We start from the raw sequence: 125,896 nt of genomic DNA on the forward strand, positions 1-125,896 counted from the left end.
ATGAGAAATCGAGTAAATATAAAATGTTCTAAAAACATAAATTTCAGACGCTCATAAAAATTTAATTTAAGTTTCTTCTAGACATTTTTTTTTTGATAAAGGTAGACAAACTTATGAGTAATTTTATATTACATTTTCAAATCTTAGATTTAAAAAGAAAAATTTTTATGAATTTTCAACTCAAAATAATTTGCTATTTTTCGTGATTTTTCCGTATTTTGTCAAAATTTGAACTTTAAATGTTTATAAATAAAAACTGTGACTAAGGATTTTTAATTTTTTTCATCTGCCTTTGAAACAATAACCTAGGCGCCTTCTATTAAATTTTCAAGCTTTTTTACTCAACAGATAAAATTTTATTGATATTTATAGAAAAAAAAACTAAAAAAATTAAAAACTGACAATGGCCGTAAACAGCTCAAAAAGAGTCGAAATATTTTGTAAATTTTATGGTGTATAAAAAATGCTAATATAAACATTCAGTCAAAATTTCATGTCCTTACGGTCATTTGTTTTAGAGTTACACCAAAAACCAAAATCGATTTTCTCGAAAACAGATTTTGCGTACAAATTCCCGTTTTTCCTTAATTTTTCTTTTGTTTTTCACGTCGCTTGTGAAAACTACTGGGAAATTTTTACTTTTGACCCCCCAAAGTACCAACTAGATTCACTTTCCTATCAGAACAGTTACTATTAAAGAAAATCCAAGCACTTTTACTGTCCTAAAAGGTGATGACAGACACAAAAATAAAAAAAAAAATAAAAAAATGAAAAAAATGAAAAAAAAAATAAAAAAAAAACACACATCATTGTAAAATCAATACATTCATCGGTTCGCTCAGAATCTAAAAATATATTAATACAATTATAGATGCATAAATTTAAAAAATAAAAATATGTAGGTAAATTGATATATAATATAATATCATGTGAATCTATTATCTATGTATACCTAGCTGTGTTATAGATATATAACTACGGGGCACACATTTTAATAATAAAAATTATTATATAGGGTGATTTTTTAAGCATGCTCACCCCCATTTTTTCTTTAATAAAACATAATATTTACCCAAATTCTGGTTTTTAGAATGGCCAAAAGACCATATTTTAAATTCCTGATATTTTTTGTACTACTGAAGGAGTAGGCGAGTGTCCAAATGCAATACAAACTTCTATTTTTCAAATGATAACCACAGATATATTACTTTATGTCTTTATCTACCATCTACGTATATCTACACAATTAATGTTCTGATGGATAATATGCATGAGATATAATATGCTATAATTGCTAACGATATTATTATTTAGATTTAAATTAATACGATAACGGCAGTGCTATCTACTGCCGACAAATCATTTTTAACTCTAATGCGTGCGTGAAGAACTGGTCCTCACAGTTGCTCAATTTCCTAGTTAGATAGCGCTGTCATATACGATTTACAATCATAAATGGGATGTGGACAAACCTCCATCGGATTACTTTGTAGGACAATTTATTGAGAAGCTTCAGGGCTCAGGTCTGGGGTGGCTGGGGACAAAATATGACATCGGCCCACTGTGAAATTACTGAAATTGCACATTAGCACAATGGCCAAGTCCGCCCCTGCCTAAAGGCCAAAGTTTGAAACTATTTATGGTCCAGGAGCCACTGATGCATCAAACCATGGTTTGACCGTACGCTTTTTTTATAATATATGGAATTGAGCCACCTGAATACAATAAAAAAATCGACAGAAGTGTTGACTGGCTCGGGAGGGACTAAAAAAAATCAACCAATTTTAGCGCGTTTGCCAAAAACACCAAAATGATTCTAGATTATTTAAAGATGGTATAGAAAAAATCGGCAGACAAAAATTTCGGACTTCAACATATAAAAAATGTGTTATTAAGTTTATAGAAAAATGATATTGCTATATATTGTAAGCTTAATTGTACGCACACTGTATTCTTACTTTCTTATAGTTATATCTAATTCTGTATCCATCATTACCCTTCGAGGGTGTAACTTTTTAATAATAATAATATTTATATTGTTATTATTAAATTAAATAAATAAATAAATTTAAACTTTTTTATGTTTGAGTCAGAATTTTCGTCTACCGATTTTATATTCCAAAAAAAAAATTTGGTTGTACATATATATGTATTGAAAAAAAAATATGGGGCCTCATGATTTTGGTTTGCAAACAGGCCTTAAGTACCTAGTCTAGTTATGGCACTAGTCTCAGTCGAAAACAGTGATGGGGCTTTAATGTTTTTTGCTTATTCAATATTATTATAACAGTGATTCAGCCCCCTCCCCCCAAATTACAAATGCCATTTGCACCTATGTGTAGAGAATGTACATCGCGGTTATGGTATCATAATATTGTGCCTACCTATGATCTACCAATAACAATAGTATATAATACACTGCAATGACCACTGCAATAACCTAACCAAATATATTATATTTGGTTATATTTCATTTAAGTATTATTGTTTTATCTAATTTAATAATTCTAAATGTACCTATATACTATAGACTATAGTTGATCATTACAGTAGACTCTTTACAAAACGAGCCCATTAAGGATATACAATATACATAGCCGCATAGGCCGTGACGGGAAGCTAGCACCTAAACTATTTTCATGTTTGACAAGTATTATTATATATTTTTTATAGCTTGTAACATTGGAACAATTTATTAATATATTTTTATTATTTATAAATAGGATTCTATTTTGGTATAAATGTGGAGTCAAATAGTCAATATTTTTTATCTATTGCACGATAATAAGTAAGTTTACCAAAAAAAAGGTAAAACATTTACTATATGTAGCATTTGTACAATAAGCAAATATAATATAAGGAGAATAATTATTTACACGAGAACATAGTATGAGGATAGAAGCTGTCCAGTGACAAAACCCTCAATTTTAATGTTAAAAGGTGGACAAGTGTGTATCGATCTGCTGTACAGTAGTTGTCGAGTATAACTCTGTAATTTTGGATGTGTTATATTTTAATTCAATGATACATCATTGGATACGAAAAACGATTCCGAGCGGAGACGTTGCGTGATCCTAGGCCTAGCTCAGTGGCGCCGAACACATATGGGCATATGGCTACTGTAGTAAATACCCCAGACTGCTCAGTGCCTGACATATTATAGGTATTATATAATATAGTGTAAAGAGCAAAATAGTATACATGAAGTCGGACAACATGTAGACATACAATCTGACACCTAGAAAAATAATTTATCTAAGTGATTTAAAAAAGGTTTGGGGCCACTGGCCTAGCTTACTTATAACGATAATGCTGTAGTAATACTATATGGCCGGAAGACATCTTCAAATAGATTTCACCAGATTACAACTGTAATAATAAAGAAAATCATTTAAGGTCTCGTTGAATTCAATAAATTACTACAAAAATATACAATGTTGTAAAAATCATATATTCAAACGCTCATAAAAAAATATTCTTCCTTAACGCTAAACTTAATTGTATTGTTATGAGTAGACAATTTTGTTGGGAACCTTTTATTAACATTTCTTATCTTAGCTATGGAAAAAAAACTTTTATGAATTTCTAACTGAAAAATAGTTTACACAATTTGGAAAAATTATCATGGCTTTAAATAGCTCAAAATGCGTCTAAATAGTTTGAACATTTTACCATTAATGGAAAATACTGATATAAACATTTAGTGAACATTTCGTGAGGCTACGGTTTTATTCGTTTTAGAAATACTACAAAGTATCAAAAATCGATCAATAATTTACCGCTGAATATCAAATATTGAAAAAATTATAAGTTCAAAAGCTCATAAAAAGTAATGCCCCGTTTAAGTACACTTTTTTTATTTGTTATAGGAAAGAAAACTTATGCAAAATCTTCTATTAACATTTTTAGTCTTAGATATGAAAAGAAAAACTTTTATGAATTTCTAACTAAATAATAAATTACAACATTTAAAAAATTTCTCATTGCTAATAATAGCTGAAAAGATTCAAAATTGTTTGAAAATATTACCATGAATGGATAATGGTCGTTTTAACATTTGGTAAAAATTTCAATTATCTAGGTTCATTCGTTTTTAAGTTACAACAAAATATCAAAAATTGATTGATGAAAATTCTTTGATTTACCTATGAAAATCCAATATCGTAAAAATTTATATTCAAACCTCATAATAAATTGTTGTTGTTTTTCGGTAAACTTTTTTTTTGTGATTAAGGTAGGTAAATTTGGGAGGAGTCTTCTTTCAACATCTATAATGTTAGCATTGAAAAGTATAAACCATTTATGAACTTCTAACTGAAAAATTTTCGTTTTTTTGTTGAATTTTGTCAACATTTTAACTTCATTGCATATTATAAAAAAAAATCGTGCCTGTGTATTTCTGATTTTTTTAACTCACATTTAGGAACCTTGTATTAAATTTTCAAGCTTTTTTACTAAGTGAAAAAGTTTTTTCGAAATGAGTTTAAAAAAAAATTACAAATTTCTAATCATTTCTCAAGGCTATAACTATCCCGAAAAGAGTCAAAATATTATGAAAATTTTACATTTATGTGAAATGCTAATATAAATATTTAGTGAAAATTTCAATGGTCTACGGTTATTAATTTTTGAGTTACGCCAAATAAATAAAATCAATTTCCTCAAAAATCGGTTTTTCATAAAAATTATCACTTTTCTTCTGCAGTTTTTCTCAACTTTTTCTAAAATTACTTGGAATTTTCAATTTTGACCTCCCAAAGTACCAACTAGGTTAACTTTTCTATCAGAAAAGATGTTGATTTCAAAAATCGAAGCATAGAAAAACAAACATCATTGTAAAACCAATACATTATTTCGCTCCTTTCAGAATCTTAAAAATGTTATAGATGATATTTATTTTGTGATAAATAACACATGATTTTTAATGGAGTTTTTTTTAACCCTGTAAGGCACTAAATGTCCTAGATCTCCGGCTCTGGTTACAGAGCGACGATGGGAATTAAAAAAAAATTATATGCATACAATTGCATAATATACAACCGCTGCAGACTTGCAGGTTCTTATTAATGTAGTATCAAAGTTACCAAAACGCGAATGAAGGTCGAACGTCGGAACGTGTGATAAAAAAAACTGTCTAGTATGGGATCGCCGCCGTCTCTCTCAAACCCGGCAGCATGCGTTATTGTGTCGAAACACTCGAAATCAAATAGGTAGGTATAAACAGAATATAAGGTACCTATTCGTATATTACATTTTTACTACTTTAAACCGATGAGTAACCATAAACGGTTCAAACCTAGTCACCGCAGTAAATCGCCTACGATGCGTGGACATGTGTGATATTTTTTGACTTCTCGTGTGTTTTTAACAATAACAATTTGGATTTGGCTATGGTTGAAATATTTGTACATAATTTTGCTTAAACATTTTCCGCTTATTACATTTCATGCATATCCACGCAATAGTTTAAAACATATTAAACAATTGTTTAGGGGAATATAGCTGCAGCTGTTAACAGAAAAAAAATTTCCGCAAAAGAAATGCGTTCGTACGATTATTGGTATGTAATCGCGTTAGAGAATGTAGATACGATTTGTTAGATATTAAAACTTATATTATAAGTATAGCTGTATAGGTTATTAATTATTATAATATATATTCATATGCACACAACAGTTATTGAATATTATATACAAGCGTGAAGCGGGGTATGTACCATATGAAATATGAATTATTGACAGTTTTAAAGTCACGTTTAATGAAATTAATAATTCATACGGCATGTCTAGCTATTGTACGATTTACAACGATTTCCGATAATTTTTACTTTACATAATATTTTAACTGTTTAACAAAATAACAATGACTAGATATAACTTATTAAAAAAAGCCTACCTACGAATTTTAATTTAATTTAAACGTTTTGGTTATTCACATGACAGTTATTTGAGTAAAACTTCGATTAAAATGTAGTATGAGAAATTAATGAGATTTGTTTCAAATTATTCTCACAATTGATAAGTCAATTATTATTAATGTATCTACGTATAGTTTTTATACAATTTAAAAAAAATGATTCAGCAACTTTATCCGAAGGATAATTATTTTAATTTAGGCATTCGCAATTTGTTTGTCACTATTATACACCAGGGTAGACCAGTCCACCAGAGTGGTCCAACCTTTATTACCGACTGCCGCCGTCTCCCACCGCCTTATTGTTGATTTTTTAATATGTTTACTACATATTATTATGTCTTCTAGGGGTGGGGGGGGGGCAAAATAACTTTAAGGGACGTGGATTGTACCCCTCTACTATGTACACTATTAAGCGTCAGTGTTTATTTTTAAAGATCTATCGTGTGTAACTAACCAAACAGGAAGGATTTGGATTAAAAGTAGTTTTGAATTCACGTTTACCTAATATATTTAATAATTCGCACTGCAGTCCATTGGACGATTTACAATTTCCGATATGTTTTACTTTACATAGTATTTGAAGTGTTTAAGAATATAACAATCACTATACACGCTATAACTTATTAAAAAAAGCTTACAAATTGTAATTTAATTTAAATGTTATGGTTGTTCAAAAATCAAAAGGCAGTAATTCCAGTAAAACTTGTGTCTACCGTATAGAGTATATATCAAAATACAATATATCGGTAGATAAAAATGTATTAGGGAAAACGAATGAGATTTATTCCAAATTATTCTCAAATTAATCTATGGTCAATTATCAAGCTATATCTTCATATAGTTTTTACACAATTTTTCTACGATAAAATTTAAAAAAAATATTTAGAAACTTCGACGGATAATTATTAGTGTAATGTAGGCGTTTTGTTCGTCACTATACACTATTAGGCGTCAGTTGTTCTTTTAAAGATTACTCATGTGTAACTACCCAAGCAGGAAACGGGAACCTTCGACGTGAATACATATTAATTCCTAACCTCCCACTCATTCTGATGCGAAAGGGCAGAGCAATAACATTGGCATGATGACATCGTATAATGCTACACACTCGCAAATACTATATAAGTGAAAGCATTCACTGTTCAAAATTGGTTTTCATGCATATTTGAGTTCAAATATAATGAATGTTTTTGTGATATTTCTCTAAAAATATCAAATAGGTAAATTGGAAAGTTTGTCTTTACTGTCATACACATAGGTACCTGGTACATATACATAAATGCTAATAAAATTATCATTATTATTGTCTGTACCCGCCATGTAGGTATTATTATGTACATAGACCTATATATAGGTATATTACTGGTACTTATTTTGACGAGTTGCGAGTCCATCACAATATAGTCTTAATAAAGACGTGTTGCAGTGTTCGTCCACAAAAACATTTAAAATTGTCTCATTTGTAATTTTGTAAATGTCATTCTACTAAATTCAAATAAGCTTCTATTCGCGTTCTAACCGAATTTATCTGCGCACTGTTGTAGTCCGTCGTATTTACATAATACAACAAATTGCCTGAAAGGTCAAAATAAATGTGTAGGTACTTATATGTGAACGAAAACCTACAGGTACATACTTTCATATAATATACGTACCTAGATACCAATCATAACGTCATAATACATTTTATATTTTACATACACAGTGCGCAATAATAATATCAATAATATAAAATACGCATCTACACATATTACACAGTAGTTTATTAAAAAAAAAACACAAACATACATTATACACTTATTTTAAATCAAAACTAAAGATAGGTAACTAATTAATATCTACAGTCACTATAGTTTTGTTGGTAACATTAATTTTCTCACACAAAAAACTTATCTAAGAACTAACACAAATACACGATATGGAAACTTAATTATATGTTGATATTTTTAAGAATAATCTTTCGATTACCTTTTTATGTTTGTTTTTATTATTATAATTGGGCCACATTTATAAATTATAATTACACTTTTATAATTTATATAATATCTAGGTATATGAAATATGGTAAAAACTAATTTAATTATTGCTGCACCGTGCGTTATGGTGACTCTGAGTATATAGGTAGGTACCTAATTAAATTATTATAATTAATATTAATAATATTATAGGAAGAAAATGTATTATGAGTTAATACGCCATTATACAAAGTTCATGTCTATATATTTTAAGGAAAAAGTTAAATTATGATTTTGGAATTTGTGACTCCTGTTTATACTAATGGCTTTTCATTACATTAATTTATTGTATGCAATAATACAAATTTACTTGGTGTTCAGTTAATATAATAATATACAATGTTAAAATTAACCATAACCTATTTAAATAAGCAAGCACACTGTCGCAAATCACAGTGATTGACTACCCAAATAAAAACTAGGTATAAAGAATATTTAAGAGGATTCGTCCTGGTAAGATAAAAATACTATTATTATATTTAAATTTTAAGGCGAGCTCTAAAGGAAAAAAATAAAACGTTCTTATATATTCACCGACGGTCATAATTCAAAACAAATAAACGTATAGCTGTATAGGGAGTATGAATATTGAATTCGGTTACAATTTTAAAATATATAAAATGTTAAAATGTATATTGTCATTAAAAATGTAAAAATTAAAAATGATAACGATAAAAAAAATGTAAAATGTATTTTTTTTTTTAAATGTTGTTTTTTAACGAATTCAAATTATGTATAAGAAAAATATTTCCTAAACCGTTAAAAAATCACTATAGGTTTGTATGCGTGGCTAGGTATGATATGAAGGTCAATGTATAGCAGATTATTTTAATTTTCAAATTAAAAAAAAAATTAAAATACCTAATATAATAATAATAATAATAATAACGGACTAAGACCACAAACGGCCGACACACGTACGTACTAGTACGTATAATTAGTCAAAACTAAAAAGTGGTTAACAATTTTTCAAAAATCCGGCTTAAAAAAGTTATCGGCCCTCCGATTTAACGCCAAACCACATTCATCATAATATTTATGTTTTATTATTATAAATATATTATATATAGGACAATATATATTATAATATACTTTGCAGTCTTGACATAATATAATATTAAATTTAGTTCACACCTCGTTCCAGAGCGCAAAATATAATATTATAATTTAAAATGCGTCGTGTTGAACATTATAATATATATAATATTTATAATATTACATGATCATCGTGTCCGGACTCCGTTGTTGTTACCGTTGTTATCGTCGCCGTCGCCGCGTTCGTCGGCCGTGGCGCTGTTGTTGTGATTGTGGTTGAACTCTTCGCTCATGTTTAGGAACTTGGCCAGCGTGACCGTCGGCGGCTGGCACGCCGTGGCGTTGTTGGCGTCGCCCGGCACCGCCACGGCCGTGAACCCGGGCCGGCACTCGCACTTGCCCATCTTCCAGCCCCGACCCTTCCGTGTGCCCTTGCCCCTGTCCGGCACCACCCACTCACCGGGCTCGCACGGCCCCTGCAGGTACAGTTGCTTGCATGACAGATCGGTCCAGGCGACGGTGCCGCGCCGGTGGCCACACGGGTCCTGCGGCTGCAGCAGCGCGTCCGTCCGTCGTGGGCTTGCGCCGGCACCGCGGACGTCCTGCTGCTGCAGTTTCCTGGCCGCGGCCGGCGGCTTGCACGTGACCGCCTGCGACGACGAGTAAAACGTGCCGGCGGCCGCGTCCGCGTTGGCACAGCCACACATGCCCAGGTAAGACACGCCCTCGATGGACGTCTTGACGGTGTCCTGGAACAGGACGATCTGGCCGGCCGGGCACGGGCCCTGCGTGCCCACCCGGTGACAGCCCTTGCCGCCCGGGAAGTACAGCTTGCCCGCGGTGCACGGCACGTCCACGCACCCGACCGCCATGCCGGTGGTCGTCGTGTTCACGCTATACATGTTACCGGCGGCGCACGGCCCGCGCGTGTAAGGCCTGTAGCACGCGCCGTCCCCGAACCACTTGATGTGGCCCTCCTTGCATGTGCACTCGGCCTTGGAACCGCCGGCTGGAACTAGAAACTGGTGTCCCGGGGAACAGGGCCCGATGCCACCCAGTTGGTAGCACTTACCCGTGCCGTTGTGGAAGTGCGGCAGCGACGGGTCACATCCGCACTGGCCTCCGGGCAGGAATATTCCCCCGCGTTCCTGACAAGGTCCCATCGTGTAGTGTTCGTGACACGTGCCTATAGAAACGCCAATGTAATATTATGATTTACGATATGGGTCGTGTGAAATTAAATATTATTTAATATTAAGACTGCGGTGGAGCAGAACATTTGGAATATTAACAATTTATTATACATGGAATGTCTATAATATTATGTGTATGTTCGTGTGAGAGAGATAATAATCTCTTAAAATTCTATATAATATTTAAATGCTCTTTAAAACTGCCTCGTAAACCTACTATAGTTTACTAGTGGAAACTGCTAAAAGTGGAAGATTTTTTTCAAGTACTAGTATAGTGGTCCGATTTAAAATTTGTTTATAAGATTTGTATTCATTAATTATTTTTTTGGTTATAATCAAAAAATAATTTTCCCCCATACCCTTGAAAAGAAGCTAACAATTCATACATACATTGAAAACAGTAATCGGACATCGTGCAATTATAATTTATATAATAATACGATATTGAAACGTAGATATATATTAGGTAGTTTTAATTGTATAAGAAAAACTCATAAAACTGCCTACTGCAGATATATTTTATATTGTATATGACGTATATTATAATATAATACAGCTTTCTTTGATGCCTTTCCTGTTCTCTCCATGGGTTTTGATTTTTAAAACATTTTAATACTCTGCAGAGAACTTTTATTATGCATATGAATGCATATGAATATGGCCATATTATACTACAAACTTTAATTTTTAAACCCGTTTCAGTTTTTGTCTTGTAGGTGTTCAGATTTAAAGTATTAATTGATAGAAAACAAAAATGTTTGACTGCTGAATTGGTTAGGGCTAATTTTAATGATACATTAAACAAACTTATTCTCCTGAAGTTCGCCTACCTATATGGTTTCGATTTAAAATCTATTTTTATTGTAATTATATATATTATATTATACAGCTGCACTATTATCTCTAACCTGCGGGTGCCCAAAAGTAAGTCACAAGCTCTGGAACGTTTTCACATCTACAGTCGCCGATTAAATCGTTCATGGTGCTAGGCACCAATAGCTGTCCTTCGGTGCATGGTCCCCTAGCGTGCTTGCGGTAGCAGCGCTTGTCTTTGGGCCAAAACAGTTCGTCTTTTTCCGCGCACGGTGACGGATCCTCACATGTTCCCCACCTCTCCCGGTCATCCCTGTTGAACACACACAATACAAATTTAATATAAAATGTATAACATCATTTTTTAGCGGAGTGAGTTAAGAGATGGGTATACTATATAATATAATATTATATACTGTTTTACATCATATAACCAGACAACCAACTACGAACAATATATATTATAAGTATATTATTATGAATTGTATAATTAAGAATATTATAAATATTATACTATCATTAAACCTCGCTAGCATTAATCTAAAAACTAGATGTATATAGATTGAATTATAGGTTGATTTACTTTGCAAACCAGGTTGAAGCTATGACAAAGTTTGTTTATTTTAAAGATTTTAATTAAGGGGACGTTACAGTGACATTTGTTATCTCCGTCTTACAAGTAAGTAACATAGCAACTTTTACGCTCAGCAGAACACATTTATCTCCGTTAGCTTAAAAATTAGAGCGAATTGACCACTTAGAAAATTTAAAGGTAAGATATCTAGATAATGACATAGGTTTTTTATTATATTTTAATTTTAAAGCGAGTTATGAGTATTTTAAGATATACAAACAGTTCACAATTATAAAATACACATAACTCGCTTTAAAATTAAAATATAATAAAAAGCCTATGTCATTGTCTAGATAATAATCTTATTAATTTCGCATTAGGTACATTCTTCAATTAGTAAATTAACTATAGTAATAATTAATAACTAGCTTTGTATATTATACTATATACTTTTTATAAAGTCATCGGGATTAGAAAGGTAACTGAGTAACAAGGGTAACAAAGGGTCTTATTTGACTAGCCACAGTTGTCTTGTTATTTTTATCAAAATAAAATAATATTTTAGTTAACCATTTAGTACTTATATACCAGTTGGCAATTTTTTTGTATTGAGAAGCTGAATAATTTTCTAGAAACGACAAAGTATTAATAACGAATACTAATGTTTGAATTGTTTTTTGAAAAAGTTTGTCTATTGACTTTAAGAGTGTATAAATATTGGCCTTTGGTAGTGAAATGTCAAGAGGTAGGTACCTAGCAGTCTTGTTAAGAATTGGAGTAAAAGTATTCAAATACTTTTTAAGTACCTACTCAAATACGTATTCTAAATAAATCTAAAAAAGTACTTGGGCACAGTATTTGAATACTTTTTTAAGAGTATCTGTATTTAAAATCAACTATTATTTTTAAACACTTTTATTTTCGTCTTACTTTATTTACAGGGACGCCAAATTTAAATAAACTAATACAAATTTGAAATTGTACAACATTTTTATTTAGATCGTTCGTCGTTGTATTTTGGTATATTGTAATATTTTTAGTGGTCTATTATAATACTAGGTATCCGTTTAGTTGAATATATACAGTCCGTCGATTTCCTAATAACATTGGAAATACTTTTACTCGAATAAGTCGATTTATGTATATATATACAATATACATATAACATAATGATAGTCGATAATTAATATATTATTATATCATTTATACACGCAACCAGCATTTGTTTATTCCTGGTAATCCGTCCTTGCATTATTGCAGAATATGATCGAATAACAATTTAAGGTAAAATAGAAAAACACATTAAAAAAAAAGTATTTGAATGTATCTGTAAATACTTAAAAAAATTATTTGTATTTGTACTTAAATACTTTTTTTTCAAGTATTCAGATACGTATTTTAAATACTTTTGAAAATAAGTATCTGTATCTGCACTTGACTACTTTTTAAAAGTATCTTTTACAAGACTGGTACCTAGGCCGCAAAAGTTAAAGTTTCACTGCTCATCTCGCGCGACACGCTCGTTCATAAAAAAAAAAATGAACTGTTCAATATATTTGGCAATTGTTCATAGTTTTAGAAATGTATTCTGTTGCGAAATAGAAAATGTATTAGTTGTCTAAAGGTTATCGGACTTATATATTAATATATTATAGTATTGAACGGTTGCCATTTAAAAAATCGATTCGATCGACTATCGATGATGATCACCTGTCCAGGTCGGGGGCGAAGTATTGGCCGTCGTCGCAGGGACCGCCGAGCCGGAACAGCTGATGGCAACGGGAGTCGCGAGCGCTACGGACGCTGCCGGGCGGACAAGCGCACTCCGCGGAACCCTTGCGGTCCGGTCGCGGCACCAATTCCATCGTCTCCGGGCACGGGTACCCGCGTTGGAATATCCGGTAGCACTTCTTGTCGTCCGGCCAGTATAGCAGCTGCCATCCACCCGATGGTTCTGCGGCGCACGGATTCTGAGACGGGTCCGCCCAGGGTGGCGGCAGAACCGCGCCTGTAGTGACGGCGGCTAAGCATGCCAAGCAGTGTAGTAATAGCATCACCTATGAATTATGTTAAAAGTTGTATAGTTTATAATAATATGTCACGCGTGTATATGGGTAAGTAATGGTTATCATACGGCAATGTCTAAAAATTAGGGTGTGTCGAACCAATATTAATCCCCCTATAAATGTAACCACAGTGCTTGAATCGAGTGAGGACGCGGAGAACGATAGAGAACGGAGTCCCTCTTGTTTTTTAAAAAATATTAATCAGTACCTACCCTTTCTAATTACATCTTAATCCATAAGGCATTTAAATATTCAGGTAAGTAAGCACATTTTGTTTACACATTTGCACCCACGCCCTTACTTATTGTTTTCTAATTTAAACAATTCAAGAGTAAACCTTTACTCTCGAATTTCTGTTGTGTTGTATAAAATGTATAACGTATTCACTATTCATGTTCTATGTAATACTGCAACTGCACGAGTTGTAACAAAAAACCAAATGTAACTTTATAATTGTATACAAATAATATAATATAATATGATACACAAATATAACTTTATAATTATATATATGTATATAATATATTAATATCTCATCAGATCAATTAATATCTTAATGGCTAAACGACTTATACTTCCTCATCAAGTCCAAAACGCAATAACCGCCTACATATTTTGTTCCACCTTATGATTAGATCTTAACTATGTATCGATTCACACAAAATCCACGTACTATACAAATCTCTACTGAGCCCCATTTGGGTTTAAGGTGTGCACATCTGGGGATGCGCTAAATCATCTCAAACCCAAAATATTCAAGCCATCCAATGCATCACACTTCGTCTTATAGTCTCGCCCCCTTGCAGATATGTAATTATGTAATAAATGAATCTTTACATATAAGGGCTTAAATTTATACTGTTGAGCGTTGAACAACTAGCCAAAATCTACTATAATAGGTTTCACTCAAGACTATAACACCATCCAAAACGGAAAAACCGTCTAACTTTCGTTTGTCATCACCCATTCTTTCTGATAACCCTTCATGTTGCTTCAAAGGTGCTAGTGTCGATACCGTATGATATTAAATTTAAAAACGCTGTCCTGAAGGGTTCTATAAATGGATGGATTCTCTCTTCATGTGTTTTATTTTATCTAAGTTTTTGTTATTTTTATGAACACTGTCCAATTTACTCATTGTGTTGAAAGAAATATTGGAAGTTTTTCCAATAATAATAAAAGCAACTTTATATTCATTCATAACTATTGTATTGTATTCAATAGACTTGCTCACTACATTTTAAGGTGTTGTATCACGCGAGATAGCCACCACTGTTGGTAATCAAACGATATTTAATAGTGAAATGATTAAATGGGGTGGATAATAGGTACACGAATTGTTTCCAGGTCCACAGTATAGAATATATTAAGAGGACGTTATACCCGCAAGTGTTGTCTCCGTCATACAAGTGCGTAACATAACAAATTTTACGCTCAGCAGAATACGTGTAGCTCCGTTAGTATAAAAATTAAAGCGAATTGACCTCTTATAAAATCTAAAGGTAAGATTATTATCTAGGCAACCTCATAAGCTTTTTATTATATTTTAATTTTAACGCGAGTTATGAGTATTTTAAAATTGTAATTTTTTATACATCTTAAAATACTCATAACTCGCTTTAAAATTAAAATATACTAAAAATCCCACGAGGTTGCCTAGATAATAATCTTATCTTTATATTTTATAAGAGGTAAATTCACTCTAATTTTTAAACTAACGGAACTACACGTGTTTTGCTGAGCGTAAAATTTGCTATGTTACACACTTGTAAGACGGAGACAACACATGCGGGTATAACGTCCTCTTAATATAATATACACCACAAGAGCGATACTCCCGGTATTTGAAACCACGATTCTAATCTTTGAATAGAGATTGTATATTTTACTTCGAGATTAGATTTATTTTAAAATGAATTCAAGGGACAATATACAGTCCTTGAAATTTTAGCCTCAAGATAAATAATATATTGTTCATATAAAAAAAAGCACTTTGGCGTAAATAATAAATATAATGCGTACATAATATACAGAATCATCCAAATGTTTCGTTGCAAGATTGACGAGAATTACATTAAAATCATATGCGATCTCCACCGATTTTGTAACGCATAATTTGGTTAACCCTGTATACAATTATTGATGTAACTGCAACAAAATATTATTTATCTATTTTTGTATAGTGGGAACACATCTGAGTATGTAGCTATATAATATTATAGTGTATGATCACTATGATCCACCATTAGCAGCCCCTCAGGGAACGGAATTAAACAGAAAATAATTTTTAAATTAGGTACCTTATTATACTAATAAAAAATATAAATATCTAATTATAGTAATTATACATATTTTGTTTTCTCAGCCAACACATTACTATACACCGCATAAATTATTATTGTTTTATGTTTGTCTCATATTATGACTGCAAGCGCACAGCATATTTTCAAACTAATTTATCGCAAAAATCGGTTTATTGCCAACTCCGTGGTTTAGTGTACAAAAAAACGCATTTTTCGATAACTAACAATATTTAAATAATAATACAAACAATAGCTAATAATAGTATCTAACAATTATTTCAGCAAAAGTTCGGCTAGGTAGTAAAATATTCTATAGTTGTGTTTCATGGTCACGTGGTACTCGCTATATAGTATATATGTATAATATTATATACGTATTATAAATGACCCTGAGAAATCTATCGGAGGCTCCGATTCAGAGCCTCAAAATAATTAGTACAAAATTAAAACTCTTAAATATTTGTAGGTATAATATTATGTCGGCAATACTATATAACATTAATATACACAAGGGTAATACACGCATCAACAGAAATATTAAATTATTTTCATACCTGTAGCAGTATACGGTTTAACGTATAATATGCTTAAAATTACTTATAGCTAAATTTAAAAAAAAAATAGTAATAAAATTGGTATGTTATTATTTTACAACACGTTAATACTTAAATATTTTGAAACACTCGCGTAAAAAAGTTAAATACATATAATATATATTACATATAAATATATTGAAATGGAAACTAGGTTTTCACTTTCGTTCCGTTCGATAGGCAATGACAACGATGACTGTTATGGTTTGTCTGTCAATTCTGTATCGGGTTATATTTCCCTCCCGCATTTCACGTATATAATATATATGTGAACCACCAGGCCACACTCTTATTCCGTTCATGATGTCGACATTGTATTATAATTTTTTATCCATTTTCTCTAGTTTAGACGGTTAGACCACAGCACTATATATAAACGATATGGTCATTTTTCTTCGCCGACACGCAAGAACAGTTGTTTTGAATACAATTTTAATTACCGATATAGCTGCAGGTATGCACAAGAGGTGCGCGTGTACCTACGTATATAATAATATTATATTATGCTCGTCTTGTTTGAAGTATAAACACAATGAGAAAGACAGAATAATATCGTAAGTCATAACCTTGTTTCATCTAAATTTTATAAATTATAATAATGATAGGATACATCCAAATATAGTGGACATAAAGACAAAAGACATTGAGCATAGTAATAACTAATAAGTATTATTCAGGTGTCAGCATTTAAACAATAGAAAATAAAATGAAAAGTAACTTTATTTTAATTTCTCCCACGCACGTCGTGAAAACTTAAAAGGAATCTAAACCACTACATGGTGTATATAAACTAGGTAATAAATTATTACATAAACTTTATACACATCACAACTATAGGTACACTTCAATGTTTTTCTATAATAATATGTACCTACCGAATATTTTGGTATACAATGACACGATATTATATATTTTGGTTTTATAATACGTTTATTTCATCATAAGTTATTAGTATTAGTATATGTGCGTCGTAATACAATGTATACCTTCAACATGCACACCTACACGTCGAAACAAATTAAATACTTTCACGTTCGGATTAATATGTATGTCTCATCAAGTCAAATTGCGTTTTAAGTACCTTCGATAATAAAATAATATACCAATATAGCACATCCACAAAAATATCCACTTATAGAATATTAGAATAACATTCCTCTAAGGCAGTAAGGCGTCGACGGGCCTCGTTTGATAAACGCCACCTTACACATGAGCTAACTCTGGAAGTACGTGGTTACATGTTATTTACTTAGGATTTATACATATAAGCATGCCAGCACGTCAAACCAATGTATAAACAACGGACAGATAATATGTGTACATTATTTATTTTAATATATGCTCATAATATATTATACAATTTTGTTGTTGTAATAACTAATAAGTCGTTAAAAATGCTAAACTATAAAAAATACTGTGGTTGATATAGCTAGGTATTATAGTTATAACTAGGTACCCATATACGTGGTACGTCCATGATACCTATCATAACACTAAAATATTCCATATAAGGACCAAAGCCGTTCATTTTTACGTCATGTCAATTGGCTTACAGAATGATGCGTACATGTTTCGGTGTCTTAAATTGATATCCCAGACGAATTTTTACTGTTAAGTGGTTAGTGTTGACGATCAAACAATACGAATTACTATTGTACCTATATATAGTATACAACATATACATAGTAGGCGTTCATACCAATACGGCAATACGCTATTACGGTGTATTGGTAGGGAGTAATATATATATAGTACCAAAATAACTATGTATATATTTAATATTATACTATATTATATTCTGGCATTGAATTTCAACTCATCGCGGCATTTCATGAGCCGTTTGAACTCGCAGTGTATTGTGAATCTGATATTATTACTAAAATAATTATATGATATAACTAGTATAGATTCATTTTCAATTAAGTTACTGTCCGTGCTTTCTTTTCCTACAACTATTCCCAGACCAAAATGTATTTACGTAAAACACATTTCGTTGTAATTCTAATTCACATAACATTATTAAAACGAGAATTCGTACTCATTTTTTATCGTCCAGATTATTGGAAATGTTCAGTAGTATAATATGTACACGAAATGTATAGTATGGGTAATGTTGTTACTATTATAATATATAATTCATTGTTATATAATTTAGAACAGCACCTTAGCGATTTATTATAATTTTTAAATAAAGTCGTTATTCAAATACAATCATTAGGTACGCAAAAAAATTTTATTAAACACACTACAGTTTTGATTTGTTTTGTTTTGTTGACTGTTTTACCGTAACAGGTGCGATGTGCGCAATATTATATACATGTACAATGATTCGCATGAGGACAAATAATCAGGTTTTACTTTCGAAAACACACAAACCAGTTGACTTTTTTTTAAAAGAACACCCGTAATTCGTAAATATAATTAGTAAGATCACGGCGAAAAAAATACGAGTGTTACAATACTAAAAATATTTAAGAGCAATAAATACCTCAAACAAAATCCACATCAACAATATGCGTGATTAAAAAAGTTAAATAATGTTTATAGCTATATAGTCCAAAAATTCTTTACCTATTATTTATTTCTTCACAATATTTAACATTATTTTAAGAAATTTAATAGGCGCTGTTTTAAGATCTTAATTTTTCAACCATGGTTTATATTTACAATGGTATTTTTTTATACATATAATGGGAGATTATAAAAAGGGCAATTGTAAACGTGGCCATGATATTTTAGGCAGTAAAATAAGATGTCGAAACTGGATCCCAATTTTAGATTCTGAGCGAAGTGAGGAATGGACGATCAACATAATATATTCATCTTCGAGAATGGTTTATGCATTGATTAAATATACTTAAGTATATGAAATTATAACATGTGATTAAATTTAACCAATTGTTTATGGTAGTAAAATTGATCAATAATTGGGGGGGGGGGGGGCAAAACTGTAAAAGTAGGGGAAATTCCCGGTACTTTATTTAAGAATTGGGAAAAACTAGCTGGAAAACTGGAAAATGTATTAAAAGTATAATAAGTAAGTGTAATAAGTGATAACTAGGAGGTAACAATTGACTTGAACGGGAACGCATCAGCACTGCCACCCAACTAGGGTTTTTTATTTAATGTTATCGCTTAGTTAGTCCATTGTCTTTTGAGACTTCTGGGATATTTTCAAGGAAAGATGTGAAGGATAATACTGTTTAATTAAAGGATTGGTGTGGATGTGGATTTCGAATGGCATTTGATATAGGTAGTGTGATTTGAACAGTTCATTTAGTTCTTGGTGATGGTTTTTATTTGTTACATATCATTATATCAAGGGGCAGAGGATATTTGACGAAGACAAATACATATACATTGGGATTGGAACTTGGTAGACTTGCAAGGTTCGGCAAAGACCCAAAGGTGTATTGTATAATATTATCTGGTTGAACGGATTATTGATTGGTATAATATTATGTATGTTAAGTTATTGTTAGTTAGGACAGTTTAAATCTTCAGAAGATGAAGTTTTGTATTGAACTGATTGCTCCATGTTAGTCACTTGTCAAAAGTGAATCTCAAATATTTGACTGGATTGGCTCATAGTAGGACTGAGTTGTTAAACGATACTGTTGATTATTCCCAATTTCGGAACGTGAAGGTAACGCATATTGACTTTTATTCATTAACTTCAGTTTTCCGACGGTTGGCCCATAAACTAATCGTGTATAAATTATTTTGAATCATTAATCTAGCAGTTACAGGGCTACGATTTTGACGCCACTATTAGTGTGTCGTTAGAAAATGTGTCTAGGAATGTGAAGGATGTCTAGGATGTGGGTAAATCCGGAGTACAAAAAAAGTTAGGTCACCAGCTTTAATTGATTAGTTGGTACTAGGTATATTGAATGTGTGTTATATTTAGAGTTGTACATTTTATGCAATATTTTTAGTAAATGTGAGTTCAATCGATAACACTAATAACAGTACCAACCTATAAAATATACATTATCTACACTTAGAAATAAATACTGATTCATCAGTTTCTTTCATTTAGAATCATTTTTTGCGGTATACAACTATATGTCTAGATGTTATCATTGGTGTAAAATGTGGCACATCCATTACACCACAGATATAGATAATAAACTAGATTCTAACTACTATACACTCGTTTTCAACATATAGGTTGTGGGCTATGGTATTTTATCAATTTTGATCGTGATAATAATACACAGACATAGATATAATACAATTATAAATTTGGTTTATCAGGTGATAACACTATACATAGCCCTCAACCAACATGGCGCTTTTTTGGCGACGGCTGATATCATTAGTTAGCACTGTATAGTTTATTATCTATATCTGTGTATTACACTGACATACCACGTACGTAATTTACGAGGTAGACTCAAAACCTTCTAGGTGTACATCAGAGCAAGTTTTTTTTTAAATTTTCAGGTTAACATTTTTCCTATATTATAATATGTACAATTTGTTTTTTTTTTATCTAAATATAATAATAATTTATTTTTAAATAGTATAACTTCACAGGGCATAGTTATTTTAAGTAGGTTATTCACTATTTATTAATTTACACATCACTATATTGAATTTTTTGCCACCACTGTTGGCATGTGGAACACTGCGCATTTCTTTCCCTATACAATATTTAGCAACTTTCCACTATGTATAGTTTATAGTTAGAACAAGATAATGATAAATTATTTTTTATCATATTTAATCGGGTCCTTACAATACGTAATTTTATCGGCTAAAATTATTATCTGGGCCAAATTTACATATGCCTACGAATTCTGTCCGGAGTTAAGATAAAATATGCATTTTTGTCAATGTTTTAAATTTGTAATAACTTTTATACTGTAATTAATTGCATGAAAATAAAACATAATCGCTATAACATTTTAGTTAGGAATTTCTTAATATGGGTTTTTTGTTTTATATAATTTTGAGATGTCAATAATAATAATATATATTATATAATAAATAATAATAATATATTATGATTTTGTATACTTTTGCATCTAATATTTCTTGTAGGTACATTATTTACATTATTTACAATATACAAAAGCATATCAACTCGAATCGATTTAAAACAAATGTAATATTTATACTGCGTCGTTATACAGCAACCTTGGATTTACAATTGAGAATCAATTGTATAATTAAAATAAGTACAAATTTAACAGTTTGCGTAAACTGGCAATTTTATTTAAATGTTTAAAATCACCCGTATTTCTAGTATAGTATTATACAATACACATTGCCACCATAAAATATATTATAAATTAAAATATTACGAAACCGTATACAAGAATAATATAATTAACCTGCACAAAATGAAATTTAAATATAAATGTGTTTTATTCAAAATGTGACAACAAAGCTAACAAGTACGTACAACTTTGTGAATTTGCAATAACACGAGCCTATAGAAAAAAAACAATAATAAAAATCTATTAGAATGTATCATTATTATTATTATTTTAAGAGTTATATATTTTAAAGTAATGTCTGTTGAACATAATATCTATTTTTTCAAGAACAACAAACCCGCCGTTTTCTTTTGAAAAAGATTGCACAATAATTACAAATTGGCTCATTGTCTAAATAGAATATAATATACCTACAGTGTTATCGATTTAATCGTTTCAATTTATACTCGTTTTTTTAATTTCAATACCTATTATCGAAAACGCAACGTATAATATAGTAGGTAGATACACATGATATAATATAATATGTTTTGTATATGTGTGTTTTTTTTTTAAATTACTCGTGCAAATATTGCGAAAAATGCATATTATATATTATAATATAATATGTACCAGGTATACGCTCTATACATTCGTCTCGATTTAAACAATCGTTCTCTAATAAGACTATTTTTTTTGTTTTGCGCAATATTTATCATGTAAATACAATAAACACCATGTGCATTATACATATACACCTTCCCCTTAGTCGCACAGTTATTATACCTATATATATTATATCGGTAACGTTGGCGGCGTTGGCGGGTGCGAGGCACGCGAATTAGATTTGTTACAATTATATAATAAGAATCTAAATGTATACAATATAATATACTCACACCAATTGGCACGCGTCCTTGCAGTGACGAAAACGACACTGTGACTTATATAAATAATAATGAAAACGTTTATGAAAAATCAAGATTTTATTATGTAGATTGTAGGTATAATAGCGGTATAATACAAATATCAGGCTCAGTACCTATTTTACATACATATATATAAGTGACCAGTCTCCGGTCTCCACGCACCAATACAGTTTACGTATATTATGTGTTGTGAATAATATTGTGATACACGAACGCGATATTATTATAATTTATAATAACGCCATTCATGTTATCGAACAATTATAATTACTATAATAATATATTATATGGAATCTACACAACGAAATGCGTAAAATAATATTTGGTAGAAATTAAAATTAGTACTTATTTAGAATAATGTATTTATCATACGGTAAGAAAATAAGTATACATAAATAAATACGCAATGCACATGTATAATACTAACGGACAGTTTGAAATGGCGTCTCTAGATTACACGTAGAGGATTTAACTGTAAAAATTCTATAATTTTTGATTATGTATCATCACGCATTAAAGCGTTTTTGTTCAATGAGTATATCCTTAAGAATAGCTGCAGGTGATTTTTACAATGTCGCGATTTATAGATACAAGTATGAAGTAAACAATAACAGTTGCATAAATACGTGTTCGCGAAATAATTGGACTTTGGAGGACAAGGTTGAAACGTGTCAAAATGTATAGCCGTGTAGCAGGTAATACATATTATTTCCAGTGAGAAATTTTTTTTATAGGTGGATGTATAATAAATATTAACAAATAATAATATATAAATGTTTATAGTTTATACAAACAATGTATACTAGACAGAAAAATACATTTGAGTCACATCGATTTATGACTTGGGTATGCATTATTGCGTTTGGTCGTTTTAATTAGATTACAAAATGTATATTAACTATTAGGTGTATTTATGTGTTACTCACACGTGGACACACATACCGACATACCTACAATTAATATCACATTACGTAGAATAGAATATAGTTACACCATATACTAAAAAAAAAGGACCTATCATCTATGTAGGTATATATTCGAGAGAATTTGGAAAAAAATTTAATTTGTGTGACTTTTTAAAATATGTCCAGTGCCTAAACGTATAGGTATACACTAACTCAAACACCTATTACCGCTAAACAGGGTGATTCTCACCCCAATTTTATCCATTGATTGTAAATTATTTTCAGTCACAATTTTTAGAATTTTAAAAGTTTATCTATAATTTCAAATACTTGAGGTTTTTTTTATTAAGAGGAGGTCTGTAGTAATACAAACTTTTTTTTTCAAATAAGAACCTTCCCCGTTTTATTGTTAAATGTTACTCAGATGATTTTTTTTTTTAATGTCAATTTAAACTCTAAATTGAAATCCAAACAAGAATTTTCCTAATTATTAAACTTTTAACTTTCTGAATTAAGTATAACATAGTCCATGTTAATTTTGATTCGAAAGGAATAGTTGTTTGAATGGAAAAAAAATTGATCTTATAAAATATGTTTTATCTACCTAAAGCTTTTATTACGCAGATGTAAAGAAAATTATTATAAATTAATAAATTACAAAAGCTAATAGATTAATATTGATTACCTAGGTACTGCAATTTTGAAATCATATTGTAGCTCCCAATCTATATTATCTAATGTGTTAACTTTGAACTTGTTTTAGATTGAACTATTAATACATATTATAGACTATAGTATATAGTAAATGGGTATGTAAATAATCATATATAATATATATTTTAAATTATAATTATACGTTATATAAAAGCGTGCGATACTAGGTGGGTGGTGTATCTATATACGTGTTTATATCATGTATCGGGTATATAATAATAATAATAATAATATATAGGTACTCACGCGTATAGTCGTCGTGTATAACGTCGTCGTGCAGTATTAAAAGTTATCCACATACGGTGTGCCGAACGCGGGCCATGAATAAAGCACAGCTGCTGCTGCGGACGAAAACAAAAATAATAACAATAAAGATAATGCGCGAGAGTTTGTCGCCGGCAGAACAGCAGCTACAGGTGGTACGCAGAGCGTCGTCGTCCGCGCAGTCGTTTCACAGTATTATGTCAAACGCGCTGTTGCGTCCCGAGTTATGTATGAGCGCCGCCGCGCGTCGATACCGTCATAATGTGCCGACCAAGATCCGGTTACGCAATGGTCAAGGCTTTGGGGGTTCCCCTCGGCGCGGCGGCTGTAATACGCTGCAGTCGTGTATGTTATATATATATTATATGTGCGTTTGTAATATGTAATTCCCGCGAGCTCGTGATCTTGACCCGAAAAATCAAAAGCTCTTTTACAACGATATTATACGTATAATATCAATTATGTATATATTATATTATATATATAAATATGGTACATTATATTTGTATATACGCGCACGCCATCACGTCACTGAGCACGAGGTACCCTTAGTATACATTGGTATATACTGTTGTAACTCGTAGGTATATAATATTATTATACCTTGCGCCGCCAATGTCGCGATTTTTTTATTCTTAATAAGAACTGCCGCCTATAAAGCTGTACCTACATAACATAATTCTTTATCGTGCCGTGTCGACATGATATATTATACATTATACACACCGTGTTATTATTGACGAATTATATGAGTTTCTGGTTTTTCCTACTTCCTATTCAAATTTCAAACACTGGTATAGTAGGGCAAGGCGCACGCACAGTCGAATATTATATATTAGGTCCTATATATACGTAAGCGCAGCGGTGGTTCACGGCCGGTAGTCCACAATATAATATAATAGAAATTATAATATAGGTACCTATGTGCCTTATATGTATGGTATAATGGTATCGCGTATTGTGTTTACAATACACATAATATTATATTATGTACAATAGGTGTATCAGGAAGATCTGACAATTTATTACATTCATTGAATGTGTCAAATCATCGTAATCCGTTGACCGTTCTATATACATAATATGTTATATATATTATGTATACAGGATGCATTTTAAAGCACACCCATCCCATTTTAAAGTAATACCATATCCATATGTATGATTGTATTCAAATTCTAATTTTTGGAATATTTAGCTATAACTTATAAGTCTATGCGCTATAGCAGGGCAGCCGCATGTGGCCCGTGGACTATCATTATCTTGCCCGCAGACAAGAAATTTATTTTTAAAATTTTTTTCTTGATAGTGAATTAAAAGATATTTTCATTAAATTTTATTTTATTTTTTGATTTTGACTTTACTTTCTTTGGATAAACATGTAGGTACCCTATGATGGGCCCTGGAAACTTCCTAAATTCCTAAAGTGGCCCTCCGAAAATATTAATTGGTGATTCCTACCCAATAGGTACTTAAGACCATATTATTATTTTCAAATACTAAGATTTTTTATAGCATTGACGAAAGCTATATCCTTCAGCGCAAATGAGAACCTACTTTTTCTTCTACTAATTGTTAAGGAAATCCGATAAAATATTAATCAATAACCAGTAATATGTGTAAATTTATAGTAATGTAATGAACGTATTTTTTTTTATATCTATAAAATATTAGTTTAAATTTAGTTCGGAAGTTCTTAAACCTGTATACCTACTGTAAGGCCTATAATAATATAATTAATGATATATTACAATATCGTCAATAGTGAATACCTATCGAATATGTTTCGTATAGACATTTAGAGATTTGAACATACGGAATTGTCTTTATAGCAGGTATATAAAGTAGGAAAACTCAGAAGCTACTCGTTCGAATTAAATTCGTATATACATCAAAATATTCAAAAAATGATCTGCTTGACAGTTAGAACTTCAGAAAAAAGTTATTTATTCATAAGTAGAAAAAGTTTGTATCGTTTTTGGAAATTTCTACTTGTTTAAAATATGTAAACTGAATAATAATAAAAATAAATTAAACCCCTTAAAATTCGACTGGATCTCCAAATCTCCAACTATATGACGTACTTGCTGCCTACTGGCTACCTACTTTATACACGTGTTATTTTTACGCGGGGAAAGTGTTTGAACTCTGCTGTACAACTGCAGTGAGTATATTATGTATATATGTACCTATATATTATAATATTATATAGTATTATTATTATTTATTATGTATACATACGCGGCTATATTGTCATTATTATACACACACACAGACACACAGACACACAGACACACACACACACACACACACACACACACGACACACACATATATAATATATACAATATACATGTATGATTTATACATTACGCATGTACGATCGCTCGCCCATAACGTATATTATATACATCACCACGAACGCGTTTGACGACGACGTACTTAAGCGACGCCCCGAGGGTTAACGTCCCGACACGATATTATAGACACACATATATGCACGCGGGAGGCGTAAACACACCACGACGTCCAGTCGTGACGTATAATAAGTTTGTGCATAATATCGTGTAGGTAGGCAGTGTATACATTGTTACGTATATTACGCGATCGCATAATAATATTATTGTCGTCGGTGTGTGCACATATAGATATTTTGTGCAGGTGCGCAAAACACTAAATAATAATAATAATTATAAGAAAATTGTTGATAATATTGATGACCGACTGGCGAGCAAAAATTCAAAGTCACACGTCTCGACGGCAATTAATATGTAATAATAACAATCCCGACGGTGATAGGACGGTTCCGGAATCGTTATATGCGGCGTGCCACCAAAACAATTATAGCTTAAAAGCAATGGTTAAAGTGGGGGAGGGGCGGAGGGAGACGGAGTCCCCCTTCTTATTTATGGTAAGATTATGCGTCCCCTTTAATTTAAGTCTCCAAAGTCCGGGGGGACGCTACTACATATTTAGTAATTTACTAATAAAGGTAAAAGGTTACCTATACCTATGTGATATAATATTTATTATAATAAATTTAAATACATTATTAAACTGAAAGAATATGAATAGTTATATTTTTTATTTGTTTTTTTAATGAAATGTTTAAAATAAAAATGTAAACACATATTATTTTTACACATTTTAGGCAATGAATTGCAATTTATTTTTTACTTAGCAGGCATTATATGTTTTAAATCATTTTCCTTAGGAGAAAATTTGATTTTGCATACTAATAACATAAACTTTATATGAACAAATTATTACAAAGGTGTGTGAAAGAAACAAATTATACCTAGTTGGTAGTGGGTTTCTTTAAAAAGTTTGGTTAGGTATAGACTTTGAAAGAACTCGGGAACGCTCCTCAATTTTTAGTAGGTTAGTCCCCCCTCAACATTTTTCCCACTTTAACCACTACTTTAAAGTGCATATGGCATAAGGATATAATATCAATATTACTACGGGATATGTTTTGATATAATCATATAAAATATACAGGCACAACTTTTAAGTTAAGAGTGGCGCCTTAAGACATAGGTTAAGATATAGACGCTGTAAGACAATTTTCCTCTAAAAAAAAATGCAGTAAGTACCTACTAATAGAAAAATCATTACCTATTATTTGACTTGTATTGACTATATCCAATGTTTTACCAGCATGAAGGTTTTTTATCTCCACTAAAGAGGATATTTTCGGGGCTATTTTTCGAAAACAAAATTTTGATTTTATACATCGTTATGAAATGTATAACTTCGGAAATTAGTAATTATATGTTGTGCTCCAGCCTAATTTATATTCTTATCAGTTCGCAGGTATTTACATTAAACACTTAAGAAGTATAATGTGTCTAGTATTTATTGTAGGCTGATTTAAGTATCTATGTAAAAAATAAAGCTATTTAAATTTTAATATTTTACATTACCTAGCTATATCTACATGCTCAGTATATAACCAACAAAATTAAGGGTTCAAAATCAGTTATTTCAAAAATTGATTGGGGGTGGTGATGAGATTATTGAAAATCTTAAAGTTAAGTAAAAAGTAAAAAATTTGGGAAACACTGAGCTATACCGTCGTAGTTGTAGAAATGCATGTAACGATAACTGTATCTGTATATTAGATTTAATTAGGTAAGTACGCCCATTTGAATACGGTTCATACCACGGTGATGGCAGTGGCATTTATATATTATAATCATAAGTCATTACACATTTACACGTTAGGTACACGTGGGCGTTGCAACGATTTTCGTGGGTGCTAACTAGTAAGTACTAGTAATAGTACCTATTTTCTATATATATATTAAACTATAATATATTAACACACACACACACACACACACACACACACACACACACACAGCATCCGATCAAACGCCGGTCTGGCGGTTAAATATGTTTTGCTAAATTATCTAATACCTATATTACCCTTGAGTATAAATATATTTAGTATTTTAGTAAGTATAATAGTATATAGGTTCAAGTGGTTCAACTTATACTCAATGCTATATGCCTTTATAGTTTATACATGTAGTGGCATTTAAACATTGTAAGTTATTACTTTATATTATTTAATATTTATACCTACGTAGTCATAGTCATCAATATCTATAACACAAAATCTAACTTTCTATTTTTTATACTTAATTTATCAATGACTTCATCTATAGCATGAATGATTTTGATATTCCAGTGTGGCATATGCCTGCAATAAGGCCAGATTAGATTTAGTGTTGGCATATTAACTTAATCTATTCTTATATCCGATCGCGATCGTTCGGTTAGTTAGGCAATAGCGATCATAATTATTATGATACCAAAAATAATTGTACATAATATTCTATACGTATAGTAGGATGATTCACCAAGTATACTCAACTCCATTTTATTATAATATTATATATATAATAATGGATTCATAGAAATTCTGATTTTTGGAATTTTTAAATATATTTACAGACCTTATTTTCAAATTCTTGATTTTTTCATATTACTTAAAGAGTTCCCTGTGGTAATACAAACTATAACCCTCTTTTTTACTGTAAATTGTTAACCAGATAAATTATTTTTTAAACATTGATGTATTTAATTCAAAATTCTAACTAGTAATTTTTCAGTTATTAAAATGTTTATACAATGAAATCGAAATATTTGGATAATAATTTACAAAAATATAAAATACATAAATGGAATATCAGATCTAGTACCTATTTATTATACACGGACCATTTTCATAATACCAAATTATAAATATTGATACATTATTATAAGTTCTTAAAATTTCAAATCACGATCGCCCTCCACGATATGTTCCAAAACCTGCAATACCATATTATACCTATTAGTAATAGTTACTATTAAGACTATTTGATTTATTTACCCTTAGTTTACAAAAACTACTCGTTCAAATTTTGATTTTGATACGTCAAAGTTTTCGGAAAAAAATATCCACTAAATAATTTATTGTATATGAGGGAGGAGGGGAGGTTTTCATTTGAAAAAAACATAAGTTTGTATCTCCACAGAACCCTCCTTAAGTAGGTATAGTAAAATTAATCTCAAGAATTTGAAAATATGGTCTTTAAGTAGGTATATTTAGGTAACTGCATCATTGAAGAACTAAGAAAAAAATATTTATTTCCTCAGAATCCACATTTGGCATTAATTATTAATTATTATTGTTAAATCTTATTCGATAATTTTGCATTCGTCGTAACCCATCATATTTTGAACGCCAATGACGTTAAAAATGTAAATTTTCTGCATTATAAATACAATATCCATCTTTGAACAAATATTTTTTTTAAATGCCAAAAATTATTTATAACAAAAATATGAAAGGGAATCCTCCTCTCACAGTAACCCCCAAGCCCCCCCCCCCCCAGATGATTATATTTATAACCAGTAGGTACCTATAGCAATAATTATAGTATCTATATAGTTGTCTACTTGTCTCTTTAGTTATATAATTTAAACAAATGTTCAACTGTTTCAATGCGTAAGTTATTAATTATTATGAAAAGTGTGATTGGAAACCGAGTACGGGCCAAGGCACGGACGTGAATAGACGTATTGGGAAATAATTGCTTGGAAATTCGTTGATTTTTTTATGATGGAGTTGGTTTGGAACAGCTGCCTCTCAATTGAGCCCCATATGCCCAATTGCCCAAATTGGTCTTAGCAATGATTTGTAAATAAGAAGTTTATTATTTTGGAGTAAGAATTTGGATTTTGGGTAGGTACATCCTAAAAATTGTAATAAATACATTTAGGCATATAAAACTCAATGTATTAACTGAGCGTCCGGCTAGTATATTGAATAGCTTATAATTCGGGCCACACATACAAACTATCGAAAAAAAACAATTTATACAAATTTTTAATTGTATTCATTACTTACAATATTATACAATACGTATTCAATTACAGATTATCAGAAGATAAGACAGCAAAGTAACATAATGTATTCCTCTCGGCTCTCACTAGTCTCACTAACATAGTTGTGACGCGAAAGGAAAATTATATAATTTTTTTTTTCAATTAATTGTCCATTAATACTGCAATCTACAGGCCATCAAAAAACGAGCCGAGGGCCACGTGTTTGACATGCCTAATTTTAATGCCCTTCTTTTTGATTTTAACTAGAGACCGACCCTATATGGTTAGCCTTTTATCTAAAGTAATGCCAAGATATTTAACTTGATTTAAAAAGGGAGTAGGAATTCCTTGGAAGCTGCGAACGATCGATGTAATGTTTTTGTTGAGAGTAAAAGGAATATATTGTATAGGTTAGGTACGTATATTGTTTTTGATTTTCCGGTTTGAAGAAAACTTAAAAACTTTTAAAATTATAACGTAAAAAGTAAAAAAGTAAAAATCAAAATTAAACTATTTTCAAACATTTTTTTTTTTTTTTGATAAACTCAAATTATGAAATATTTTCAAAAACATTAATAGTTTTTAAGAAAATGAGTGTTCACTAATAAAATAATCACTCTGTATAGTAGATAACTGTTTTTTACCTTGATAACTTTGATAACTTGATCGTGATTTATGACATACTGTAATATAACTAGTATAGTTAATTTAAGGTCATCTCATCATTTCACTTCCTTAGATCCTTAACCGAATGAAATAGCATAGGTATAAAAAGTGATAGAAATTAAGAAATATTGGCATAAGTCGCCTAGTTTATAGTTAACCAATATTGTATAGTTAAAATAATTACCTACATTTATTTTTGATTTAAAGTAAGTACATTTTACGTACCAACGTACATTGAGAAAAAACACAATTCTTAAAAAAACAGTCGGTCTATCAATATATATCATAATATTATTATTATGTTCATAAAAAAATATTTATAATATAAATATTTCTTAAACACATTTCATTTTTTTTAAATAATATTTTGTTTCAGGATCTATGATCATTTCAATTGACTGATTGTTTGCAATATCTGTAACCTTGTGAACAATACTAAAAACGTTAATTCTCCCGCTATATGAACACAATTTAGGTTATCTGAAGACTGAAATTGTGAGACATTTACGTATTCCGTAAGTACCTACAGAAATGTTTTAAAAAACAATTACCAATGATCAGTTAATTTATAGTTAACAAAACTTTACTATTCAATTCAAATACAGTGGTCTACTCAACTCGTATATTCGTATAACGTCACTATAATTTATTTGTTCACATTAATAGTATACAAATCACGACATTGGACATATAAAATATGTACCTATAATACGACAAGAGGTACGTTATAGTGTTACAACTTATAAGTTATAAGTTTAGTGTGACGGTAACCTAAATATATGTTAAACGTATTGTACGGGTTGCAGTTTGTACATAGGTACCTATTATTTACTTAGGTAGTTAGGTCTTAGGTACAACAAATAGTTATGAATTATAATAATATTCAAGTCCTAGGTCTACCGAATAAATATCACTTTTACGATTCATTTAACACTATTTTAGCCTAGAAAAACCCGCGTGTGTCACCGTGTCATGGTAAATATAGTAAATACTAAAGTATAGTAATAATATCTATAAAAGTATTGAGTATTGTTATAAATATAGGTAGTCAGGTAGATACTTTCGTGGTTGACAGAATTTGTATTTCAATTATTTACTAGCAATAAACGATTGATAGGATAACTATTAAAATTTTAATTTTCGTCCGAATCCGGTTTAAATCTATATAAACCGTGCACAATAATAATGATGCGTATGAATCAAAATTTAGGTAATCTCAAGTCTCAATATAAAATACTAAATTTGTATAGTGTTCGAAATATTACTTATGCCTACAGCTTATTAGCAGGTATAACATTTTTATATAGGTAGGTAGGTAGGTACTCTCATAATCAATAATAAAATAACTATCATAACGACATAATTATTATATTTGACTAAATTTAAAAACAAAAATTGCGATCGACCGCTCGTCTCTAATATTATAATAAGGCAATAAGCATGTGATTATTATAGGTAGGCACTTACACGTATATTATTATCAAAATGTATAATAGTCGGTTTATAGTTACCTGCGTGGCTGCGTGTGTTTCGTGTATTAAAACGGTTATAGGTAGGTAGTTATAGCAGGTTAGTGGTACCTACTACTCGCGTATAATATTGACTGTAGACTCGTCACGGCGTATTCAGTCACTGCGCGTACCTACGTTGATTTCACTTTCTAATGGTCGTGATCCTCTTCCTATGATGTAACTAACGCGGTCCGTGCAGCAGGAGGAGTCTGCATACGATGTTTGATTATCGTCGAAATGCATAATAATATTGTAACATTATAAGTATAAGCACGCGACATCGTATATTTTCATATTCAGCGCCGCGTTATTATTACCTATATATATTATAAATTATGATATTGGGTAGGTATATCGTTATAAACGCATACGAAAATAAATGCACCCGTCGATATTATTAGGCACGCTATATTCTGTATGGAAGATGATTCATTTAACGTAAGACACTATTTATTTCGGAAAACGATAGTTTTGGAAAATATTTCTTTTGAATAATTTTAGGTCGTATATTTTTTACTCTTTTTTTATCTTTATCAATTTTTAAGTTTTTACTCTTTTGAATGACAACGAACATTTTTAATTTCACATTTCGAAGCAAACATATTATTCAGAGTATTTCGATTTATAACAATCAAATTTTGGACAGGTAGTTTATTATAGTACCTATAATAAGTATTTAAAGCTTAAACTAGCGGAATATACCACTCCACTTGCTCATCCAAAAATTGATTTTTATAAGCCTTGAAGTACTCTAAAAACTATTCTACTTTAAGATAAGAATTGAAAATGCATGTTATCATTAAAAATTGTATAAACATGAAAGAACGATAACGATAAAAATAGCAGAACATTTTTTTTTAGTAAAACGTTTTTAACCACTTAAAATCATGTAAATAAAATATTTTCAAAAAAATTAATATTTTTTGAAATAATTAGTGTCTTGCGTTAAATGGATCGACCAGTACATGTAATTTGTATGATTTATGGTCTACACAACGTGATCCATTCACAAAATTATAATAAAATCTATACTACCTATCGACACAACGGTTGGCTTAACTTCAAATGAAAAATGCTTACGCCGTGTGGATTTTTGAACGTACTGCAAACGATACATTATAGAGGCATAATTTATTAGACGCTATACTAATAGATGTTTCGGGGAGCAGTAAAATGTTGGAGGATTAAAGCATTTTAAGCAACTAATTTTCGAGTTTATAATACTCGTATTTAATAAAAAATTATGAGTGTCCAGCATCTTAACCCCTTCGGCCCCTCCCCCGAAATTTGTTTTAAATTACAACCTTGAGTGTACCTACGTTTGTTAATAATTTAGATAGTACAAGCTGAACATTTTTGCAGGTGAAGACAAGAAAATTCAGTTGCAATTACCCACATATTTTATTCACTCAGTACCTATTATATAGAATTAAAATAAAAAGTTGAGTGTAAATCAGCTTATACAGTTTTACTAAAACAAAATTTTATATTTAAATGCATGATTAACCTTTTAAAAATGCATTTACCCGAGGTTGTCCCTGGATTTTTTTCCATTTTAACATAAATATGTTTTTTTGCTAGGTACAGATATTTTTATTTTCTAACTGATTTTCCTTAAAGCTTTATTTATCACCATAGAAAATAATAAAATTTAAAAGTTACCTGATTCCCACTAGGGATATATACAATTAATGGTATTAATTCATATTTATGATTTATAAATTTTCTTCGAAATGGAAAATAAAGAGTATCGAGCTACGTATGCCAATACATTTTTGGGACTTTGTGAATAATAGTTTAGATAGTTTTTGTTTTTTGTTTTTTAAAATGCATTTATATAGGTCTCCCAGGCCCCTCAGTATTTTTTTGTATGTATTTATACTTAGTCAGTGAGCACTAAATGACCAGTGCCGCAACAATAGGGTAAGCAAGGTATGCATTGCATTCCCTGGCCAGATTTTATGTTTAAATGGGGGGCCCATTAACAAAAGAAAAAATAAAATAAGTTATTATTCGAAAAAAAAATTGAAAATATACCTTTATATTTTGTTGTTTAAATTTTAATGTAATTTATTGTGTTAAAATCGAGTGAAATTAACATACATATTACATTTTGTTTATAAATTAATTGATTTTTAATTAACTTGACTACTGATAACTGATATTGTATTGTTGGAGATGTGTTTAGAAATATGATGAACTGAAGGCTGATAACCGCATGTGTTGTCTCCATCTTACAAGTGGGTAACATGGCAAATTTTTCGCTCAGCATGTAGCTTCGTTAGTTTATAAATTAGAGCAAATTGACTTCTTATAACATCTAAAGGTAAGATTATCGTAAGTTATGAGTATTTTAAAATTGTAAATTGTTTGTAGATCTTAAAATACTCATAACTCACTTTAAAATTAAAATATATGAAAATGCCCATGAGGTTGCCTAGATAATAATCTTACCTTTAGATTTTATAAGAGGTCAATTCGCTCTAACTTTTAAATTAACAGAGCTACACGTGTTTTTCTGAGCGTATGACGGAGACAACACATGCGGGTATCACGTCTTATTAATAAAACCAACATTACTACTATACTGCTTGAAAAAATTTTAAAATTTGGGGGCCATAAATATTGTCTTGCATTAGAGGTCTAATAAAGGTTAGTGCCGCAAACTAACTTTTTTTCATTATATTGGAGTACAAGTATAGACTATAGGGGCGAGGGGTTCCATAAAATGTTTCGCATCTGGGCCCCACAAAACCTAGTTGTGACACTGTAAGTGACATCTAAAATAATAGTTTTTAACTAAGTTGGTTTAAATATCAAAACAGATTACAATCTCTAGCTTCCATTACATTACATTTTTACTTTACTTTATAAGTGTATTTGCTTGCAGGCGCTTCTTCCTTTCACCATTATTCATTTTTATTGTATTACTTATATACTCAAGTTAATTAATTTTTTTATACTAATTCCAGTATTTGCATTCATTTTTTACTTATTTGTGGTTACTTTGTTAATATTTAGGGATTAAAAATTTTCATAGATTGCAATCTCCGATTTCATTCAATAATACTTAAATACCTTATATTTTTTTAGTACCTAGTAGGTTTGACAGTGGCGTATCTAGGATTATGGAAGGGAAGGCGGTTTTTACAGTTTTCAAATATAAATAATACATTTATTAGTGGAAAAAAAGCGATAGGGGGAGGGTTAAACACCCAAAACCCCCTATGGCTACGCCACTACTAATCTAAGGAACAGATTTTTTTTTTTATATTGTACCTATACAAAATGAGCTTTTTCCATTAATTTGTTTTAGATAAAAGCAACCCAAAGAAAAACTAGAATATAATAATATAATATGTATGAGGAAAAAAAACACATTTAGGTTTTTATTAATTATAATTTATTATAAATTACTATAATGCTAACACAGTTTCAAGATGTTACAAATATTATTGAAACTTTTATACACAGTCAATTTACAACTTAGTTGAATACAATTATTTAAAAATGAGTAGAACAAAGGTTTTTAACATTGAATCAATCAAAGGTTAAAAACATATGGCATAGCATATTATATTTGCTTTGTTGTTTTATCAACAATAAATATAATTTTAAAATAATAAAGTTTGGTTTGATTATTATCAAAATAATTTCTGTCAGATCATACAATAAAAATGTCATAAACAAATAAAATAATTGTACCAGTTTCAAAAATGTTTACACAAATATTTAAATATTTTGTTCACGCATTAAAATTCAGTAGACTAAATTAATTATCTTAGCTAACACTAGTTTACATTGAAAAATGTACATACATTTTTAAGATTTTAGATAAAAAAAAAAGAAGAAGAATGTGGTCGTATACCATGTGTTAAAATTATTTCAGTTCAACAGTTGATTTTGGGTTACTTTAAATAATATTGTTATTAAAAATAACTATTTAATTTGTAGTTAGATTAAACTGTTATCAAACTATAATTTGGTTTAAAAATAAAGAATTCAAATAAATTAAAACATTAGGTATTTATTAAGTTAATAATATATATTATTATTTAATAGTTGTTATTTAGTATAATTACAAACACCACAGAATTTTCTTAAGCAAAATTAAAAAAAATCTTAAATTTTATAGGTAACTAAATAAAATTATACAACTGAATTGGCAAGAAAATAAAAATAAAATTAAAATAAAAAAATAAGAACATGCAAAAACATAAAATTAAAATTTGGCGTAGTTGTTTAATTGTGTAATATAATATTATATAATATTATAATATATTATTATAAATATATATATATGTAACACATATTCAATAAAATTAATGACTGTTTATTTTTAAATATAAATACTGAGGAAATACTAAATAGTTAACTTTAAAAAACTTTATTTAAAAAAATATTTTTAATTTGAGTATTAATTATTAAGTAAATTGAAATACTATAAAAAGTAAAAAAAAATGGTATAATTGTATTTAAATAGAAATTTATTAAATTTAAATAACTTTTATATGATTGTATGACAGTGTAAATTATAAATTACTATGCATGTATAACTTATTTTTTTGCTTAAATAAATTGTTTTTATTTTATAACATATAATCAATATTGCACATTTAATGGCAATATTCAGAAATATATTTGAGATTCAGCATTATGACTTAAGTTATAAATTTCAAGAAACATTATACATAATAAATAAGATATTATATAAAAAGTATAGATACAGTAATACCAAATACACATCTTAGGTAAATTTAATTATTTTATAATTGATTCATTTGGGCCAAGTTACCTGTTTTACTTCTTATACAAAATAAGATGCCAATTGGGCCATTTTGTCTTTAGGTGGTTTTGGTTTACCTTTACCCTTGTGTTTAGCTTTCCCTCGACCCTGGCGACTATTGAACACTGGCTTAGATGCTTGAGCTCTAAATTTCTCAACTAAATATCCAAACTCTTCACAGCAGAATAAGCAACCAGTCATCTCAATAAGATCACGAGGCAGTCGAGTGCGTTCCTAAAATGTTGATTTAATATTTAAATGGGATTTTACTAAAATATATTATAAGTTATAAATTATAACACATCAAAATAATAATAATAAAAAGAAAATTTATAAAGATTTTAAATACCTCTTTATACTCAATTTTTAAAAGCTGAGCTCCACAATCGCATTCCTTACTCTCTTCTACAGTTATTTTGTGTGCATCCTCAAACAAGTGGAATATAACATCACACTTGTTACAGCCAACTTTCCATTTAGGTCCAGACGATGGGTCTAATACTAACACTCCGTTATCGCATTGCAAACAACTAGCGATACCATTAACATAAAATCCTTGTGGACAAGTTGGATGAAGACACAGATTACAACCGCTATGCTTTTTCATATCCCTGAATGCTGGCTGGTTATAACAATATGGACATAATGGGTAACTGCGACCTTTATTTCCAGTAGACCAAGTTACCAACTCAAAGTCATCTAATGGACATTTCAGTTCCTAGAAATAATACATTTTATTATTACTATTTCTTATTCTAAAAAAAACTTTATTATACAACAAATTTACTTTATAAATTCTTATATTTCCATTTTGGGGCAAATTATAGGTTTCATCACAATGTGAACAATGCAGTCGGGATGGTTTAGCAATGATAAGTTTCATGTAACGTCGACATTTTCCACATCTATAAAAATAAAGTATAGGTTAGTTATTATGATTATTAAATTCTATTTCAATTATAATGTATTGCAAAAGTAAAAAGGTTTACCTAGAAAGTGCTTTTCCGCTAGCAGCTAAAGTAGTGAATGAAACTTCAAACAGAGAATCCATAGCTTCAATAGATTTCACAAAGTATAAATACTTTTGTCGAAAAGCCTCAATAGTCTGTCTGAGAACACGATCATAATTTGCTTCACCTTTGGCTATAAGATTCAATTGGTCTTCAATAGTAGAACGCATGGTTGGTTCTACCAATTGTTTATCAATCTTCAAAAATAATACAACAAATATAAATATTAAAAAGAAATGAAAATATAAATATTACTGACAATGTATACAAATTAAATTAAAAATTAATTATAGATGATTTTTTTTTCAGATTTATACTTTAAATATTATTATATTTATATTATAAAATACTTAAACAATTACAAAAAATAAACATGTTTAAACAAAACATTAATACGTTTATAATTTTAATGCAAACCTTTTGATATCCATGCACTAAAACTATACCCAGATTGGTAGGTACAAGTCTTCGCCCAGTAGCAACAGTTACATAATTACGCTGTGATATATTGTTAATATGAACAGGAATCGATGCATCGGTTCCAATCCCATGTTTTTCCATCATTGATATTAATTCAGACTCTGTAAGATAACCTGGAGGACTTGTCATGTGATCTGTAAGCCTAGCCTAATATAGAAATAATATAATATTAAATAGTTTTTTTTTTTTAAATTATAATCTTTAAATAATTTATATATCAATAATAATCATTTTACATCTTTAATATTAAGTTTTTCATCACGTTCAAAATTAACTGCCAATTCATTTTTAGGTAATGCTTTCCATGGTGTTATGGCAGTAAATCCAGCATCAATTAAGGTACGCCAGTTATATGTGAACATTTCTGATCCAATTTTAAAAGTGACTGTTTTAGAGTAATATCTACAATCTTTTGATATTGTAGCAATAAAATGTCGAACAATGAAATCATAAAGTTTCCAGGAGTCTCCATCTAAATCATTACGAGATGCTAACATAGTAGGTGTAATAGGAGGATGATCACCACAGTCTTTGCCATTTCTAGGCCTGGTTAACCCATTATTAAGTACTTGACGTATTTCTTGACCCCATTCATTGCTTTTTTGGAGAGTTCTCATAGCAGGTCTAAAATAAGTAACATCGAATAATATAAAGTTTAAATAGTATTTAAAAATTGTATATGAAAGTTTATTAATATAGTATAATTCTTACAGCAATTCAAAATTATCTGAATAATGAGAGGTTTCTGTTCTGGGATAGCTAATGTAACCTTGGGTATAAAGGCGCTCAGCTAATTGCATTGCATGATGGGGACCCATTCCCAGTCCAGTACTTGCGGCTCGCATAAGCTCCACTGAATTCAAAGCTAAAGGACGTTGTTTTGATTTTTCTTGTTGAGTTATAGAGACAACACTGAAAAATAATTGGATTTAATATATAACTATTATGAAGAACAATTAATTTGTGCATACGTTGCTATCTGTTGTTTTTTCAATGCTTGAAGCAAGCTGTTTGAAGCATCACGTTCAAAACATCGACCCTTTTCCCAATTAAGAACTACATCTTGCCCGTCCTTTGATTGAATTGTAACCTAAATATAAGGATTTACATGTATAACTGTATTATGATACTAAATTTTTGTATTTTCTTACTTGTATGACCCAATAAGGTTCAGGTTTGAATCTTCGAATTTCATCATGTCGTTGAACACAAAAGCCTAATGTTGGTGTTTGACATGGACCATAAGATATTAATGAAGAATCCAAATCACCATATTTTCCCTAAATTTAATAATGAAAAAATATATAAAATGAAAAAAAAAAATAAAGAATGCATTTGAAAATACTTGAAAATATTTAGTTTGAAAACGAGTGAATGAACAGCCAATACGAAGATCAAGTTCTTGTCTGGCATCAACACTCATAGCCTCATTACGATTTGGAAAATCTAATCTTTCCATAGCTCCTTTAATATCTTTTGCCGTAATTGCTGAAAATTTTGCCCTCCAAATCCTCTGCAAATAATTGAATGTTATATAAACATAATTTGTTAAGATACATACAATGTAGGCCAGTTTTTTTTTTATTCATAATGCTAACATAAGAAAACAAGAAAACAACGGATACACTCTACACTCACCGAATAATTTTTGTTTTAATAATTAAATTAAATAAATTAACTAAAATTTTACTTACATTCACTTCACCAGAACGTTTCATAGAACTTTTAACAGCATCAATAACTTCAAAGCAAATATTTTCACCTTCTTTATCACAATCCAGCCACAATATTAAAAAGTCTACACCACGTGCTTCGGATGCTAACATAGCTGGAATACGCAACTTAGGAGATGCTTCTTTCTTTTCAGTTGGGCAAGAGAAAAGCTCCTCCTATTTGAAAATTGAACAATATTATATTATACTCTTATAATGATAATATATAATCTAATTTCTTATTACTGGATCAACTTTATCCCAATTGTTGAATTTACTATTGAAGTCTAAAGTCATAACATGTCCACAGACGGAAGTCATTTTAAAGATCACTGGTTCCCCAAAAAGTGTTCCAGACCATTCATGTACAGGACATGCAGAGTTCATACCTATTATGGATATAACATTTTATAAATTAAAAAAAAATTAAATTAAGAAATTCTACATTTTAAAAAGTTAAAAATTATTTTAAAAAATATACAATCTAGATTCAATCTATACTATAGACAGATAAACATAATATATTTTATATAGAATTATAGGTATCAATTTGGAACATAATTTTAATGAAATAAAATGTAAGTACAATGCAATGAAAAGTATTTGTTAAATAATAATATTACCTAATTACCTATTTTAATTGTTATTATTAGGTATGTTCATAAATGTTTCAGTAAGAATGAATATATACAAATATACAATGTTAACCCATCACAATCAAGATTGATACATTTTATTGTATATGAACAAATTACAATACAACACTAGGTACCTATATAATTACAATAAGCAAATTTTGCCTAGAAAATTTTTTTTTCGAGAATAAACTCCAAATGTTTTTGATTGACATACTGTAATATATTTACTTTTATCTGACTATAGTCAATCTTCCAAATGTTAAAGCATACCTAATATGTATTGCAAATTTATGTTTGAATCGAATCAAATAAAAAATGTATTAAAACAAATTATTTGGTACATTTAAAAAATTACAAGGTACCTGTACAAATTTTTTTTACAAATTAGAAAATTACGCAACACATTAAGTAAATATTTCAAAACAAAAACATGAATATAAATGTTTTAAATTATTCCACGAATAATTAGATACTACGTAATTATATAGACACAACTGCAAAATATCGTCTGTCAACTCGATTCTATGAATATTTAATTTGTAATAATCAAGTTACTTTTTCTCGAATTACTGCGTCCATTGCTCAGTATGTTGGCGAGTGAAGAAGCCAGGGAAGGTTTTTCCGCCACCATCAGAGCGGTCTTCATAATTACGAATTATTCGAAGCGTAGTAGATGAACTTATATTGCAATATCACCGACAATTATTGGATAGATCCTTCATCCATCTGCTAGGTTAACGTCAAATATGCCGCAAACAGTAGCATTGGACACAGTCAAGTATTGGGATGACCGGCATTTACCGTGTTGCACGCGAGTCAACTTCACGGCAACTTTTTACTAAAACATCAAATAGGCCGAAAGGGTTTCACATCGACACTAATGTCACAGATTTAAAGTGTAAAACATTTTTTTTATTTTGAATTCTACAATTATTATTGTTTAACACCAAAACAACCAAACCAAACAAATTGATAAAAAAAAAATGTAATCAATGCACATGTTTGACGCACCACAGTCTGGCCAACAGTCGCGGATTGTGATGAGACTTCTTTTGCGATTCCCTTGTTTTACGGAGATAACTGATAAACGCAATTATAATATTATGTTCTGTGATATGATAAAGAATAATACAATCTCAACAACCGCCGTGAAGTTGGCCCTTACACTTTTTCAAAAAAAGTTTTGCACAGTGCCAATATTTTGCAAGTAATTAGCAAGAATTTGCAAGTCCAATCCCAGAATTTGAAAGTCAAAAATAAAGGAGTTATAAGCGGTGGAACCGAGGAAGGGCTAACTTCACGCAGCCCTGACTTGTTGTCAGAAACTTTCAAAACTGCAGGTGTCAAAACACTCGTTATAATTAGCAAGAATTTGCAAGTCCACTCCCGAAATTTGCAATTCAATATACCCACCCCTACGATTTTTCAAAGTTTTCCACCCCAGCCCTGACTTGTTGTCAGAAACTTTCAAAACTGATGTCAAAACACTCGTTATAATTAGCAAAAATTTGCAAGTCAAAAATCATATATTTTTTTTAGTATTATCATTCTCTTATTTTAGAAGTTTTAGTGTGGGGGGGGGGGGACACAAATTTTACGACTTTGGAAGTGACTCTCGCGCAAACTATTCAGTTTAAAAAAAATGATATAATAAACCTCAATATCATTTTTTAAGACCTATCCATAGATACCCCCACGTATGGGTTGGATGAAAAAAAATTGTTGAGTTTCAGTATGGGCAACCCCTAAAATGTATTTTTTTTCTTTTTTTGTGTGAAAATCTTAATGCGGTTCATAGAATACATCTACTTACCAAGTTTTAACTTTTAACAGTATAGCTCTGATAGTTTCGAAGAAAAGTGGCAGTGACACCATGACGGACAGACAGACAGGCATGACGAATCTATAAAAGTTCATTTTTTGCTACGGAACCCTAAAAAAACAGAATTTTAAACTTAATAATAAGATTTTGAAGATTTTTTAACCATAACTTCCAAAGAAAATTTAACCGACTTTTTTTAAAAGTGCCAATATTATGCTTATAAAAACACACATTTTAAAAAACAAAATTCACAAAAATCACTTTGGAGCTAAACAAACTGGTATGGTTTCAATAATTCATATTTTCATGTATTACTTATCTCTTAAATCTCTAGAAAAACAAGTGTTAAATAAACATTATAATTTATAATATTACATTTGACATATTAAAAATGAATAGGTACATTGATATCTTTAGAAGCATTTAATTTTTTTTTCTTATTATCAAAATAAATTACTGTACATATTAATTAAATAGCTATCAAACTGAAACTCATAACTATGTTAATACCAATGTTAATTTGTTACAAACCTAATGATTCTAAGTAATTATTTGTGGTGGACTAGTTTTGAAAGTGTCTGACAACAAGTCAGGGCTGGGGTGGAAAACTTTAAAAAATCGTAGTGGTCGGAATTTTGACTTGCAAATTTCGGGAGTGGACTTGCAAATTCTTGCTAATTATAGCAAATGTTTTGACACCAGTTTTGAATGTTTCTGACAACAAGTCAGGGCTGGGGTGGAAATCTTTGAAAAATAGTAGGGGTCAGATTTTTGACTTGCAAATTTCGGGAGTGGACTTGCAAATTCTTGCTAATTATAACGAGTGTTTTGACACCAGTTTTGAAAGTTTCTGACATCAAGTCAGGGCTGGGGTGGAAAACTTTGAAAAATCGTAGGGGTGGGTATATTGAATTGCAAATTTCGGATGTGGACTTGCAAATTCTTGCTAATTATAACGAGTGTTTTGAAACTAGTTTCATAAGTTTTGGAGAACATGTAAGGGCTGGGAAAAATTCTTTGAAAAATCGTAGGGGTGAGATTTTTGACTTGCAAATTCTGGGAGTGTACTTGCAAATTCTTGCTAATTATAGCAAATGTTTTGACACTAGTTTCATAAGTTTTGGAGAACAAGTAAGGGCTACGTGAAGTTAGCCCTTCCTCGGTTCCACCCCTTATAATTCCTTTATTTTTGACTTGCAAATTCTGGGATTGAACTTGCAAATTCTTGCTAATTACTTGAAAAATATTGGCACTGTGCAAAACTTTTTTTGAAAAAGTGTAAGGGCCAACTTCACGGACGTATCTCAACAGCCGGAAATCGATTTTCATATCCAATATCGATACGCAATACAATAATTATTTAACACTGAACTTAAAATATTTAATTTAATTTTGTATTAATAAATATGTACTTAGTTCAGTGATTATTACAAAGAAGCTGCTATTGAATAGAAGTTTATCAATTATTATAATATTGCCACTTATTAAAATTAAATGTGGATATCTAAGATTTTGGTGAAATTGTATTAACTTCGTATTAAAATATCCAGGATTAATATTCAGAATTACATCATCTCTTAGCCCCCCTTCGATTTCTACGTACAGTCCATATTTAAGTATTCAATATAATATATATTATATATATGATAATATAATATAATAAAAACAATTAAAACAATCTTTATTGAATATAACAACCAAGAATAAAAATAAAGTGGGTAAGTGGATATCGTACTACTGTACAGTAGGTTACAAGTGGGTCACTGTAATGGATGGTGTTAAATTTGAATTCAATGATATAATACCATTGTATAAGAAAAATAATTCTGAGCGAAAACGGTCAGTCAGTCAGCCTATGATATTATAGTCATATTACTAAGTATATTTGATAATATTATTGTGTATTAAGTAATTTATATTTACGACCTATTTACGTGGAACCTTGTTTTAAATTTTCAATCTTTAGGTATAAAAATTGAACATTTGATAATTTTTTAACTACAAAATAATTATTAAATTTTGTCAAATATTTGAACTTTAAATGCTTATAAAAAAAATTGCGCCTATGTATTTTTAATATTTTTCAACTGCTATTGTAACATTATATCAGGAGCCTTGCATTAAATTGTCACGCTTTTTAACTCAACAAATAAAATTGTATTGATATTTATAGAAAAAAAAAAACTCGAAAAGAGTCAAAATATTTTCAACATTTTATGGTGTATAGAAAATGAAAATATAAACATTCCGTAAAATTTGCATGTATCTACAGTTCTTCATTTTTTAATAACAATAAAATAACAAAACCGCTACATGAAAACTCGAGTAAATATCCAATATTGTAAAAATATAAATTTCAAACGATCATAAAAATGTAATTTGATTTGCTTGTAGACATTTTTTTTTTTGATAAAGGTAGACAAACTTATGAAGAATCTTGCATTACATTTTCAAATCTTAGATCTAAAAAGAACTTTTATGAATTCTCAACTCAAAATAATATGCTAATTTTCGTGATTTTTCCGTATTTTGTCAAGATTTGAACTTTAATAATGCTTATAAATAAAAACTGTTACTAAGGATTTTTAATATTTTTCAAATGTCATTGTAACAATATAGTGCACCAACTTGATTCACTTTCCCATCGAACAAGATACTGTTAAAGAAAATCGAAGCAGTTTTACTGCCCCAAACCGTGATGACAGACACAAAAATAAAAAAATAAAAACACACATCTTTGTAAAATCAATATATAGTCATCGCTCCGCTCAGAATCTAAAATTCAAAGTATAAACTGAGGGAAATGCTCTTACTATGGAGATTACTGGCATTTTATATTCGTTTTAATATATAAAAATTGTTTAGTTTGTTACATTCTTGGGATATGTAGGATACGATATGTACGATGTATGGGATTTATATTATATTGTTCAATTCTATGAAACCATTCGCAAATATATCTTATATTGAATCTATCGAGAGTGCAGTTCAAAGACGATTTATACGCTATATTAGATATAAAGTATAAGCTTATAAAAGACAGCAAAACCTGCAGGCGATGAGGGCTATTGGTAAATATCGTGGCTATATGCAAAATGTTTTTATTATTTAGTGGTTCTTACTTCTTAGGGTAGGTAAGTACCATATAATACTTAAGTGTAAAGTGTGTATAAAACATTAAAACTCAAGTGATCTTATAAGAGAGCCAAAATTATGTTTTAAGATAACGTTTATCTTTGAACTTGTTTGTGACGTTTCAAAATTTCAATTTATATACATATAACCCAAAATGAGACAAAATATTTTGATATTATATATTATAAAATAATATCGTATTTAGCACATCATGATAAATACCTATATTTGCAGGTGAATATTTCAAGTGTCTTCCGTTATTCCGTTTTTAATAACATCTCCAAACAAAACAAAGTTGAATTTAACTCCACACCCCCTCTCATCACTTAAGTACCAAATAAATCCAATTTTCTACCTAAAGTCAAAAACCACCCATCAACGTTAAAGGTTTAAGCATTTTTTCTGCTCCAAAACGTAATGATAGGCACACACTCAACAAAATACCATCGTATAATAGTGCTAACTCACTCACTCACTCAGCCGTGCTAAGCGAAAAAGCAGTATCTCCAATTTTAGTCGAAATTGAGATATTGCTACATGGGGGTTAACAATGTGGTTTTGTACCATTTTTCGCAGTGAAAAAGCAGTATATCCAATATTTAACATTGAAAATGAGCATTTGAAATTAAGAAAATAAACAGTAAGTCCATAATTTTTGTGAAACTAGTAGCAAAAATACAGTAGATCCCAATAAGTAGCAAATAAGCAGTAAGTGACGTGGAGTTACTGTTATTTCGCTTATTTTCAAAACATTTTAAACAGTAACTAAAAACACAGTATCTCCGTATAGTATATTTGATAATATTGGTGTATAAATTATATTCTGTAGTCACAACCACGGTTTCAGATTTATATTAAAGGTATATCAATCATGGTCACACAGCTAATAATATGTTCATTATCAATTTGATGGAATACTGAATTATTAACAAATGTTCTATTTTTAGGCTATGTTATCACAGATAAGTAAATTGTTGTTGTTGTTACAAAATTCAAATGCATCACTGAATCATTATAATTTTGTTACTGTAATATCGTTGACTCTTTGTAGATTTTTGAATTTAGTAAAAGTATAAATATAAAATATAAGACCAATGCTTAGTGACATTGTTCATATAAAGGCAGAAAGAGGGTTGAATTATTTACTTTACAAAACCGACTACAGTAAATATTATCCATTTGGAAAACTTGATTTTTTAAAAAACAACATCATTAAAAATGGAATTTCAAAACCAGACCAAAAAACTAAAGTTCTTGGTATTCATCCAAGCAAAAAGGAAAGTATCATAAAAACATTAGTTCCTTTAATGCCAGAAACAAGGAAACAATTCTGGCTAGATTTTCCATGTGGTATGGAAGCACCAGATTTATACAGTGACAACGAAAATTAAAAATATTAATATAATGATAGTTATTATTATAAAAATGTCAGTCTGATTAAATTATTTTTAATTATTTTAAAAATTATTTTATAAATTGTTAATTTAAAGTAAAAAGTACTTACTTGCTCAAAAGTGTTTGCAACTTATTTATTTGTATAAATATGTTATTAGTTATTACTATTTACTACTAAGTTAGTAATTACTTTATAGATTTTTCTATTAATTTTCCTTATAATATTACATAGTTTAAAAAAAAAACAGTATCTCCCTATTATAATAAATTTTGTTAGAATAAAATATACAGTATCCTCATAGAAATGGATATACTGTAAATTTGCTTCTGATAGTGCTTATCAAATAAGCAGTAAGTCCATTTTAATGGTCAAGGAATTAACGAAAATATTTAAAATCTCATAAAATCAATTCTATGATATAAAATTAGTATATACACGTTTATTTTAGGATTGTATGTTAATTATACTTGGTGCACGGATCAGTAATGAGTCTAAACCTGTTTAGTCGATTTCCCAACATTTTGCTTAGATGGAGATATTGCTTTTTCGCTAAGCACGGCAAATTCTATAATAGAACCTGCAATATTCATATATCGCTTCATTCAAAATCTAAAAATGAATGTTAATTTTCTTAGACAAATAAACCAATCTATATTTTATGAACTTTGACCAATTACCTAAACGGCTAAACGTAATTATCGTTCTTTACATTAAATAAAAAATTATATATAGGTAGGTATAGGAACCTCGTACCTATACCAGGAAGAAACAAAGTCTATACATTTGTCTTTTGAACATAATATTATCAAATAAACTATATTAATTAGTCTGTATGTAATTAAAGTTGTTTTTACCAAGTTAGAATAACAACAACTTAATTTAAAACCTAGATTAGGTCTTATGGATACGGGACAGTATATGCATAATAATATTATGTCTACATAACTATATAAGCGAATATTGTTTATTTATTAAATTACTACGGATTGTGTCCGTACAATTTGTACAATAATAAAACAAATTATAAAATTAAAGTTAACATACGAAAAACGATTCTGAGCGAAGACCAGAAGTCAGCCTATGATATTACTAAGTTATACATATTTGATGATATAATTGTGAATAAAGAAATTTGGTTACCAATTTAAGTGGATTCTTGTTTTAAATTTTTAATCCTTAGCTAAAAAAGTTGAACATTTTAAAAATTTTTAACTACAAAATAATTTTTAAATTTTGACAAAATTCAAACTTTAAATGCTTATAAAAAAAAATTGTGCTTATGTATTTTTAATATTTTTCAACTGCTATAGTAACAATATATCAGGAGCTTTGTATTAAAATTTCATGTTTTTTGACCCAAAATATAAAATGTTATTAACATTTAAAGAAAAAAAATTGAAAATGTAAACAGCTCAAAATGTGTCAAAATATTTTATATAGTATATGAATTGTTAAAATAATTATATGGTGTAAATTTCAAGTATTTCAAGTTATTTGTTTTAGAATTACAGCAAAATAAAAAAATCGCTGCATGAGAAATCGAGTGAATATCCAATGTTGTAAAAATTTGAAACGCACATAAAATGTAATTTGACTTTCCGGTACAATTTTTTTTGTTGATAAATATAGACAAACTTATGAGGAATCTTGTAAAATGTTTTTAAATCTTAGATTTAAAAAGAAAAAATTTTATGAATTTCTAAATAATTTGCACATTTTTGTGATTTTTACTTATTTGGTAAAATATTTTGAAAATTTTGTGGTGTAAGTAAAATGCTAATATAAACATTCAGTGAAAATGTCATGTATCTACGATCATTTGTTTAAAATTACACCAAAAATCAAAATCGATGTTGTCAAAAACCATTTCCATTTTCATTTCCATTTTTCCTTAATTTTTTTTTGTTTTTCTCGGTGGTTTTGGAAACTAGGTACTGGGAATTTTTTACTTTTGAGTTTTGGACCCCTAAAGTACCAACTAGATTCACTTTCCTATCAGAAAAGATGCTGTTGAAGAAAATCTTGAACGAAATCAACATTTTACTAAAAGGCGATGACAGACAAAAATAAAACGTCATTGTAAAACTAATACATTCATCGCTCCGCTCAGAACCTAAAATCATAAATCATTTTAAAACCAATAGGTATAAATTCAACGTTCTACTTAAAATTTTTAAATATTTTTGAATTCATCGATTGATCAATAATCAATATAACATACTCTAGTTCACGGAAAAATAATCAACAAAACTTTTTTTACAAATGTAATATCATATAATTATTTAAATTTTTCATTCGTATGTTAAAATTATTCAAACAATATGGTCAATATGGTACTATATTATAGCTTCGGCAGTACATATACTATACAAATAATAAATAATATCCTGCTCTGTGGACTGTGACTATTGTAAATAATTATGCCTATTAATTATTATAATTTTTATTATTGTTATTATTATTATTCGACACTCACATAATATGTTGTCTCCCCTCTCCGCGCGTTTTACAAACACACATGCATATTATTACATAATATACCAAATTTGTGTTCAGGCGTTCAGCAGTTTCTATTTTGTGTTTTACTGTTTTTAGTTAAAAGTTATAACTTATAATTTATTGAAGCTTTTACTATTCTGCGACTCTTTACTTGCTATTCCAGAATAATCAGTGGTACGCTAATACGCTATCTATACTGTTTACTGTCAATGTACAGACCAAAATGGTTAGCTAACTTTTTGCACTAGCTGGACACATTTGCAAATTTAAGACTTACAACCGGACAATAATAAATATTTTCAACACATAGTTTATTTGTTATAAATTTATGATAAAGTGGGATAGATAGTAAGTTAACTTTAATCTCCATATTATAGAGCATTCATTTTAATCATTTAAATGAGACGTTTGAAATAAATACTAGATTGTTAAGCTGATGGTATACTAATATACTATAATATACTCTTTAATGGTCAAATAATTATCTAAAATTGAAAAAAATAAATGTCCTGAAAATCGCTATGAGACCAGGGTCTCATAGAACTCTTGTAACGCCGCCACTGTGTAGACCTAACAAATGAAATAACTTTTTTCCTAATGAATATTAAATTTTTTTTATATAGTTTATAGACGCTTGTGCTTGTAGTACAGAATATATTTTTTTATTAAATTTATTTTTGAAAAATTCAAAATAACCCATTTGAATCTTAATAACTTTTTCGGAACGATCCTGGTTTAGCAACCTATCGATTTTTCAAATTTTTTTTTCCAAAATGTGTATATACACAACTAAAATATTTTATAGAATGTAAAAAAAAGCCCGGACAAACTTCGTTTTGAAGTTATTGATGAAAAACTTCAAATACTACATTTTTTCGTAACGTGCATTTTCAAAAAAAAATACTTAGAATTGAATATTGCTCGGACAAAAAAAATTGAAAAACACCAAACAAAGTTCCTTCGCGCAGCATTAAATTAGTGTTGCGCACATGCGTATAAACGTAAAATTGCAAACATTGGATGGCTATAACTTCCAAAATAATAGTTTCCGCAAAAAAATGTAGTTTTTGAAGTTTTTCATCAATAACTTCAAATCGAAGTTTGTCCGGGGTTTTTTTTTTTACATTCTTATAAAGCACCCTAAAAAATAGTAAAATACACATTTTGGAAAAAAATAAATTTGAAAAATCGATAGGTTGCTAAACCAGAATTATGCTCTTTTTTCAAAATGTTGACGGGTAAATTAAGTAAATCTTATATAATTTATTATTCATATAATTTTCATAATTTTTTCTTACATTTAACTTGTCCCAATTTTTACATTTTTCATTTTTAAGAAGCTGTTACACCTTACATTCTTTATATATTATACCTATGGTATTATCACATAATAGACATAATATAATAATGTAGGCCGTAGGTATCTAAATATATATATTTTGGTACTTATTTCAACTTTTTAATATTTGATTCAAACGACTAGGTACAATAATTTATTTAATCCTTATCGTCATTTGAAAAAATTTCGATTAACACCGGGTTTTAATGTATTTTATTAAACTATACACAAGTACTTAGTAGTTAGAAATTCGCTAAACTAGACCGGTTTAAAATTATCCCACATTATCCCGCACCGGTTTAGTCTATCAAATTTCTAGCTATAATTCCTGAGATTTATTTTGTTCAAACACATTAAAAAAAAAGTCTCAATATTACAGACAATATTATTGTTCATTTATTTTTTTGTTATTAGGTAAGGTCACACTGTGCACGCAACGTCCTTGCCGTGACCTACACCCAAACTCCTTAATATCATTGATTTTCCCCATACGTCGTAGCTACCCAGACCCAACCCACAATATTTACAATCCATTTCATTTTCACTCTTCAGTTTTCATAAAAGCTGGGCGGACGCAAAATCTCTCATTTTATCTTCTGCAGCTGTATCGCTCAAAAGTTTTTATTTCTACGACGGTGATTAAAACAAGTAAGTGTCTTCTGGTTACTGAACAATAAGTGTTTTCACTTTAATTTATCATAATTTCAATTATATTCCATTGATTTCCCATAATACGCTCATTATGGTGTAACGTATTATGCTTATTTGACTTTTCTGTTGAAAATTCGGTATATTCCATGAATGTCAAAAATGAGAAACGATCTGTGGATTAAGGTTTGCTCGTTGTTTTAAATTGATATTAGATTTTGAGTCAGAATGTCATCCGTATTACATTTAGGTACATCATAATACATGCACTCGATCAATGTACTTACTATACCTATGAGTGTTAGTGACCTTTGAATTTTGATTTGTCTATATGACTATATCTAATACTGTTTCTCTATTTGAGTCAATGTCACTGTTGTCGCTTGGCCTTTTTTCAAGTTCAAATACCTGACTACTTGTAGGTCACAGGTATTTCCTGGCGTCTATTCAATATTAAGTGTATCACTGTCAGAATAAAAATAAAATAAAATAATACGTACCTATTGTATAATAAATAATATTTATTTACCTATGTAAATAGAATGACATACATTTTTGGAATTTTAATATATATAATATTAAAAAGTATATAAATATAAAATTTCATTTTTTTTGTGGTATCTATAATTAAAATAAAACTTAGGTAATAGTTGTACACTTATACTGGAAAATACTAAATTAAAAATCAAATTAATTTTTTTATGTTTTTTTCTATTTGTACCTATTTTGTTTAATTCACTTGGCATTATAAACTATTTAGACAATAATATAGACCATGTGTCCATGTGTATTTGTTTTATACATTTTTTTATTTACATATTAAGTACAATAAAACCTCAGATTAGATTAGATATATTCTGTGATACCCTTGAGTAACTACCAACCTAGTTAATTTCTAAATGAAAATGTATTTTAAAGGTTTTATTATAAAAATAGGCAATATTTTATTGAGTTACAAAATAGATAATGTTTCTTATGAAGATATTATTTATTTTTTATTGTGATTACTTATTATTAATACAATTTAAATATAAATAATAATTTGTGTAATGTCCATAATCTTATCTGTTTAAATTTACATTATGACCTTTTATTAAAGACATTTATTAAATACAAAATAAAACTTGATTGATGTATAAGCCATAATAATATTTTAACATTATTTAATGAGAGTTGCTTTGAGATCACCAAAATAAGTCCAACAATATAGCTAAAGGTCACCTTGTTGATAACCAATAGTTGTTTGAAATGTGTCAGTAACTCAGAACTCTAGCAATAGCAAGTGTGTACTTAAAAATATTGTGACTTAGCTTAACTGGTTTATATTTTTCTTAAACTATTATAGTTACCTATTATAGATATAGTTTTTACTTATTTTATTATCGAGTTTATTATTAATAATTCAAAGTAAGTCGATAAAAGGTTATATTTCTGTTTTTTGGTTTTCAGTTTTAGATGTTAATTGTGTATTATTCATTATTTAATTTATATTTTATATTATATATTTAATTTATTGTGTATTTATGATGAAGTTGTTGACTTAATTTTATCATTGAATTATTTAAATACCTATACATTTTAGAATTAATAATTATTTATTTCTGACAATGTTATCTGGATTTTGTTGTTTGGTATATTTTATTCATATAATTATCTTATGAAAATTAATCTTCTTTCTCTTAACAGTACCTACCATCATTTTAACTCTTTTAAAATATTTTAATAATTCTATTATAAAATAAAATCAACAATGTCATTAAAAACACACATATTATAATATAATAATATCTAGTTATATTTATGAATTCTATTTTAATAAAATTGACTACATCATTTATTTCCTTTAACATGCCACTTTTATTATGTAAATACCATTTATATCCCATTATTACATTTTTTCAACCATTAATTACCTAATATAATTTTAAATTTTAAATACCCATAAACATTTTAAAAAAGTTTGTTTTTGTTTTAACATATTAGGTCTCATTATATTAAATAATTTTTACATATTATATTTAACTATAAATTGTTTTTTTCATATTATCACAAAGTTACTGCAAATTCTAAATTAAAAAAAAAATATATTCAATAATATACACTCAAAGTATAAAATAAATTATCTAATTTAAAAAAAAAATTTAGGTTTTTATTTAATAAATATGATTTATGTAAGTATATGTATGTTACAATAACATTTCATTGATATTATACATAATTAAAAAATAACAAACAAAATGTCATTGAAAAATCAGGTTTTGATGTATAAACTGAAATATTGAGTATGAATACCAAATTGCATAATTAGGTGTGCTCATATACTTAATATGGTTTTACCATATTTAAAAACTTAACTATTATATGTTAATTTTATATTTTTAACAAGTTGTCTTAAACTCAAATAGTAGTTAATAGATATAATATTTATTTTCAGAATATTATCAAAATGACAACCTACTTTGAGTACCCATCTGTAGAACTCCAGAATGAACTTAGCAAGATTGCCAATGCCATGGTGGCTGACGGTAAAGGTTTGTTGGCCGCTGATGAGTCTGTGTCAACCATGGGCAAACGTCTTCAAGATATTGGAGTTGAAAATACTGAAGATAACCGCCGTGCCTACAGACAATTGTTATTTACTGCCGATGAGCCTTTAAATGATCGTATTTCTGGTGTCATTTTATTCCACGAGACTCTTTACCAAAAAACCGACGATGGTGTACCATTTGTTGAAATTCTCAAAAACCGTTGCATTATCCCTGGAATTAAAGTTGATATGGGTGTTGTGAACTTATTTGGTTCTGAAGGAGAAACTACCACTCAAGGTAAGTTTTAAAAGTAAATAATAATGAAAATATTTTACACTTATTTAAACTTATTTCAATACAGGATTGGATGATTTGGCTCAACGTTGTGCTCAGTACAAAAAAGACGGATGTCATTTTGCTAAGTGGCGTTCAGTATTAAAGATTGGTAAGAATATTCCTTCATACCAAGCTATTTTGGAAAATGCTAACGTGTTGGCTAGATACGCTTCCATCTGCCAAGCCAACCGTATTGTTCCAATTGTAGAACCTGAGGTATGCACTAACCTCAAACTATATTTTGTTGAAAATAATGTATTATTGTATGTTTTATATTTAATTTTTATAGGTATTGTGTGATGGAGAACACGATTTGGACCGTTGCCAAAAAGTCACTGAAACTGTACTGGCTGCAGTATACAAAGCTCTGAATGATCACCATGTGTACCTTGAAGGTACTATTTTGAAGCCTAACATGGTTACTCCTGGCCAATCTGCCTGTAAGAAGGCTACAGCTGACGAAATCGCTAAAGCCACAGTGACCGCTCTTCAGCGCACTGTCCCTCCAGCAGTTCCTGGTAATTATTTTTTTTAAAATCATTTCTAGTTTTATTTCATGCTTAATAATCATATAATTTTTTAGGAATTATGTTTTTGTCTGGTGGTCAAACTGAGGAAGAAGCATCCGTGAATTTGAATGCAATTAACAAGTACAATGCAAAGAAACCATGGGCATTGAGCTTCAGTTATGGACGCGCTCTGCAAGCTTCAGTTTTGAAAGCGTGGCAAGGAAAGAAAGAAAATATTAAAACTGCTCAAGATGAACTTCTTAAGAGAGCATTGGTTAGTACAATTATTATAATGTTATATTAATTTAATGTGTTTAGATTAAATACTTATATTTGTTGAATTTTTGTTTAGGCAAACAAACTATCAGCTCTTGGCAAATACGAAGCTGGTTCTGTACAAACAGCTGCTGGTTCTCAGGGACTATTTGTTAAAGATCATGCCTATTAAGCAACAAACTACATTTTCATAAATACTATAAAATTTATACATTTTTAAGTCAGTTACCAAATTATGAACACTTATTATAGTAACAGCTTTTCTTCATGTTTTTATTTCACTGTTAGAATGTGTCAATATTTAAAATATATATTATAATATAAAAAATACTATTATTTTATTTTGATTTGAATTTTTAGTATACAATATACTGTTAATAACTATTAATTATTAATTTAGAAGAATATAAGAAAGTTTTTGGTAATTGTGCTATTGAAGTATATAAACTTAGCAAGTGCATTCAGATTTTATATTAGAAGTTGAATCTAAATAATTGCACAGTAGAAAATAAAATCTTAGGTCTTGTCGAATAATTCACATATTATAAACAAATTAACTATTTATAAAGTATTAATTGTGTAATTAAGGTAGCTTAAATTTATATTCTGGAATAACCTTCAAAACAATGGTATTTAAACAAATTGTGTTATGAGATACAAAAAGAAAAATATTGTAGATGTTAATCATGTAGTTTTTTTTATAATCTATATTATATATAATTATATAATATAATATATATTATATTAAATTGTTACTCTTATCAACTATATAGGCAACAATCTTAGCACTTGTTATTGTAAAAACACTGAAATAATGTTATAGAATATTAATAAATAGAATAACATTTTATTCATATTTATCTAAACATTTTTACAATCCACTACCCACTAATGGTATTATATATTAAAAACATACTGCAGGGTGATACTTTTATCAAATAATACTCATTATTTTGAAAAGTATCCACGTTTTTGAAAATGTTAATACATAATTTTTTATTTTTTCACCCATCTCTAAAATATTCTCATATTTATATATCACCTCAAAAAATTGTATAGATACCTATAATGGTTTTTATATTAATACTTGGGAGAAAACGGTTGTCTGTTTCATGTTTAATATTATAATTTGTCTGCTTTTAACATATTAGTTATAACAAATTTAGGTTGGTAACATAATAATTTAAATGCATCATTACATTTTTAAGTTAAAATTACTAAGTATTAAATATATAACAATATGTATAGGGGTACATGTTTGAATATTTCCACTTACATGTGGTGGCATATTTAGCATTCTCTTTAGGGGGTGTGTGATAAGAATAATTTTAGCTTACAGTCGTAGGGCCTACAATAATTATATAATTATACATGTATTTATACTCCCCTGCTTAGAGTGAATGTAAACTAATCCAAACTAATTTAAATTACTTATGCATAGGAATTTAAATATAGTGGGTACAGCCGACTGCCGAGCGGTAACTTACTTTCACTGATTTTATAATATCGTTCCTATGTGGCTATAGTCTGTAAATATTTTATTTCTAGGCCAATACCATGTAATACCTATAGGAAGGCTATAAATAAAAGAGTTCATCATAAATAAGTATTCAATAGGGTAAAATAATCTCACTTTTTATACCTGTTAGGCAAATATATATTACAATTATATAAATATTATACAATTTACAAATATTCTGATCCATTTAACGCAAGACACTCATTAGTGATCATACCAAAAACTGTGTTAACATTTTTTATATAATTTTAAAATAACATTTTTCTTAAACAAATATATTTTTACAATTTTATATGTACCTATATATTTTGAAAGACAGCATATTGATTTTACAATGATTTTGTTTTTTTGTATGTATACATAAATATAATATACGATAAGTAGTCGAAATAATGCTTTAATTTTCAACTCTAAGGGTGGTTTCTGATTGTAAATTGGATCTATAGTTGCCAGTTGGTACTTTTATAACAAATACACCATTAATCCGAAATTTGATTTTTACAAATCGAAATATTCCAAATAATAATATTCTGCTTCAGGCCTTCAGAGTATAAAATTAAAAATGTATGTTATCATTCCAAAAAGTATTAAAAAACTAGAAAAATAATAAAAAATATTGTTTTGTATCAACTTAAAATTATCTATACCTGCCTATGCGAAAGAAATATTTTCATAAACGTTAGGATTTTCTGAAATAATGAGTGTCTTGCATTAAATGAATCACTCCGTAAATGTAAAATACTAAAATGTCCTTACTATACTGTTATAGTTTGTATACTGTTATTTATAATTTACAGTGCCGACTGTCTGACATTGAGCTTGCGTTGGAAAAACTTTTACAATATTTATTGTTAATAATACAATAAGCAAATTATTTCACTTGAAAATACAAACATAAGATGGGTTTGTTGGAGAGGGAAAGGCAACACCCCTTAAACAGTTAAAAGAGTAATTGACAACGATGAACATAAAAAATGATTTGAGGTTTTGAATATTGGTAGGCAGGTTTTTACCAACACTTATCAGCTATCGTAAAAAATGTAGTCTATATTGTCTATTGTCCATACTCTGTATAGTGCCCAGTGCTTGGAAAGTTCCTTTAAAAAAGGTATTAGTTCCCGTTCACATTGTTTTTTGTTAAAAAGGAACTAAATTATTTCTCGTCGTTCCTAGCTTAAATAAAGGAACTAGTTTACTAGTTCATTCCTCGTTCATAATTAAAGAACATTTTTTGTTCATCAATAATTTTGAAATTGTTTAAATATAATTTATAAGTAGATAGGTATAGTGATATATTGTTTAATTTTGTAGTTATTTTCTTTTTAAAATGTTTAATTTGTTTATTTTATACAAGTTAAGAGTTAAGACCGATAAGATCACCGTGATTGACTTGACATTCTGTAAAGTGTAAACAATAAACATAAACATTGTCAATATTATCGTACATTGTCGTATATAGGTTTAATGAATCCAGAAAAAAAGTCCGGTTATACAATTTACAGAAATAGAAGGTAAGGTAGATAGAAAAATCATGTGCATTAGAATAGGTATACGGTAGTAAAGATAGTACAATAATTACTCTGTATTATAAGGCAGATAATAATAAAATAAAATATTTAACTAAAGTTTTTGTAGTACAGTTGCAAATTAATTTACTTAATTTCTCAAAATGAACTTGTACTTTAAAGGTTCAACAAGTTAAAAAAATTAAAATTTTTTTCCTACAAAACATAGAAAAGAAGTTATTGAATTAAAATTAGTTTTCAAAATTGAAATCGGACTTCTATAAGTATGTTAATTTTCTTTCGCATATTGGTCTAAATGCACGCATTTGCCCTGACGCGAGTTTAACATTTTTTACCCATCACAAAAAAAGTGCACGCCGTTAAAGAAGTTTTCACTTCAAAAATTATATAAACTTTTTCTCTAAAACTATTTAAATTCTCTATATACTTAAAAATAAATTAACGAAAAAAAGAACAGTTAATAAAATCGTTCATGTTCCTCTAAAAAATGAATGAAATTCCAATATTTCTTCCACATGAAAAAAGAACTGCGTTTCCGTTGAGCATAGGCGCAATTTGGGGGGGGAGGCTTAGTTTTTTTTAAGCCCGCCTAAGTTTTTAAATATATTCATTTTTAAATCCACCTATTAAAAAAATATGCGGGTCTGTATTGATTTTATAAATTTAGCCCCCCCCCCAAATCAGTTGTTCAAATTGCGCCTATGCCGTTAAGGCGTTAAGTTACCGAAAATCGAACGAAATCACTGGAACTAGTTCCTCCTTATTCCAAGCACTGATAATGCCTTCATTTCAAATGTATTAATAATAGGTACCTATAATGTTATTATTAGATTACTGGCCAAATTATTATGCCATACCTATTTCGTCGTTACTTAAGTGATGAATAACTTCATTGAATTTTCGCGCAATGAGATAATATATTTATTACTATCAATTTTTATTTTGTTGTATAATTTTTTGATTAAAATTAATATAATTATTTACTAGCTTATAATTTATACAACATGATAGTAGGTGCTTAATATTGAAAATCAAATCAATCAACAACATGTCATTGACGGATATTTCTTTGAACACACCAGATTTAAATCGTTTGTATCCTATAATTATATTCACAAGACCTATTCAAGACGGAGTGTTAAACCGTAGTACATTGATCAAAGGACTGAATAACATGATAAGACACAAGGAGATTGAGAATTATTTCTGTTTTACTGAACTCGCTTTAAATAATTTGGTAAAATAAATATTTAATTTCAACATAATATTACGGCGCATTATTGGTAATAGTTTCTTTACTGACGCAATCAGAATTTATGCATCGAATTTTTCTGAGCACTGGTGGGTCCGCATTATGAACCGTCCATACTTCGTTAATTGTGTCGACCAATTACGAAACTTTTTTCAAAGTTGTGTTATTATAATTTATGAGAATTCACAAAGCGAAACTATAACAAAATTGTTATATATCGATAATTTTTCAATATTATATTCTAGATTAGATAAATATACTTATAATACCTACATTATTAATTGTACAGTCAAATGGGGGGGGGGGGGGGGGTCTATAAACCCACTTGTTTTTTTGCCACTGTTTACTTACAGTTACATGAATTTTTTTAGGATTTAGAAAACATCGACATCATCGGTGATTATATATCTTTAAAAAAGTTGGAGATACATCATAATGTCATACAAGATTTGAGTGCTTTAAATAGTCTAAACGAGTTAGAGTACTTAGACGTGTCCCACAATTGTTTGAAACAAATATTAAACTTCAGACCACCGACGATGTTATACCATGTCGATTACTCGTACAACAATATCGAACATATGGACGATTTGTCTAATTTTTGGAGTATAGCATACTTAGATCTATCTTACAATTCCATCAAACACGTAAACGGGCTATCGGAATTAAAGTGAGAAACGCTTATTATATGTGCGATGTATATAAAAATCAATACCTAGGTACCATCAAACTGGTAAACTTGGAGCTTAATAAAAACTAAATTGTGTTAAATAATAATACATATAGGAATTAATATCAAAGTTTGGGAAAAACAGGTTTTAAATATAGTGCATTAACTGCATGTTATTAATTAATAATTATTATCATCTATGATATTATTAAATAATCTCCCCCAAAATAAAATTGCTTTTGAGATTATTCGTCTCAAGTATGAAATAATAGTAGGTAGGTATATTTGTATTCCAGTTCGTCATGCAATCACCTACTATAATTACATTAAAACTTAATTGTTTTAATTTTGTCACGTTGTAATTAGGTATTTATTATATTTAATTGTTATATATTATTCTTAAAGACGTAGCTAGGTAATTAATATTTAATATCTATTATCTAGGTTTTTGTTACCTACCTACTTGGTAAAATAATCTAAATATAATATATATAATATATTAATTGGTATTCCTTGATTTCTAATTAGATTTTAGAACTTCTCTAAGTAACCTCGTTTGGTGGTATTTCACTATTTCAGTATTGTGTTCTGTATATTATGCGTACCTACTACCTACTAATAATTTTACTAACTGAGAGTGTACCTTTACCAATTTATTCATGTAGTCATTTGACATTTCTAAATTTGTCTCACAACGGTATAAAATATATACATTATTCACTACCATGTTCCTTGATGGAAATAAACTTATCTTACAACGATTTAGAATCTATACAATTGGACATGTCCTCAAGTATGTGTGAAATACTCGACTTGTCGCATAACAAACTAAAATTGCTTGATTTTCTAAAAGTAAGTAATTAACTAGTTTTTAGATCTTAGTACATACTACATAATATATACCTACCTATATATTAAATTGGCTAATAAGTAATATATACCTATATTACTAAGTACTTACACGGTACACTTACCACCTACTTATCTAGATTAATTATATAGGTGACAATAGGATTAACACGTTTTGTTTGTAACTTTCCTACCACTACTATAATATAAAATGAAAATCCATCGAGGCTATTTCAAATATCTATTTTTTCAGCTGTGATATTCATATATTCATAGGAATAAAAATATGATATTTTGTATTTATATTAACGCATTAATACGCATTATGACACTAACAATAATTGGAATATTAAAACTTGCCTCGATGGAACCCTAGAAAAATTTTTAATCAATCATAATCCGCTTTAAAATTAAATTCCGTCAAACTAAATTTCTCCAATTTTTTCTGGCTTTTTGGTCTAAGTACTAAATAGAAGCGGTTTAGAGTTAAAATCCTGCACTAAAATTTTATTGAAGTGACGAAGAGTATTATAATTTATAATACAATTATTTTATATACATACATGAAATTGCTAAGTATTTAATATAATATATAATATATGTACAAACAAATTTTAATTATGTGCCCAATACCCACCTACTTCAAAGTAGATAGGTATAAATATATTTTAAAATAGCGGGTAAATGGATGTCGCTCTGCTTTACAGTAGGTTACAAGTGGGACAATGTATAATGGATTGTATTAAACTTGAATTCTGCAATGATATAATATCATTGTATAAGAAAAACGATTCTGAGCGGAGACTGTTTATCAGTCTGGATTTTTTAAATTTTTATTATTTATTATATAGCATTTAAGTAGAATTAATATTTAATATTATATTTTTTTATTTGTTGCTACGGTGATAAACAAATCGTTAAAATTTAAAGCGGTTTTTTGTAATTTGTCAGTAGTTATTCCCGTGGCATTAAATAACTATTAAAAAAATCGAAAAATAACCTCTTTAAAGTACCATCTTAATCCAATTTGCTAAAAGATAAGGTACTATATGTAGAAATCGAAGCACTTCTTCTGGTAGAAATTTTGTATACGGGATATAAAAAAAAAATATAAAATAAACACCATTGTAAAACCACTATAATCTCCGCTCAGAATCTAAAATATAACTTATTTTTTTATGAATCCCTGTAACGAAATATTTTTTTATTTAAATGCCAGTGCTGAGTGCAGGCTGGTATTTCCAATCGTTCAAAATTATTTGTAACATTCAATATTATATAGGCACTGATCTATAAATCTAGACATAATAATATTACCTACTTATGTTTTTAAAAATAAATTATAGAACGCCAAACAGTTGTCCACATTGAATATACAAGCTAATAAGATCGATGATGTACTGCAAATAGAATACATAAAGACGCTTAAAAATCTTCGCCTTTTAAATGTCGAAAACAACGATTTTCTCAAATTAAATATTCACAAACAATTGATATTTTCAAACAATTTGCCTTTAAAAGCAACCATTGATCAAACATTTATAAAAATTGATGACCTACAGGTAAACAGAGTACCTACTACCTACCTATATTGCGGCTATATTATACTTTAATGGTTACACTTTCCTTTTTATTTTGATACGTGTTTGCAAACGGCTGTAGTCACTAGTCTGTAATGATAAATTCACGAGCAGATCTATATTGAGCATATCTTAATAAATAATATGCTTTAGGTTACAGCATTTTTTATTTGTTATGTATATTAAAATAAAATAATTTCAATACAATTAGAATAATATTATGCTTTTTTTTGATATTAGTCGTTTTAGATTGTGATTAGGTACTAATTATTACTAATTAGGTATATATATTTATTTTTTATTTGAAAGAAAATTTGGCTTCAATAACGAAGGTTATTAGCCTGATATTAAATTGTACATGGTGTTTTGTTTCTTAAGATTAGGTGTAACATTATATAATATTTTATACAAGTTATGAAGGTTACATTTTTTTAATTATGTTTCAATGTTTGTGATGGTGCTTAAAAATGCTATGATTTTCGTGGTTTGGCTTTCGTCGAGCGCTTTTGTTATGTTGGGTGTTTGATGGTTAATGGTATATTATATTGTTTAATTATACAGAATCACTTTCTCATCGAACAACAACTATCATAACAATAGGTACCTACATCAGTTATTGTTTACATCTATACTTAATTTTTCTAAAATTTTTGTTAGAAAATCCTTAAATTTTATTAATTTCTTTCATCTAAACTTTTTTTAAATGGTAAATACATTCCCTTAGGTACCCCTAATAATTTTCTTGCTTCGCATACTAATAATTCAGTATCAATAGTAAATAATTTAATCAATGAAACAGAGAATGCAGACAAGTGGCTGTCAGTTTAGTTTACCTAATATAGTTAAACTCATTGCCCATTAACTATTGGTTAATAACTTATCTACTAACCATGTAACAGTCACAGTAAAGGATATAAACCAAAATCATTAAATAAAGTATTATTCACTGGAATGATAAAAAAAACTATCATTATTTATTGATCTATTTGTAATAATTGTTAGATTATTGTCATATTGGACTAGGTATTGGAACATTGTGAAATATATAAATTTAAATCAATATAGGTACCTATATTTTATCAGACAAAATTCTAATTTAAATTCCACCAATTTATTATACAATAAACTTATTTTTACAGTCATTTTTTTTTTTATTAATTTTTATGCACTGATTAGGTATTTAGGTACTTATAATTTACTAATAATATGTAATTTATTTAATACGTTCAAATAGGAGTTAAATGAAATGGAAATTCATTCATTGCTTATGGCAGAAAAGAATGTATTAAAATCTACTGTTTTAGAACATTTATCTGCAGGAAGATCGTCTATAGATGCAGTAAATTACTGTGGATACAATTACCGATTACTTCCGATGGTAATTTTGGTCGGTCCGCCAAAAACTTACAAGAAAGAACTTTTGAATACGATATTTAGGAAACACGCTGATAAATTTTATCCAGCAATTATTTATACAACGAACGACATATGTAAAAATAGAACATTAAAAACAATTTCAGTTGCAGAGTTCAATAAAATGAATTCTACCGGACAATTGGTGTTTAGCTACCGATTTTTAGGACATTCTTATGGTTTAAGTTAGTAATTACGTGATAGTAGTACAGATATACTACTGCACCTACCTACTTACTAATTTAATAAATAATAATTCATGTATAATATTATAATTTATAACTATAATTGCATAAATATTGTAGACAAAGATCAATTATCCAAATGTACTGATGAAAATAAGGTATTAATCACGTTCACAAATTTAGAAGGGGCGTTAATTTTAAAAAATAAAGGCTACAATCCAACATTCGTGTTGGTATTACCAGAAGACAAGTTATCATACAAAATGCATATATACGAGAGTATACAAAAATATTATGTGAATCAAAACCGTTCAAAAAGTGAAAATGTAAAATAAAAACTTTTACTTAGATAGGTAAATTATATTATAATTGTGGCTTTGATTTGTATGTATAACAGAAGTCAGCATTAAATAAAGGAACAGATGGACAATATTTTAATGAAACGGATAATAACAGTAGTAGTAGGTACGACCAGCACAGTTTCCGATGACTTATTAGTAGTACCTACCTACTAGCTAAAATATAATTACTAAATTACTTATGTATTTTAAATATAATTAAAGCTCCAAATTATGACTTATAACTCCATTTCAGCCTAAACCCGGATGGTTTCTCGATACAATCAAATACTGCTGCTGCGGTTTGTTCGTTGGCAACTAACACGAATGCTGCTGAAGAAAGTGAAACAATTACATACAGAAATAATGATATTAAAGACGATTTCAACGATCCGGTTTTGAATGATCCTTGTACAATATTTACTAATGAATGTATGAACAGTCTTAATATATATCACAACCTATATGAAAAAAGCTTGGACGTATTTCATTCTTTGGTAAATTTACATATAAACTTTTTACATTATTTTAAGAAGGTAGTAAAAAATCACATTTTTGAAAAAAAAATGTATTTACTACCTATTTTCTTGATTATAACTAGTGTTTGATAGTATAACGACTTACATTTTTTAATTTTATATTCCAATATAAGATATTTTATAGGCACCTATCAAAATACTCCGAATAATATTTTCAGAATATGTGTAAAATGTGTGATGTTCCTTTACACCCAACAGAAAAAACATAGCAAATTTGAAAAATATTTATTTTTTCAAACTTAAAATAATGTATAAGAAATGTTTTTAAAATTTTAATACATTTTGAAATAATAATCCAGCAATAAATGAATCACCCAGTATATATTTAAGAACCTCTTTGATTTATAAGACAAAACCTCGTTTTTAGGTTTACATTGATAACTTTCAAAATGCGACAAGAGAAGTAATGACAATTATGATTGACGTTTATAAAAAATTCCAAACTAATCAAAAGACTAAAATCCAAAAACAACCAAATAAACATACGCGGGAGCACTTACAAGTTCGTCAAAAACTGTTATGTAATGAACTTAACCAATGAAAATATTACCATAATTGTTGTACTGTTGAACATATAAAAATCGTATACATTTGTTTAACGACATAATATTATACCATATTATGTTTAAACTAAAAATATATTTATATACCTACCTATAAATCTATAACGGGTACTTCGTGCCTTCATGAATCATTTTATACATCAAATATATTTTAGGAATGCCTATATTGTACTAGAATAATAATATTAGGGTACAATTTTGTTTTAATTCGTATCGTATTTTTGGCATGAATAAAAAATACATCAACAATTATCTGCTGCAGACATCGGATGTCATTTTTTTTTACGTCTTTAAAATACTTTTGCCTACGGAATCCATAATATAATTTAATTAAGTTTTATTTTCTGGTAGTATTGTATTAGTGTGTTATAAATAAGAAAAATGGCCATATTATTATTATAGTTGAGCCACAAGCGTGAGATGGCACGCTCACTGCATACCGGCGTCCGGAATAAGAACGCGTAGGGTTTTGGTATTACGTCTTATCCTTTATTTATCGTAATATATATTTATTATACAAAATAGAGGTAGCGAGGTTCACGAGTGCGACGACCGGCCTGAATAGACGGACCGTCGCGGTGACCGTTTTCGCTCAGAATTGTTTTTCATTGATAGTGGTGGAGGTGGAGTGTAATATCATGTAGACATAATTTTGGGAGGGGAGGGAGGTTAACGGAATTTTGACAAAAATTCGATTGAACCGAAAAAAGAACTACAAAAAAATTATTTTTTACGAAATATTTTTGTTTATCGACGCTCTACCCCTACCAGAGGGTGTGGTGGGTAAGATGCATGGTCAAAGGCTCTGATATATCTTAGGGAAAGCTATTTAGCCATAATCGAAGCATTGATATGACGAAAACAACGGAGTATTGGTTCGCAAGAGTTCGAAAATGCACAAACACTCCTCTCCCATCCCGCCTTTAAAACGTTTTTGCCGATCCTTGACCTTAAGTTATTGACCGATTTCAATTTTTTAAAAAGTTTTCTGTACAGCAGCTCATTGAACATCTTTTCAGCACTAGGGATCATCGAATTTCTCAAAAAAAAAAAAAATCACTATCTCCTAAATTGGGGGCCAAAGTATAAAAAGTACAAAAATTGGCTTCAAAATTGGCTAAACACAGTGTAAAATACAGTGAAACTACGGCGATTGGGGGTGGGAGGGGGGAAATGCCCGCTTTCCCCCCTGGATCCGCCACTGGTTTTGAAATTAAAATTTAGATCAAAATCATGTACCTGTTTATAAATTATAATTTTTCATTTTAAAATGAATAAATGATTTTATTAACTTTAATAGTTTCATAAGCGTTGTAAGTAATAAGTCATTAACATAATACCATTAATTATACATAGTATAATTTATTATAGACTATAGTACAATATTATAATCAATGATAATACAAATTGTTAGGGCAATTTTTGCGTTTTTTGTCACTTGTGGTTCTGTAGTGTCTGTGTTACATACAACTATACTGCAGATATAAATAATATAAAATAACACTACACGATCTTCTCTAGTTCTCTAGATCCGTAGAAGTTAGAACAATACATCGTGAATAGGTGAATATCATGACAAATTGTGTCATGGTGAATATAGAAATCCTGTGTTATAGACTTATATCGTGATATTATCACTAATTGTGAGTTGTGATATCAATATGCGGGAACCACGATTTAAGTAATACTCTATGGTACGAACACACAGACATCTATATAGTACATAGTATATAGATATATTCTGCGGCATGAACTAGTATCTTAGTTTATCTTGGTTAATCACAGATATATCTGTATCTGTGATCCACGATTTGAGATATACCTTATACCATCTTTTACCTAAGAGCTAACCGTAAATCTTAAATCGTGCTGTGAACTTACTTAGTTCATGGATTTAAGATAGTAAAATGAGATAAGATACAAAAATGAACCGGTAAGCGGTTGGCGGCACTGTCAATGTTTGTTTACAAAATACGAAGACACATTATCCATAACAGCAATACACTATAATAGTAATAGTATACAGCATGCTAAAATTTACTGAAATATACTAAATATTAAATAGTAAATACTAAATAGTAAATACATCGACACTTTGGAGAGCGTACATTGAAGACTACATTTCGGTGTTGTAGCTGAAATCCGAAATGTGAATTTTAAAGTATAACACTAGCTATACAACATCTCACTGGAGTATCTATTTCATGATCCTATTTAATTATAAAATCATTCAAGAAAATTCATAACATTTAAATTTATTGATCACTCGTACCTATCGGCTATTATAGTGTTCTCCTAGTGTTAAATAAGCGTATTTCGTTTTAATTTTGTAGTCTGAATAAACATATTACTATCTACATCTACATTGAATAGTGAATACCAAATTTAATTTGCAGTTAACAGTTATTACGATTAATCAACAACCAAGAGAGCTCAAACATGGGTGTTCCTGCATTTTTTAGATGGTTGACTAGAAAATATCCATCAGTCATTGTCAATTGTATTGAGCAAAAAGTATGATTTTTTTTATTGTTGGTGTGCTGGCCATATATTTTTTTGTAATTTGTTTCGTTTTAGTCGACAGATGTAAACGGAGAACAAATTCCAATAGATTCAACCTCGCCAAATCCAAATGGTATTGAATTTGACAATTTATATTTGGACATGAATGGGATCATACATCCTTGTACACATCCAGAAAACAAGTAAACATTTAACAATGTGATCCAAATTAATAAATCAGTAACACTATATTATTTAATGTTTAAAGACCTGCTCCAAAAGACGAAGATGAAATGATGGTAGCAATATTTGAATGTATTGATCGTCTATTTAGAATTGTGAGGCCTCGTAAAGTTTTGTATATGGCTATTGATGGTGTGGTAAGTTATTTTATATTTATTATTAATAATCTATACCAGATACAACAAGTAATATTAAATATATATGCATTATTATCTTTTAGGCTCCTAGAGCTAAAATGAACCAACAGAGATCAAGACGTTTTAGGGCATCTAAAGAGACAACAGAAAAAACTGAAGAATTGGCACGTGTGAGAAAGAATCTAATTGAAGCTGGTGCCATATTACCACCAGAAAAGCAGAAAGGAGAGCATTTTGATAGCAACTGCATTACACCTGTTAGTTAAATAATTAATTTAAATACTAAATTGAATAAATACGTACTAATACATTTTAAGAAAAGTGGAATCTAAGATTCTTAATTAAACTGGATTTGCCAAACTATTTAAAACTGACATTGACTAGATCCTGACCTACTTATTTTAAATTTCACCATTAGTTAAATCTTATTAATTAACATATTTTTTGTTTAAAAAGTTTTATAAATACAGAGTGATTTATTATTCTTCAGTAAGATCTAACTTGCTCTATTTTAATATTTATTAATATAATATTCGTTTTGCTAAACTAGCTATAATAATAAAAATCTATAACACAATAATTAAACTAAAAAACATATAAACTTTTTTTTACATTTTTAAAATTGATTAAATTACATACTTTATTTATATAATAGCAACATGAGGTAAACATCCACTTACCCGCTTTTTTAATTGTTTGTTGTCTTTTATTGATATAGTTTTACAATATTAGTGCTTTAAAAATGTATAAAATAAACCATTAACTAAATTAAAATGGTATTATAGGGAACACCATTTATGGATAAATTATCTGCTTGTTTGCATTATTATGTTCATGATCGATTAAATAATGACCCTGGATGGAAAGGTATCAAAGTTATATTGTCTGATGCTAATGTACCAGGAGAAGGTGAACATAAAATTATGGATTTTGTAAGAAAACAAAGAGGTACTAATAAAATTGTTATTTTTAATATCATACATTTAGGTTTAACTTGTTTTACTTATATTCTTTAATTTTCAGCACAACCTAATCATGATCCAAATACACAACATGTTCTTTGTGGAGCTGATGCTGATCTTATTATGTTAGGGCTTGCAACCCATGAGCCGAATTTTACTATAATTAGAGAAGAATTTAAACCCAATCAACCCAAGCCTTGTGATATGTGTGGTCAAATGGGTAATAATTTTAACACATTATATTATCAGTAATGTTAATTCTCTGTTGTCTCTGTCTACTTTATTGATTGTAATTACATGGCTGAAACCAAAGTATCATAATTGTCTATACTCAATAACAATTACTAAAAATATGTAATATTAGTCACAAGCTGTGAGGTATGGTGATACATTTTTTTCTGTACTTCACTCCTTGTGAGTATGACAAAGGACCGACATATAAAAAATTTAGTATTTTAGTAGTTTTTAATAATATTGTAGGGTATTATAATTTTATTTATGTTTTTTATATTTTTAGGACATGAAATTAAGGACTGTCAAGGTTTAGAAAGGGAAGCATTCAATGATGGTTCAACTATTGAATTTTCAGCTGATGTTCAGTTCATATTTGTACGCTTAAATGTGTTACGTGAATATTTAGAACGAGAATTGGAAATGCCCAACTTACCATTTAAATATGAATTTGAGCGAGCTCTGGATGATTGGGTGTTTATGTGTTTTTTTGTTGGTAATGACTTCTTGCCTCACTTGCCATCATTAGAAATAAGAGAAAATGCAATTGATCGTCTTGTATCTTTATATAAAAAAACTGTGTACAAAACTGGGGTAATTGTTTTATAATTAAATTTAGTATTTATTCTTATGTGATTAATAATTAAATGCATACATTTTTTTTTTTTTTAGGGATTTTTGACTGCGAACGGTGATGTAAATTTGGATAGAGTACAATTAATAATGTCTGATTTGGGTATGGCTGAAGATGAAATATTTAAAAAAAGGCAACAGACAGAAAAAATGTTTGCTGATAGAAATAAATTGAAAAAACGACGCGAAAAACGAGATAAATTAATGCGTTCAAAAAGTGCTCCCAATTTTGTGCTGGGTGGTCAATATGCACCATCAGTAATTATTACATTTTATTAATAAGTTAACCTAGTTATTTTGATTAATAAATTAACTTAATATGAAAATGTGTTTTATTATAGGCACCAAATACAGCATTTTCAATATCTAATCCAAGACAAACTGTTGATGAAATGAGGAGACAGAGTGTAGTTAGTCTTCATAGTCGATTGATCGTAAAATATTTTAACATGTTTGTAAATTTAATTATTTTTTATTAATAGGGTAATGAAAATAATCAAGGAGTGAAACGTAAAAGAGATGATAATGAATCATCGGACGAAGAAAAAGAAACACCTGATGAAGTTCGTTTGTGGGAAGATGGTTTTAAGGAACGTTACTATGAATCTAAATTTGATGTGGACAGGACAAACAGTGGTTTCCGACATCAAGTGGCTTTAGAGTATGTGCGTGGTCTTTGTTGGGTTCTTCAGTATTATTATCAAGGTTGTCCTTCTTGGAAATGGTATTTCCCTTATCATTATGCACCATTTGCATCTGACTTTCTTAATATATCTGCAGTATCAACCAAATTTGAAAAAGGAACCGTACCAGTACGTTTTTTATAATTATTTTAACATTTCATTAATTAATGACTAATATTTTCAATTTTGTTTACAGTTTCGTCCATTAGAACAACTCATGAGTGTTTTCCCTGCAGCTAGTAGCAATCATGTACCTCAACCTTGGGCTATTTTGATGAGTGATCCAGTAAATTATTTTTATAACAATTCTGGGTGTTAATATAAATATACATTTTTATACTAGAATTATTTAATTCATAGGAATCAACAATAATTGATTTTTATCCAGTTGACTTCAAAATTGATTTAAATGGCAAAAAGTTTGCTTGGCAAGGTGTGGCACTATTGCCATTTGTTGAGGAAGCAAGACTACATAAAGCTTTGGAACCATACTATGATCTTTTGACTTCTGAAGAAAGTATGTACACACAGCAATGTTTAAGCTTATAATATAAATACGTGTAATAAGTTTGGCGCTGTTTTAAGTATTATGCTTAATTTGTAAAGTGTAAATATACAGCTCATGGTTATCAGAAGTCCCAGTGGCTATATAATTGCCCTTACGCCCAATTCATCTAAAAAAACAAGATTCACAAAATTAATAAAAAAAAATATTAAAAATTTAACTATGAGTTTAATGACTTTGAATGGATGGGCTTTATGTGACTTAAGTGTTTTGAAAGTATAATTTTGGGAAATTCAAAACAAGCTGCCAAAAATACACTTTTTCCTAGTCTACATAAATTTTTGCTGTGGTTGTATTTTTAATTTAAAAGCTGTAACTTTGTGTGGTATTTTATATTTTCATATCTAATTTAAAATATTAACAAATAGGACGACGAAATGTGAAAGGCATGGATCGTTTGTATATTCAACAAGATAATTCCAAGTACGAATTGCTTAAAGAGTTATACCTTGACAAAGATAACTATGAAAACTTAACATCTGTACTTATTGATGGTATGGAAGGGAAAATTATGTTGGCTGATGACTGTGTTAAAATTGGAGGGTAATAAAAAATCTTAGTTATTTATTTACTGTTGTTGAAAATATTTAATACGGATTATGAATATTTTTAGATCACTTCCATCTCCAGTTATGGGATTAAATGTTGTGAGATCAAATCAAGTTATATGGTATGTTTCAAATGTTATTTTCCTGAGGGATATAAAATATTTTCTTATAAAACTTTTTTTAGTGTGAAATTTGAAGATCCTAGCTATGGAGATAATTATATATTTGAAGCTATTCGTCTTCAAGGTGTTATGTAAGTATAATTTTCCTTTACTAGAAATAAAGTTTATTTTTTACATAAAAATACTTTTTATGTGTAGAGAACCTCCCAGAGTGTTGAAACCAAAGCATTTGTCTGATGAACAATCCCGATCTTGGAGGCCTATGACTGGTATGACCCATTCAAATCAACGTGTAAGGCTTGCAACTTCAGGTCATAGAACACTATCGTATGTATGGATTTTAATAATTTTTCTTGTAAATATTAAGAATATTTTTATTTTTAGGCATTATTCACCCAGAAATGCAAGTAGCGCACCTAGAAATTCAAGTAATTATGGTTCTGTTCCTCCACCGCAAAGTAATTACTACTGTTTATTATTCAATTTGATTATTATACTATGTTAAACGTGTGGATCTTGTTATTACTGTTTTTTTAAGGTTATAGAAACAATGCCCGGCAAAATGACTACCCAAATTCTAGGCGTCCGAGTGGTAATTGGCATGCAAATCAAAACCAGTTTCCACAAAATGATCAAAACCGAGGAAATTATGGTCGTCAACAAAATAACTCTTATAGATCAGACAACAATGCATACCCAAATTATGGAACTCAACATACATCTGATCAACAATCTATGCGCAGAAATGATAGACCAGGATATTATTCGGCTGGCTATCAAGCCAATAATTCTCAGTAAGTTGATAATTTCTTTTTATTGTCACCATCAATTTAATAAAATCATAATTTAGGCCTAGACAATCTTTTAATGGAAATGTGGGTCCAATTAGAGGGTCACAAAATAGTCGCTATCAACCGTATAACCATACTACCCAGAGAGTAAGTGTTTTGAAATAAGTTTTATACATTTATAAATTGATAATTAATCTTACTTTTGCATTTGACAGGGTGGTCCAAGGCCTCATGGTTACAATCAATATGGAAATTATTGACAACACAGTTGAGCTATCAGATTTTATTAATACTGTACACTTAAATTGTGTAGAACATGCTAAGAATGGAGAACCTACATTATTAAAATTCAAATTTTATAATAAACATACATACCTAGATTAATTATTGATTTAAAAATGTAGTGATAATGTAAAATTTTATATTTTACAATTTCTTTATAATTGACTTAATTTTATTCTTTTTAAAGTACCACTATTATTGGTAATTTTATTATTGAAAATGATTGTTTACTATAAAATACATATTTTAATGTAATTTAAATTTAAATAAACTGATTCAAAAGACAATTTGTGATTACATTTAGCAATGTCTAACTTTTAAGTATTATATAGATAATAAAATATACTTGTTTATTATCAGTTGTCACTCTACCAATGTGTCATACTGTCATATACAATGTATAGCTCTACCACCAAGATATGTTTTATATACCGCAACAAAACTAAAATAATAATAATAATATATTATTTATAATTAATTGTAACTTAGTTAACAATTAATATTTCCTAATTAACATGCGAACAATCAAAAAAAAAAATATAAATATGAATATATCCTAAACTATAAAGATTCTCTAATTTTCAATTCTTGATGACCATTGTCACACATTTCAAATTGTTTTTATGATATATTTTTGTTGTAAAAATGAATAACTTATTTTATTTTAAATTTATTTTAATGTTAATTTATTGACACATACAATAACGATAAGCCAACAGTATACTAACATGATAAAATAATAAAATACAATTCAACACTTTAACTGAGAAGTATTTTTTTAAGTATGTATTTTCTTTGTATATTTAAATTATTAGATTTGTACCTAGATGCAAGATATTGAGAAAAATATAGATGGTACATTTTGAGTTTCTAGATTTATGAGGACCATAGGCGCAATTTCAACTTTTGACTTGGGGGGGGGGGCTAAATATATTAAAGGGAAGCAGACCATTGCAATATAGCATTTTAAAATGTCCTAGGATTTGGGGGGCTACGGCTAAGCCCCCCTCCCAATTTGCGCCTATGAAGAGAACGCTACCCATGCATTTGTTGTCTCCGTCTCACACACACACAACATAGCAAATTTCCGTTCACTAGTTTCAATAGTGTGTTATTAGTTTTAATATTAAAGTGAATTGACCTATTATACTTTTTGGTAAGAATATTATCTGTGCCAAAGCATTGACGATTTTTCAATATTTTCATTTTCAAGTAAGATGTGTATATGAAATATAAAAATTAAAAATGCTCATTACTTGCTTAAAAATTAAAATATTGAATAAAAGCAAAAGCACTTATAATGTTATTATCTAAAAATGTTATAACAGACCAATTCACTCTAATATCAAAAATAACAGCATACTATTGAAACTAGTGAACGAAAATTTGCTGTCGTAAGTGTGTAAGACGGAGGTAACAGATGCATGGGTAGTGTCTTCTTAAGACTGCTGACTGATGGTTATCTTTTTATGAGGTGGTAAAAAAACTATCATCAATACATAACTATAACCTACGTAAAAATATATTAAAAAAAAAAATTTTGAAAATTCTAAATATTATTTATTTAAAATATTGAGAAAACATTTTTATAAGACATTTTTATTTAAAGCCCCTGCAAACCTTCTTATTAATTTTTCATCAAAACGACCTTAGCGACTGACAAAAATTAAAGTACTTCTAGTGGTTTGATTTAAAAAATGTAAAGATGTTTCAATTGGTCAACAAGTCTACTTTGCATCGGTCGGAGCATATTTTTTATATAATATTTTTTAATGTATTCAATATGAAAAATTTATAAAATATAAAATATTTATTCTCGTCAAGAATTTACTAAAGTTGAAAAAGTGCTCCGACCGATGCAAAGTAAACTTGTTTACCAACATAAACGTCTTTACATTTTTTAAATCAAACCACTAGAAGTACCTTAATTTTTGTCAGTGTGACGGCTATTTCACGTCCATAAATTGGTTTTCTAATAACTTTAAGTGACTTGTGCATGTGCGTGCGTGCGACCATAAACCAGATAAGGAATAACAATTAAGTGTAAATTGGAACCCTGCTGCTTTCTGCTACCTGGTTTTTAAACTTGTAGATAAATTATCTGAGGCATATGATTTTTAAATTTTTAAGTCAATAAGGATTAAGTATAATGTACATCTAAAGATAATAAAAAAACAACTATTATTTGATTTTATTAGACACATAATTTAATTTAAAATGTATATTTACAACTAATTTTTATTACCTATTTAACAATTTATAAATCTGTCCACCACCCAATTACTCCTAAACCAGGTTCTCTTACTGTGCCAACAATTGAATATGGCGATTTTGACTTTGATGTTGCTATCTCACCGGTGTCTAAAAGCCCGCTGTCCACTCCTGGATGCGTATCGACAAACTGTTCTGAAACGACACGAAACCTAACTGTCTCACCAATGTCCATGTGCAACTCAACGGTATCGCCACAGTTGTCGTATTCCCACACCCACACTTTGTCTTTGGCGTCAAAACGACTGGGATTTTGCATGTTTGCTGCAGGCACAAATATGTCTTCAAAGAAACCGGTCGTCAGTACAGCTCCTTCCGAACTGGAGCTTTTTACTTTGCCGATGAGTATTTCTTCTACAAATGGTCTGCAACATGAGAAATTTGTTGCATAAAATTTAATCGTCGCTGCAACCTCCAAGGGGTACAATTTGGAGAGGACATTGGGTGTCTAATGTCCGTATGCATAGTCAATTTGGGTGTTACATTATTTGACTATGCATACAGACATTAGACACCCAATGTCCAATGTCCAATGTTTTAATTATCATCCATATAATTTATGCCTTTGTTCTATAATCAACCAGATAATAACTAATTGTTCTTATTTTATATTAATAAATTAATAGGTATGGTGCAGTCATTTTAAAATATGTGATTATTTAATGTAGGGTTGTGAGGATGGGCAAAGCTGTTCATCCCTAGTTTTTTCATTGGAATTTCGCCAGTGCAAGCCATTCGGCCATTACATTGTTGGTACACACCTGAAGACGATGAATCTAAATCGCACTTTTGAAAAATACGCTCCCTCGCTCGGGTATATTATCGAATCACCGATTTCCAAAATATCGAATAAAGACAGACACAAGCCGACGTCCATTACCACTTTGTTGGCGAGCATCGAATTGAGGTGTATGATGATCCGGGACATTTGATCATCTTCTAAATGAGTCGGCTGCACCTTCACGACCTCTTCGAATTCGCTGACGATAAACATCTCAATATTTCATACCTTAGATCATAATTCACAATTGTATGATATGATATAATATTATTGCGATTTACGTCTCATACTGACGATTGTCGTAGTGTCGTGCAATGGTAACTCTTGGTCAAGTAATTAGTTACTTACTTTATCATGCAATAAGTAATAAACACAAATGCACGATCATTATCCTTATTCCTTAAATACCCTTATGCTAATATCACAGAATAGATTATTACAGAAAACGCAAGATTATAAAGAAGTATTATTTATAATCGTGAGAACTGAGAAAACGTAATCAAATCTAACTATGATATTCCGAAATTCCGTATTTAAACATGATACACGAACGATGAACAATTATTATCATGGACATAACCTAACGGCAAACCGCAAACACGACCTCTATTATCACAGAACAACGCTATTATCATAATAATATTATTGTTCTGTGTATTTATCATATTCTGTTGATGTTATAACTTATAATCAGTATTTTATTATTGTTCGACTACCAATCACGATTTCCGTATACCACGTGAGTACCGGATTACGCATTACGCCACTACACATTAAAACATCATCTATAGTCTATACGGTCGACATCTCAGTATCTCGCACAGTCACACGTTTTATAATTTTACATAGTTTACTTACAACTGAATAAAAATGCCTATGAACTATAATAAAAAAAAGTTGGGTAAGAAGATGAAGAAGACGCCCAACGTTACGTGGTAAGTTTTGCATAAAAAACTGTCTTCAACATAAATAATATTTTAGTATTACTATTTATTAGGTACATGTATTTACTATTTATTTTCAAATATATGTGAATTTCGCTGTACGTCTTATTAAAAATAATTACCATTTACCGTTGGGCATTGTATCGTCAAAACATATTAGGAACGATGAATGATAACTAGAGAAAGATCTACTCTATGCGATAAATAAAATTACTGTACGGCGATAAAACTATAAACAATTAGTTGTTAGGTTTAGAATATTATAAATTATTTTATGGTTTTAACATAGTTGTTTTGAAGAAAGATGCTGGCAAACGTTGTAACTGTCAATAATTACACATACGATTATACGAAGACTCATAGCAATGTTTTATTGTGTCATCAGTAGGGTTTAGATTTGAATACAATATAATCAATAAAAAAAAGCAATTACAAAATTTACTAAAAAGTTAAATAGATTTCAGTTGGTTCAACTAGTTTATATTAAAAAAAATTAACAACCGTGTATTAAAACAATAAATTAACTTTCGTCAATAATAAATCCCGTTATAACTATTTTTAAACATAAAATTGACAATGATTTGTCTTCACAAGCTCTTATCGATTTATTCCATTGATAGTATAGAAAACTATCAGGTCAATTGATATTTAAACACATACAAATTTAAAATAGAAAATAAAAAGGTTCATCCATTATCTTAGAAATTATTGAAATAAATTTTCAATTTAAAAATTATTTTTCTATTTTTATCAAAAAAAAAAGGTATTTACCTTCAAATCCAAACCCTAGTCATCAGTTTCATATCATAGTATGAATATAATAGGTAGTGCTCTATATGTATGCCCAGCCTTTGAAGTTTTGTTTTAAAATCAATTATAATAATTTTCTTTGATTTCACAATCTGTTTAGGTACCTACCCTAATTATTATTTAAATGTTGAGATTTTTGTGGTTATTTTTAAATTGATTATATAGTTAATATTGAGGTTAATATGAATTTTTTTTAATTTAGTCCACTTATAAAAGATCATTGGAATGACAAAGTATCAGTTGCTAAGAATTTAAGTAACTTTGGACTAACGAATAATCCCAGCAAATCCATTTTAACTGGTTTTACCAATACTCAACCACAAGTACAAGGCGAAGAAATTAAAGAACAAAATAAAAAGGTCAGTGAAACAATTATGGTAATAATAAAACAAAATGATTAATAAAAATAAGCTAGTGTCAGTGAATCTTATAGAATATAATATGAGATATTTTTTTTTTAGCGTAAAAGAGAGCCAAAGCAACCACAAGTTGTCAAAATGTTGGAAGAGCAGGCAAATAAACCCACAGGAATCAAGCAGATAACATTACCTCCTGGCACGATAAAGTTTATCACTGGTCTTATGGAGAAATATGGAGACAATTATAAGGTTAACTTATTACTAAAATTGTTTAATTATTGTTGGTTTATTAGCTTATCAATACAATTCAATATTGATATAAAAAAATGAACTTTCAGACTTTTATTTGTTTGTTATTTTATAATATGATTATTATTATCAAATATTAATAATGTATTGAAAATATTATATTATTCTTATTCTAACTCATAACATCGAAAACACTTTAAACATAGTAATCATCTCTATGAAATTATACCAAAATTAATTATTTCAAATTATGCAAACAAAACACATTCTTTATCATAGCATCTATATAAATATGATAATACTATGATAAAAGCTAAACATAGGCTTTGCATTAAATAATAAAAATTAGAATTTTAATTTTAAATCCTGCTTCTATTAAGTTGCTTTTATAATTGTTGAATATTATATATTACAGGAGATGACAAAGGATCCGAAAAATGTTTACCAAATGACATGGAAACAAATACGTGCAAAAATTTTAACATTCAAAAGCATAAAGGCTTACGAGCATTTAATGCCACAGCCAATAGCTGATTTATAATTTAATCTTTAGTTATTTATAATCTTAATAAAAAAAAAAAACAAAACAAGTCATTTGGAATCTTTAAAATTATTTGTTAAAAAAAAGTATACACAAGTTGATTTTTAACATGACACCAATTATTTCAGTAAATAAAAATTGTTTTTATATATATTATTTTTAAATGCTTTAAGTTCTATATTTTTCCTATTTCAAAATTAAACTTTCTAATTGACATTAATTAAATTACGAGATACATTTAAGTTACAGATTTAATCCCCAGATCTAATGAACAGCTATTATGTTTAACCATAAAGAAAATCATTGTATTCTCCTTGATATTATTTAAAGCTTTGTTTATAATTACTGCAAATTTCTGTCTAATAATATTAGATATTGATTTCATAATCACAAATATTTTTTTGAAAATAATCCTATATTTAAGTTTTAAAACAAAAAATATAATCCTCATTTGCGATTAAATAATCCGGTTATCCAATAAATGTAATAATAATTTTAAAAATAAATATAGAACTTTAAGTATTTAAATATGAAAATACTATAAAATAATAGATTTAAATTGAGATATTGAGTTATCTTAAATAATATTAGTTTGTATGTCTGTATATAATATAATATATATATATGCATACAACTGTTTTAATTGAACCAAAAAAATACTTTCATGTTACATATGGGAACTTAATTTTAAGAGCACTTTCCGGACTTCTAATACTGTTTGATGAATTTCATTTGTTTCTGGTCTTGTTTGTGTTTCTAACACTTTTACTTGATGTGATCTAGATGGAATGCTTTTCAAATCAAGGACATTTGAGATCTGTTCTGCGTTAAGTGCACCAACCATATCCTAAAAATACAGATACAGGTATATTATATATTCAACATTGCAATCAAAAGGTTAATAAACAGATATCATAATAATACAATTTAAATCAATAAGAAGAACATAATATTGCATTTAGCTTCGATTTCTAATCAAGATATGATTAAATTGGAAATGTATGTTTTGTAAATGAATAGCCTTATTTATTAAGATTTATAGATTTCACACACTTTTGGATGATTATTATTTTTTAGTATTTTCCAAACAATATTGTAAGAATTCATAAATTTAGTTGGTATTTGAAATATGGCAATTTATCATTACTAACAACATTTTTAAATATCAATATTAACATTACTTGTTTATTGGCGAGGACTAAAATGGGAACAGAAGCCAAACGGGCATCGCCAAGTAATGATTTGATCTCGCTCACAACAACTGATTGATTTGAATTATTGCTGGCATCAACAACAAACACTAAGATATCTGTATCCTGGAAAAACTTTGGCCAATATCTTCGTACACTTTCTTTGCCACCAACTTGAAAAAAAAAATAACAATTTTAAGTGTAATAAATAAATTATAACAGAACTAAAAATGTTTGTATATCAATACACAAAGTATAATATACACACTGCACCCTATAATTTTTCAATTTTAAATTGAGCTATAGGTACATATTTAGATTTGGTTGATTAGATAAACATCTAACAAATTGATATAATTTAATTTTTGTGGTTATCAATGGAAATACTGTATTTGTCTAAGAATTAATAACAACTAAATTCCATTTTTGAAACTAAAGAAATAATTGTATTGTAGAGAGTGGAGACATTTTCTTATGAATTGCATTCAACTGATTACCAGATAAACTATAATACAATTTTTAAAGGTATTGACTGTTTTTAAATAATATTCATTTTTACAATATACGCATATTAATTATATAAAATAACTAAAAACATTATGTAATTTAATTACTACAATTTTTAAATCACTAGTTATTTGTTATCACACTTTAATATTAATCTTTAATTAGGTAGGTATGTAGGTAATAATAAATAAAACATTACTTACTTTCCCATATATTAACTGTAGGAGAACCTCCATCGGATAAAGACGTAACATTAAATCCTTCGGTTGGTTTGTACAAAGTATTTGATGCGATACTTTTTTGTCCGACTTCCTTAACAATTTGTGAGACTAATGTTGACTTACCAGATCCTTCCAAACCCAATACCAATACTTTCTTTTCCAACGATTCTTCTAACTAAACAGACACGATAAACCGGTTCAATGTAAAGCCAACATCTAGCGTCGGTCTTATTGTAACGACTGATGTTTATATTTAAGTAAGTACTTGCCTTCGAAACGTCTTCAAAACCTTCGTCATCGGCACTGTTCTGTCGCTTCTTCCAAGTTCGGTATGCAGCATACGTACACACACCCAAAACGAGTCCCGATGAGACTACAACTAGAGCTTTCAATTTGAAGCCCATCGTACACTTTGAAACTCACTAGCTAACGATTATTGCAGATTTAGAACAAAACGTCATTGCTCTGACACAACATATTATAAATTTACACATATTTTGTTTTCGTTATCACGACGGGGCTGATAAAAACGATAAGGAACTTTGCATGGAAGAGGACATGTTGAATGTGCGGTGATAATCAGCCAAAATATATTATTCGTTAATCGTATGGCTTATGTATATATTAATTAAACCATGGTTAATCGTTTATTTTTAGTTTTCGCTAATCATAATTAATTAGTAATTTAGACTAGGATAAACGTTGATCGACTTCAGAATAATGGTAGCTGTAATTTTCCTAGTTAGAAACCAAGTTCTTTGAACGTAGAAACTAGAAAATGATCATTTATGCAGATTACGGTCTTAGAAGAAAAAGTTATGGCACCCCAATATACATATAATAATATAATATAACTATAACTACTGAAGCAAATTGGAGGTCAGTCGTAAAACTACTCGACGCTATTGTTACAATTCGTGGTTGATTATAACTTTATTTTAAACATAATATTTAAATTAAATAATAATTAGAGTATGACTGTAATGTTACTCAATATTGTTTTAGAGATCGGTTGTAAGCCATTCATACATTTATAGTTATTCACCTTAGTTTATGTTTTATAGAACGAATTTGAATCCCTGGACTTAAAAATGAAGCCTTCTACTTCGAAGCAGACTAAAAAACCGTTGAAAAGAGGGACTGAAAAAGCAATTGATAAAAAGAACAAAAAAAAACAAATGAAAACAGTAAGATAAATAATAATTTATCATCTTAATACTTTATCTAATATTCTAAGGTTATTTATTTGGTTTTTTTTTTTTTTAGAGTTCATCATACAGAGAAATACTTGAGGAAAAATTGCGGGCAGAAGAATTTGACGAAGAAATATTAAATTCTGTTACTTTTCGACAGGGAGATGGTTTGGCTACCATTAAAAGCCAATTTAATCCTGATGAGAAGCCAACTGACTACTGGACGATAACCTATTACAAGTGCGCAAATATAAGCAATGTTCCAACAAAGGATAGGTAAAGACTAGACTTTGGTTTATTTTTTAACTAAAAACTATTGCTAAATGAAAAAAAAATCATCTGTTTTTATTCACTGCTTAGCTGATTGAATAATTAATTTATGTTGCAGGTGGCGACACTCTGAGGCATCTGTCAAGGTGACGACATCGGACAAGTCGAAAGATCAGACTCTAAATAACAGTTTGAACGAGACCATGCAGGTTATCTTTGATATCATTTTGAAAGACCCTGAACGTCGTACGATTAGGAATAAATTAGCCGCATGAAAAAATGTAGTATAAAAATATTTTTTTTTATTTAATAAAAAAAACAATACATAAATATAAATGAATTTGTATTAGGTATATCATACTATTAAGTCCTGTAAAAATCATGTCAGACATTGCATTAAAATGAAATTGTAATATCTCATACAAAAATGAAGTGTCATCGTTTTGTAGATTAGAATAATAATTAAAATCATAGTTTTGTATATTATACTGGTTTGTGAATTCATTTCTCTGACAACTGATGGGCAAACCACGGACATTGTTTTTAATCAGTTTGTAAGCTGGATCGAATGTTGCTTGAAAACTCTGTAAACGTTTCTGTTTTTCTGCGATAAAAAGGTCGACACAATGTTGAAGTTGTTTAAGTCTGCAGAAATCTATATGCGAGAGTGTAATATAATCATCATTTATATGTAAGGTTATTGAACTCTGCTTCACATTAATTGAATATGTGAAGTTCTCAGTAATTCTTACACGTCTACACCTGGTATGTAAGTTGTTAGTAATTTAAATGTAATTAGATTCAGACATGAGCGTACCCATTGCTCTAAATTTAATGTAATAATTTTTTTCGTTAACTTACACTAATAACACAATAATTGAAATTTGTTTGCTGATTAATAGTCCAAACTTAACACTCTTCTTACCAAATGGATGTATGTCAAATACCGATTTTGACACAATTACCGGTCGACCCATAACAAATTAAAGTTCTTTTCTTTTTAATAATTAAAAAACCTTTCAAACTATAAACGTAATTATTTTTTTTAAAAATTTGATATAATATAACCGATGAGGGATATACTTTGAACTGAAAGCGTTTTTACTTTGTAAGTGTATTATATACTAGACCTTATAGATAAAAATGTAAAAAAAAAAAAAATGCAAAAAATGTGAACGTATAGCATAGTCCGTTACTGCATGGAGTAGAGGGGAGAATTACAAATACTTACCTGTTACCTGAAAACATTTAAATTATTGATCTAAATGAAAAAAAAATGTGAATATAGTAATTATAATTTCAGTTTTATAATAAGGTATGTTGGGAAAAAATAAAATTTGGTATGTACACGGTAAATATTTTTGAGTAAGGGGCAAAACCGATTTCGAGTGTGCAAACTCCCTGTAATTTTAAAATACGGTAAATATTTTGTGTAAGGGGAGAATTCGTGGATGAAAAATGTGAAATATCCCTGTAAAATGCTATACGGTAAATATTTTTGTGTGAGTGGCAAATAGGCGGACAACGAGTGTGAAATCTTCCCGTGATTTTTATCACGATAAAATCATTGTGTTCAAGCGGGACATCCTCCCTTGAACGTTGCGAAATTACCGCGGTGAAATAAAAAAAAAGACTGTGAACATACAAATGTATACTACTATTACTACTACCTTAGATCTCCGTCGTGTCCATCCATCCGTTAGTTACCAGAAAATAGTTATATTATAGTAGGTATAGTATAGTATAGTAGGTATATTTTTTTGTCCACAGTTACATATGCCTTCCATATTAAGTTTTTATAAAGGTTCTGATCAAAGTAAATTCATTCTAGCCAGTATTAAACAAATAGGTACCAAAATATAAAAGTTACCGAATTGTTGATTTGTACATAATATAATATATGTAATTATAGCTTAATGGGTTGTATTATAATACGTTTAGAAACCGGGAATTTTTTATTTTTAAATTTCAATTAATTAACATATTTCAATGATGATCAATAAACTTATGCAATATATTTTATCCAAGAGACGAAAGTTTTGAAAAATATATCGTTGCTATGGACAACTATATAGTATATAAATTATTATTTGTTTGCGAGTCTGCATAACTCATTATTTATTTATTGTTGCGAACACTTAGCGTTCATTAATCGTGTATTATCCGTCATTTGTTTTCTGATATTATAATAATTGAGATAGTCCAATGATGTCCAACGTCACTGCTGCACAAAACAGGATCATGACTTATATATCGCGCAACACTCAGATAATCCACCGGAGACAACGGTCGTCGAAGCTTCTAGAGGCGGCTTACGCTTACCTCCTCTATATTAAGTTCGACGCCGCGCCGTCCCGTCTGCCGTGGCCCATGAGTTGTTGTCTTTTTCCAGCGGCTGAGCTTGACGCAACGTCGCGTCCGCTCGTGCTGTGTCCCGGCAGAAACATAATATAATATTATACAGCTACGGACGACGCTTTTTGATTCGCGTAGCGCGTTCGGCGTTGGTTCATCTGTCTGTTTGAATATTAATATATTATAGACATCTTGGCTAACTGAATCACAGTCTACAGATATAGATAATATCTATTATTATTATTATCTATAACTGTGAATTGAATAATAACTAATAATAGTAATACATAATATTATTATGTTATTGGTTCCTTTGACCATTGGTCATTCGTCATTGTTATTTATATAAATAATATCTGTATTTGGTGTTATCGGGTAGAACATTATTTGGTTAGAATTTGATGAATTTGATAAAAATATAACTTTTAACGCTTATACAATTATACCATAGGAGGATATTTGGTCACATCCGTGGGGGGCTTAACATTTTTGTCTTATTCAATAGCGTAAACATACATTTTTAAACGCTTCAACCTACTAACTAGTGGCTATTCAGTTATCCTACTTTATTCTAGCAGAGGCGCCAAGTATATATAGGTATATTAAAATACACAATTTATTTTGACATCTAGTGTGGTTTGTTACATTCAGGAGGGGCTTAAGCCCCCCCACCCCCAATATCTGTCTTCGAATTATACTGTAACTATGTAATTCGATATTTTTTAATTGGTATATTACAAACGATAAATGGACATTTCCCCCGACTGTTTTAGTGTAGTAGGACTTTTTCCCACGATACATATTTTGTACTAACATATACAAGATACACAAATCCACCCTATTTATAGTACCTATAATAATATGTTATATGTACCTATTAAATACTTAATAATAAAACTATCATACCTATAAATTTAATTTTATTATTAAAATCATTAATTATTATTCAGGAAGTATAAAAATAAAAATGGACTAATTTGTATTTTGAGATTTGTATATGTATACGGATATTTTTACCAACCATATAAGTACCAAGGGCGTCCGCAGGAATTTGTCAAGGGGAGGGCAAAATATTTTCCTTTTTTATCTCACTTTCCTATTAGTTATAAAGTATTTTTGTGACATGTTTTCTTTCATATAGACAAGGGATGTAAAAATATGTATGAATTATACGTAGATATAGTTAGTTAAAGCATTAATTTGAATAAATTGTTATGTAATTTTAAACTATCAAATAAATTTGTTTTAATAAATAAAATGTTACCGCTGATTTTATAATTTTTGATAATTTATAAAATTGAATATTTTTAGCTTATTTAGTCATTGATACCACAAACTTTAAAATTTGAAACTACTATAGTAGGTATGCCATCTATGAACATTTAATTTTTTTTTATCAAAAAAGTAAAAATTTGGTGGACACTGCAGTATTGCACTTGGTCTTGGTCTCACCACTACATCTCATAATCTATAAAAACAACTTCTTATAGTCCTGACGTTCATAATCGAGTGTAATAAAAATAACTTTGTAACAAAAAAAAATGTTTTTATTTTTAACTTAAAAAAAGTTTATTTTGCGATATTTTATATTATAACGATAATGATTGAGGTTGGGATTACGATGTACTTTGCATTATTTTCCAAATCTTGGTACGCGATACTCGTACATTGATAATAATAATAAATAATAATTATGATAATCAACCCAGAAAAAACCAAAGGAGGGCAACTGCCCCTACTTGCCCCCCTCCCCCCTTCGGACGCCCTTGATAAATACATATATTAGGCAATATAATTAATTGTACGGTTTTACTTTAAGACAAAATTATAATATATTTAATCTACTATGAGTATAATATTATAACCCGTTTTTTTTCGGTCTTGACCTGTGACTTAAACTTCTGAGGATTGGCGATTGCTCATTGGTATTTTCCAACACGTACACCTAATTCATTTTATTCATGATATTTTGTAGGTACCTTTTTTTTTTTTTTTTTCCCGTTTGAACCGACAGCAGAGGAGAATCTGTGTGAACACTACTACTCCTCTGCTGAGGATTTTTTTTTTTTTTATAGGTACCTATGGGTAATTAATTATAGTTTTATAAATAATATTAACATACACACAACAGCCATATAAATATATTGGGTGTCTGTATAATGGTCGAGATCATCGTGTATTCGTGTAGTTGTGTTGACTTGTTGTATGCAAATCGTATATAAATTGATTTTAAACTTTGTAGACATGCTAGGTTTACATACGTACATGGTGCATGTTTACCTATGCGAGTTGAGGCACCAGTGAGGTGTAAACATGTTCTGGCGCCCAAGTGAAAATAAAAGTTGGAATATTCCAACATTACTGGCGTGCTGGCGCGTAGATTATGGCGCCGCAACAAACATGCGCGTGTAAGCCCACCTTAATATTGTAGTATGTATATTATAATATGGTATAATGGTATAACGTATACACTCTATAGTCTATATTCTATAATAGTATAATAGTATTATACAGATGTAAATGATGTAATCTATAATATTAATATTATAATATAATAAAATATACAAACAATGTAATGTAGATACTATAATAACTAATATAATAATGTACACTAGGTATATATTATACTCTATACAACATAAAATGTCTATAAATTTACTTACCTATGTACATATAAATTGTTTATAGTGTAATAATGTATACCTATGTATTTACTTACTTACTTGCATATTAAGCAGAATAACCAGTTTTACACATATTAATGTATATTTACGTCAAAAACCATTAGCCGGTGGACGTATTATAGGAAGTAGCTGGTATAGTGGTAGGGCCTGTGCAATCAATTTTAAAACACGTTTGCTTATTCACTCATATTTCCATTACTTACCTATAGACTATATTATTATCTACGTAGTACAAAGTCTGTCTTTTTGTCGAACATACGAACGTAGCTCGTATTGGTGGTACATAATAACATCAACAACGACTAATAAATACCGACTACATTACTAATATATAATATAAAGAAGACCCAACATTATATGTTGTACAGTTGTTATATTAGGTATAATCGTTTATAATATTATATTGTACATGATATCTAGAGATCGTTTTAAAACGATGTTACAGTCAGATTGTACCAGTTTTGTCAATTTACGGTAAAATATTTTTTAGTGTTTAGTGACGTTCATTTGACGTATCTAATATATTAATTATTAACATTTATTGTTGATATTATAAATATATTCGCTTCAATATTATTTCGTCATTGGCCATGAAGGTGACGTATTCCTGGTTAATATATTCATGTTTAATTTTTGGTACGTATTATCAAAATATTGTAATAAATAACGGATATACATTACGTCATTACCTATATAATATTAAATACGTATAAAGTTTAATATAAAAAAAAAAAATCTATAATGTAATGCTATTAATTTAGTATAATTAATCAGTATTCAGTGGTAATACATTTATCCATCTATAGTGGAAGTGTCTTCAAATATAAATATATAAATAGGTAAAATTTTTTCAAAAACAGTACCTATGCCATATTATACTTTAAATATTAAGCAAAATTTAATGGCGACAACAATTTTGTCAATTTTGAAAACGTAGGTATACAATATAAATACTAAAATACCTACTCTGATTTGGACATACAGTATCTATGCTACATAAATACATAATAGTATTGATTTTAATTAGGTACCTATACTCGTATTAACTATATTATTTATTGAATGATAATATAGGCAAGCCTAGGCAAGTTAATGATAATTTTTAATTGAATTAAGTTAAGCTGATAAAAAACATATTAAAAAGTTTATATAGTTAATTTTTTTGAACTCAGTCAAGTTAAGAGTTATATGGAAACTTACAACTAACTTAACTTAAGTTACTTGTTTATTTATTTTTTAATTTATAAGTAGCTAGTTATATGGTTTGAAATAATAAAAAGTAAATGTTTACACAGCATGTATCTTCAATAATGATTGTATTATATTTATTATTTAATTATTTACAAACTATCGTAACTTGGATTTGATTAAAATTAACTCGTTATTTATTAAGCTTATATCAATAAAAATCAGTTAAGTTAAAAAGTTAAAATTAATTTAACTTTAACTTTTTAACTTGTTTATGACCAGGCTTGAATATAGGTACCTATTAATACATTAAGATGAAGAAAACGTACCTACCATAAAGTTATTATTTTTAATTGATGTACGTATGCACGTGTGTATATTTTATGTAGAAATGATTTTGGAACTATAGTCTAAAACAAAGATAAATATGTTTTGTTTTATTAAATACAGCACATTTTTTCAATTAAGGAGTACTTAGGTACTTATGTAATATACATAATCTTTATTGTATGACATAATTATAGTAGAATTAGTTCTAATAATTTATCAAATGAGAAAAAATGTACTTAAATGAAAGGATAAGGTGAAGAAAAATTCCAACCAATGATGACTTTTTATTTGTAGTTAATTTATATTATACCTATATAGTTATTATAGGGCTTAGGTATTTATTTTTAATCAACATAATTAATATTATTTATTTAAAACAAAAGCTTACCTATACGCATCAACAGCTCATAATTTATAATATGCACAATATAGAACCATATCTTAAGATAAAACATAAAATGTTGATTATAATATTACACCACTTAACATTGTTTATGAATTAATTATTTCAGGAACAGGCATTTTTTGTGACAGAAAACTAGAAAAACGACAAGCCGTATCATCTTGCTCAGTGTTGGTAACTATAATATTAATAATTAATAATTATTATGTTATTATAAATGTCATGGTGTGTAGACCCAAACATTTAAACAAGTCCCATCAATCAACACACGAGCTATGTACTATAAATTATTATATATTCATAGTTCATACATAGGTAGGTACTTAATAATTTATTTATTTCTCAATGACTTTCTTTGACACTCTACATATTATGTTATACTAAACTTATTATGTTATACTATACCTACTATTATAAATAAAAATCATGAATTTTAGCCCCCCTATAAGAATCTTATTTTCAAAAAACAAGGCACTTATAAGTTATAACCAATAACTAGTTAAAATAATGCTAATTTCTATAAAATCATATAATATAGGTGTTACATACTTAAACGTATTTATTTTAAAATTGCAGTGGTATGAATTAAAAATTAATTTAAACTACATTTTAGTATATAATACAATTTTATAGAAATTAGCATTATTTTTACTAGTTATTGGTTATAACTTAATTAGTGCCTTGTTTTTTGAAAATAAGATTCTTATAGGGGGCTAAAATTCATGATTTTTTATTTATAATAGTAGGTATAGTATAAAATAATAAGTTTAGTATAACGTAATATGTAGAGTGTAAAAGAAAGTCATTGGTCAAGTTTTATAAGTTTCATTTTTAGTATGCAAAAAAAATAATTAATGTTTATTGATCATCCACTTAATTTTTATTTACTTTTAAATATATGAGTACATATCATGTAGATACTGTGTTTCAACATTTAATAGAATAATATCAACTTTACTATTTGACCTTACAAAATTATTTAATTACACACCTATATACAATATATTTTATATGCGTGTAATCATCAATATAGGTACTAATATAGGCATCTATACATTATCTAGATATTTTCAACATTTTTGATTGCTCTCTAGTCCTTGGTCTCTACTTACGATACCTAACTTATAATATGCCAGTGGTAATAAAATGTTTTTCGTTTATAATATATTTACTTATTTTAAATATTTGTTTAATTGTTTCACTGTATAAGAAAAATGAAACAAATAATGCATATTATTATGCTTATCCATGATAATTTATGAATTACAATAATATTATATACTTACTTACCTATTCATCTCTATTCTCTGATAAGTACCTACTTATTACTTAATAATAACCATTTTTTCCTAAAAATGCATTTCAATGTTAGTTAAAAATATCATGTTTACGTTGGTTGTTGCCCATTGGATTAGGCACCTATCGAAAATATGTTTATCACTATATTGCCATATTGACCACTTTAAAAGTTATCTGACTTCGAAAAAAATATATGCAACTTCGTGAGCCAATGAGCAATTGCAATATAATTAACTGTATAACTAATTACTAATATTAAATAATTCATTTTTGCATACCTATTATTTGAATTTTAATACAATTACAGAAATTCCGAGGATACGTTTCATTGTTCAAATGGACTGTGTATAGAATCGTCAGCGATTTGTGATGGTCATGCTGATTGTACAGATAATTCAGATGAAACCAAAGATTTGTGTGCTAGACATAGGTATGGAATAAATATGACTATTGAGTATTTACTATAGCCTATACAGTATACATAGGTAATAGTTATAATGATTATCAATGAAATGTAATATTATGTATAATATGTTTATGTAATATAGATGCCCGAGTTATGCATATCAATGTAAATATGGGGCTTGTGTGGATAAAAAATCCAAATGTAATGGAAAAAACGATTGTGTTGATGGCTCTGACGAAAACTTACCTGAATGTAGACAAGGTTCTATAAGCAGTACTCATAGCAGTGGATCATCAAAATGCCTGTAAGCGATTTTTAAACATATTTATTTTATTTATATTCAGGCATATAATATTTACTTCATCAAACTAAAAACATACATTTGAATACATATATCATTCTAAAAAAAATATAATTGTAATATAACATGTACCTACCTAATACCTATATAGTCTATGCTATATTATAAAGAGGATAGATTTGTTTGTTTGTAATGAATAAACTCAAAAACTACTGGACCGATTTCAAAAATTCTTTCACCAATAGAAACTCTGAATTCACACATTCTTTGTGAGTGCCATAGGCATAAATTTAGTCCGATATAGTTAATAAATAATTAGTTATTATTAATAATTAAAATAAATGTGTAAATTGTATACCTATATACAGCACAGTAGCCGGTGAGTTTCAAGCTACCTGCAACCTGACCTTTTTTTCTTTTGTTTGTGTTTTATCGGCATGAAGATATGAATTAGGGTAGAAATTAGTATTTATTTATTATTGGTTGCCATTAGTTATATGGGTATATTAGGTACAACCTCGCATCAGATCTAATTTTCGAATATTGTCTACCAAGGTGGATTAGTTGCCGTCGGATTGCCTACCAGGGTGTCTGAGTTACACTTACTGCAGCGAGTTACACCCAAAGGGAGTTGAACAATCATAATTTTTTAAAAGTTGCCATTTTTGGCAGAAAGTGCACGGGATCGGCTAGTAATTTATAAATATATACATAATATATATATATATATTATATTCATAGTATACAGTAGAAGCAGCTTATTAAGAACACGGACAATTTCTACAATTGCGTTATTGAAACAAAATGTTTAAGGACAGGCCGGCCCTTAGTACATAATAACCAATTGTCTATTAAAAACAATTGGTTAATTGACACATTTCACCTTGGTCCAATAGTGTTCCTCAAAAGCGGCTTCTACTGTACATATCTATACCTAATTTATATACTTATATTATTTAATCCTAACTTCACTTATTTATTGTAAGTTTACAGTGGCGTAATTTGGAATTGGTTCTGGGGTGGGATATAAATTTATACTATCGTTCTAGTAGGGGGCTATGCCCCCACACCCCCTTGACCATTAAATCTCATTAATCATAATATTATATTAATTTATTATTATAAATTAAATGAGGTAAATGGTATAATAATGGTTTTCAAAGAAAAATCTCAACTATGATAATATCCATGAATTCTTACTTCTTATCTTAAAATCCTGTAAAGCCAAGTTCTTACGGGGATTTAATTATGGTTATTCTAAAAAAAAGCCTCTAGGGGGATATATCCTCATATTCCCCCCCATAATTCCTCCACTGTAGGTCTGTAGGTATAATGTATAGGCATATAGCTTATAAAGTTATAAATGAGTAATGATATAGTATTATACACTTAATTTTTTGTATAATTGAAGAATATATTATAATAGTAATATGATTGTTAATTTTAAACCTTTACATATTTACCTTTAAGTTATTTTATTTTAAAGCGAAGACCAATACAAATGTACATCTGGCCAATGCATTGATGGAACATCAACTTGCGATGGAACTCGAGATTGTAAGGACGGGTCTGATGAAACTTCAGCATTATGTAAAACAGTCCGGTGAGTTGATTTTGATTTTTAAAAATAACCTTTATATTTAACTAAAAATTTTACATTTAAGGTGTCAAAAGTACACATTCCAGTGTAAATATGGGGCTTGTGTCAGTAAAGAGAGTAAATGTGATGGCATAAGACAGTGTAATGATGGATCTGATGAAGAACGATGTGAAAGTAATAGTAATAGTCCATCTTCAAAACCAACAACAACAAGACCTGTGGACATTACAACTAAACCAACAACGGAGACTAATACAATGTAATTATCATTTTATTTTATCTGTATGAATAACTTACAGATTATTTGGGTATTTATCAAAAACAGGAAAAATAATACATTTCTCAAAAATTGAATTTAACAATTAATTATGACTTTACTAGACTAATAATAAGTATAATTGTTATAAAATTCTTCTATTTTTTATTCATAGTTATAAGTAAGATATCATCTAGCATGGTTGCATGGATTGCAATATGATCAATTAATCCTGAATTATTATTTTTTTTTATTATAATATCTATAGAAGATGTACCTAGTTGGTATGGTTTTAATTGTTAATATTTTGTAATTAAAGGAATTTATGTGTTTTACCTACTGTCGACGGAGTAATATATTCTTATGAAGGTTCAACAGCAATTTTACCTCATGGGTCATTAGTTAACCATCACCTTACTGTTTTTGAGAACTGTGAAGTTGGATATCATAAAGCTTATCCCAATGGTTTTAGGGTTTGTCAGAGTAATGGAAAATGGGTAACAGTTTCTGATAAATTATGTTTCAGTAAGTTTTGTATTGTAATTTGTATGTTGTAATAATTACTTATTCAACTATTATAATACTGATATTTGGTTATGTTTGATTATAATTTGTTTATGTTTATAGAAATGTGTCCACCTCTAATATCAGATAGTTTAGATATTAAATGTACTCTTAATGGAAAGTATGCAAATTGCTCAAATCTATCGATACCTGACACAGTAGCAACACCATCATGTAAGCCTACACATACTGTACCAAATGGACAAGATGAGACTCCGCTTGAATTACATTGTCAGTCAAACGGATTATGGAATAATCAACTATATAGATGCATTCCATGTAATTGTATTTTTTTAATATATGAACATAAATCTCTAATTTATATTTATTTTAATAATTTATTAAACTATTTCTATTACTAAATGCTTTTGTTTGTATTATAAAAGTTAAAATTTAAGATGAACAAATAACCATTAGGTTATGATAGGTATTATTTTTTTATGTACATTTTTAACCTTTAATAATATGTTCTACTCTATATATATTATAACATTTATAACTTTTGCATTATTATTATATTTGTATTCAATTATTATTGTAGATTGTGGTAAAGTATATGTTGGAAATAAAGTATTGATCGATAATGGTAAGAAAGCACTCGTTGGAACAGCACCTTGGAATGCAGGAGTATATCAATTAAATAAAGAGAATTTTAATTATGACTTGATATGTGGAGGTTCAATAATTGCTCCAAATTTAGTAGTTTCTGGTAAAAACTTTGTACAATGTATTTATGAATGAATATTAATTTAATAACATTTTTAGCGGCTCATTGTTTTTGGCAAAAAGGAATATCTAATAGAATATTAGTGAATGATGGTCTATACAGAATTGCTGTTGGAAAATATGCTAGAGATTTAACTGTAATTGACAATGACTTTACTCAAATACTGAATGTAAGTTACTTATTAATTTAAAAGTAGAATCTTAGAATCTAATACCTAAATAATAATAATGAGTGTGATATGTAACTATAATATAAATTTAAACAATTTTATAGGTAGAAATCATCTACTTAAATGAAGGTTATTTTGGACCTAATGGGTTCCATGCTGATGATATAGCTGTTATTGTGTTACCAAACCGAGTTTCTATTAGTAATGGTGTCTCACCTGTTTGTGTCGACTGGAATAGTAAATATACTATACCAAATGGAGCTCAAGGAAAGGTTAGTTTTTACTTTTTAGTATGATTAAATATTAAAATTATAAGTTAATTACTATATTATTATTCACCATTGTCCGTCCATTTGTAAGTAAAGGCAAATACTGTGGATACACTGCTATAGTATAGGTGTATATATGTTGGCATGTTAACTGGTACCTGACAGAACTGAAAAAAAATCTTATAAATCAAAATTCAAAATCTTTGATCAGTCAGACTTTATTTAGCTAATTATACTCATTAGTTATTTCTTATTACTAACACGGCAACATTTACATAACAATAGATTAATTGTATATATTTATTATAATGTAATTATAAAACTATAATATAACATATTTTATAAAACTATTTTATACTTTTTCAGATCGTTGGTTGGGGAAAAACTGAAAAGGGCTTATCAAGTCTCATTTTATTAGAAGCATCTTTACCATACATCAACCACGATTCTTGTCGAAGTTTGTATACAAACGGATTTGAAACATTTGTGACTGTTGATAAGTTTTGCGCTGGTTCTGCATTGGGTAATAAAATATTATCAATACTTTGAAATCATTGATTTTTTTTCAACACATTTGTTAAATACTTAATATTTAAGGAAAACTCTTTTTTTTAATATAAAGATTAACTTAAAATATAAATATTAAATTATTAAATCACATTTTACAATTAATATAAGAATACAAAATATATTTCTACAAATCTATCAAATAAACTATACATAGAAGATTCCATAAGTTGTTACAATACCAAAATTAACAGCTAAAGTTGCTAAAGATTATCTCATAAATTATTTCTAATGCAAAGGTTCCCAAACTGTGGTCGTGATTATATTTTTGGTGGGTTACATTAAGTTTTGAAATGTTTATATATTCTTAAAAGAGTATTCTCTTCCTCAAACTACTATCTCAACTATCCGTCCTCTGATCATCCTTCTTATACGTGTTGCCAATACCGACCCTTCTTTCTCCCTCTAAAATGTGAGCCTAGTTTCCATAAAACATTTTATTATTGTTATATTCATATCTTAAGGGTTCTACTCGTACTGTAAAATAAAATTAAAATTAAAATAAAATAAAATATTAGATTACTTTAAAATATTTTATTACTTTACAGTATTTAACGTGTAACTAAGTTGAACATTGATGTTTGAATTTAGTTTTATCATTGATCGTTATCCGGGATGATTACAAGTGTATACCAGTGATGTGTCATCACGACATTGTTAGACTAAAAGTTATCGCAAATATAGTGATTATCAATGAAATAAAAAAAGTCAAATATTAGGTTAGGTGGGTACCAAATTTTGAACATTTTCCAAAATGGGCCGCACTGTTTAAAGTTTGGGATTTCAAAAAATTTTTAAAAATATAAAAGTTGAATTTATTTTTATTTCTCTTGAGATTTGAGTTATTGAGACTCAAATTCATATAAAATTAACAACAAACCAATATGTCATTGATAATTAATAAATATAAATCTGTATTTTACCTACTGCCTAATAATGGAAGTATGATTAATTTTTGTTGTATGAATAAAATATCTTTAATTTCAGGACAAGGAGTTCGTGAAGGCGATAGTGGTGCAGGCTTAACGTTTTTACACACTAGTTCTTATTATTTAACCGGAGTAGTAAGTGTGAAAGATCCAAACACAAATAATTCAATTGCAGTTTTTACAGATGTTAAACACCATATTCAATGGATTCGTGAACTGTATAACAAACATACTTCTTATGCAAGTGACAATATATCTAAGTCCATTAGGATGGTGGTTACATAAAATAATTTATTCTAATTGTAATTGGTATCAATATTCCTATGAATAGTTTTTAACATTTTTTAACAGTTAATACAATTGTTCATCTGAATGAAAGTTCATATGAAATTATACATAGGTGGTTCAATTATAATATATTTCTTTTACACTTATCAAGTTTGAATAATTTTTAACATGAACAAATTTTGCATTGTACAATTAATTTTTTCATGATTATTATTATAGTACTTGACTATTAAAATAACTACTAGTTTTTTTATTTCTCTGTATCAATTTAAATTTAAAATTATTTTATTGTCTTATGCCGGGTTGCATGAACAATAATATATTAATTTAATGATTCAATACAATTTAATGGACCAATCACAGGCAACTAAATCATGTTTATGTTTAGCGACTGTTCATTTAACCCAGCATTAGTTTTATTAATGACAACTTCTACATCGAATCCGACTTATTTTCGGAAGAATACCTAGGTATAAAATATATTTTGAATCAAATTTTTTTTTATTAGTTAACATTTTTACAGGCTACATGGCATAAATTAAGGTAAAACACGATTAAAGATAGTATCTATATCCGTGAGGTAAAGAATTAAAACTTAATAACTAGTGGTACCTAACATAGGTTAACTTGTCAATTGTAGTAATGAGTCATTAGTGTACAATAATTTCTTTTGGGATATTTCAACTTAGTGGCAGTAGCAATGCATGCTTGTTCTACTTCCTGTTGGTTTTCAGGTATCCTAACATTTTCATTTTTAATAATTGTTGCTGAAACCACACATTTTTATTTTAAGAATCCTAGTTTCGATCTCAATTTTTAACACAAAAAAAAATGTAATTACGTAGAACAGGGTAAAGTGAACATGCTGGGGATGAAGTGGCCTATTCTCATTTTTTTGAATGTTTATCAGCATAACTTTGAGATAGTTTTATCCAAATTAATTTGATCAATTCTACCTCCTTAGCAGTATGATAACAAACAATTTTTGATACTAATAGTAATATGTACAAAATATGTCATCAAAATAATTTTGTTACCAAAACTACTTTTTTTGTTTTTATTTGGAAATCTTTAAAAAGTCATTAATATCTCAAAAGTAAGCAACTAAATTGAAAATGTTCACTCTTAATAATCTTATCAATAAGTTCATATGAATTTATTATTGCAATCATAATTGTAAATTTGTTGTTATTTAGTTTTTGGCGAAGCAATTTGTAGACAGTTTTAAAAACGTTGGGTGAATAACACCAAGAAGCTACAGGAAAAACTATACAGTTCGCTATAATTTGAAGTACTCCGAACAAAATTTAACATTGGGAGTTAAACCTGTAAAATTAAATCAAATTTCTTTACAAAAATTATTTAAGAACAATTTTATATTTATAAATTTAGCATATTGCATATATTATGAATAAACAAGAAAAAATAATTGTTATGCTCAAAATGTGGTCTATTTAAAAAAAATGCAATTTAGTGGTCCACTTCAAAACTAGAATTGATCTAAGTGGTTTTTAATGAAAATCAAATACCTGCCACTTCACCCCACGTATGTGGGTAAAGTGGACCACTATTTAAAATAAAAAACTTTTTTTTTTTTTAACAACTTTACAAATATAGCATATTTTTTTTTTTTTATTATTTATAAGGTATATACAATCTGTTCTTTTAGGAACAATAAGAATATGTGATATTTAAAATAAAAAACTTAAAAAAAAAAGCGTAAATTCATGCGTATAGATTATATATTCCAAGTTTCAATCGTTTTGATCAAATAGATTTCTTCGGAATCTTAAGAAATACACCAAAAGCTGGTCCACTTTACCCTGTCCTACGGATACCTACCAAATTTGAATTTTTCTCCTATTTTTATAGACAAATTGATTTGTTTGTATTGTTTTTGTATTCAGTGTAGGTTAATTTTACTTTCATTTTGGCTACCTACAACAATAGTAGTTTACTTTAACATTAATTAAATTGCAAAAGCCATACAATTAATGAAAAAATTAACAAAATCTATTCATATTATCCAGACTTGTAAAAAGTACCTACTTCAAATAACATAGAAAAAATAATTCAGAATCACATAAACAAACGTGTTATATTATATTGAGTCTATTACAACAGTATTACATCTGTTGTATGGATATTGTGATTTTCTTTTCTAATAAATAATAATAAGTAACAACATAATATTATATCAGTTAAGATACTAAACAATTATTAACCTTGATTCTAAGAGACTGAGATATAGATAAATAGTTTATCTGTATGCCGTGTTACCTATTCGTATTATTGAAACATGTTTACAGATAATAAATGTACAATACTATTTTACTAATATACTATAATTTTTACAAATCTGTGTTCAAACATATTAAAAAATATAGGTATATATCATCTAAAATATGGGAAATATCCATCAAAGTTGTTATAAACGTTGAAATACAAATAATTATCCAGCCATTTGTTCTATTTTTACCTTTTTTCCTCTGAATCCGATTAACCGAGAAAAGGTGGGACCCAATTTAACAATCTCGATTATGACGTTTCCGTCAAACTACGGTGGCCTAAGCAATAGTAAGCATGTCCAGTTGTGGCATCCCTAATTATTATCTCATGTTAGGTAGCAGCACAGTTCAAATATACATTTGGTTACTATATTTTATTTTTAATTAATTTTTTTTTGTATGATCATAGGGAATGCAAATACTGTATAACATATATAATACAAATATTAAAATTGGGTTTGTTTTAACCCATTATAACGGCCATAGTTGCGTGTACGCAACATTTTTTTTAATAATTTTTTTTATTCAACTGTGTCACTATTCGATTAAGAAGACAATGAATAATGAAAAATAATCAGGCGTTATTAGTTTTTATCGATATCATGTTTATTATACGTATCAGAAGCAAGACAGTTTTTATGTCCAAAATACTTAAAGCTTATAAAATTAATTAAAATTTGAATTTTAAATATTTGGTATATTAACCGTAAAAATCAATATGTTATGATGCTATATTATGATGTGTCCCTATGAGCAGAATTGTCATTCATTTATCATTAAGGTTTCCAATTACCCTCCAAAGTTAATGTTGCGTGTACGCAACGTTGGCGGTTTATATTATAGAATTTTGAAGTTATCGAACACCGTTGTTTGAAATTACTATGTGCCGTAGAAAAATAGCTCACACGTTGGTTTTTCCTGTAATAATCATTATTCAATGCTTTTACGTTGTTTTTATCTTATCGATAATGTACGGATAGTGTGTATTAAAACATTTATAGCTATAATAATAGGTATCTCCAGTTCGTGTTCAACAGCCGACCGTGCAACACGTGTTCTTATCGCACTATCCGTTTTATAGCTTTTCGATAGCACAGAAAACACGTCGACATTCGGAAAGGTAATATGTTTTAATTAATATAACACCCAACCGCATATATTCACGAAATGAATAAAAACCCTACGGGCACTACGCCCAAAAACTCCACAACCAATCGTTCATACACACCCATGTCAAATCCAACCATTTCTACACTTAAAACCAAAATAAATAAACCACCACAAAAACCACGTCGATTCAACAATCAACCAAAAATATAGTAGTGCAAGCACAGAATATATGAAATTTCATATATTCTGTGGTGCAAGGCACCGACCGTAATATCGGTGTCCCCTTCACCACAATGAGCAATCATACCTCACGCATCGCAATCAAGAACCCCCTTCTACTCTCCGCCACAACGACACCGTCCAGCGATAACAACCACACCGCAGACATTATCGATAAACACACAAATAATAATATACCCACTAATGACCTACCTATAATATCTTCATCGAATAAGACGGACAACAACAATATAAACTTCGCGTCTGCTGTCGCCATGGAAAAAAACCCCAGCCGTGAACAAGCCTTAGTCTTTAACACTATTGATGGAATACCACAAAAAGATTATGTTCTTGCAATAGGAAAAATTGTTTCTCCTAAAAATATAACTTTTATCTCTAGAATCTCGAATAATCGTTTTTGCATATTTCTGTCCAGCAAACAAATACTCGACAATTTATTTCAAAAAACCCAATCAATCAATATCAATGATCAAACTATACCTATACGCAGATTGCTAAACCCGGCAAAAAGATACATTATATCAAATGTATGCCCATCTATACCCAACCAAGCAATCACAAACGCACTAAACGGCTTAGACATTTTTCCCATATCTCAAATCAGCCACCTCAAAGCGGGTATTAACATTGAAGGTTTCGAGCACATAATGAGCTTCCGAAGACAATTATACATCAAACACGAAGACATTCCTAAACTCCCCAACTCATTAGTTATTACAACAAACGAATCTCAATTCAGAATTTTTTTCACCGATGATATAGTTACTTGTTTTATATGCAAAGCTAGCGGGCATACCTCAAATAATTGCAAAAATATAAATGCTACACAAGGAAAAAACTCATCATCTAGCCCAAACAAACCCGATGAATACGCTATAAATCAAACCGAATTAATTGAAAATATCCGCTCTCCGACAAGTCCAACCCTTGATATCCTTGACCAAACCAAATCAGACTTGACCGAAGATTTCGAAGAAACCAAATTTTTCCCTCTAACTCAAAACCATCTCGATGAAGCACTTTTCCACTCACCAATTGAAACACAAAAAAGACTTATGTCTGATTCTTCATCATCTAAACCTCCAGATTCCTCTAATGCTTTACCACCATCTACCTTAGTTAAAAAAAATGAAAAAACCATCAAGAAACCAAAAATACAATCTCGCTCAAATTCCTCTAACAGTCTCGATATAAATTTGGACGAAAAACTAAATCCAATCATCGAATACTTCACCGCAAATGAGCACTTACCAATCACATACATTCAATTTAAATACATTCTGGACAATTTCAACAATAAATCAATAAACATTCACACACTTATCGAAGATACAAACACAAGCATCCCTATCTTAATGGACATAATTGAACATATTCATCCTAAAATAAAAGACAAGTCACTCAAAGCACGTATAAAAAAGCTAAGAAATCTACTTTTCCAATCTCAACCTCTTCAGCAAAGTTCCACCTAAAACTAAATCTGCCTATACAAAATATATCAAAACCACACAAACAATTTCTAAATCTTCGAACTTCTTAACCATGGACTCTATTATTCAATGGAATATAAACGGCCTACACAAACACAATACCGACATCCACCGAGCAAAAGTTCTCATCCAACCAATCGCCTTCTGTTTTCAAGAAACCAATTTAAAACCCAACACTATTTTTCCTATAAAAGGATATAATGGTTTTTACAAAAATCGTCAAACATTCCTACGTGCAAGCGGCGGTGTCGCTATTTTCGTCAATAACATCATTGAAAGCACCGAAATTCATGTCCAATCTCCTCTAGAAGTCGTTGCTGTCTCTATACGTCTCAAAACTCCCCTATGCATTTGTAACATTTACTTACCGGATAGTACAGATCTATCACTCAACGACCTCAATGATATAATTAAACAACTACCCAAACCTTTTCTTTTCCTCGGCGATTTTAATTGCCGAAACCAAAGCTGGGGATCCAATCACACCGATTCCAGAGGCAAAACGTTCGAAAAATTCCTAGAAAACGATCAAATAACATTACTTAACTCCGGGGAATACACACGCCACAATGCAGCTCACAACTCTTTTTCGGCCATTGATCTCACAATATCAAATAGTGCTTTCGCTCCCAAAACCGAATGGAAAATCCTAACAGAATACAGTACCAGCGACCAGTGGCCAATAGCCATAAAAATTCTTAACGAATTACCCAAAATACACCCACTCCCAAAATGGCGCCTCAGAAATCCAAATTGGAATCTATACAGCGATATTATAACTCAAAATCTTTATGATAAGCCATTTAATCTTGAATCAGCAACGAACCAAATTCAAATCAACCTAATTATTGACCATTTTTGCAACATTATACTAGATGCCGCTAACAAGAACATTGGCAGAACCAATACACAATTAAAAAGAAAATCCGTCCCCTGGTGGAATAAAGATTGCAATGATGCAATTAAGACATATAAAAAAGCACTAAACCGATTCAAAAAAACCAAACTAGCTAACGACCATATAAACTTAAAAAAAGCGCGTGCTCAAGCAAGATTCATTACAAAAAAAAGCAAAACAGAATCGTGGCAAAAATACACGAGCTCAATTAACCCTAACACATCCCCAACGGAAATGTGGAATAAAATTAAATCGATTAAGGGCATAAATCATCAACCACTACCACCAAACTTACATTTTAATGACGATACTCTCTCACTACCTTCAGATATAGCCGAAGCATTTGCACAACAGTTCAAAAAAAATAGTGACTGCTCAAATTATGACCCAGAATTTATTAAATTCAAAAATACCGTCGAAGATAACCTCAAAAAGGAACTAGAAATCAACTTCCACGAAGAAGATAACCACCTTAATATGCCCTTTAGTCGAAATGAACTCTATACTGCCTTATCCGGATGTAAAAGCAAAAGCCCCGGTCCCGATTGGATTCCTTTTTCTTTTATCCAAAACCTACCCACAATAGGTCATGATATTCTTCTCCAAATATTTAATATTATTTGGATCAGAGGTATATACCCTGATCAATGGCACAATTCGATTATAATACCGATCCCTAAACCCAATAAAAACAAATTTGATATTATCAATTATAGACCTATTTCACTTATTAATACAATAGCAAAAACCATGGAAAAAATTGTCAATAAACGACTAATTTGGCACTTAGAAACATCTAACCTAATAATTAAGGAACAATGCGGCTTTCGCAAAAACCACACTACCATTGACATACTCGCCACCCTCCACACGGATATCTGCAATGCTAAAAATAAAAAACATCACCTCATACTAATATCTTTAGATTTAGAAAAAGCATATGACATGGTATGGAGGAACAGAGTCCTCGAAATCATACAAAACAGTGGCATAAACGGCAAAATGTTTCTATTCTTACAAAATTTCCTAAAAAATCGCAAAATCCAAGTCAGAGCCCTATCAGAACTATCAAAAATCCACCAAACAGAAAATGGACTACCCCAAGGGTCTGTTATTAGCGTTACAATGTTTTTATTGGCCATCAATGACATTTTCAAAAACATACCGAAACCCACAAAACATCTACTATTCGCCGATGATTGTCACATCTACTGCAGCGGACAAAACACCAAAACAACTGTGGATATATTACAAGACGCACTAAATATACTCCAAAATTGGTCTCACAAAACTGGCTTCAAATTCTCTGCTGGTAAAAGCCAATGTATTACCTTCCATACTAACCCCAGAGCAAACATACAATTCCACCTTAAAAACTCCCCAATACCCATTTGTGAAAATCTCCGCGTACTTGGAATGATATTCGACAATAAACTAAGATGGGGCTCACACATAAAAAAGCTCAAAAGTACATGCAAAGTCCGAATGAACATCATAAAAACACTTTCCCACCATACATGGGGCGCCAAAACGAAATCACTTATAACAGTCTATAAATCCCTTATATTATCACAAATACAGTATGGTGCCCAAATTTATATTACAGCCAAAGAAAAGCTATTAAAAACATTGGATCCAATCCACAATGAGGGTATTCGTCTATCAATAGGAGCATTCAGAACCAGCCCCATTGACAGCATTCTATGCTATGCTGGAGAACTTCCCCTCAACCTACTTAGAGAAAAAGATCTCCTAAATTATGGAATAAAAAGAAAAAGCACTCCAAACCACATGGGATACAATAACTTTTTTAACGACAAAACCACAAATTTAATTTTTCCAATAAAAAACCCCGTATTATCTATACATGACATCTTCTTCCAACTAATCAATAAACACACCATACACACATCTGTCAAAAACAAAATCACATACCCAAACCATCCCACTTGGTTTTGGAAAATCAAAGTCAATACTGAGCTTCTACAACTTAACAAACACGACACAAATCCCAATATTATCACCTCGCAATTTTATGAAATTATCCAAGACAAATATTCACACTTCGAAAAAATATACACTGATGCTTCTAAATCCACTCAAGGTGTTGGATTTTCAATAATCCAAAAAAATATCACACTCCTTCACAAGCTCCCACCGGAAACTTGTATATTCTCGGCTGAATCTCAAGCCATTAATGAAGCTATCATATTAGCCAATACTATCAACTCAAACCACATTCTAATTTTAAGTGATTCACTCAGTGCTTTACTTGCCCTTCAAAACCCACTACCCTCAAACGAAACTACCCAAAATATCCAAATAATATTTAAATCGACCACCAAAAACATCGAATTTATGTGGGTTCCATCACACATTGGTATTACTGGCAATGAAATGGCTGACAAGGCAGCTGACCTTGCAACCAAAATTATCCTCCACCCAACAATTTCCGACCTACCGACTAATGACATTAAATCATCCATCAAACGCAAAATACATGCTAGATGGCAAAATCATTGGGATGCTATTCCGCCTACCAACAAGCTTAAATCAGTTAAGAAAGACACAAAAAAGTGGAACCCACCGTACTTCCTCAACAGACGCCAAGAAGTTGCCATCACAAGATGCAGAATCGGACATTCCTTCACAACCCACGCTTTTCTCATCAACAAAAACCCACCTCCCACCTGCGACGAATGCCATGCCGACCTCTCAATACAACATATCATCCAGGATTGCTCAAAGTACAGGGACGCAAGAAACAATCTAGCTATACCACCGAATATGGATGAAGCACTAAACGAAAATAATATTATTAAAATTATCTCTTTTCTTACTCAAATCCACCTAATAAACAAACTTTAACAATGTAAAAACCCTTTCCGTAGTCATTAAGCTATACTATTTTTTTTTTGTCTTGTACTCTTAATTCAAGCTAGGCTAATGACCTGTGATGTCGAAGCCTTATTTTCCTAATAAAAAAAAAAAAAAAAATAGGTATCTCTACATACTTGAACAATATTATATTTAGATGTTATAAATCAGTCACCGGCCAAAATTCACCGAAAGTGCTCGTCGTATGTCGTAGCTTGTGGTTGTTGTAGTTATTTCAACTAATATTTTAGTAAGTTTTCATTATATTATATTATTATTAATTATATATAACCTAGTATAGTATAGTACCTACATTTTATAGAATTATTGTGAAAACATACACTTCAACATCTGTAAAAGAGATTACGTAATAACGTAATTGTAATATATTTTACCCTGCACTGTCTTATTTTATTCGGTCTAATGATATTTTTCTTTTATATTTTAATCGTCCAAAAAACGTAAGAAACACCCCCAAAATGGAAATCAAAAATGCACCCCAACTATACTGATGGACCAATTAACGAAGAACAGAAATGTATTGCCCAATTAGTTGAAAATTATGGTGGGACGAACGTGTTGCAACGTTTTTATTATTTTTCGATAATACTGTGATTAATCTCATAATAGACAATTCAAATAAATATGCTACCTACTGTAACAGGCATAACTTTTCTTTGGGAAAGTCAGATTTATTAAAATTTATCGGTATTATGATCTTAACTGGTTACCATAGTTTACCAAAAATCGAAAACTATTGGTCAAAAGACGAAGACAAAGAAGTAATTTTAGTAAGGAAAACAATGTCTAGGAACAAATTTAAAAATATAAAACAAAATTTACATTTATCTGACAATAAAAACCTTGATTTGATCTTGGATTTATATACACACCAACTTTATCCTTTAGATCTCTTATAGATTATATTTCCTGTAAGGTTTAAAGGTTTTCAGGATTTATTCGTCGTCATTCCACTGAATTCAACTCAGCACTTTGCTTAGACGCCCTATTTCTTGTTCCCTTGTTAGATCAATCTTGGATTGTGGATCAATAGTTTGGAATCCATATCTTCAGGCAGAGATCAAACTTGTCGAAAGAGTTCAATCTCGCTTATTTGGCCTTGCTGGTTTTTAACTCAAAATTGATCAGCCCCAACACGATTACACGCCAGTCATGAGAAAATTAAAACTCTGTTCGTTTGAAAATAGACGAGAAAGAGCTGACTAACTATTTATGTTCAACTTGCTTCATGGTAGGGTGGACGCTTCCAGACTCCTGGGGCGCATTAGTTTACATGTACCAAGTGTTCAGACCATATCACATGAGCCATTCCTCCTCCCCACTAAGTCTAACTTTTCGATCCCTTAGTCGGAGCCATGCGCTCGTTAAATAATAATAATATTGATCTTTGGCCTTTATCAAACATGTTTTTTTTCTGTCAGTCTTATTTATTATCTAACCTTTGAATACCTTGCTGTTATAACCAATTATGTATACATTGTTATTTTTGTTTATATCTATGTCAAAAGCCGTTTGGCATATTTTTATAAATAAATAAATAAACAAGCATTGAGCCAGGAGCATAGTTTTTATTCTGAGAACTACAACAGTTGTCAGTAAAAATGTAAACTGTATCCACTAGATTATCCAATATCTCAGACAAATAATGGTGAAGAAAATCAATAATAACCTCATGGTTAAGTTTTTCTGCGAGTTTCATTACATTTATCTTGGGTATTTTTGATTCATTATCTCTACGTGTCTCTTGTTTGCATAGGGCATCACATGATGTTTCCTTGCATAATTGCGTGGATGTCTTCTTTGTTGTAATATTCCTTCGATATTAATCGAAATCGTTGTGAGAAAAGGGCCGTTTGGGGACTTACCGATTCAGCCAGTATCGACTCCGCCATACAAGTACAAGTAATCTAAAAACAACCTATCGATTCCGCCACTTACCAATTTTTACCTTAACCGGGCACCCGCTGCTGTCGATCTGTTTCTGTTAAAATAATAATTATAATATTATTTTTAATTATTTTTGTATTATTTTGTATAATATTATACAAAATAATACAAACAGTTACCGATCATTTCAATATTAAAATTAAATTAATAACCAATATAATAAATACAATACAATATAATAATCTGTATATTATCTAAAAACGGAGCGTGAAAAATGTACGTTGCCTCATTAATTGAGAACAGCGGGTTCGATTTGGCTCAAATTTTTTTTAGGATGTTCGTAATTGCCAGGAGAAGGTTTTTACGAAAGAAAATTTTAGGAAAATCCACCAGAAAAGCAGGAAATCGGGATGTCAAAAATAAAATAGTGGCGCCATCTGTCCAGAAAAAAATTAACTAAATAATAAACAATTTAGTTTATTGTTGCAGATTAAAATAATAATAGTGTATTATATTATATTGGTTGCTATTGGTTAATCGGGCATGTTTGTTGATTTGTATTATTATTTTGCCAATATATAAAAACAGTCGTTCTCGATTGATGAGGTAACATACATTTTTCACGCTTCATTTTTATGTATATAGATATATTTTTGCGTGTAGTTAAGACCTCTGGGAAGATGATAGGCTAATTTAAAAATGGTTAAATTTAGTTTTTTTTATTTATCGGATTTTAGTAAGGTTAGGTTAGGTTAGGATTTTGTATTAATTGATTATATTATCCACCGTAGGTGGGATTAAGTAAAAATGACAAACTTATTATTATGACTTTAATACTCTAGAGTTAAATCATAAACTTACGAACAAACAGCACGAGGACAGCGATCTACCGCAGGTAGATTGCCTATCTGATAATACACCTACTGCTGCGAACCAGAATTTTTATTCCGGGCAACGGAAAAGTTAAGATAAGTTTTGAACACCATACACCGAATATTAAATAACGAATTGAACAAAGTTTGAGTCATATAGAGTTGGTACATTTAACGGGCAACGAAGTGTACGGAATCAGCTATTAGTATATACAAAAATACAAATTAAATTTGATACAAATGTTTATCAAGTATACATTATAATATTTTACATATATATTATTATATTGTACCTATACACAATACATATACAATATCATCAAATGTTTTCATTGTTATTGTTTATTTTTATACAATATACAATACAGGTAGTCAAACATAGTTACACGTTGTACAATATTATTTTACTTTCTTGATTTTTAATCAAGTAAGTATGGTATTTGAAATAAAAAAAGTCTGAATTTTGAAATATTTAAGAATTTGTGTTAAATAGGAAAATAATAAATATGTAACTCAGTAATGATAAGTAGGTGGGTAATTTAGCTAGCTATAATATAAAATACTAATGAGAGGGATTTGATATCACACTCAAGCGGTATAACTAATTGAATTCATAAAAACGTCGACGTGAACAGTCCCAAAATATCTATTTTTTTAACTTTTCTCCTAAACTACGATAGCTAAAAAGTTGGTTGATAGCTCGTTAAAAATGGATTATAAAGTAGATACTAAAATGTAAAATAAAATTATTTCATTTTTCACAGATAAAAAAAAGAGTTATTTTTCGCTAGATTTTCAATTAGCTAGGTAGATTTCCGAAACCAGAGAACGGATTTTGTTGTTTGGGGTTTTGTTAGATTCACATTGGCTAGGAGAAGTGCATTGAAGATTTTCAGAACTTTATCTCCAATTGTTAGTTCACTGCAAAGCTGTAAAGCTGAAAAACATCAAAAAACACCCAATAAAATTTGTTTTAATTTTTTTTTTGTTCTGTTATGATAATTAACTATTAAAAATATAGTTCTGAAAATCTTCACTGCACTTATCCTAACCAATGTGAATCTAACAAGACCCCAAACAACGAAATCCGCTCTCTGGTTTCGGAGATTTATCTCACTAAATGAAAATGAAAATTATTTTTTTGGGGCTGTTCACACCGACATTTTTCTGGATTCAAATTGTTGCACCGCTAAGGTGTGATATCAGTTAGTAAATTTCTAAAAATTAAAAATCAAGAAAGTTTACATGTCGATCCCTGACTTGGCAAGCGTTTTTATAATGACGTGGTAATGTCAAACCACGATTTAAGACAATATTATTAGATTATATTATCTTAAATCGTTTGTCAAACTAATGAAATGTGAACGAAACATTTTTTATTTTGATAAATTACTAAATTATTTTGTCGTTTACTAGCTACAATTTCAAAATTCATTATTGCAAAGTATAATGACACAAAGATAAATCGAGACTACAACCAGATTAGTTTAGGACAAAAATTATTATGAGCCGTTTACTCGGCATTACGCGATTACATATTCATTATCATCAATTAGGAACAACAAGACAATATTTCGCATCTCTTTAAAACGATAATTTTTAAACAGGTATTTCATGTAATATATTTTATAATATAGCGGGCTGTCGGTTAGGTAGTCTAGGCTCCGTGACAGTCCGATCGCAGGTGTCGGTGTTGAGGTGAATAAAATAAGGAAACACAACAAGATTGGTTTGGATAAAAAAATCTATATTCATGATAATAATAATAACAAATTTTTTTACAATTTATTTTTATATTTCAGTACAGGATGGTAATTAAAACTTGATATTTTTATGTTCTTCCATAATTGCTATTTTTTCGTATAATTGATCAGTTGTTCAAATTTTAAGCAATATGAATAAATTATCAGTGGTATAATTATTATCTTAATAATGTTTTGGCATAACTCTTACTAATAATCTCTGTACTATTTTAAGAGATTCCAATAAATATTGTATTGTAATATATATTGCCAATTAAAAAATAAAGCCACTCACAAAATACATAATTAATAATTAACTCATAACTTAAAAAAAATAATAAGATAATAATATTTTTATTTTTATTTTATTTTATTTTATTTTATTTACGGGCTTAGCCCTTTGACAAAAGTAAACATATGTAAGCAATCTTATACTGATAATTTTACAAACAACATTTAAAATATTACGTATAGGTTCTGTTTAGAACCCCATGATTATTAAATTATTTTTTTATATATATATAATGTTAATATGCTAATGTGAATATATGTACAAAAGAAAAATAATGATGAAGTAGTTTAACATATATAATATCAGATATCTAAGGTAAGTTAGGAAGCATCGACATTGGCAATATTAGTAATATTTAAATATACAGTCAACATTTATAAAAAATTTTCAATTAATATAACAAAATCGTATACAATATACATAATAGAAATAATTAACCATATTTTTAAAAACGTTTGCATCAAAGTCAACCGGTTTTTATCTTACGCAGGTAAAAATAATTTTACTCGTCCAAACAGTGTGAATGATAGTCACTCAAATTAACTATTAATAATTTTTAGGTAAAAATTATAAACTTCGCCCAAACGACCATCACCCCTCTAGTTACGGAACTAGCTGCAAGTCCATTATAACGACGGGTCTCCGAAAGAGACTCATTTATTATATTATTATCCATCATGGCCACATCTAAAATAATGAATTGTTTGAAAACCTTGGTTAGGAGATACAAACTAACCTATTCATCTACACATTACATTTATAAACTGTATTTGTATGAAATCATAAAAAGTGGGTAAGTGGATGTCACTCTGATGTACAGTAGGTTACAAGCGGGTCACTGTAATGGATGGTGTTAAATTTGAATTCAATGATATAATAGCATTGTATAAGAAAAACGATTCTGAGCGAAAACGATCAGTCAGCCTAGGATATTACTAAGTATATTTGATGATATTATTGTGAATAAAGTAATTATATATTTACCTATTTACGTGGCACCTTGTTTTAATTTTCAATCCTTAGCTATAAATTTTGAACATTTTATAGATTTTTAACTAGAAAATAATTATTAAATTTAATAAATTTTGTCAAAATTCGAACTTGAAATGCTTATAAAAAAAAATTGTGCCTATGTATTTTTAATATTTTTCAACTGCTATTGTAACAATATATCAAGAACCTTGCATTAAATTTTCACGCTTTTTTTTTTTACAAAATGTTATTGATATTTATAGTTAGAGTTACACCAAAAACCGAAATCGATTTTGGAAAACCGATTTTGTGTAAAAATTCCTGTTTTTCCTTAATTTTTATGTTAATTTTCCCGGCGCTTTTGAAAACTATTGAGAATTTGACATTTTGACCTCCCCAATGCACCAACAATATTCACTTTCCCATCAAACAAGATGCTGAAGATGAAAATCGAAGTATTATTTCGAGTACTTATCGTGTACACAGACACAAAAAAAACACACATCATTGTAAAATCAATAGTTCATCGTTCCACTCAGAATCTAAAATGTAAAAGCGGTACCTATTTAAAATTTAAATTGAAATCGAAAAAAACGAAATATCATAACACAATTAAATTGATATTGTACAATTATATAAAAATCATACCGCGCACGGGTGTGTTTACCAACTAACTACCTAGTTGTACCCACATGTGCCTTATAAGCGTGGCCATTATGATTCGGGTATGGGTATCATTTGGGTTGCATTTTTAAGCTGGTTTACGACCGATAGTTTGATAGACTCTGGACTGAGTGCAGTATTGGCGTGCAGGTGTGAACAATTTATTAATAATTTTTATTTGACAATTATTCGTATACCTACATAAAATATAAATTATTGAGAATTTTATTTATTAAAAGGTTATAAAATAACAATTAACTATTCAGTTATGTATTTTGATAAGCACAACACTTTATACATTGTTTATACTTCTGTAAGTACAGTGTTTAGTGTATACCCTATTATAATTACATTTATGTTAAAATAATATATGACATTGTACCAAAATTCGAAAAACATTGTTGGTAAATAAATATTACAAATAAAAGGAATAAGTTATTTTCCACAATATTTAATACTGGCAAACTGGCATTATATTTTTACATCAAAAACATGCCAAACAAATAAATAAAATGTGTGACATTTAATGGTCTTTAAGAAATTGTCTAATTTGTTTGTGTTTATTCACGTGTATTTATGAAATTTGAGTTATTTAACTATAGGTACTACTACTATAAATAATAAATTAATAGTAAACAATATAATATCAATATTATTATTATAATATACATTTATTTTACATTTTGAAATTGTTATGAGTTGTAAGGATATATTATAGAAAATATCATAGTACATCGGACGTTCATCCGTTGGCTGGGTGATACATTTTATACTGCACGATGGCGGAGAGGTGACAAAAATGTAAGTACCATATTATTATATTATTGTTTTAAAGTGAATATATATTTTTCTTACATGAAATAAAATAAAATTTGTAAATAATTTGAATATTTGTATTACCTAATGTTGGAATGTTTTTTGAAATTGCTTTTACATTTAATGTACAATAATAGCTATTCACTAGCAGCTGTTGTATGTTCAAATTCCTGTGACCTTTCTTGAACACATCCATTCGTATCTATAATGGTTTTATCGCGTATTATGTTATGTTAGTTTGGTTGAGCAGACAGCTGTTACTACATGAATACGAACGTCTACAGAAGGGTCTAAAGTACTTAAGTAGCGACACACTAGTGGGCGTCGGTGAGTCGGTATAACAATAAGGGTAGAAAAGACGTATATCGTTATTAATGTTTATAGACCCATAGATAATATTGTATTTTGGTGTTCAAAGACGGGACTTTTGGAATAATATATTAATGCCAGGTGGAGTTTCTTTAATGTATTGTTATATAATATAATATAATATTTTATTGTTATATGGCCTATTCACCCTCGACTCTCGCATCGGTATTTTTTTCTTGGGTCTATATAGCATTCCAGGAACCTGACATTCGGCATAATATAATACAAGACAAAGTCCGAACCCTCCGAGTTTAGCCATCTTATGGCCATTGTTACAATTGATATCTGACCCCCTGCAGGCATTCGCCGCGTCGAAACACAACATATTTTAGCTACGGACGAACTGAGGGCCGGTGCACAAGTCTGTTCTTTTTCCGCAAGTGGTTGAATGGAAACAATGCGTGTGGCCATGTGTACTGTACAATTTCATCACATAATATTACCTACGCCGTATTAAATGGGGTGCCGCAGTGGAAAAAAACGGACGTTTGATACCGTAAGATTTGATCGTTTATTAATATAAAATGAAGAAAAATCAAATGTAACTAACACTGTGGTCTGTGGGCATACTACAAAGTACAAGTTACAATATGTTATTAACTAATATAATAACTATTAAGAACAATGCATAGGTCGCGCGGATTACTATTGTAGTACATCTAAATATAAATGTATTTTTCGTATTTTGAAAACCAATAGAATTATCTTATCTTTTCATTACCTTCAAATTACATGTTGCTGAATATAGATAGTTCGTTTTCGAATACCGGTGGCAGAAGTTGTCGTTGTAATTGGAGTTCAAAGTTTGTTGGATTACCACGCGTGTATGCCGAGCGATCACAGACGTTTATTTTATATAGTATTTTATAAAGTACTCTTGTTTTTTTGTGATTTTTAATATGGAGAGCTAAGATATATGTAAAATACCTAAATATTAAAATGTTTATACAGTAATATTATAAAAATTAAATTACATTTAATATCATTACAATATTTAAGTAAACAAATTCTAATAAATTATTATTTATTCTCATTCAAGTTAAAATTCATATTCTAAAGTAAAAAATAAAAATAAAAGTTTTTTCTTTATCACAATGTATTTGTCAGTATGTACTTAGTATATAACTAGAATTTAAATTTTCAATATAGACTTAGAACCTATTAAAAAAAAAAAATGGATTACAACTGTAATCCACGCACCTACCGACGTCCTATTAAGGCAGGCGACCTACGCAGGGTTAAAATAAGTGCCAGTGGCCTACCTGTAGTAGTCTTTACCTGTTGTCCATGCCACTGTCATGTAATTTTATGTGGTATCCCTAAGATCCTAACCTAACCTATAATTATTATATTCCTAAATTATTAATGTCAGTGAGTGATGAATTCATCAAAATATGTATTATTGCAAGAAAAAAAAGGAGGGCAAGTGGATGTCGCTCTGCTGTACTGTAGGTTACAAGTGGGTCACTGTATAATGGATGGTATTAAATTTGAATTCAATGATATATCATTGTATAAGAAAAACGATTCTGAGTGGAGACGATATGTCAGTCTAGGTATAAGACATATTATACACTTATCTATGGTATTAAAAAAAAAATTGACCTATAATAAATTCCAAATTAATCATATCACAATATCCATTAGGTACATATAACGCGTTATACATCAACAACAAACCGTGATACTATCATCATAATATATCGATGAAAATATTACAAATTAGAAGTTTCAAGTGCCCACGAATAATATTATACAATCACAACAAAATAACTAAAATAGTTATTCTAGGTTTTTATGTAATTTCGTCCAAATTTGAACTTAAAATGACTATACGAATAAACTGTGCTTGTGTATTTTTAGATTTTTTGGTAACCGAATTATCTATTTACATGGAATCTTGTTTTAAATTTTCAATCCTTAGCTATAAAAACTGAACATTTTATAATTTATTAATTACAATGGTTGATAATTTTCGAGATTTTGATAAATTCTGTCCAAATTTGATCTTTAAATGCTTATAAAAAAAAACTGTGCCTATGTATTTTCAATATTTTTCAACTGCTATTGTAAAAATATATCAGGAGTCTTGTATTAAATTTTTACACTTTTTGGCCCAACAGATAAAACTTTATTGATATTTATAGAAAAAAAAACTAAAAAAATTGAAAACTGAAAATGCCCGTAAACAGCTCAAAAAGTGTCAAAATATTTTCAAAATTGTATGGTGTATAGGAAATGCTAATATAAACATTCAGTGAAATTTTCATGTATCTACAGTTATTCGTTTTTGAATTACAAGAAAATAAGGAAATCGGTACATGAGAAATCGAGTGAATATCTAATGTTGTAAAAATATGAATTTAAAACGCTCATAAAAATTTAATTTGACTTTCTTGTAGAAATTTTTTTTTGATAAAGTTAGACAAACTTATGAGGAATCTTGTATTAGATTTTAAAATCTTAGATTTAAAAAGAAAATTTTTTATGAATTTCTAACTCAAAATAATTTGCAAATTTTCGTGATTTTTCCGTATTTTTTCAAGATTTGAACTTTAAACGTGTATAAAAAAAAACTGTGACTAAGGATTTTTAATTTTTTTCATCTGCCTTTGAAACAATAACCTAGGAGCCTTCTATTAAATTTTCAAGCTTTTTTACTCAACAGATAAAATTTTATTGATATTTATAGAAAAAAAATTTAAAAAAACTGAAAACTGACAATGTCCGTAAACAGTTCAAAAAAAGTCAAATTATTTTCAAAATTGTATTGTGTATAGAAAATGCAAATATAAACAACCAGTGAAAATTTCATGCATCTACGGTCATTTGTTTTAGAGTTACACCAATAACCAAAATCGATTTTGTTAAAAATCGATTTTGCGTAAAAATTCCCGTTTTTCCTTAATTTTTCTTTTGTTTTTCACATCGCTTTTGAAAACTACTGGGAAATTAAAATTTTGACCTCCCCAATGCACCAACGATATTCACTTTCCCATCGAACAAGATACTGAAGTCGAAAATCGAAGCATTATTTCGACTACTTATCGTGTACACAGACACAAAAATAAAAAAAAAAATAAAAAAAAAAACACACATCATTGTAAAATCAATACATTCATCGTTTCACTCAGAATCTAAAAGTAAATGTTTAAACAGGTCCATTTCAATGGCCCCCCCACTTTCGAAATTTGAACTTCTGACCACTCCAAACGTTTGTGCATCGTTTGTGCAGAAATTTGCACCAAGTCCAATCGTTTGTGCACAAAAACTGAAAGCTCTATCCCTAAAACAAAATGGGGGGCCATTGAAACGGTAGCCCCCACATATTGAATATTTGGATTTTTGAATGTGCCAAACGTTTGTGCATCGTTTGTGCAGAAATGTGCACCAGGTCCCGACGTTTGTGCACAAAAACTCCCAGCGCTATCCAAAAAAAAAAGTGGGGGGGGGGCATTGAAACGATACAACCCCTTTTTGGAAAATTGAAATGTTTAAGGTGCCAAACGTTTGTGCATCGTTTGTGCAGAAATGTGCACCAGGTACCGACGTTTGTGCACAAAAATTCCCTGCGCTATCCAAAAAACAAAGTGAGGGGTATTAACACGAGGGTCGGAGGGTCCCCCTTTTTTGAAATTTTAAATATTTGTCATATTAATAAATGTTGTTTACGTACCTAATAGGTTTAATAGAATTTTACTATTGCCATGTAAACGTATGACAAATAAAATCTTCAAATATTTTTAATTTATCAAGAAAGCATTATCTTGTTATAATATTTTTGATTTCAAAATTGTATGAATAAATACAGTTTTTTCTTTATGCATTTCTTTACTTTATATTTTATATTATATTTTGCTGATGAAAATGTGTTTATGGACAGGTGTTTCAACTCGACGTTGCTGTATGTCCGGTCCAATAACGTAAGTTATAAGTCATTGTGTATATTTTAATACAATAAAAGCATAGTAAAAAAATAATTAATAGACTATATTAATATAGTACCTACTTAATTAATTTAATTTACCTAACCGTACCTATATACATATAAAAATATTATAATAATATATTATTTATGTTTGAATTCATTAGAACAATGGCGTATCAAACATCGCTCCCAAACCGGTCGACATCCATCTGCTTAACTGTGAGTTGAAAACGTCTATATTTAAAAATTGTTATAGTATAATATTTATCTAATAAATTAATTTTCTTTAGCATTCCGCAAGAATGAGCTGTATAGTTTGAAAACTTGCCAAAGTTATCTGGTGGATGTCGATACGTTGGTGAGCACCCGTCATGATATGTAACTATGGAAAGTTATTATTGGATCGGTCATAATATTACGTTGAGAAGTTATCTGTCCATAAACTTATTTTCAGATTTGTAAGCCAATTCCGTTGCCATTTTTTTAATCATTCTTTGTTTTTATTAAGGTTGAGGTGTAACAGCATTTTAGGGGCTATCTGATACCCAGTTTGAAAGAGTCTCCAACAATTTCATCGGATAGGTACGCCATAAACCGTGGCATAGCGCTGGGCCAGCATCATTTTGTCCGGATCAATATCTACAAAAATTACGTCCCAATTATTAGAAGCTAATAATATAGGTACTTAATATTTATTGTAATATAATATAATATTAAACTCATTATATCCAGTTATTACGATTAAATAGAAATAATATTTTTCAAATAATATTACAGTGTCTTTGTCGAACAGTCAGCTGTACGAAGTTTCCGCTGTGCCACAAAACGGGTCGACGCCGGTCGCTGAACATGGGAAGTCCTCAAGTCCACCCAGCATCGTATTGACGAATCAACAATACATCTTACATCTATCATTGCAATCTTATAATTATTCACCTGAATGCATGTAATCCTGAATGTACAGTTAATTTATTACTACCCATCTACAAAGTCAACACTGTATTAATAAAAGTATTTATTGTTAAAATAAAATTTAGTTCTATATTATTTGTAGGTACTTAAAAATTATTTGGGTATGAAGGAAACATATTTTAATCATACAAAATTAGATAAACTAAAAGACAAAAATAATAAGTAAATACGTCGTGTTAAAAATAGTTTTTAATTAATATAGGTAGGACAGGTACCTATTATGTAGGTAGGTACTTATCCAAAACTCGTTTATCAGGAATTAAATAAAAAGGGAGGTCAATTAAAGAAAGGTGGGTAAGTGGATGTCGCTATGCTGTACAGTAGGTTACAAGTGGGTCACTGTAATGGATGGTGTTAAATTTGAATTCAATGATATAATATCATTGTATAAGAAAAACGATTCTGAACGAAAACGGTCCGTCAGCCTATGATATTACCAAGTATATTTGATGATATTATAGTAAATAAAGTAATTTATATATAACCTATTTACGAGGAACCTTGTTTTCAATTTTTAATCCTTAGCTACAAAAGTTGAACATTTTATAAATTTTTAACTACAAAATAATTATTAAATTATAAATTTGATAAATGTTTTCAAAATTTGAACTTTAAATGCTTATAAATAAAATTTGAGCCTATGTATTTTTAATAATTTTTAACTGCTATTAGAACGATATATCAGCAGCCTTATATTAAATTTTCACGCTTTTTTACCCAACAAATAAAATTTTATTGATATTTATAGAAAAAAAAAACTAAAATAATTGAAAACTGACTATGTCCGTAAACAGCTCAAAAAGAATCAAATTATTTTCAAAATTTTATCGTGTATAGAAAATACTAATATAAACATTCAGTGAAATTTTCAAGTATCTACAATCATATGTTTTTTAATTCGAGAATTTTTTAAGAAAATCGTTACATGAGAAATCGAGTGAATATCAAATGTTGTAAAAATATGAATTTCAAACGTTCATAAAAATTTAATTTGACTTTCTTGTAGACATTTTTTTTTTGATATAGGTAGGTAAACTTATGGATAATCTTGTATTACATTTTCGAATCTTAGATTGAAAAAGAAAAATTTTTATGAATTCTCAACTCAAAATAATTTGATAATTTTCGTGATTTTTCCGTATTTTGTCAATATTTGAACTTTAAATGCTTATAAATAAAAACCGTGACTAAGGATTTTTAATTTTTTTCATCTGCCTTTGAAACAATAACCTAGGAACCTTCTATTTAATTTTCAAGCTTTTTTAACCAACAAATAACATTTTATTGATATTTATAGAAAAAAAACTAAAATAAAATGGAAACTGAAAATGTCCGTAAACAGCTCAAAATAAGTCAAAATATTTGGAAAATGTTATGGTGTATAGACAATTCTAATATAAGCATTCAGTCAAAATTTAACGTACCTACGGTCATTTGTTTTAGAGTTGCACTAAAAACCAAAATCGATTTTCTCGAAAACGGATTTTGCGTAAAAAATTCCCGTTTTTCCATTGCTTTTCACGTCGCTTTTGAAAACTACTGGGAAAATTTTTACTTTTGACCCCCCATAGTACCAACTAGATTCACTTTCCTATCAGAAAAGTTACTGTTAAAGAAAATTCAAGCACTTTTACTGTCCTAAAAGGTGATGACAGAAACAAAAAAATATAAAAAAAAAACACACATCATTGTAAAATCAATACATTCATCGCTTCCCTCAGAATCTAAAAAAAAAAATTGGAAGTGACTCTGCTGAACAGTAGGTTACAAGTGGGTGACTGTTATGGATAGTGTTAAATTTGAATTCAATGATATAATATCATACTATACGAAAAACGATTTTAAGTGGAGACGATTTGTCAGCCTAGGATATTGTATACTATATTTATATTGATATTATTAAATATTATTAATACCGTAGCCGGTTAAGTTGAATTATTATTATTTGTTTATTATCGTATTTGTATATGATAATATATTTTAGACGTTTAAATTACCCACGAATAATATTTTTAAAATAGGCATATGTATATATTACAAGTAACAACGAATTAAGAACGATATTGCAAAAAATAATTGCCGGAAATCATTAGTTTTTAACAGAAAACGACAGGGAACTTGGCGGTCAGTCTTATATTTAAGTTATATGTATTATAACTAATTGAAATTTTTGGTATTTTCATATGTACCCGGTGTACCACACTGCGCTTGCTCGAACAATTAAAATCAAAAACATCCCTCGACTTGTTATGTAAAACCACCATGGGCGGGTATCAGAAATATTTTTGCATCATCAATTTTAAAACGTTGATTTACCTAGATTAAAAAAAAAAATTAATTTGTAAAACTTAAGCTCGGTAAACTTTAAGCGTTGTACGGGTGCGTAAAACACCAAAAATCGTGAACTTCGTAAGGCTATACCATAAAAACCAATGATTTGCAGGTAGTCGAGTTTTGGACAAGTACCCACATAGGTAACTTATAATAATTCATATTGTAAATTAATTAGGTACCAAAAAAATATAACTTCTCAAACACTTTGTCTATTGGCACTGGCGGGAGAATGTATTAGAATGTCTATAAACTTGCGGACCAGTTTGTATAGTTAAATTTGGCATGCGAACTATAATTGAAATAGAAAACCAGAATAGGTGCATTGCAGATCACAAAGATTTCTGTAAATATGATTTATAAATATACCGTATAGGTATACTGAGTACTTATATAATAATATATAAGTTCTTAGGATTTATCATAGTAAATAATATATTTTATGATATCTATGGCAATCGTCAATTGTCGAAATTCGTCGGCGACGGTTAACAATTCTAATAATTTCAGCAATACTATTGTATTATAAATATAATATATTGTATATTTTGATTTCAGTGAACAAAAAAATAATAGGCCACAAATATAAACGGACAGTTCGTTAAACCGGATAAGTTGTAACACAAACTCGCAAATTTCGTTTGATCAGGTTATTTTCATAAAATATTTCGATACTTTCAAGTTTCATCTCATCGGAGTGAGATGATTAGATAAAGATGGATGAAGATAGCTGTTTCTTCGGCGATGGCGGCACTCTAGCTACGTTTCACCGGAAGAGTAGATGTTTATGAGTAAGTTTGTTTTCATATTATTACCTACTATTTTACATTTACTTTTTAGACTTAAATTAAATATTTATTGCCACGGACAATCTGTTAACTAGGTGACGTAGAAGCATTTATAAGTTTAATCCCAATAGCGCAATGTATAAAATACTCGAGACCGTCTTCGTTTCACCACGTCAAGTTTAATACGCACCTTTTTGCATGTTATACTATACGCCGGGTATCACCTTAGGTTTGCGCGTAGTATTTAAAACAATATAATGTTATTAATCTTTATATTTTATATTTTTATATACATAAATACATTATACACCTCATATATTTTATTAGCATACTTACACCTTTTTTAGTGTAGTTTATACCCTAGATGGCTATAGATATAGGTATTAAATGTCTTGCAATTATATATTTTACTATAATTATTAATTTCATTATAATATATTATTATATTTATATTATTGTATTGTTTTATTGTCATATCAAATTTCAATGAACAAATCGGTCCTTAACACAGAACTCTTTGATATAAAAAGTTGCATAATTATATTATATCCGTGGATTCATCATATTGACGTACCTAGTATAATATCTATCATTTATTTATTTAATCTATGGCAAATCTCAAAATCGTTGCAGAAGACACAGTCGATTAAAAGTTCTAAAATTTCAATAAGCAAAGAAGATATGAGCAAAAAACTTACTGCGTTTCGTATAATTTTATTTTTCATAAATCACAATATTCTAAGTTCTGGCTGTATTCTGGAGCGTTTCCTCATGGGCGTCGCCGTCGCAGTTCCCACACGTCACGGATTCCGCCGAAGGAGTCGATAATTAAAGTAAGTTTGTTTTTATATTCTTTTGGGGCTTAAATTTATTTTTGAGACTTAAAACAAATATTTAATGTCATGAAAAATGTGCTATCCAAGTGTTGTAGTCGCATATTTTAGTTCCGGACTAGAAATGTATATAAAATACGCGAGATATAAACGCCGTCGTCGTTTTTCCAGTCCCTGTTTGTAGAATAATTATAATTAATAGGTGCATACCTATACAGGGTACTTAATATAAATATATAAATATTTTGGTTTAATTTATTGAAATATATGTTATGACTTATAACTGATAATAGTCATAAGATACAATTTTAATTAATAACTGGTAATTTTTTTTCCAAATACAACGTTATAAGTTATAAGTAACTATTAATTTAGTGTCACATGCTTAACTTCTATTGTTCACCTAATATCTATATTCTATATCATAGGGATTAGGGATGTATAACCATGTACACATAAAAGTATATTCACGGAATGGTCAACTGCCTATCCTGACGTGTGCGCACTTATGAATAATATACCTACTCATATACTCGTATAGGTATATAAATATACCTATATAAATAGTGTAATACTACATACACGAATGTGTTACCTATTATGTCCCTAAAAGTTCAACCGTTATTATAATATTTATTTATTTTTTAAATATAGGTAGGTACATTACAAGACTCTAATTAAAATCACATTTTTTTTTTTTTTTGAACACAATGTTTTAAAAATTATTAATTAATATATAATTTATTGGTATAGTACTAAATAAATTAATGAAATAAAACAAACACAACTACTATAATTATTAGTAATAATAATATATCCACGCATAAATTATTAAAATACAAAACGAACAAACGAAAAACGATTCTGAGCAAAGATATCGTTGACTATTAAATAATATTGAGATTAAAGTAATTTATTTTTTCTGTAGAAAATCGGTATAAATATGAATTATAAATATTTTTTTATTTTCATACCATGACGCGTGTGTGAAAAATTGTTTATATTAAGTGTTTAAGATGTTAGATTTCGTTTCGGCTGATTGTCCACCCCCTCACTCTTCCGCATCAATGCATCAGAAATTATTATTTCTAATATTTAAATATAAACTGCATTTTCTGAATTTTCTAAAACATTGCTTTCTAAGCAAAGAATTTGTTTCATATATTATCAACGAATTGAAAAATGAAATTAGAACATTTATATGGGATAAAGTCAATTTTATAAAAATGTATTAGAAAAAAATTAAATACAATTAAATAAAGGTAATTTTTTTTCTTATATTTCTATTTTTTTACGTACCCATTATGTTCGATACTATAACTTCATGTCTTCAGTTATAGAAAACAACACTTGCCAATATGGAATTACTGTCGAATTTTTTTATTTTAAAATATTAAATAGCATCTGATCGACTGATGTGCTATAATGAAACTCAAAATATAACGAATACACTACCTATACACTTAACTAAATTCTATTTTATATTCGTTTAAATTGGACTTTTAATTTTTCTGGCCATTTTATTAATCTTTGTAATATAAGTGCATTAAATCGTATTTTTAAGGCATTTTTCTTATTTTTAATGCATTTAAATCCACGTCCTATTTATAACTTAACGTTATTTTGTATATACCAATCGATTAGTGTACACAATAAAAAATATAATATTATTGATGGGTTAATAGGTTGATAACTATTATGTAGGTAGGTACAGTTTTGTACGTTCAATGTATCGTTCTTAATTCAAAAAGTAGCTAAATGAGTCAAATAATTTTGTCAAGGGGTGGGAGGGAGGATATGGCTGATTTTTTAACATGCACTATTTCAAGGGCTCTTAACCTAAGGGGCGCACCACTCTAAGGAGGAGTGACACAATTTCGTAAGGGGGCGGGAAATGTTTAAAAAAAAACACGAATTTATTTAGTTATTTTGTTATTTAGGTAATACATATTAATTAATAGGTATTTCTTAAATTTTTTTTATTATTTTATTTGAAACATTATTTTTAAATATTGGGATCAATAAAACTATTTTTATATAATTACTATTTTATATCAATTAGAATTTGTTTATAAACCAAGTAATAAATAAATGGTTACCAAGTAAAAAAAAGGTGGGCAAGTGGATGTCGCTCTGCTGTACTGTAGGTTACAAGTGGGTCACTGTATAATGGATGGTATTAAATTTGAATTCAATGATATATCATTGTATAAGAAAAACGATTCTGAGTGGAGACGATATGTCAGTCTAGGTATAAGACATATTATACACTTATCTATGGTATTAAAAAAAAAATTGACCTATAATAAATTCCAAATCAATCATATCACAATATCCATTAGGTACATATAACGCGTTATACATCAACAACAAACCGTGATACTATCATCATAATATATCGATGAAAATATTACAAATTAGAAGTTTCAAGTGCCCACGAATAATATTATACAATCACAACAAAATAACTAAAATAGTTATTCTAGGTTTTTATGTAATTTCGTC

The 125,896-nt window shown here is 29.1% G+C and overlaps 9 protein-coding genes across 16 annotated transcripts; 5 read left to right on the forward strand and 4 right to left on the reverse strand.

The window, feature by feature from the left end:
- Positions 1-7,662: 7,662 nt before the first annotated feature.
- LOC132944254 (uncharacterized) lies at positions 7,663-33,197 on the reverse strand. 3 transcript variants are annotated; one of them, XM_061013505.1, is made up of 4 exons: positions 33,085-33,197; positions 13,257-13,603; positions 11,068-11,285; positions 7,663-10,152 (listed from the first exon to the last, which is right to left on the reverse strand). In XM_061013505.1, the coding sequence occupies exons 2-4, from the start codon at positions 13,598-13,600 to the stop codon at positions 9,155-9,157; spliced, it is 1,560 nt and encodes a 519-aa protein (XP_060869488.1). In that variant the 5' UTR covers positions 13,601-13,603; positions 33,085-33,197; the 3' UTR covers positions 7,663-9,154. The 3 variants fall into 3 exon arrangements, with proteins under 3 accessions (XP_060869488.1, XP_060869486.1, XP_060869487.1); XM_061013503.1 differs by lacking the exon at positions 33,085-33,197 and adding an exon at positions 24,510-24,763; XM_061013504.1 differs by lacking the exon at positions 33,085-33,197 and adding an exon at positions 16,470-16,703.
- Positions 33,198-36,650: 3,453 nt separating this feature from the next.
- Positions 36,651-42,674, reverse strand: LOC132945387 (DNA topoisomerase 3-beta-1). Its single transcript, XM_061015115.1, has 13 exons — positions 42,266-42,674; positions 41,319-41,461; positions 41,055-41,249; positions 40,706-40,873; positions 40,512-40,640; positions 40,332-40,450; positions 40,072-40,272; positions 39,597-39,984; positions 39,298-39,507; positions 38,860-39,077; positions 38,658-38,775; positions 38,220-38,588; positions 36,651-38,104 (listed from the first exon to the last, which is right to left on the reverse strand). The coding sequence occupies exons 1-13, from the start codon at positions 42,354-42,356 to the stop codon at positions 37,892-37,894; spliced, it is 2,562 nt and encodes an 853-aa protein (XP_060871098.1). The 5' UTR covers positions 42,357-42,674; the 3' UTR covers positions 36,651-37,891.
- Positions 42,675-52,391: 9,717 nt separating this feature from the next.
- On the forward strand, positions 52,392-56,539 carry LOC132944255 (fructose-bisphosphate aldolase). 2 transcript variants are annotated; one of them, XM_061013506.1, is made up of 6 exons: positions 52,392-52,549; positions 54,984-55,374; positions 55,439-55,629; positions 55,703-55,931; positions 55,997-56,196; positions 56,275-56,539. In XM_061013506.1, the coding sequence occupies exons 2-6, from the start codon at positions 54,996-54,998 to the stop codon at positions 56,368-56,370; spliced, it is 1,095 nt and encodes a 364-aa protein (XP_060869489.1). In that variant the 5' UTR covers positions 52,392-52,549; positions 54,984-54,995; the 3' UTR covers positions 56,371-56,539. The 2 variants fall into 2 exon arrangements, with proteins under 2 accessions (XP_060869489.1, XP_060869490.1); XM_061013507.1 differs by lacking the exon at positions 52,392-52,549 and adding an exon at positions 53,809-53,956.
- A 12,112-nt stretch (positions 56,540-68,651) lies between these two features.
- LOC132944164 (5'-3' exoribonuclease 2 homolog) lies at positions 68,652-74,618 on the forward strand. Its single transcript, XM_061013369.1, has 20 exons — positions 68,652-69,146; positions 69,210-69,337; positions 69,403-69,514; positions 69,598-69,771; positions 70,300-70,462; positions 70,538-70,696; positions 70,994-71,301; positions 71,380-71,598; positions 71,682-71,750; positions 71,823-72,152; positions 72,220-72,309; positions 72,384-72,540; positions 72,957-73,131; positions 73,202-73,258; positions 73,321-73,389; positions 73,457-73,585; positions 73,643-73,716; positions 73,797-74,052; positions 74,109-74,196; positions 74,265-74,618. Exons 1-20 carry the CDS (start codon positions 69,072-69,074, stop codon positions 74,307-74,309), a joined length of 2,877 nt encoding a protein of 958 aa, XP_060869352.1. The 5' UTR covers positions 68,652-69,071; the 3' UTR covers positions 74,310-74,618.
- A 1,894-nt stretch (positions 74,619-76,512) lies between these two features.
- LOC132944166 (DNA-directed RNA polymerase III subunit RPC8) lies at positions 76,513-77,948 on the reverse strand. 4 transcript variants are annotated; one of them, XM_061013373.1, is made up of 3 exons: positions 77,678-77,948; positions 77,364-77,611; positions 76,513-76,967 (listed from the first exon to the last, which is right to left on the reverse strand). In XM_061013373.1, exons 2-3 carry the CDS (start codon positions 77,594-77,596, stop codon positions 76,589-76,591), a joined length of 612 nt encoding a protein of 203 aa, XP_060869356.1. In that variant the 5' UTR covers positions 77,597-77,611; positions 77,678-77,948; the 3' UTR covers positions 76,513-76,588. The 4 variants fall into 4 exon arrangements, with proteins under 4 accessions (XP_060869356.1, XP_060869357.1, XP_060869355.1 ...); XM_061013374.1 differs by having other exon boundaries at positions 77,674-77,948; XM_061013372.1 differs by having other exon boundaries at positions 77,732-77,947.
- Positions 77,949-78,098: 150 nt separating this feature from the next.
- On the forward strand, positions 78,099-80,437 carry LOC132944167 (nucleolar protein 16-like). Its single transcript, XM_061013375.1, has 4 exons — positions 78,099-78,318; positions 79,340-79,496; positions 79,599-79,745; positions 80,161-80,437. The coding sequence occupies exons 1-4, from the start codon at positions 78,254-78,256 to the stop codon at positions 80,284-80,286; spliced, it is 495 nt and encodes a 164-aa protein (XP_060869358.1). The 5' UTR covers positions 78,099-78,253; the 3' UTR covers positions 80,287-80,437.
- LOC132944165 (uncharacterized) lies at positions 80,222-82,709 on the reverse strand. Its single transcript, XM_061013370.1, has 4 exons — positions 82,474-82,709; positions 82,187-82,379; positions 81,468-81,649; positions 80,222-81,133 (listed from the first exon to the last, which is right to left on the reverse strand). The coding sequence occupies exons 1-4, from the start codon at positions 82,606-82,608 to the stop codon at positions 80,954-80,956; spliced, it is 690 nt and encodes a 229-aa protein (XP_060869353.1). The 5' UTR covers positions 82,609-82,709; the 3' UTR covers positions 80,222-80,953.
- A 41-nt stretch (positions 82,710-82,750) lies between these two features.
- LOC132945687 (uncharacterized) lies at positions 82,751-84,155 on the forward strand. The gene is made up of 5 exons (XM_061015450.1): positions 82,751-82,776; positions 83,074-83,083; positions 83,269-83,391; positions 83,471-83,673; positions 83,786-84,155. Exons 1-5 carry the CDS (start codon positions 82,751-82,753, stop codon positions 83,940-83,942), a joined length of 519 nt encoding a protein of 172 aa, XP_060871433.1. The 3' UTR covers positions 83,943-84,155.
- Positions 84,156-88,946: 4,791 nt separating this feature from the next.
- LOC132945288 (modular serine protease-like) lies at positions 88,947-100,335 on the forward strand. Of its 2 annotated transcripts, none has more exons than XM_061014992.1 (14): positions 88,947-89,086; positions 89,197-89,342; positions 90,737-90,797; positions 92,234-92,356; positions 92,475-92,636; positions 94,120-94,236; positions 94,298-94,492; positions 94,809-95,014; positions 95,117-95,332; positions 95,595-95,762; positions 95,819-95,949; positions 96,054-96,221; positions 96,585-96,741; positions 97,773-99,187. In XM_061014992.1, the coding sequence occupies exons 2-14, from the start codon at positions 89,297-89,299 to the stop codon at positions 97,997-97,999; spliced, it is 1,977 nt and encodes a 658-aa protein (XP_060870975.1). In that variant the 5' UTR covers positions 88,947-89,086; positions 89,197-89,296; the 3' UTR covers positions 98,000-99,187. The 2 variants fall into 2 exon arrangements, with proteins under 2 accessions (XP_060870975.1, XP_060870974.1); XM_061014991.1 differs by adding an exon at positions 99,199-100,335 and having other exon boundaries at positions 88,950-89,342; positions 97,773-97,954.
- The last annotated feature ends 25,561 nt before the right edge of the window (positions 100,336-125,896 follow it).

Source organism: Metopolophium dirhodum, chromosome 5 (genome assembly GCF_019925205.1).
Source record: "Metopolophium dirhodum isolate CAU chromosome 5, ASM1992520v1, whole genome shotgun sequence".
NCBI classification, from domain to species: Eukaryota; Metazoa; Arthropoda; class Insecta; order Hemiptera; family Aphididae; genus Metopolophium; species Metopolophium dirhodum.

Coding starts and splice junctions, on each gene's coding strand:
- LOC132945687 (XM_061015450.1), top strand. CDS start 82,751: ATGGAAGAGGACATGTTGAATGTGCG. Junction 83,392..83,470: donor AAAAAAAACAAATGAAAACA/GTAAGATAAATA, acceptor TTTTTTTTTTAG/AGTTCATCATACAGAGAAAT. Junction 83,674..83,785: donor AATGTTCCAACAAAGGATAG/GTAAAGACTAGA, acceptor TTTATGTTGCAG/GTGGCGACACTCTGAGGCAT.
- LOC132944167 (XM_061013375.1), top strand. CDS start 78,254: ATGCCTATGAACTATAATAAAAAAAAGTTGGGTAAGAAGATGAAGAAG. Junction 78,319..79,339: donor AAGACGCCCAACGTTACGTG/GTAAGTTTTGCA, acceptor TTTTTAATTTAG/TCCACTTATAAAAGATCATT. Junction 79,497..79,598: donor TTAAAGAACAAAATAAAAAG/GTCAGTGAAACA, acceptor TTTTTTTTTTAG/CGTAAAAGAGAGCCAAAGCA.
- LOC132944166 (XM_061013373.1), bottom strand. CDS start 77,596: ATGTTTATCGTCAGCGAATTCGAAGAGGTCGTGAAGGTGCAGCCGACT. Junction 76,968..77,363: donor TTTAGATTCATCGTCTTCAG/GTGTGTACCAAC, acceptor CTCATGTTGCAG/ACCATTTGTAGAAGAAATAC.
- LOC132944165 (XM_061013370.1), bottom strand. CDS start 82,608: ATGGGCTTCAAATTGAAAGCTCTAGTTGTAGTCTCATCGGGACTCGTT. Junction 82,380..82,473: donor GTTTTGAAGACGTTTCGAAG/GCAAGTACTTAC, acceptor GTGTCTGTTTAG/TTAGAAGAATCGTTGGAAAA. Junction 81,650..82,186: donor TACAGTTAATATATGGGAAA/GTAAGTAATGTT, acceptor TTTTTTTTCAAG/TTGGTGGCAAAGAAAGTGTA.
- LOC132945387 (XM_061015115.1), bottom strand. CDS start 42,356: ATGAAGACCGCTCTGATGGTGGCGGAAAAACCTTCCCTGGCTTCTTCA. Junction 40,641..40,705: donor TTCAAACTAAATATTTTCAA/GTATTTTCAAAT, acceptor TATTAAATTTAG/GGAAAATATGGTGATTTGGA. Junction 39,078..39,297: donor TAGTGCATGGATATCAAAAG/GTTTGCATTAAA, acceptor TTATTTTTGAAG/ATTGATAAACAATTGGTAGA.
- LOC132944164 (XM_061013369.1), top strand. CDS start 69,072: ATGGGTGTTCCTGCATTTTTTAGATGGTTGACTAGAAAATATCCATCA. Junction 69,147..69,209: donor TCAATTGTATTGAGCAAAAA/GTATGATTTTTT, acceptor GTTTCGTTTTAG/TCGACAGATGTAAACGGAGA. Junction 71,599..71,681: donor GTGGTCAATATGCACCATCA/GTAATTATTACA, acceptor GTTTTATTATAG/GCACCAAATACAGCATTTTC.
- LOC132944254 (XM_061013505.1), bottom strand. CDS start 13,600: ATGCTATTACTACACTGCTTGGCATGCTTAGCCGCCGTCACTACAGGC. Junction 11,286..13,256: donor TTCGCCCCCGACCTGGACAG/GTGATCATCATC, acceptor TGTGTTCAACAG/GGATGACCGGGAGAGGTGGG. Junction 10,153..11,067: donor TTACTTTTGGGCACCCGCAG/GTTAGAGATAAT, acceptor GCGTTTCTATAG/GCACGTGTCACGAACACTAC.
- LOC132944255 (XM_061013506.1), top strand. CDS start 54,996: ATGACAACCTACTTTGAGTACCCATCTGTAGAACTCCAGAATGAACTT. Junction 55,630..55,702: donor TTCCAATTGTAGAACCTGAG/GTATGCACTAAC, acceptor TAATTTTTATAG/GTATTGTGTGATGGAGAACA. Junction 55,932..55,996: donor TGTCCCTCCAGCAGTTCCTG/GTAATTATTTTT, acceptor ATAATTTTTTAG/GAATTATGTTTTTGTCTGGT.
- LOC132945288 (XM_061014992.1), top strand. CDS start 89,297: ATGAAGGTGACGTATTCCTGGTTAATATATTCATGTTTAATTTTTG. Junction 92,357..92,474: donor GATTTGTGTGCTAGACATAG/GTATGGAATAAA, acceptor TATGTAATATAG/ATGCCCGAGTTATGCATATC. Junction 95,015..95,116: donor TTCTGATAAATTATGTTTCA/GTAAGTTTTGTA, acceptor TTATGTTTATAG/AAATGTGTCCACCTCTAATA.